Below are 144,179 nucleotides of genomic sequence, written 5' to 3' on the forward strand. Positions count from 1 at the left end.
TGGTGTTGTTGGTTTAAAATAGGTCGTGGCATGAATATCTGAAGTAATTATTACTGTCAGAAAAGTTTAATTCACTTCTTCACGATAAAAGAGCATTTAACTTATGCTGATTGCTTTTTCTCTGCTCCCCCCTCCTCCACTTCTGCCAACAGCAAAACTCACAAGTTTTGGTCATGTAGGGATCTCATGGCACCAAAGGATATAAGAAAAATTAAACGGAGTCTTTAAAGATCATTTGAAGCCAAGTAAAAGAAGGGAGGCCTTGAGAACAGAGAGCAGATGTCTTCCCTTAAAGAGTCAGTAGATAAGCTCTGAGCCAGCCTGGTCCAAGCATAGTCGAGGGAGCTTTGAACTTGACTTTTCTGTATACCCAGTTTAGCTTAAAATATTGGCTTTTTCCTCAACCTGTTGGTTGTCATATTGTTAGCCAGTGTTGAAGCTGTAGAACAGAAGGGAAGGGAACAGAAGTAGCTGTTTAATAACATTATTGATTCAAATGATGATAGTGAGAGATGTTTTAAATACATTAGCTGACAAATCCAGAGTTACAAAGAGGTTTCAAAATAACAGATTATAACTAAATTTCTGTGGATTCCAGTTTGCAGTGAGAAATGTGCTGAATATAAAGGCTATTTAATCAGCTCTCAGTTCAGTTTTACAGTTCAGAACTGCTGAACACAGAAGAAAATTTTTGTAGTTGTTTGGTTATGGTAGTCAGTGTTTTGTTTACGAACTTAAACATAATGAACAAATCACTAACTATGCTTTAGCAATAACAAAGATATTCCCAGCTGTTTGTTGAAGACAGCAACAAATTACTGCGCCCTAGTGTTTTACATTGTTTGAGGTATCATGAGGAATTTACTTCAGAATACAATCTTTTCTCATTTAAGTGAAATCCATTTGCTTCCTTTTTGCCATTAGAGATTTGGGTTCAGAAGACTGGTACTGTGTAGGAATAGCTGTTTATAGCCCATTCGCACAGGAACATCTGCCTCTGGAAAAATCAAGTTATTACTTACAGCTGGAACATTAAATCTTCAGACAACTGAGGGCAAGAATAGGGGAAAGAGAAGGCAGGAAGAGGTGCTGTGCTACTACATATTCTTGGCCACATCAAATAAATTGTGGTCATGAAACAGGAAGCCTTTTCTTCCTGCTTCCATTCTGCATCCCATAAATTTACACTTGGATTATTTCCTTTAAAATTCAAAATTATACTTCAAACAGTATTTTTCAGAGTAAGCAAAAGGCAAATTTCTTTTTGCAATACCAACATATAAACCACCACTATAAAATCTGGGTCATGTTTTGAGGTGATGTGCATAATTCTAGTTGCTTTCAACTTTGAAGACAGAAAGTGGTCCGGCATGAATGCTGATAAGTGTAACAAGCTTCATATTTGCATCCTTTTTATCTTCTACAAAAAGGACTTTATTTCAGTAAGCTCATTTTATTTGCTAAAAGGAAAGCAATGTTTGGAATCCTACAGCATATTTTTCATGGCTGCTTAAGAAGTCTCCAGCAGTGTTTTCCATCAACTGTACGCCTGGGGGGAAAGCCTATTCCACATAACCTAGCACATTATTTCATCGCGGCCATTATGTCTAAGCTCTGACACTGGATATTTGTTTTGCTGTTTACCAGGTGTTGTGGCACATAATTGGAGTTTAGGAAACATGACTTCAGATTGCTGTACAATAACTGAGGGAGAGGCTATGAGCTGTTCAAATGCACATGATTGTTTGGAATTACCTTAATCTCTTGGTGAGATCTCAGTGTGTTCAGATACAACCTAAAATAGTGGATTCAAATGATCTGTAAAATTGTGGGTTCTGCTTAGTTGAGGAAGGAAGGTGCCAAAAGCCTTCCAACAGAGTTGATGTGTATGGTACTGAGCCTCCTGCATCTTGTCATGCTGGCAGAAAAAAAGAACCACAGACCTGCAGAGGTATCTGCTATGAGGAGATTGGTGCAAACCTGTAGTTGTTGCTAAAGACAGGAAAGGGTTGCTATCAGGACAGAAAGCATGGTGAAAGGAGTACAAACCTTAAACTGCCTGACATTTCCTTGGGCCACGAGTTGGTGCTCATTTTCAGGTGTGATGCAGTAAGCTAGTCTCTAAACCAGATGGGAAGAAGAGGAAAAAGTCAGCCATATGAAGTGGGATTATGTCCGTAATCCCCAATCTATAATGGAGAAGTAGCATGAACTTTATTTAAAATGGTAACTTAAATCTTTAATATCACTGTATCATGTGCCTTTAACTTAGTCACTGAGAGAACAAGCTTATTATAAGCCCCTTGATATTAGCCTTTAATATAAGAAGCAACAGTAGAAAGTTTATGCAAATACTGTGTCCAAATATTTAGCAAGTGCATATGGAAAAGAACATCAGGAACAAGTTGGTATCACAAGCCTTACATCCTCTAAATTAATACTTTTCTGTTAGTGCTGTAATGAGGTAGACTAGTCCCGGTGGGAGAGGAAGCACATACTGACTCATCTCCTGGCTTATCTCCCTTGTCTACCCTATGCTGTGCCATTTGGGATCACATGTAGATTTTGGTTTATCATGAACTTTCAACCAACTTAAGGAGTTCTCATTAGATTAAGAGGATACCTTTCCCCATATGTTTTAGAGCCACAATTTAGGGCATCAGGTTTTATGATAGTTATTTGGATGTAATATACTAGCCTTTTGCTATATTTCTCATGGGTCGACTGAAGAGTTGCTGTCTACCAGAGCTGTAAAAGACAAACCAGAACTTGCTAACACTACAAAGTGAATGAGCAAATGTGGTTTTGGCCAAAGGCTTCTGCATCCCAATATCAGTAAACTTGTGCAAGCTGGCAAAAGCCTGTTGGGCCAGTACAAATTATTCTTCAACACTTAGGTACTACTAAAAAATGGGTTTGTAAAGCCCCAGGAATGGAACAAAACAAAGAGCTTATGGAATTGCTGGAAATGAGAGCTAGAAACTGTGCACAACATTGAAATGCTGGAGCTGATGAAAACAGGGCAGGTGAAGAGGAGTTCCCAACATTAAGTGAGGTGACTGTAATGTTTCAGAAACAAGGCATTTATCTCTTTGGGTCTGCCAGGTCGATGGGAGGGGGATGCGTCCTATCTAGGTGTCGTGGTTTAACCCCAGTCAGCAACTAAGCACCACGCAGCCGCTCGCTCACCCTCCCTGCTCCCGGTGGGATGGGGAAGAGAATCTGAAAAGCACAAGTAAGAAAACTCGTGGACTGAGATAAGAACAGTTTAATAATTGAAATAAAATAATAATAATAATAAATTATAATGAAAAGGAAAATAACAAGAGAGAGAGAGGAACAAAACCTGGGGGGGAGGGGGATCAAGTGATGCAACCGCTCACCACCTGCCAACCAATGCCCAGCCAGTCCCTGAGCAGCAATCGCTGCCCCCTGGCCAACTCCCCCCAGTATATATGCTGAGCATGACGTCTTATGGTATGGAATAGCCCTTTGGCCAGTTTGGATCAACTATCTTGGCTGTGCCCCCTCCCAGCTTCTTGTGCACCTGGCAGAGCATGGGAAGCTGAAAAGTCCTTGACTAGCGTAAGCATTACTTAGCAACAACTAAAACATCCCTGTGTTATCAACATTATTCTCATACTAAATCCAAAACACAGCACTATACCAGCTACTAGAAAGAAAATTAACTCTATCCCAGCTGAAACCAGGACAGTAGGTAAAGGGTGAGATCCTATTTTCTGCTTTAATTCTTTGTGTGGTGGTGGCCCAGTGATTTCCCTAAGAGGGTCAATATCTTGCTACACTATTGTGTAACTCTAGCTGTAGGAAAGGAGAGCAATAGAACTAGGTGTAAGTCAGAGAGTCTAGATTAGTTTATAATATAACATGTGACGGGACAAAAATTGGTGCTGTATAGTGGTGAGGATTCTTACTTCTGAGCACCATTAGAGGTTTTAAGACTATAGATGATTTACTATGACAGTGATGGTAAAATTAATATGATCAGTGAACCTTAATCCTGTGCTATTTTGAACTGATAAACAAAGAAAAGTACAAGGGGGCGAACTATAAGGAAATACAGATGGGGTTTTTCCCACAGAAACAGGTTCTTTTAAATAGAATTAATATATTAATATTACACAAACATGTAAATGAAGTTAAAAGAACACTATTAAGGTTGCAATGTTAAACTTCTTGCTGTTACGCAAATCATTAGAATAAGATGATCACCAATTGTTTCTCCCTCAGTTTCTGCTTTATTCAGTGCACAGACCAGGCATATTATGCATGAAGTGGGTTTATGTAGTGCAAGATGCTGCTATCTAGTACCCTGGTTCTTTTACTGAAGTAGTTAAAAAACAACAGGCTAGATGAGACCATAAATGGTGCCTATATCAGAATTGTTTCTTGATTTCCAGATCTATTTCAACACCTTGGTCTACCTTGAATATTAAGTTTCTTCAGGCATTCTGGTATTAGTGATGAAAACAATAGAAAGATCTGCATTAATTCTAGCCTTGGCAGAATGTTGAAATAATTCCAGTAAATGGAGGATAAGGATGCATATTTGACAGAGAATATAAAATACGAAGTGGCTGCTGTTAAAGACAGAATACCAGCCTAAATGGAGCTATTGCTGTGACCCAGTAAAGTATTTCTTCTGTCCTTTCTGGACGCTCATTAAATGAACAAACGCCATCCTGAATGCAGGGCTACTTTGGGGGCACATCCCACCCTCCCAGCATGTGGATATGTGTTTAGAGGCTCTTATAACGCTAGGATAGGAGAGGTCTGAATTAACTTTGTACATATAATAGTTTACAACACTCCAGTATAGAGTCAGAAAGCATACCTTGGACTGAACTCTGTTTAGGTAGAGCTGTGTGAAGACCGTACCTCAGAGCTGAATATGAAGATACCATAATTTGTATAACTTTTTTTGTTAATAAGGAAAAAATAATCTCATCCATCAGATTAATTACATGCATCAAAAATAATTTTTCAGGATAATTATGGTGCTTTCTGGAAAGCTAATTTCTACCTAGAAACTCAAACAGCATGCAGTAATCCTACCTCAAAACTCCAATCCATCTGGCAGTTGGATCCAAAAAGTCACTCATAAGTAATAAGTTTCGGGAGTAAGAGAAACAAACTGCCAATTTAGATCCAGCCATTTCATTTCGTAGCATCATTTAATGACATTTTATTAGCATTCCACTTACTTCTTTAAAGGTCCCACGCACATTCATAAATTTATAGATAATATAGGCAGGCACAAGTATCATTGAAGATAATGCTATTCCCCAGCCAATGCGATTTGCCCAGAGAGGGAACGTGTAGTCATCGTAGGTCAGAGGTTTGAAATTTATTATGCTGACTATCACGACAAACTAGGGAAGAAAGAGTAGAATGAACCACAGTTTTGAGATGAAGAAACTTAGTGGAAAACCGATTTAATGGGTTTTATGAGGCAGCCACTCTAAGGTATATTTCAACCCAGCTTTACCATTTACCTTCATGTTTACTTTATGCCTCTTACTGCTTAAACTGTTGAAGTTCTTGATGTATTAACAGTTCATTTTAGCTACTCTGGACACAGATTATATGATATTTTGGTGGGAAGATCAGGTGGTTGTCTGCTACTGCCTCATTTAAACTAATGTTACAGATATAAAAAAGGGATTCTGTAGTCAAGAAAAACCTCTGCAGGATCTATTGTTTTTTCCCTTCTTTGTTTCCCAGAGGCATTAGGCTTCATTTAAAAGTTTTGTACCCATTTTTCAATGAGAGGCATGATGCAAACTCTAGCATGATATATTTACTGAAGAAAGGTCAAGCAGCCTTAAGGCCTGGAAAACAAAGTTGTTTTTTTTTTTTCCTGCTGGTGTTACCCTGTCCAGTACTAGATGCAAGAAGGAAAGAGTGGGGCACCACCCTATTTCCCTCCTGTTTAAATCCATATGGGTTGTGTAATATGCAGAGTTCTTTGATTTTGTTCTCTGGGCCTCTACATTCTGCTCCATATAGCAATTTCAAATTAGAGTATTTTGAGCCTAGGGTTTCAAAGGCTACACAAGGAGAGTAATGGTGTAGGTTAAAGAAAGCTGATAGTGTGAAATCCGGTTAGAAAAATACTAATTCCACTTCAAGATTTTTCTTGGGATGATGTACATAGCTGCAGACAGTATGGAGAAAAAGCTTCAAGGAGATATTTCCTAATACCAGATACCTGACCAACCCCAACTTGTCTTTATCATACAGAGAATTGTATTTATTGTTAGGAACTGTAATACCATACCTGTCCCAAACAAGGGCCACCTTGCACTAAGCACGCATGGGATCATTAGAGCAAGAATTATACTTAAGTCTGACAATTTTATAGCCTTTTTCCAAATTATCCTAAACTATATATATCAAAGAAACGATATCTGATTTTTTTTTTAATTTATTATTTGTATTTACTATGCTTATGGTCTCAGTCTCTTCTGGTGAGGCAGTTTGTTTGCTTCATACAGGTGGTATAAAAATGCTGTTTCTTAGATCAAGTGACCAAATTTCTAGAATTTGTAGTTTTAAATTATGTAGGCTAATGGTGGACTACCTTCTTTCATGCTAGTGACTACCTGTATAGTTTTCACTTATAAATTACTAAGTTAAACCATTTTGGTCAATTTAACATAATTTGCTTTATTTTCTTAAATGTACTGAGTAATGAACCCAAAAGATAGGCTGTAAGAAGGTAAATTATATTTACTTTTCCCCTATAAATCAAGTTTGTAATGTTGCCTTTTAGAAAATTGAGAAAACGCACAGCTGTAACAAAACTGCCCAATGTCCCCTACCCAGTGTTCCCATGGGTTTTAAAATATATTGGTACCCAGTAATTAAGTTGATATATTCCACGTTTAGCACTTCCGGCTAGAAAAAAATCTGTGCATTGTGATGGCTGCAAGATGCATTACATACAGATTCATTCTGACCCTTATGTTTATAGGCTTCGGTAGGAAGGTATTGGGGCCATTTCACCAAGAAATCTTAAGCTATGTGAAGGTTAGACTGCAAATCACTTCAGCTTTCTCTTGCTAGCTTGCTAGAACACTGTTCTTTGTAAAATTTAAATTTTTAACAGTATCCTAATGTGCAAAACCTAAGGATACTTGGTGCAGCATTTTCCCATTCTGCTTGAGTCAGCCTGTTCGAAGTGCTGCAGGATATAGTTCCATACAAGATTCTTCATAGAAGAGTGTTTAAAAGGATAATTAATACATGCTTGGTAAGTGCTTACTGATGAATTGGGGCCAGAAGCTTTTATATATTTAAAAAAAGTGGACCTGAAGGTTGTCATCAAAGCCAACCCAGTGTATCTTTGGAATATCAGTACTGCTTTAAGAATGCACAGCTTTTAATGCAATTAATAGTCTCCTAAAATCACAGAGAGGTCAAATTTCCATATTATTCATCCTGACCTTTTGATCTACAAATATACATAGGAAAAAATCCCAATATAAAACTGTAGTTTAGTTCTGAATCTATCCTTTACACAAAGCAACCAAATTCACACTCTGGGATTTTTTGCATGTTAGCTATTCTAAGGTTTCATTCCACAATTCGGGGATCTTGGTATCCTCCAATGAAAAATAAATTCTTGCTAACACAATCTCTTATCCCTGGTTAGTTAATTTTTCCAACAGAATGATTTATGTTTAATATGCATAGATGCTGGGGCAACAGGGAGAACACTGCCTAAGTGTTCAGTGTTCCCTAAGAAAAGCTGCTTTCTTTTAAATCCTGCTAAAGTGAAGGAACAGAAGATGACCATAGCCACAATGAGCTTCTCTTTCACAACTGAAATGTATTATACAAAATATAACCAATGCCATTGAAGAGAAAAAAGAATTAAATTGGAGTGTCTTGTGTTCATCCTGACAACATCAGGCATAGCAATGAGTATCTTGCTCTTGGTACCTACTGTATATTCCAGGAAGCAACATACTAGCGTTCTTTCCATGATGAAATAATTATCAACACTTACCAATAAAAAAGCAGGGCTAACAAATTTCCAGCACAATCTCCAGTAGAGGCCTGGCTTGAAGCCCATCATTTGTTGGATATCTTCACTGAATCTGTCCACACCTAGAAGGGATGTGAACATTAGACTGGTGTCAATCTAGACTGATGAGATGCTGGCATACCCAAAACCACTAAAAAAGCACACAATAATGACTTCCAAATCATAAGACATATAACAAAATTGATCTCTTTTCAATGACTAGATGTGTCTTTTGACATCACTGTATCCAAGACTTAAATGCCTGTAAGCACTTAAGGTCTGTTGCAAATAGCTTTACCATTGGAAAGTGGCATTTCACAAATATCTAGAATTTAAGTTGTGAATGGGATACACATTTTTTAATAGTTGTGGACTATTGTAACCTAATTACTCAATACTATTATGAGTACACTGAAGGAGAACCCAGACCCTTACTCACACAAACTGCTTACTGATTATGAGGTAGATTCATACGATTCTTAATTTATCAAAGGAGGCTTATTTGTTCCACTTAATGACATACTTTACTTATCTTTCAGTGTTTCACTAAATACCACAGAATGTTCATTGTATCTATGACAAATGTAATTTCATCTTTTATCCCCTTTCCAAGGAACTGGGTAGATGCTGCTTGTGTTCAGTGTAAGTATGTACAAAAGTACATTAGCTAGAAACAGGTGGCCTTTTTTAGAGTATCTGGTGTGTTTTTGAAAATTGTAATACCAACTAGAATTTTCTAAAATTGTTACTTCTATATGCATCTAAATATCTAGTAATGTAGCTGTTGTAGATACCTTAGAAGACACATGATCTGTTCCTGTGAGTAAAAACCAAGAGTAGTCAGAAATTTTACGTGCTGCGGTAATTAAGACAGCAGAGGATAACATGAAAATCATTAAATGAAGACATAGATCAAAGATAAGTCTTGCTAATTGTACCAGGAATATAGAATATGGGTTTAGAAACATGGATGGCTTGATTGCTTGATTATTATCGAAACCTTGATAGTAACAGAATATTTCAGTATATGCAAGAAGTAATGTACAAGAAATCTTTTTTTTTTTTTTTTTACTCTAGTAGTATTAATTCATGTTAACTTGCATGCTTTGGACTTTCTGGAAATACTCTAGTCTTCAGTGGGACATTTTCCATCTTCCATGTTTATTGAAACACTTTTTTGCATTAAGTAATTTACTATAACTTACTATGCAAAGAAAATATGCATTTTATAGTGACTGTAAAATGTCCCTTTGAATGGTAGCTTCTTTCCAGTTTTTCTTATTGATTCTATTCTGGTTGAACTGACCAGTATGAGGTATCTTGCAAAAGTTTAATCTAAGCCCGTGCTATTTTCCACACTGTATTTTAGAATGGGATGATTATTGCTGATATAAAAATGGGGGGGGAAATGGGGAAACTTCTCAGTTTTCTTTAAAAAGAAAACAATCCCTGACTTTACTCCTTAGAGACATTGGCTTGCAGAGAAGTAGTTCTCTCTAGTGCAATCTGTCATGTCAGACTTACTAGTCTGTAATTTATTATACTTGATGTGTTCGGGAAGTTTACTTTTAATCCTGAACCCTATTAGGTAAACAGCAGAAATGCAGCTGTTTGCCATGCATATTTGTTCGTTAAAGGGATGTGTAGTTTACCATAATTGTTTCTCTTCATGTGGATAAGTTCAGTAGGATTTATTTAATGTATTTAATGTAAATAATTAGGACAGCTTGGGTCAGTCCTTTATATGCAGCCAGGGTGTAATGTATTTACAAGGTCTGGACACTTGAGTGTAAACTTCTCTTTGATTTCCACCCCCCAATATTATGTACAGGTGAAGCAAAGTAGCCAAAAGGATCTGCAAATGCTCTTTAAATTTAATCTAATTCTATTTGCAGTGCCTTCTGTGAACTTTGAAGTGACTGAATTTCAACTGCTATGAATACTAAGTGACATTTATCATTGTGCAGGAGGTCAAAGACAAGGACTAGATATCTCCAAAAATTTTATTCATAGGTTTCCAGACAGATGTACCCAGAGCTCAAACAGTGCTTTGTGTTCAATTTCTACTGAAAATGGGGGATAACTAGTCCATGCTCTCAGACTGCTTTTTGAACAGCATAGTTTTTCAATACTATGTCTTCTTCAAATAACTGTTCTAAGAATCAACCTGTAATAGCTATAGCTACAGATGATGGTACCTGTAGGGCTTGTTTTTTTCCAGTTCTTGAAAGCATTTACCCATTTTTTTCTGATTCTGTAGGATAAACTGAAACTGTGGGTGACTCATTTAGTTACAGGAAGGAACTGGTGTACCACAAACAAAACTCTAGATTACTTGCTGGAGACCTGGCATTCAATATGGAAATAATCTGCTTGCTTTTCCAGTGAAAAACAAGTAAGAGATACTTAAATTTATCATCGGATCCTGGTTAAATACACTGAACCCAAAGAGAATTTCAGTGTAATTTCTGAACTAATAAACAGTGCAGCTGCCTGAGAATGTTTCCACTGTAATGGTCTATTAAATGGCACAGAAAATTTGGCCCATTCTCTATGTATACAATATTGTGTTGTCAAGGGAATTAAATCAATATGCAAAAAAGAGCAGATTAGGAAGAAAGTGAAAAGTAGATTTGGCTATAAATGCAAGTCACCCTCTTCATACTGGGACAACCTTATTTCGTCTCAGTGATGCAGAGGTCAGAGCTCAGATAGAATGAAAGTCTACAGGTTACCAGTACCTCCTGCACTCGCTGCCTGCTAGACCTTTGTAAGTCATGTTGCTGTATGGGCTCAGCCAATGGCTTCAGAACCACTCACTTGCACAGAAGCCCTTGAGCAGGTCCTGGCCCTGACATGAAACTGCTCAGTGGCTGTAGCTGAAATAATTTGTGGGCATGTTTCCAAAAAGTAGTGTCATAGTCATAGCTTCAACAATCATTTGAATCCCTACAAGCAATCTTTGTATGTGTTATTTTCCTCTCCTGTCTTGTTTCACTATGTGATGTATAGTATTCTTTTATATGCTTGGAATTTTTTTTTTAATTTGAAAAGTAAAAATTAGTAATAATGCCTTTAATGCCATACATACGATTTAAATGAATCAAAGAAATCAAATTAACTACACTGAAATAATATACTAGTAAGAAAAAAGGTATATCGAATCAATCTTCAAGTTATTTTGCACTTAATTCCCTTTCCATGTGAATGTTCCTTCACTGTTTTGTTTTGGTTTTTTTTTTCCCATATTGAGTTTTACTTCTGTGGATGTGCATGGCCGTGTATGAGCTCACACAGTTTTTATGCAAATGAAGAGTTGTAGTGAAACTGCTTCATTGATCCATCCTATATTTTCACCCTTGGGAATTACAGTAAATCACAGAACCATCAAATTATTCCTGTTGGAGGAGTTCTTGGGAGGTCTCTAGTTCAGCCTCTTGCTCAAATCAAGGTCAGCACAATTCAGAACAGCTTTCTCATGGCTTTGTCCAGTTGAGTCTTGCAAACCTCTAAGAACAGAGTCAGCAAGCACCCTCTGGGCAACCTGTTCCAATGTTTAATTATCCTTATATAGAAAAATGATTTTCCTCCTTTCAATTTGATCATGGTCCTCTGTCCTCCCATTGTGCACCTCAGTGAAAACCTGACTCTCTTTCTTGATAACTTCCTTGTAGGTATTGGAAGGCCACTATCAGGTCCTCCCTAAGCTTTCTCCAGGCTAAATATAAGCTCAGTTCTCTCAGACTTTCTTCACAGGGCATGTGCTTCAGCTCCTGAATGTCTTGGTGGCCCACCACTGGACTCTCTCCAAGTTTAACACCACCTCCTTTTACTGAAGGTTAAAAGCAGGACACAGTGTTCCAGGTGCAGTCTAAAAAGTGCCAAGTAAGAGCATAATCACTTCCTTAATCTCCTGGTTATGCTTCTGTTACAGCTCAGTATGCTGTTGGCCCTCATGTGCTGACAGGGCACTCTTCTGACTCATTTAGCCTGCTATGCATATCCCCAAGCAGCTCATCTTTGAGTGCAAGGAACAAATCCAGAAGAATGTCACTTCTGGTTTGTCCACCTAGCATCTATGCTGAGAAGTTGCTGCTGATACCTTCATCTCTAAGAACCAGGGTCTGATCTGGACACTACTTTAAGTGGCCTAAAGAAGGCTTCTTCCACTTTCTGACCCTGATCAGGTGCTCTGTAACAATATTCCCCACAATGTCACCCTTGCTGGCCTCTGCCCTGACCCACAAGCACTCAGCCATCCCATCATCCATTCACTACATTGCAGTTGCTCTTCTGCACATAAAGATGACACCTGCCCCCTGCTTCTGTCCTAACAAGGATGTATCTATCAAATGCAGAACCCGAGGCATATAAGCCCTCCTCCAGGAGAAGATGAGGAAAGACATTGTTTTTTTCACACAGTTCAGTGATCGTTGGCGTTGGGAACATGAGATAGAAGGAATAAAAAGAATATGAAAGCCATTGTGTGGTGTTCATTTGCAAATCCTACAGAGCACAGAACGAGGTATCTGGTGATTAGCCATGTAGTGAATTAACAACAACCATCACTTTTTGTTCCTGAGTCTCCTTTCTAGCTCTGGAGCAATACTGATATTCGTTGGTGGTGACCCTCACCTGCTGGCAGTAAGAGAGTAAGCCATACCAGTACCATTCCCAAAGAAGGGCAGCTGTGCTACTGTAAAAGCAAGGAGAACAGTAGGAAACATTTCCCCACCATGGCAGTGCAGTAAGCTCTCCAAGTTGGTTTGCCCCATTTATATTTCCATTCTATGGAAATGGGTGCATTCATACATTGTGTCTCATGCCAGGCACACATCCATACAAAATCTGTGCATCTGTGAGCAAAGATGAGTTCCAGCAGTTAGTACTTGGTTAATTTCTTTCCCTTTTGCAAAATCAAACCATCAACCTTAGACTTTTTCCAAATAAATGCACCTTTTGGTGTGAAATTTCAGTTTAAGGGATCTTTTTTGGAAATTATTTAAGTAAATGAAAGCAATGAGATTACGGGTGAGGATGAAGACCATTGCTAGCTCATACTGAGCTTATTCTAGTCATTCAGGGAGATGTTCACATTAAAATCTGAGTAGAGATTTTCATGCAAGTGGAACCAAAGAGCAGTTTTGTGTCAGTGGGAGAGATGTCTGGCTTTTCTTAGAACATTCACCAGAGGGATGATATCAGGGTTGCACAAGAGGAAAAATGGTAACAAGCTAGCAGTCATAACTAAAATACCTCTGCATAGTAAAACAAACTAGCTCTCCCTTCTCTTACACATATACATGGCCTTTGCAAGAAGAAACTTCACAGTAAGTGGTCATAGGTATAATTTGAACTAAATTTCCACCTTTTTGGTCTGTGCCAAAATGTCAGTGCTTGCCTTCAGGCTGGCTTAATATTCAGCTGGGTCATTAAGGCAACTGGGATCTATCAGAAAAAAAGAGGTAGACAAGACCATGCCAGATTTAATCAGTTTAAATAGCACCCGGGGCTGTAATAAGTTCTTTATAAAGCAACAGGTCATGCTGTGTCAGTAAAACCATCTGTCAGCTGCTTAAGACAAATGAGTAGATATTTTCTGGTTATGGGGAGGCAGGAGGGAGAAAGGAAAGGATGATAAAGGACAGAAGGTGCAACAAATAAACAAAACTTGACTAACCTTGGCTTAGTCTGTGAACCACATACAAAGCATAGCTATTGTAAAGTGCAGTAAATCCCATTTTAATAGCAGCTCATAATAACTTGCCCATACTAAATGAAGAGTATTTTTATGCCTCTGCTTCCAAGCTAAGCTATGATCACTCTTCTGCATTCAGCTCTTTTACAGGGATTGAAGACAGTTGTCTGTGAAATCTCGTGCCTCCACTATTTTGAGAGAGAACAGCATATAAATTGCTAGCTCCATGCTGATGTTGGGTGACAAAATTAGTACATTAAAGCTAAAAACTATTTATTTAGTAGATTGAACAGCTTTATGCATGAATGCTGTTCTTTCACCTCATTCACTCATCAACAGTTTTTAACTGCAAGCGAGAGTTTGTTTGACTAGAAGAATATGGTGGCGCAGCATGGATAGATAAATAAGTGACTGAGGGTGGTAAATGGCAGTAAGAATGATAATGTCTACAAACCTTCTGAATCATATGTTAACTATGAACACTATCTCTGAATAGGAATGAAGATGACTTTCAGGGGAAGAACAATCTTATTGGGGATCAGGGCAGCTAGGTCAATATGGACTTCAATGGGAAGAAGATTTGCAGGCTGCTGTGACATTGAAACCTGGTAATAATGAAAAGAGTTGTGACCAACCAGAGAGTATGACAGAAGAATTAAGAGGAGATGAAGAAGAAAAACAAGAGCTCAAGAAACTTGATTAATCTAGCAGCAAGCAATTTCAGATATAACTGATAGTTTGGACTGTTGCAGTGAGATGTCTTGTATAAGACCTAAGATGCAGACAGAATCCTATTGCTTTACTTGGGAGAAAATGAGATATTCTTTTTGGGGTCCTTATAATTTTACTAACCCTGTCTGTACCAAGATAAAGAACTGATAGCATTCTCCCCAAAAGAAAGGAAAAATCACTTTCACTGTTTCTTTAGCAAGATATGCCTAATTCAGATTAAATTATGACTTGCTTTTTTCTGCTTGATTTGGTGACTTAACAGCACTTTGTAATTTCTGCTCTTCTGGAGGCAGCATCTTTTCCAGTGAGTAGGCTTGAGGCTATGAATTGCCTTACCTTCCTATCTGATAGGGGAAATTTTGAACTCTGGGTCAGTGCTAGAACATAAAAAGTACTCCTCTAGGCTGGGGACGTAGGGGAGAAGGGAAATGCTTGAAACACTGACTTCAGATACTTAAAACCACCTCACCTATTAAATGCTGAATTAGGGATGGAGAGAACACCCACAGGACAGATACTCTCTCATAACTTTATAGGAGGTTTAGCAGGCTATATATATAATCAAATATTCAAATATTTCTACTGTAAGCAATATTCAGTTTAACCTTTTTGTTTCACTTCTATGAGAGTAGTAGTAGTCAACTTCATCACTTATAGCAGAGGATTGGTTTTTTTTTTCCTTGGTGAAATTAGACAATGCAGGACACTTCACAAGACTCTGAAGTTCCTGGAGGCTAAGGGCTGAGCTCAGGCAGACTCAGTGTCCTACTGTTTTGCCAAAGTCAGCGTTGTGGCGGAAAGCACAACTTCAGTTTGTTGGGTTTTTCCCAGTTAAGGTTATCCAAGTGCATTCATATGGATTTAGAGCAGTGAATGTGGCTGTTTGCCATCACTGTGGTCATTTATACAGTGGGAAAGAAATGTTTTTCTTCTTTCTTATGAAACTTGTGTATCGAGTGTCTTCCTTTTTATTTATGTTACTTTAGGGAGGAGAAAAATATTAAAGACCAAATAAGGCCAGGGAAATTATTTAATAAGCTGGGCACATCTTCTGAGTCCTGACTTAAATTGAGACATATTTTTTTCAGGGTACTGTAGCATATCACTTCACTCTGGTTGGCATACAGTGATTCCAGCCTAGTGCCAGAAATCAACTGAATACTCTATAGCCTGCCATATTGAGCATAAAGCAAATTACTGCACTCTTTTTGTGGCATAAATTAGTATTATTATAGTGTTATATAGTATTATAGAATTATTAGTATTATAAATAGTATTATTTCTGGTATCTAGGATGTTCGGTATTCCATACCATGCTATGAAATAAGATAAATTTTAAACCACTACTGTTTTACAATTCAGTAGAATATTGTCTCAAACAAAAGGGACTAATGTAGGAATTATTATAACTCTCTAAAGACAAACTACCTTTATTTGTATTGCATGGCGGAGCTTGAGATTGGTCCTGGGGAAGTCAAGGAAAGGAGGAACAGGTGAGCCTGTATTTAGGCTAATCTACTTGCTCTGAAACTACCAGGTATAAAACTGCTACTGCAGGTCATCAGCTGTGTTAACAGCTGCAAAATACTGGCAAAAGTAGCAACGTTTCCATCCCAGCGCAGTCTCCTTCACAAGGCAGTTTTCTTTGGCTTTGTGCAGGGTTTCAAAGTTTGGCCCACTGAATGTCTGGATTCTTGTCACTATTCATAAATAAGATGAAAATCACTATATGAAACCTGGCTTGTCATGGTTTCATGTGTACAAGGCTGTGCTGTTTTCCCTTAAAACAACGTGTAAGCCTGTTAAGAGCGCTTGGAATTTTAGAAAAGATTTTGCAGATGCAAAATGAAATGCCTACCATAAAACCAGGAAACTCCAATTGCCTCCATTAGAACAGCAAACAATATTGAAGTCCCAGCTGCAAATGTGTCCAGGAGTGTGAGCACATAAATTCCACCCTAGGATTGAAGAGTTAAAAGATGCAACAAAGTGAAGTTACAAATAGAATCATCTCAGGAGTTTAGTATCTAGTTAACAGAAATCTGCTTTACTTGAAACATTATCTTAACCCAAGTATTTTAACATGGAGCTGATGCTGCAGACATGGGCTCATATTTGCATACAAAATAGTGGAATCAGACTTGCAACTCTTTAAAAGAGGCTTCCTTTCACCTGTGTCCTCACTGAACTGGGAAACAGAAGCCTCAGCTTAGCATGATTAATGGGTGCTCTTTGCACTCGGTGTTTTCAGTGGAAGTTCAAGGCAGTGGCTGTTTGGGGGAATGCTCAGCAGCTTGTAGGACAGAGCCCGTCTGCAGCAGTTAAATGAAGATCTTCCTAAGTCATTGGCAGGAATGGTGCGCTACAAGAGTTTCCACAAGCCATTATCACTCTGTTCCTAAGGCCAATTATTCTGTACTCCAGTGAATCTGCAGTCTTAGACTGATGTCTCCTTTTCCCAGAGTGCCTGCGTTTCTGTTTTCCAATGTTCCTGCAAAGGGAGCAGTTGCATGTTAAGTCTCTGTTACCAGCCCAGTGTGGAAGCAGCTTTGCCCTCTTTAGCTCCTTTGCTGTGGTAACAGCAAGCCTTTGCTCAGTGGAGAGAGCAAACCAGATCATCTTCCTTCACAACAGCACATTTCTGTTCTTCAGTGGTTCATGACTGAGAACTGTAAATGCATTTACTACAGTCTTGTTTCACTGATTTTTTTTTTTTTTTTTTTAAGCTGTAGTTTGACTACTTTTTACCTCATTGTACAGTGTGGTATGAATTTGTGTAAATTACTGCTCATTTTATTTAGTTCAGGCTAACGAGGAATGGAAGACAGCAGTATGTTTACTTGTTTCAAAATGAAGCTGAATAATGTGTTTCAGGGCATTCTTTGTCACATGTAAACAACTGAAATGTTTGCAGTTGCTGTAGATTTTTGTTAAAATCTTTTTTTTACAACCAAACTTAATCTGACTATGCCTGTTCAGAAGGGGAAGAACAAAGGAATTGTTTTGCATGTTTTTACCAATGGTACAAATAGCACTTGTACTATTTAGAACTCTAGGTGATTTTAATCTCTGCAATCAATCAGTTTTCTTTTTTCTTATAAAAAGATGGTTTTCTGAAACAGCTGTGCACATTTACAAAAATAGAGAGAACAGTACTTAGGCCTTGCCTAGGTTTTTAATTCTGTGGGGACTTGTCCGGAAACTGAATGAACTTTGCTTGTTGTGTTAGAAAGAAAATGTTGCTTATTGAATGATATTTGAGTTTGACCTCTTGTTTTTGTTCTACACCTGCTCTAAATGAATGCTTTTGCTATCAAATGAATGACAAATATGGTTTTGCAAGAAACATGTTTTGAAAACACAGCCTTAAAATGTCAGTGGACAATGTCAAACAGATTAATTTAATGTGATGGTATCACAAGGGTTTTTCTTTGTATTTTGTACACATTAGAAATATTCTTCTTCAGTTATGTGAACCAATACATTTGGACAAGTCTGGGCAGTTTTGTGCATTCCAGCTGGTGGGGTGGACTTAAGTCTATGAACAGGCACCATTGTTTAAAACTAGAGCTAGGTTGTTATCTTGAACTACTTTAGCTCACTTGAAGGTAGTGGAATTGCACCCATTGGCACCTGGTCCGGTTCTTAACCACTGAGTTTGTTCTGATCTTGAACTTCAGGAAATTTTATTCCAGTTGAAACTTTGAGCATGGGAGGAGCATGTTCAATTCTTTAGGTAACAATGGAGATAGCATGGTATTAAAAGGATAGGTATTTTAAATGATATATCTATTTTTAGTGTCTCAAATATTTTCCAGTTTGAGGAAACTAGCGTAAAAATATTGGAGTATTCTTTTAGTGTAAAAAGAGCTTTGTTGTTGATAAACTTATGCCATTTCAGTAACCTTAATAGATCTGGAAACCATTTCTAGGAAGGAGAGAGGTTCAGCACATCTACTTTCATGGTGGCTACCTCAAGTTTGAGTTGTTTTCTGCCACTTTTGGCATCTTTGCTTACAGGGCTTTTTGCTTTTTTGTCAGGGGAAAAAAAAAAAAAGGAAAGTTCTCTCCAACCTAGAGCACTGTGATTCTCATGCTTTAATTAATTGTCAAAAGCATGGTGAGGCAAATCATTCAGGATTATGGTAGTGATAAATACAGGTTACTAGATGTTCACGATAAGTTATCTGTGTGTTTTTATGATGTTAAGACTAAGAGATAAGATCTAGGTACATGAAGGAACATTAAGAAACACATCGGGGAGAGGAGATCACTATTCTAAACTCCTTTCACAAGAAGTGAATGCTTCTTATTTGCTTCAGGAAATAATATTCAGGAGAATAGCCAGATGACTAAAGGTCTGGTCACTTGAAATCCTTAGCTTCTCACACAGGAATAAGCACTCAACACGTTTCCATTTAATGTGATTTTTTTAAAAAACAAACAAACAAACACACAAAACCAAACAAAAACAACAGTAGCACAGGCAGTTCTTTGGAACAAAGACTTGTAGGTTCGGTTGATAGCTAATGATCTTGTACAAAAAAGCAGAGAAGCTTCATGTACCTAAGACTAAAAGTAATGTTCTGACCATAAAGTTGTTCAAGAATTAACATTTACAACAGAAGTAGTCACCTGAGCCTATTCATATTTCTATCTGATGAGGTTAACGGCATTTTTAAGGTAGCTTGTTCATGGAAACTTTTGTTGTACTTACATTGGTGATGCAAAAAAGGGCAAGTAGGAAAGTGCCAAAAGAAACACCAAAGGTGAAGAGCTTTCTATGGTGCTTCAGAATTTGGAAATCATCTGCCAAGCCAGTGATGACAGCCTCCATTCCGCCCATCTGAGGAAGGGAAAGCAAGAGCTCTGATTAAATGCTAATGACTGTTCTAAATACAGATCGAAGAATGTAAAGCAGCTTGTATGATTAATTCCCAACCACTGTATGATTTCTGACATTTCAGCTGTAAATCACTGGTGTTCTGAGGTACAATTTATTTTCTTGTGGTAGAGAACTGAGTCAGGGAACTGGACATCAAGTGCCATGGTTGGTGGCTCGATAGGTATATCCTCTGTGGACCCTTTGCTGACTCACCAGGATAGTAAGTAGACAGTACTTTGGGAAAAAGAATATACATTTTAATATACTTTGGGGAAGAAGTTGGTAGCTTAAGTAACCAAACCCCTTAAGAGATTTCTAATATAAAGACAGACACAACAAGCACCTAGGGGAAATGTACTGAATGAAGATTCAGTTTAGCCATTGATTAACCAAATCCAGTTTGGCAAAAATCTTTCCAGACCTGGAAGAATCACTACATAGGAAGCTTGATGTAATTTTTTTTGTTGACAACGTGAAAGAATTTTACTTTGTTTTCTAGAAGTTAATGCTGAACATTAGCCATTGTTTTGCAATACAGGAAAGGTACTTTCCAAGTTTTCATTGAAATTGCTGGGTTATGCAGGTTGTTATGAATTTTAATATTTCTTTCCACCAATGACAGCATTCTCCCCTCTCCCTGCCCCCCCCAAGTTGTGACAATTAATTCCAGTCTCCTGTCATGATAAATTTATTTAATGTTTTGGGGAGGCTGGATTCCATGCTTTTTCTGATGCTGAAAGATAATGGCAAGATCTGGAGTGCTTGGTGCAATACAGTAGTTGGTTAGCAGGTGCTGGCATAGCCTGTCCCTTTCCTGTAAGAATTTGATGCAATCAACATCTCTGGTTGAAATCAGTAGCAGAGAATTATCTATCTAGAATTTGAATGATTCCTGTCTAGAGCCAAATTGCTGGGGGCAGTGGACCTGTTTTGTTTTTTTAAAGGTAACTAATGTTCACAAGTAAAATGTTCCAAAACATAGTGTAGGCTTGTATTTCCTAATGTCTGGGGGGGTCATCAGTGAGTGCCCTGCAGTTAAGATGGGTTAATATTTGATGTTCTCAGAAGTTGTTACCATGTTGGCACTTAAATGGTCTTGGAGAAGTTGAAAATGGGAAGAGACAGCTTGGATTATTTTGGCTAAGGACCACTTCTTAATGTATCACAATTTGTTCCCCTTGTTAATTCCCTATGCCAAGCTAGATACCTATTCAAAAAATGTTTACAAACATTTGTTCCATTTTCTGTCCCTTTCATTGTTGCTTGCTTAAACTTGCACGATCAGATTTCTCTTTGCTGAAACACTTTGACAGTTCCATTTTTGTACAGATGTCTGTATTTCTGTGCCAGTGCAGGCTTATATGCATGAATAAAACTATTCATATGTAATTCTTCCTCTTTAGCTTTGGGGTTATTTGATCTTTTTTTTTTTAGCTTTAAAAATTTTAATTTTCCCTTCAGGGACTTGATCAGTCAGTTGTGGGGGAAGAGTTGAGAAGACCACCATAAAAAGTACTGCATGACCTGAGTTTTCTTAGGTAAATGATGAAAAATCCTGAACAAAACATGAACAAGCAAATCCCTCCCCTTTTAGAAAGTAACAGCTAAACTTCGCCACAGTTCATCAGTTCATAGTATTTCAATTAGCTCCACAAGAAAAAGCTTTCTCCACTTGTAGGAAAAGCCCTGTGTCTTCATCACTCAAATGTTTCTTTACATTGCCTTAAATTTACTGCTGTTGCAAAGTTAATTGTTTTGGATCTAAACACTTCTGAGCATGTATTTTCTTCTTCTTAATTCTGCCCTGTTCCTACTGGTCATTCATGCCCTTCCACTGTGCTAAACCCTTCCTTTCCATGCTTCATGTTTGCTTACAGCTGAAAAATGGCCAAGCTACAAACCCAGATATAATCTTGCCTCAAACTTTTGAATAAGGATCCAGATCTTAGTGTGTAAAGACAAACTTCATTGAACCCGAGCTGGAATCCAAAAATCCAAACACTTCGGAAACATTTAGACCTGAATCTGGCCTTTACAGCTCAGACCTCACTCCACAAGATCTCATTCAGCTCTTTGCCAATGATTATCAAAGCTTCCTGCTGCAACCTCATTTTTCTTAGTTTTGCTCTCCTCCATGTCAGTTCATTCTTTCCATTTCTTGTCCTTGAAAATGATAAAGTTTTCTGAAGTTATAAGCAACGGAAACATTGTTTTTTGCCATTTCCAGCAAGAAATTCCTAGATCATCTCTATACATTCAGAACTACAAAAGAGACTTCTATGCTTTAGAATAGTAAGAAACGTCTACCCTACTAAAAATGATGAATGTTTGTTCATGGTTCACTATTCCTCAAAGACCCTGTTTGTTTTTCCCAGAAATTAATCAACCTTTAAGTTAAATATAACAGCATGTCTTGATGCCTCTTTGGCAAGAACAAAGCAGCACAAAGGTTGTTAGGGGACTTGAGATATTTTCTGGGCTGAAGTTTCTGTGATCCTGAATATCATGGTACAGTAAAAGTCATCGCATTATGGAAAGAGCAAATACACTCGTTAGACTAGACATTTTACGGTAGGATAGTAGTAAAATGAAACCACTAAGGAAATATTCTGGTGTGATTTTTAAATTGTGACTAAATTTACAGGAAATTCTGTATCATTGCTTGTAGGAAAAAATCAGACTACCTTCAGACATTGTGTATCTTGAGCAGATTAATGAATTTCAGTACATGTAAAAATCTCCTCTAGAAACTACTCTACTCAGTGTCTTACTGTGGCTTGTGTTTTGCAGATAGGGTTCCAAAACCTTATTGCATGTTCGTAGTAGTAATAGTTCACAGCAGTGGTGTTGGGTCATACCTTTAAATAGTAATAATTGTTGATGAACAGCCCCTCTGTAAGGTCACAAAAAAGCAGCAGTGAGTAATTATTTGCTGGCTTGTAAAAGATTTGATTTTTTTCCTGAACCTCTTAAATATTGTGAGTCCTTGAATATACTGCCAGCAGTAATACTATTGGTATGTTGGCTGTGACTGTGAAAACAGATTCAGGGAATGTACATAATGTTTATTTGAAAAGCCCCTGTTTAAGGTTGATACCTCTCCAGTTACAGAATATGACAGGAAAAATGTCAAGGCTAGAAGGAAAAAAATACCCACAGAACTGTCGATGCCAAGAGTAAGGAGCATGATGAAGAATACCACAGCCCAAAATGTAGATCCTGAAAGAGTTGAAATTGCCTCTGGATACAGGATGAAAACTAAACCAGCTCCTGAAATAGAAAAGACAAAGAAAAAAAAAAAGTATTACCAAATGATGCTTCTTAGCTTCACAAAAGTGTTCATTTTAATAAGATAAATTATGACTAAGTTGACTTTTACCTCAGTCCACATCACACTCTGAGTAGCTGTTAAAACAAAATTTGCATTATACCAAAAATATATCCAAAATACTTTAATAATGTACTCATGACAGTTTTGTATTTAAAAAAAAAAAATCTATCCCATTCTTTTCCACTTCTAGTATTCTTTTATGAGATTCACAACCTTACTAGCTATTTTTCAACTATGTAGTAGAGAAGGAACCCTGTGGATGTGGACTCCACTGTCTGGCAGGAGAACTCGTGGATGTGATGAGAGATACAGGACCTGAAATCATGGGTGACCCTACAGCTAAGCCTACCAGAACCATCCAAAACAGTAACGTATGGCACTGATCAGCAATACTTTTGCAAGATACTGTGCAGCGGTAAATGCCTGTTTGTTGCACAGGCTGAACTTGTGAGGGGCAAGATGTCGGGGAACCTCAATTCAGTAGAGGTGAGATGAATCAATACCATTTAGAGCTCACATTTCAGCAAGGCATGTACACACAGAGTTTTAGTTCCAAGTAATTTAATTCAGGTCACTTCCATGAGATTTTCACACACTTGTTTGAAACAAATATAAACACATTTGCAAAGAAATGGTGGACAAAAAGTGGTAAAACTAGTATAAAATTAACTTCCTACCTTCAGTGGCCACATCCTCAATTTTAACTTTGTGCTCATGAGCCATGTAACCCAATATGGAGAAAATTGCAAATCCTGAGATGAAGCTTGTGACACAATTAATGGTACTAGTCAGCAAAGCATCCCTAATGATGGAGAGAAGAACAGCCCAGTGAAAAAAAACACTTCAAGAACTAGATGGGAATTGTCTTATAGTGATAGGAAGATTCTTGTGAAAATGCTAATTGTGCAATTATCCTGATGATCAAAAGCTCATGTCAGCATACTATGCTAGGAAATTACCTACTTCTGTTTACTATTTTGATTTAAAACTAAGTTCTGTTCCAAAAAATCAACAAAGCTCTATTAAATATTAAGATATTAACGAGTAATGTCATCATCCTAGCTGATAGCCGTAGCATAGCAAGAGAGTGGCCTGAAGTGAAAGAGCCTTCCTATTCATCCATTCATGTGAGCAGATATTCAGGAGGATTTTCAGTGCATTTTTAGCAAACTCTGCTGCCATTCAGATGGCACTGGGTAACCATCCTTAATCTATAAGGAAGTCCTTTCATCTATGAAGTTGGCTAAGCTTTTCTGAAAAAAATACAACTCATGTTTTTCAGATTGTTAAAATAGTGAATTTAGTTTAAAGGTTAAATATTATACAGTGTGCATCATATAGTAATGATTGTACAAAGTTGTGGTTTTTAATCAATCTGCTATGGTATTGTGACAGACGTATGAGTTTTCCTGGGTATTAATAACCCCTATTACCAAACCTAGCTTGAAGATAGGTAGACCTAACATCTTTAGATGTCTACCTAATCTGCAGTGTCTTGTATGTAATCTTTTGCTGCATATGACCTTTAGAACAGAGGACACGGCTCTGTGAACATCAGTAATGCCAAACTAGTGCTTTAATAAGCAGAAAGTAAATACAATTTCCTTTCATCAGTTACACTACCCAAAAACATAGGTGCCATACACCAAACTTTATCCTCTTCCTTATATTACTTTATTTTGATAACATTGAAGAATTTATGTCCTGCAATTCTTAAAGTGTTTTCCTGGGGGAAGGCTGCAGGATCAAAAGAGACCAGATTGGATCCATAAACTCAAATTCTTTTCAGTCATTAAAGAAGAAAATTGCTAGGTATTTGTCATTGATAAAATGGCAATAGTCTTTCTTGTTTCCCACAATTCAAAAACATTCTTAAGCAAGTGAATAATGCTTCTTTTCACTTAGTCAATAATTGGATTATGTGATGCTTATCTCCTTATAAACTGAGCTGAGCTAGCTCTCAGTATTTTGCATGTAAAATTAGATCATAATTTAAGTACAGATTCTCATATCTTCTGGCCCTGATTTTCAGTATTGTTACCCTACCTTACATTACTGGCACTATTCCTCTCAAGGAAGGTGTGTTGAAGCATAGATGGGACAGTATAGTGCTGAGTCATGGCCTTCATTTGGAAACAGTACTATTTTCAGTTTGTTCTGTTTCAAGAAAGCCTTTTGAACAAATTATGTCAGCACATTATGGAGTTATTTGACCAAAAGAAGGATATTTTTAAGTGTTGTAAATGCTACTGAATTGAAGCTTGCTTTTATGGTTAGAACTAAAACACAGTATTTAATGAAACTACAGATTACTCTTACAGGGAAGGTAAGGCTTATGAAGCAACATTAAACAAATATAGTAAGCTGGGAACTAAATAATATGATTTTGCATATAGTCTGTGGTGTTTTCTTAGTTTCAGGAGGATTTTTTCCATTTCAGGACAAAATTAGAATACAGAAGAAAAACAATTATATAGTAGCTGCTATGAGATTAATGCAAAACTGTTTGCAGAAGATGATAAATGTTATTTTTGAAGACTGCTATGGCTAACCTTCTAACTGAAAGGTTCTCAAACCTGGCAATATTACCTACTGCAAATAATGAGCTGGGTTAAGTACAAAGCTCTCTGAAGTCAGTGGAAGTATTCCATGATTTTGGCTTCCAATCCGTTTAAGGTAGTTCAAATCTAGATATTTTCTTGTACCTTTTCACTTTAATGGGTTTTTTTTGCCATCCTTCAGTTCACAATGTATTTATAATACATGTACTTTCTGAATTTCTATTTCATGGGAAATTTTAAAGCGATGCTTGTTTTCATTCCAAAATGGAATGTTAACAAAACTTCTTAATGTTGGACGTTTTCAGAAGGTGCAGACCAGTTCTGGTTGAATTTCCATGGCGGTGATTCAGCAAAACACTTACAAACTGACTCGATTTGAAGTGCATTCCTAAATTGGAGCTCAACATAAAGTATCAGCAATATAATCCCAAAGCACAGAAATGGTTCTGGAAACTGGAATCCTTCTGCTTTTAGTTCTTGGACCAATAAGATTTCATCCTGTGTTCACTGTTGCTCTTAATGGTACTTTTGAAAGGCAAACACAGGCACAGTTTACACAGCTGTCTAAAGTCCAAACCTAATCCCATTCTTTTTTGCTGTACAGCAGATGTTTTGGCAGGTTCCTGTTGCTAAAATTTCAGTAAGAAAGACAGTGTTTCAAGATTTGGGTTGGTTGCTATGTCCACGCAAGACTGACCATCATTAATAAATGACTGAAGATAAAAAGATAGCTTAGTACTTCCAGCTGCAGTTAGAGTAAAATAGTATAATTCTGAAGCAGTAATGAAAGAGTAGGCTGTCTTACCTGTAACAGTTGTTGTCAAACTTATTGTAACTGGCAAATGCAATTAAAACACCAAACCCAGCTCCTAAGGAGTAAAATATCTGAGTAGCTGCATCAATCCATACCTGCATAATACCAACATTGTCAGTGTCAGTTCACTCCAAAAGATACATCAGGGAAATGCAAGTGTACAAGACAAATGGCTTTTGAAAAATGATCAGCATTCATGCTTATGGGAGTGTAAGTGCTTCTCAGCCCCCATGAGATGTCACATGGAGCACAGTCATGGTCTGGAACATGCTTAACCTGAAATGGAAAGGGCCAAAGCAGTGGGCAAGTTCTCAGTACATGCACACTGCTACCACGGTGGGGTGTACCACTTGGATCTGTATTTCTCAGCTTTCACTGAGTACTGAAATGATTACATGATTTTTCTCCCGGGTGACAGAAATACACTTCCAATAGTTCTTGTTCCAAGTTAGTTTGGAATGTACAACCAGAAAAGTAAAAATAGTTAATGGGTCAAGAGTTACAGGACATTTTCTTTCCCATGAGAGCTTTCTTCATGGGACTGTTAGTATGCTTGATATGATGCTTTCTTGTTTCAGAAGCTGAAGCACAACTGACATGCTGTGAACAGAACCATGCAGGTTATCTGTCACCTTTCCCACTTCATTGGGATGGAGTTGTTCCTGTGATAGTCATTAAATTTCAGTTTAGATGCAGCTTGGGCATTTTAAGAATTGTCCACTAGGGAAAACATGTTTTTAATGATATAAAATTTTCTAAAGTGACCCTCCAGCCCAACATCCACTCAAAGTGTGCAGACAGCAGTCGGGAACAATGCCACAGTGCTAGTCACCTGAATCAGAAGCCTGAAAATAGTCTACCCTGGTTAATGAGGGTTTCACTTATTTGGTTTACACAAGTATCTTCAATGAGGGTAATGAAATCAATGGAGTGAATAATACTCAGCATTTCTCAAAATGAGATCTTCAGTGTTTGATTAAATCTGCCAGGTGCTCAAGACTGATGAAGATGACATCCCATGAAAAGCATGGGATGTCATCTCCATCCATCTCTCCAAAATCAGATACAATGTATCTGTTCAGCTGTGGCTTTAACAGATCTAAGGAGCTTATGAGCTCCATCTGCATTGGTTTTTAATGCTAAGCTTTCACATTTGGCCCAGTGGAAAGAAAGAGAGTGCCTTATCCCATCCTAACATGATACATGAAAGCACTTATGCTAGTGATCTATTTTTTTCTCAACATAGATGATAGATGCTTTCAACTACTGCCTGATGAAGACTGTGAACCATTTATTGAACTCTGGATTTGTAGAGAAACAATTTTAGGAACTGTTGAAAGTTAATTACTTGAAAGCTAATAGGAAGAACAATCTATGATGTGTTTATTGCAAACCAGTGGATAGGTGGATATGATTTTTCTCAAATTGCAGTTCATACAGGGCTTTTAGGTATCATGGATTTCTCTTACTAAATAGCAAAACCATCCTGTAAAATGAATTCCTTCCTCATTCCTTTTATATACCCAGTTACATCTTAATGTTCTGTCTTCACACAAAGGTTGAGATCAAATAGGGTTGTACTCTCTGAAGAGCATTTATGTGGATAAGAGTGCAGAAGGAGGGATGCAAAGCCTCCTCTAGTTTTTCTTGTTTTTTAAAACTTCCCATAACTTGTGTTGTTAGTGAAGTTCCTGAAATTTTTTTAAAATAAATTTTGCTTAAACTATAACTAGATCTGCATGCTGTCACAATAAGGCTCTCGTTTTTAGTGATTCTCTAGCTCTTTCATGTCTTGCCAGTGGAGTTGTACTCATCATATCTCCCCTTTCTTGCTATTCAAGCACCATTAAGCATCTGCTTAAGTCCTATTGATTCAAATAAGAGGTTAGCACCTGCTGCATACCAAAGGAGTTATGCATATGCTTAAGTATCTGTTGAGGAAGAGTCTTGGCTCATAGTAGCTGATTAGGAAACAAATTTAGAAGATCAAGGTGAAGGGAAAAAAGAGCAGAAACCAGCAATTCCTTTAGAACTAATATTAAATGCAAAACATTCCCTTTGTTATAACAAAGCAGGATGTGAAAGAGACAGTGGGGCTGGTTCTTCTGCAGTTTACGCTCATGTTCTCTGTTCACTTCAGCTGAATGGCTTCTGATTGATGCATAGTCTAATATATTTTATGGTAGGATATTGTTTTTATATACATTAAAAATGAAAAAATAGAAACATTTTACAGGAGGCAGTCATCAATCTTTCCAGCTTTATTCATTTGTTTATGCCAAGTTTTGTGCATATACTTTCCTGTGTATGTGGATTTAAAGAATTACTGCGCTGTGTGGAGGGGGAACATTGTGTGCACCCCTAGATGTTATAGAATCTTTAGGAAACTCATTAAGGTGTATGAAAGAGTGAGTGTCTTCTCATGTCTGATTTAACTCTGTATTTAATGCCAATTCATTTAGAAGAACAGAAGTGTAGCTGCTGTTTTACACAGATGTTTAATGTATCCATTTGTGCAGTGGAGATGAGTATTATGGCTTTGTAGCTTCTGGACTTTCAGCCAGGAACATAGCTAGGCGTTGGTCTAGTTAAGAGGTTCACAGGTTCACATCTTTCTCTCCTTTTTATAGAGATACCCTTTGTGGATTCAATATCCCTGAAAATTGAGGTGGCTCAGGGCTTGCTCAGTGCTGTGCAGTATGTGTCCCTATAAAATGAGGCAGACCTTGACACTGATCAGGATGCTCTAAGGTCTTTTAGAAGAGCATTGGCAGAGCCCTCTGTAGGTCATTACTGTTTGTGACTTACGTGGTTTCTTTGTTAGATTCTTCATTTGAGAGAAAAAAAATCATAAATCAGAAAGATTCAGGGACACATTGACATAGAACTGAAGCAGGAGTCTATTCTTCGGAGCCCGAGGACAAAGATTAAACACGCAAGCCTGTTGCAGCAGCAGGTATCCCAGTCTCCGAGCAGGAGAAAGGCTGATGTGACAAAGCAGTTCGTCAAACTTCTCCTTATAAATGATCTTTAGCTTTTTATTATTCTAGAACAACTTTTTTGTTGTTGTTGTCTGAAAAATTTAGTCTTTGAAACAAATAACTTTAGCGTCATCCAAATAGCAGCTGCAGAAATATTAAGTCAAGAAAGAGCAGTGCACAGAATATCCCTCCAAAAGCAGAAGGCAGCTATGATTATGGAGGCCTAGATTCTGAACTGATGCAAGCTGGCACAGCTCCATAGACATCTAGTTGAACTTGTGATGTTTTTTTCCAAACAGCACTTAAAATATATAAGAAAAATTTAAGCACCTCCTTTGTTCATCCTTGCATCTTTGTATTTATGTGTGTGCATAAACATGAACTACTGAGGTGGCTACTGCCTCGGTGACAAAGGTGGATGAAAGTCCCATATTTGAAGTTTGGTTTGACTATTCCAAAATGGAGTGAGATGGGGTCTTGGTTCTGGTGATAACTTCTGTTGTTGAAGAAATGCCAGTTTCCAAATTTAGTATTACAAAACCAAGGAAGGATTGTTTTGCTAAGAGTATATAAAATAGGTTTGTATTCTAACACGCGAGGTCTTTATCCACCATTGTAATTATTCACAAAAAATCAAGATAGGATGCATAGGAAATGTACAGTACAACTATGTATAGACTACAGACATCTCTGAAAGCTGCAAATTTTTGAGACAGTTCATTTCCTTCTAGTAGAACTGTGTCCTTGCTTTTCAGTTTTGCAACCACTTGAATGGCCTCATGATCCATCCACAGAGATACCAGTGTCTTATAAATGATTTATGATATTTTTATAATAGCACAGTGGTAAGATCTATCTGTAGTCACTAGATCATTGTTCTTCGTAGGTCTGAAATGCTGGTGATTTCATGAGTTAGTGACTATGCTCGTAGATCTTGCTTTACAATGGATGAAGTAATTCTTAGTTCCAAGGTACTCCACAAATTGAGTTGGTTTGGATATATTTAATGAGAATGTCTTGCAATGTTGTTAAATGATACAGGGAAATGTACATTACTTTCAGTAGTAAGATAAGAACATCATACTGTGGAAAATCTCATTTGTATGAAGGACTGTGATTATGTAAGTGAGTCCTGACTTAGTATGTTTAGCGAGGTTTTCATAGGCCAGGATTTTTGTTTACCAGCTTAATGTTTAACCTAGTGATTCAAAAAGCAAAATTTTCTTCTTGGGGGAATTCTTAGCCTTTTGAGAACTAAATTTTTGCATGACTCAATTTTCATGTATAAAGGATACTGCGGTTTACAGGGTGCACAGTCAAAGCATGGACTTTAAGGGACTGCCACCCCTGAAACTGCCCTCGTACAGGTTTTTTTGTGATCAAAACTGTTTGGGTTCAGGCTGAGATAGTCCTGTTATGGAGGGTGTTGGAAAGTTAGACTATCAGGGACAGTGGACTAGTGCTTATGCAAAAGCAGAAGTGTGGCTATATAATTACAGAAATTAGCTCTAATATTTTCAGTTTTCATAACAGGGGCAACAGGTTTAATAATAACAAGGAAATGAGAGCAGAAGAGTACACTTACTGTGGCTTCTTTTAATCTTCTGAAATCTATGTGCAGGTATGCATTTATTCCGTTGTATGCACCAGGCAGGGTTATTCCATGTATTAACAAGACAAATAATACAACATAAGGCAAAGTGGCTGTTATCCAAACAACCTGCAGACAACAGAGATCCCAAAGGTTAATGAGCTGCTACAGAAGATTGAAGAATGTGTGAAAAATACAGCTGGCACGTTCTTGGTTTTGTCCATTCAGTTCAATAGAGAAGCTCTTTATAGGACATCTTTGGGGAAAATGCTGTTATGTATCATGAATCTTTACGTATGTATGTTTACAGATACCAGTAGGAGACAGTTTTGACAAACAGAAGACTTGGAGTGCTTATATGTCACCAGTGTGTGTTAGACTGCTGATCAGCTGTTCAGCTATATATTAGTTTACTGAACAAGTGCAGTCATTGCCTGATGTTAGGTGATACTTTCATGAAAATGTACAAAAAGCTCTCAGATGTAGCCAACCCTAGAATTTCTGTTGAGGTGTTTTCTGAGGGATGTCAAAGAGTAGTTTCAAATTACTTTCATCAGATATTTCTCTTGTCATGGCATTTTATATAATAAAACTAAAGCATCTTAAACCATCAAAACATTAGTATGTTTGGCTAAGAATAGGAGGCACATTTAAGACAATTTAAAGTCTTTCAAAATATTTTCTGGATGAGACCACTAATGTTGAATTGAAAATAATATGCTAATAAAATTTCCAGTTGGAACATCACACAAGCAAAACTTGTAAATAAAATAAAGGCTGAATCTGAATTGTGTATTTCCACTGCACATATATGAAGGCCTCTCACATGACCGGGTGCCCGAGGATCCCTCAGAAGCAGTGATTTAGTCTCTTGCTTTCTAAAATTAGGAGACTTCTTAACGGAGAAAAAGAATGTAGTTGAGATAGAAGGACAATATTAGCTCTACCTTTCCTGAAGTCTTCACGCCTTTCCACAGACTAAAGAAAAGAATGATTACCACCACCAAGAGGCAGAGGGAAAGTTGCCAGCGAGGCAAGCCAAGGTCATGGATTCCGCGGCTTTCATGCAGGTGCAGAACTCCTCGCCTACATACCAGATACATAGAAACAAAGTGAAGTCACTGGGGGGAAAAAGGTTTTTACATATCTCATCCTGTGGGCAGCAGGAATGGATGCTGCACTGCAGTAATAGCTGCCCTACTAACATTGCTAGCAGTTAGTGAAACCTGTTTTGTGAAGCCATGTATTGTGCTTCTTCCCACAATGCCTCTGTGTTCTCACTGGCCCATCAGTGTCTGTTTAGCACCATAGTGCCATAATGATAGCACACTCTTCTCTCCTTCACTGGAAGTGTTTGGGGATTTTGAGCAGATTGATTTACTTTTGAAGTTAGCCTTGCTTTGGTTAAGGAGTTGTATTAGATGACCTTCAGAGATCTCTTTCAGCCTAAATTATTTTGTGATTCTAGATAATCAAACAGCTGGCTTCCTGCAACTTGGGCAGTTCCGAAGTTACTTTCAATTTCTTTTTGAATAGGCTATTGTGAGGCTGGAAAAAAGTGTTTGGATAGGAAAAGCAACAGTTGGTAAATTTAAATTGGATATAGTGCTCTGTGTTGTTCACCGAGATAGTGGAGTGAGAGAGGAAATTCTGTTGCTTACCAGGGCAGGCTAATTCTTTTGAGATCTACACAGTGAAATGGGTTGAAATGTAGAAGAGTGTTTGTCCCCATGACTGGTGATATCTACAATTAAAGTTGTCAAAACACATTGTGTGCAACAGGCACAGGGATATGGGAGAGATTTTATAGTGGATCTCCCTTGCTTTAACTCAGTTTTATGCTATTGAAGTGTCTCGTGCTGCTTTTTCAAATCTAAAAAAATGCAGAAATGTTTTGCTTTACTGAAAGCTGTATTTACAAAGAGAAATGGCATTGCAGCTGGAGCCCTGCACTAGAGGAGAATTGCAGAGCTAACTCCTGGTTCTGGTATGGATCTACAGGATGCTGGCTCAGGGATTCAATTTCTTAGTGTTCCAGTGCCCATCCAGATAAAATGACCACGGCCTTCCCTGTCTCTTGCCCTTTCTCTATCACCTTTTATTTGCTGTGCACTTTTTAGTAAAATAGGTAACATAGAAAGTTGATCTCTGTTGGCTTTTCTTAGCACCATGATAGCACAAACAAATCAAATCAAAGAAGCCCTTTTCACTGGAGGACCTTGACATGTTTTATGAAGATAACTACATTTTAGAGAAACTGCACTACTGAGTGGTTTGCCTTGCATGGCTGCAGACATGTAGAGACTAAATCCTGAGGAGCACAATTCCAGCCTTATTGACTGCTGCATACAATATCTTACTAGATAGATGGTGCTTCAGAATTAACTTAAGCACTGGTCTCATCAAGTCAGAGATGAGTGAGATAGTTGAATAAGTTCCAAGATAGGGCAAACCTGTGTCAACTTAAATGGGGAAAACTGAAGGGGGCAAAAAAAAAGTCTCTGTACTACTTAAACTGTAGAAACATGCTGGGAAAATTAAGGCCCATTAGAACGATCCATCTAGTAATATGAAAGAGTTGCATACAATTCCCTTTTGATTCCTAAAGCATCAAGATATGGTCAACTAAGAATTGTAACAGTTCTGCTTCTGTAGTTTCTCATGTATAATAAGAAATGCTGTATTTTTTGACTGTTTCTATGATTTATCCCAGGTTGGATAAAAGATACTTGTAGAAAGCATCCTCCTAAATTAAGCAGCTGATCTGCTCCTGTTGCGTTTTAAGGCAAATAACAAGTGGGGCATTAAAAGACCATGTGTTTGTGGCATATATTTGAGAATGGTCCTATTTAGAAAGTATGAGGTGAGTTTAACTCTTACTAAATATAGCTGTATAACAATATAGCTCTTACCTTTGGAAACAGTAAAACATAGAGGCAGACTTCTTTATTGCATCTAAAAACCTATCATCTTTAATTAAACATAAATAAATAGGTAGGTCTCATTCAACTTTTGCTTAGAGTGTGAGTGAAAGCTACTTGTATTTCTGCTAATAAAGTATAATTTGCCAAAGGATCCACAGATGTAAGTGAATCCTGGGCAGGGATGCCTGATTCCTTTCTAAACTTACCAGGTTGGGCAGTGATAAGTGTAGCTTCTCAGGCTTCTGATCAGAACATTTGTCCAGGATCTTGGGAGGGTTTTGGCAATCTGTGCTATCACAGTTACACTGCTATCGCTATCAGAGCTGGATGTTCTAAAGAAAGTCCTTTGGATTATGATGTGTAGATGTCTACTCAGAAAAACTGAATCTGAACTTGCATTCTTTGTGCCCATTTAACTTCTTTTTGCCCAAATATTTTTTCTGGATTTGTAAAGAAGCCTGCTTCCTTGTGTGTTTGCTTTCCAATAAGCAGCTAGCAATGTCTCTTATGGTTTGGAACACTTGCCAGAACTGCCATTTCAAATGTGGGATTCCCAGGATTTTCAGGAGAATCTCCATTCCAAGAGTTCTGTTTCCTTAATCAGGGTAAGGGATCATAAAATAGGAAGAGAAAAATACTTTTGTAACCAGTCAAAACAGCTGTATAACTGGGCAGCTAAGCAAGGAAATCTTCATAGACAGCTGCTGTTTCTGAGCTGTAATTCTGGCGAGTTTTGCTTCCTTTTCCTTTTTCCTTTTTTGTTTTCCTTTGTGACCTCTGAAGATAAGTCATAGAAGCTTTCCAAAAGATGACCTTTTTGAGGGCTGCTGCGAAGTAGTTTGTGAATGTTTACCTATTAGAAGTTACATTTCTGTTCCAGTGGCACCATAAAGTATAAAAGATCTAGTGCTAGACTGCAATTTAGGTTAAGATGTGCTGACATCTGAAGAGATGGAGGAAAGAAGCAGTAGCCAAAGTATTAGATAGACTAAATCTTCTTGGTTTGAAGGATATAGCTTTGTAATGTTCTTTGAAAAACAGTCATTTTCTGGAGAAGGGCAAATTTGAAAAGAACTTTGCATTCATCATGTTCATCCAAGTTAGCATACATCAGTGATGCTATAGAAAATCCAGTTAGCTCAATTATGCCACAGTTATTCTTGTTTCACATCAAGGAGTACTTATTTCAGGAGTAGCTGAGGCTGTTTTTAGCCTGTCTCTGTTAAGGTAGGTTGAGTGGTAAATCCCTGACTGGCTCCTTTAGATTATACTCAGTCACTTCCCTTACACTGACCACAAAGAGGAAAATGTGAAGTAAGAGATACTGCAAGATTCCCCATTCAGGAAGCTCTGAGGTCAAATCACCTGAATTTTCAGCCTTTTGGTATTACAGCAGAATAATGCAACGTGGCCAACATCCATTCCTGAATTGAGGTTGCCTTCAGTAGCTGCAGGATTGTCCCATTTCCCAATGCTATAAAGGCATGTACAAGTCAGACAAAATGGCATAAACTGATCTCTCTTAAATCCCTAAGCCAGGGAACCACAGGAGATACAGCACCAACTAGTATCAGCCTCTATTGTCTGTCAACTTCTTTAAATTAGCTACTGAGCTACTGAGAATGTCTTAAGTAAAAGCTTCTGAAAGTGATTTTTGTTTCATAACTATAGAGATATTTGTCCAATTCTGCTAACAAAATAAACTCTCATAATTCAAAACTCTGAGTCAAAGAGAAAGGAAAAATCAGAGGCAGTAAGACAACTAGAATTAGTATTTTGCCTGCAGATTGTTGTTATTGAGAAAAGAATGAAAGCAGATGAGAAATAAGTGCAAAAAGGAGAAGAAAATGTTATGGGAAAAAGACTGAGAATAAACATTAACAGATGGAGCTGACAGAAAGTAGAACAGCGACCTATTATATTATGCTGAGCAAAATACAAGAGGACCTAATAAGTTGCTTAAACTTTCTGATATTCTAGTCAGAGCTCTATCAGTATTTAGTTTGTATAGCACCAAGAATCAAAGAACATGCACTAGAGATAAGTAACTTTTTTTTAATCAGAGATTTGTGCAAAGGAGCCTGATTTATGCTAAAGACTGCTTTCCATATAAGGGAGTGGAAATTACATTTGCAATGACTTTGAGACTGTACATCACTGTAAATCCAGGTCCCAAGAGTCTTTCTGCCTATCTGCAAGAGCAGCAGGAATGTGAAGGGATTTCAGATTGAAGCTGCATTAAGAGATTCTGGTTTCTCTCTTTGGGAGATTTCTTCTGGTCCTCTCCTTCCCTGGGCTCTCTGCTGGGAAGATTCCCCTAGTCACCCAGTAATTCTGGCACCAGTTCTTGCCTTACTTCCACACTGCATTCAGCTAAAGGGAGATAGTTCACCTCCGTTCAAATCAGCAAACAGCGATTCATTTGCTGGTACCACTGTCTTTGTTTTGTCTTTGTGCAGCACTTGGGTCCTCTTTAATTTGGTGTCGGATCGCAAAGAGCCAACAGGAAGCCCAGCTGTTTGGTATTCAGACATAAACCCTACTAAAGACAAATTATTGAGGAGGCAGGGGAGCAGCTGCTCAGTGGGACTCAGTAAATGAAGGATCCAGTCATTGTTCTAACAATAGGTAATGTTGGAACCAGTAAATTCTTCTCTGTGTTTTAGTGTTCCCATCTATAAAATAAGGATTATTATAAATCTTTGCTTTGTCTTCACTCTGAGAAATTCAGAACATACTCTTTATGGAAGTGGTGAGTATTGGAGTATAAACAGGGAACCAAACCAAAGGAGAGAGAAATGCCAAGGGTTGTGACCTGAAAATTACTCTGTATCTTGTTCACTCCAAAATGTTTAATTCATAGCCAGAAAACAGGAGGTAAGAGTTTTAGGTGTAGAATTCTTCTGACTCTTGTCAGACTGGTTCTTTCTAAGGACTTTCTAAGGAGCCTTTTGTATTATTCATCCCTAGGGAGATTTACACATATTGTAGAGATTTACACAATTGTATTTTGGAAATTTAGAAGGTTTTGAACAAGCAGATCAAGGTAAAGGTCTTGGAGTAGGTTTTGTTTTTCCCATACCAAATCAATTACAATTTTAGGTTTAATCCAAAGATGATTACACAGCTCTATAGGCTCATTCTTTCTTTTTATTAAAGGCAAAAGTTATTTGCCTAAATCTGATGGATCAATAGAAGGGTGTCATTCATCTAAACAATTTTCAGATGTGTTGTATCAGATTTGTTCAGATTGCAAAAATGTCATCAACTTGTCAGCAAATTAGTACTAGTAGTACTAGTATTATTTAATATATTTTTATATATTATATATAATATATATAAATACTATATTTAATTAGTATTAAATATTTCTAAAAACGTATGTACTTCTAAGAACTTCCAAGTACTTCTAAAAGTTAGTAGTCACTTTTACAGGAACAAACCCAAATAGCTTGCATAGAGTAAGTATCAGCAAATTGGCTAAGATATAAATAGATACAGTCCTGGTCTCCTGAGCTCTGTTCCCTATTCTTGGTAGTTAGACTAGTTTTTTATGATTTAAAACTTATTGCAAATTGTAGACTGAAGATGCTAAAAGGACTGTCAATGTATACAGGGTGCAATCTATAGAAATTAAATTACGTACTCAATTTAGAAGGCAATTTGAAGCATGATAATTGTACTCAATTAGAAGGCTCTCCTACATGCATCTCTTGTGTTATATATTTGGGCAACCATAGTTCAGTTGTCATTGCTGCCAATCTCCTTCAGAGTATAAAATGCAGTTGGTTCTTTTATCCATTGAAGGTTAGGTTATCTGCTTGAAGCAGCTGTAGATGGAGTTCTTCTCACACAGAGTTTGCCAGGCTCCAGGTGTTTTTACTTCAGGTGCAGCACTGCCTAAATTTAGCTGCACTGTTTCCACAGCAGTTACACAAACTACAAGGTGTATATCCACAGCTGTGTGGGGCAGAGCTTGTGGTACAAACCCTGCAGACCCATGCAGACTGAATACCTGTGTCTCCTCACTGTAATTCTGGGGCTAGGGGTGCCGTGCAGGGATAGCGGAGTGGCTGCATGTGAAGTCAGCTAAGTGCAACACGATTAGCCTGGCTCAGACCCAGCTCTGCCATACATACACAGCTGCTTGTCTGAGCTGCTTGGGTGCCCCTGGATGCTTTGTAAAGAGCTCTGGGTATGGTATCACTGCAATGCAGAAGGACAGCCTGGCTCCAGAAGAGTGCTCTCCTACGGCCAAGAACATAGGAGAGTGGTGCCAAGCCATCTGATGTGCAGTGCTACTTGTGCACCACATACCTCTCCCCCACCCTGGAGCACTGGGCATGCCTCAGAGGCATGCAAGGGGCTCTGCAGCAGCCAGCTTGGGTTCAGCTGGACATAGTCACTCCAGCTCTGTTGGATACTGCATTATCTTTTGCCAAGACCTTTGTTGTCTGGGTTTTTCTGTTTCTCAAGATATTTCAGCTCCCTCTTGTGTTGGAGAATGGAGCTATGTAATGGACTTAAAGCTACATTTTGGAAATCACTTACAGAAAGATAATTTACCAGTGGCACCCTGGTTGGCATATTTATTATTTGTACTGAATGAAATGGTATTTCTTTTTGAATCACGATAATTCTGAAATTATATGTGGCCACTAGGACTAAACTCTTCATTACTGAGAATGTTTATCTCAACTCAAGTCTTTAGCCAGCTTAATTCTCTCATTAATTTATAATTCTGACCTCCCTTGCTATTTGTGCCACACTTCAGCACATTCAAGTCTGCAAAGCACTCTGAAAAAAGAGATTTTCAAAATCTGCTTTTAAACCCATTATATTGAGATTTGCAGATAGAATGGAAACTCTTGAATTTCACCCCTCCATAGATCTAATGAATACTGAACTCCTGAAAAAAGTTTATTGTTTGAGGATACATGGCAAAGCAGTTAGAGCACATGTGCTCCCAACTGCCCCAGCCCTTGGTCAGCAAGTTAAATAGTGCTTCAGTCAGCATTCTCAATGGGCCATGCACTGCCCTAGAGAGGAGGGTCATGAAAGAAGAGCCCCAGCCTCTCTGGAGAAGCTGTTGAGCTTTCACGAAGCTTTAGTGATGTCAGGAGAGCTGCATGGAAAGACACAAAGTTGCCAGAAGGAAGTCAACCACAGCAATAGGCCCATGCACCACAAACTGAGGACCACTGACACGTTTAACAAATGAATGCTCACCTTATGGTTTGACATTTGTTGTAATGCTGGGTCCTTTACAAAGTGAGGTTAAGTTCGTAAGCTTTTCATGGATTAATGCTTAGATATGATAGTTTTGGATGAGCAAACACTTCCCATGTAGGAAGCAACACATAAAATACTAGTGGTGACACTATGTCAGTACTGTGTCATAGAGAACACTTGATGAGAAACAGGTGAATACAAATACAAAGTTGTGTGCCACACCTTTATTGGCTTTGCCTTGAGCAATATGTGCAGGTGGAGATGTTCCACAGAGCAAGGCTTCTGCTTGCCAGTATTTCAAATGCAAGGTAATATAGGGGAGGTGCTGCAGCACTGACCTCAGCTGCTGAAATTATTGCTGAGAGCCTGGTACCCGTACCAAACTACATAGGATTCTGTATGTAAAGATAAGCAGTTAGAATTCCTCCTACAAGTTAGCCCAAAGCAAGCCAATTGCATGCAGCATAATGTGCAGCTCCTGACATTTGCAATATCTCATAAACCCCCCCTGCAAATTTAAGTTGGCAAAGTGGTCATTCTTCCAGTCTTCTGGACTTGCTACACAAGGGTGTGTTGTGGTTTAGGAATCATTTCCACAAAGCTGTCCAAAGCCTAAGAACATGTGTACACACCTATATGGATTGACTTCCACTGTACTCACATTTAATTTATTTTCTCTTTGTGTAAGTAAATGGTCAACAAATGTGAAGTAAATTTCAAAGCTGTGCATGTAAATATTTGTGGAATAGCTGTTTTTACTTCATGCACGTAAATACTTGTACGAGAAATTTCTGTGCACTGAGTCAAAAAGAGAAAGATTGAGTTACTTAGTTGAGTCCAAAAAAGCCAACACAGTCAAAAAGTAAATATACAATGTGTTAGTCTCAGACTACGGATGTGGAAACAATGCACCCAAACCCTTCCTAAATATGCCTGTGCAATTAATATAGAATTGATTACTAAAGCAGCTTGCTTATTGCTATTTCAGCAATGTGGCCATACATTTCCCACATAAAGTATTTAATAATGTATCTGATTCTAAGCCCACTGAAATCAGAGGAGTTCTGTTACATTCAGGTGATTTTCTAGGGGTGAAGGTACAGAACCTGGGTAGAATTATTGTTAGTCTTTGATTGTGTGATCTCTATGAAGGTAAACAGATGACTGCTACTCAACTTCAAACCTGTCAGAAACATCTGACAACCTTCCTTTCAATTAAGGTGCAAAAGATGAGTAAGTCTAGATGTTTAGAGCGTTTCTTAATTTCTCATTGCTTACAAACTCTCAAATTAGTTTATAAGGTATGGATGTTGCAGGAAAAAACCTCTTAAAGAAACTTCTGATGTATACAGTGGAGATTTGTTGTGCGGGAAGAGTGGTACATCATTGAGAACTGCTGATCATGTTTAGCATGAGCTTAGTCTTTTCTTACCAGGTGTGATTAGCAGAATATAGGGCTATCCACTCTCATTAGTTCTTGTTGTCTGATTCAGTTTGTATCAGCATTTATAAGCAAAATCGGTTATGCTTACTTTTGAAATGGTGTTTTCTCTCTTTTGAGAGAGGTTGCTTCACAATTGTTTTATGGGGATAGGTTCCTGCATCTTCCTTTGGAGCACATAGTGTTGATCACTCCATTTGACGTGCTACTGAACTATATGGACCCTTTGGTTTGTGGTGGTATTTCCTGTGAAGACTTGTACCCCAAAGCACAAACCTATTGGTCTATAAAAGTTACCTTTGCTGTATAGCAAAGGGTGAGGGTTTTTTCAGGTTGGTTCACACACTCCTCATAAATTTATGTTCATAAACATGATAAACGTAGACTGCTGTGACTGAACGTTGTCTTTATTCCTAGGTAGCTTTTTGCAGTTACTCACATCTGGGCAGACTTCTGAATTCTGTGAATTTCCTTTACTGAATCTGGCACAAAAATTTCCCTGTAAAAATGTGTTTTATTTCTTACACAGAAGAAAATGGATTACAGTCCTGAGAAAAAGTACTGCAGGGGAAAACAGCCGTAGCTCAATACATTTGTTGACAATTCCACTATTTTGTTTAAAATATTGCCAGGATTTGTTCCTACAACAGATCATGATTTTTTACAGGCACAGTACCTCATGAGAAGAATGGTGCTTTTGTTCCTCCAAACTGGTATTTTTTTATTGGTCAGCATAAATGAAAGCAAGATGGTAACAAACTTTTCCCACACACAAGAATGGAGAGAACAAATACAAAGTATGCCTGTATTCAGATAAAGTATTTAAATAGGAGTGATATGGAGTAGATAGGGGAACTTTTTTGCAGTGATGCACTTGTGTTCTTTGAAAAATATGTTTATAATGAATTATTTTAACATATGTTGAAAGGATAGAAGGTCCTTTGCATTTTGTGTGTTTAATTCGAAACCACTGAAGAGGGAAGTAATTAAAGTAATGCACATCTCCAAAGAAATGTGGAATTGACATTTTATTCCTAACTGGATTTCTCTTATGACTAACTATTACTAGCAGAAGGGCACCAGCTGTTATCAGATTTTGGAGTGCTTGCTTTGCTAAGTTTGCAATGTACAAATAGTTTATAATTGATTTTCACCATCTCTGATGAGGTATTGTAGAGGTCCCGTTCTATCCTGTATTCCTGTTGTAAGCAACTGTCCCATTGATGTCAGTGGCACCTTGGCCTGAGTTAAGCCTGAATGATTGAAACCAGACTTAGTAAAATGAAACACTCTAGAAAGCCTAAGTGTAGAACCACTTCAACCTGAATTATTGCCCAACTCTTAAGGTTTGAAAGCAAAAGCCAAATATGTTTGTCAAAGTCCGCCTGTCACTGCCTTGGCTTGGAAATTGCAATTTGAAGTGATTTCTTCCAAGTCTGAGGCTTAGAGGTTTCTCCCTGCTCTCCCTCCCCACCAAACGCTGGACAGCTGAAAGATTTGGCCTAGATTCTTAGCAAGTTTTCCCTTCTCTCACTCAATGTAAGTGGTGAGAATCAGTGTATTTCTGTTGAACTTAGAGGTGCCTTTCTTTGAAGTATTAGGTGAATTGCCACATCACAGTACTCCCACCTCTTCCTACAGTTTATTCCTGTGCTGGTGGAGATAGAGACAGTCAGCTCTGGCAGCTGCATGGTTTTAGGAAATAATCTACTCTAAATTCATGGTCAGGCCAGCTTTGTGTGAAGGCATCATGTCCCAAAGAGAATTAGTGTGTGTTTCTCTTAAGGGTAACCACACCAGCTTTCTGCTTGTGGCCTATTTTGGAAGCACCTCTTTTCAGTCATTCTCCAGCTGCAAAACAGATGTTTGGTGTTTCTGGTCTCCCTGCTTCCAGTTCAGCCTGCCCACCAGAAGGCAAAAGTTTACATATGTTCTTGATGTAAATATACAACCTAGAGAACCAATTTCAAGCTGTACCATTTCCCATGTAGTCTTGAGGCTGAAGACTTAAGTGCTTGGGCATTTAGCATGTTTAACAAGTTTTCCATAAACTGCAGTGCATCCCAGAACACAGAGCAGCAAGTTCTTGTTATGCTGGTTACTGTGGTTGAAAACATGGCCCCAAATACTCCAAATTGGATGGTCTCCCGTATGCCTTGGTAGTACTGAGGAGAATAATGGAACTTATTTTAACCTCCACTGACAAAATCACTCCCTTTCTATGATATTTTTACAGTGGGCACCAGTGCTATTGCTGTTTTCAATCCCTGTTTTAATAATGCTCATTATCATACTTTGTGTTAGTGCAGAGGCTGGGCTTCCATAGATACCCCTATGAATTTTCAGTGGCATAGGTTGATTTCCCTCTGGTATAAAAGTAGCTGCTCTATTTCCTTGTTTCTCTATATAACTGATCAAAACTCAAAAACTGAAATCTGCCATCTTAAATCTATTGCCCAAAAAGTAATTGTTTCTGTTATTGCTAATATCTGGCAACACCGGATAGCAGTACAAACCTTAAGAAAGTAAACATGATTGTAGAATTGGAAACCAGTGTCTTCCTGATGCTCTTACTTAAAAACTCTTACTCATTCACAGTATTATTGAGGAAGGATCAATTAGCTATCCAGTTGATAATTTAGGATTTTTGGCTGTAAGGAACAGACTGACCTGACACAAACTATTCTGTCAGGAACTGTAGTTCTCCTCTGGCAAAGATTTGTTGGTCAAAAGTGACTAATGGCTATCTACCAGGAAGAATCAGGTGTGATTCCTACACAAACACTTGGGTAAAGTTCAGCAGTTGTTCAAGCAGTAGTGCAATATGGTATAAGGACACCCAATATTCTTAAAGGAATATTCAACCTTTACTTGAAGGGGTTTTCAGAAGGAATGTTGCCAGGCAAGAGCCTTATTTGAACTATTACTTAACAATATACTGCATCCAAAAATGGTGCATCATTTTGTAAACTCATTATACTGATGCAAATTTAACATTACAACATCACTTCTATTTCCTGACCCTGTTGCATATAATATGAAACTTTACAATCAGAAGATTCAGCTCTCCCTGCTGTAAAAAGACCATGGAAATGAGTTAGGTTATTTGATATAAGAGAAAAAACACTGCTTTCTGAATTGGGCTGTCTTTATTAGGTTGGATCTGAATACACTGAAACTTTGCACAAGTTTGGGTCCACACCTGATCTTTACAGCTGGTCTTGATGAGCTAATCCAAATACTGGATAAGTGAACATAGTGCCCCTTGTGATTCCCTGTTTTTACAGATGGGGAAGCAGATGTTATAGATTGTGTTACTTAAGTGGTTATTCTTCTCATTTTTGCAATATAATCTAGTTGCTAATAACTACATGACCTAGGGACTTACTTACTGCCCCAAAATTCAGGGATCAAAGCATAATGAAATGTCGAATTCCCTTTTTGTTCTTACCTTCTGAAAACTGCACCTTGAATCTATTTCATGGTAAGGAAAGAACCCTAATATTTCAAGTTTCAGTGTACAGACAGAACACAAATTGAGCTGCTCCCCCGATCAGTGGAACTAAATCAGAACGTCATGAATAGATTCTACCACTACCTCACCCACTACAAATTCAAAATCATACCCCAAGCATGATGTGATAACAGAAAATGCGTAGAACCACTTTAAATCATAAAGGAGCAAAGCAAGAATTTAGGGATTGTATTTTGCTTTACAAAGGCTTAAGCACAAGAAAAGTATAAAGAAAACCTTTTTCTTTAAATGCTGTTTGCATGAAAGTTCTGTAATAATGCAGTTCTTCGTTTGAAGATGCTGAATGTAAAATTTCTTATAGTTCACTTCAAAGTCAGGTTCTTTAACTGACTACATGCATATATAGTCTTTTGCTATAAATGATCTCTCTTTACATTTGAGTTATGAACACATCACATACTGTCTTTGCAAGGGCAGTAGATTTCCTAGTTGTCATTATTTGCCATTGTAGTGAGTTCCTTTGAACACAAACCCCCTTACTGTTTTCAAAGTGCTGAGTTTAGTGTACCCAAACACTTTCCAACAGTTTGTGTATCACTACTGATCTTTCATTGTGCTGTCTTCAGAGGAGAAATAGCAGCCACAAATGTTTCAGAGCTAGAAACACAAACCTCAAGATCCCTACTATAACCAGGCATGGTGTAACACACACTAGGTTATTTATGGTAACAGTGGTGTCCCTTTGTTTCTACAGGGTAGGACTCAGTGCTCAGCAGGTGTGTGCCCTGATATCCTTCTATTCCCAACACAGAAATACTAATTGATTATTTAGATTAATTCAACAGCTGATTCAATTAGCCTGATGCCCACCCTTGTTTCTTTATCCTAATCAAATTCCTTTTTCCCCCGAGCTCCATAATGCAATTATTTATACACAGATTGATATCTTTGTTTTATAGTTCAGTTGCTAATTTATATACCTTTTTGGTTTTGATTCCAAGTGTTTGATTTGAGTGTGCCTTTGCCTGTTTTGACCCATATTGCAGAATGCTCTTTTGCTTAGGAATTAGAAAAAGCCCGTCTTTCTTACAACTGTGGTGCTCTCCTCCCTGCTCAGTGCTTCATCTCACTTCATTGAACTATTGAAGCAGCTGAGCAAACAGAGGTCTGCTCTGAGGTATTTTTCAAGTGGAGAAACAGGCCAACTCTGTTTAACAAATGATTATTTTAAAGCCTTAAAGTCAGCTCAGTTTGGCATGCAGTTATCTTTGTCAGAATATTGCTGTGTTTCCTTGCCCTGGCAAAGTTGGTGCAAATAAAAAAATGGAACATCAGGGAAGATTTGTGTCTTGTCCAATTCCATATTGCTCAGTGGCAAGGATTGCATTTGTACTGGAAAAACCAAAGCTTGCAGAGGCAAGAGTCTTAATCACACAGGAATACAGAAAAACATTGCAACTGCATTTTAACCTAAGTCTTATGCTTATTTTAGAGGCTGGATACTAAGCTATTTACCTTCTGGAGGAAACACTCTTAGACATAGAATTTTGAATAAATAGCAAAGTCAAGTCCACACTTACTCATAAAATTCAGCTGCAGGAGTGAGCTTGTACTTCGAGTATTTGGTACCATTGCCAAGCACTGATGCATTGAAGAGTTTCGGATCTGTACAGTTTGGGCTGTTCCAACTGTTGTCGCAGTTTGTCCAGGGCAGCTCAAATGTGAATGATGAAAACAGATAATACAGAGACCAAGCTATGATAACGTTGTAGTAGAAACCCACGTAAAGAGCTATGAGTATCACTGCATAGCCTACACCTAAAGACAAAGGAAAACTAGATTATACATTGCATTTTACATGCAACAGTATATGCAAACACTGTAGTTAAACTCAGACATACATGGTTGCAGATTCATTTTAGATCTTCAGACCAATAAAAGGAACATTTTGATATTTACATACACACGTGGACACAGTGTCACTGACCTTAAACCAAAAAATTACATTAATGATTTTGGAAAATGACTGGCTTTTAGCAAATCCAGTTGCTTGCCAGAAAAAGAAATTAAGGAGTGCAATGTCAAAATTTGCTATTGTACAACCTGTTGCTGATTTGCTTCCAATACAAAAGATGCAAGCCCACGTTAGGAGTGAAACTCACTTCATCGTCACAATGTCAGAGTCCTTGGCAACTTCTCTTGGAAAAGTAAAGCTCAAGACTTAAGTGAAGTTTCGCTATGCCTCGCGCTCCCACCCTGAGCTATGTTGGAACAGACACTGATCCCTCTCCTGTTTCTTTCCTGTTGTTACTCTCCAGATTGGCTTCTGTCAGCTTGTAACTAGGCCCAAAACACGCATGAAACAGCCTGTGCTGTTCCACCGAGGGGCTCAAGCGGTTCTGGGGCATGCTGGTAAATCTTGGTGAATATTAAGCTTGGGGCTAAACTCTGTGTGGGCCTTCAAACCATTCCATTATCTCCCCAGGATTACAGAATCCCCACTGTAAGCATTCTCTTTTGACTTTGAACATTTGTTTGTATTTTTGCCTGCTGTCAAGTGCGCTTGGAGGGTGCCTTTAGCGAGAGAGCCCCAGAGACTGCATGTTCTCCTCGTGAAAATGGACATTTTCCAGTGGTTTGGGAGGAAGCTTTGGTACTAATGTCAGAGCAGAACAAAAGTTTGTTGCCAGAATTGTTCAGGAAGCTTGGTTTACCTTGGCTTATATCATTCTTCCTTTACCCTGTGCGCAGCATTGTTCTCTGAATCCTACCCCAAAGTTGTATGTATTGCATATCACAGGTAGACACTACAGCTGTCTTATGACTATCATCACTGTACTGTCACAGCACCTAAGTGTAAACCTTTACTTCTAATTTTCTTCAGTTTAGTTTTTTGGAGATACTGCATTGGACGCCTAGCAGTTGGAGATTATTAGGCTTTCATATTTCTTGATAAAGCAAGGAAGGAGCACACACTTGGAGTATTAATCCTTGGTTTAAAACTTGCATAAGGAACAGATGCTGACCCTGAAGCAGTAGGCAGTTCAAAGACTGCTGCATATACCAAAGTTACTCTTTGCTTTTCAGGAGGCTTTTAATACATAGGCCAGTTTGCTCATCCCAAACATTGGGGAAAAGATTGTGAAAGTAAAGATGAAACTGTATCTTCAGATCCTTGGTGCTTAAATCAGTCCAGTACCTTAACACTCAAACTCTAGCGACACATTATGATCAATAGAATAGAGGGAGGGTGGAAGTCACTCAAGGGGATAATTCTTAAATATTAATGTGAATGTTAAAAGACTAAGTACGAATAATATATGTTGCACTGAAATTGGATGATTTCTGTTTAAAAAAAGTGTTCCTGAAATTCCTCCTATTCAGGAGGACAATAATAGATATTTAATATCAAGATTAAAAAATATTGGATCAAATGTATCTTAAACATCACTCCTCTGAAATCATAAGAATGTTCAGGAATGAATTTGCTCTCCTGTTCTAGGTCTAGCTTTTCTTAAAAGTAATGCTGCACCACCCACACTCTAAAATAGACCCTGGAAAATGCAGAGATGAAAACAGACTGTGTTGCAAAGGTTACAGTGTGTATTTTTAATTGCATGTGTTATGAGAGCATCTCATTAGAAGTAGAGTCCTTAGAGTTCATAGCAATAGTATTCATAACTAAAATTAGTCCTATAGTGCTTTTCATTTAGAGAAGCTGTTATAAATTTGTGTAGACTGTGTACTTTTCATTTGAGTGAGAGATTTGAGTTATCCCAGAAACAACTCAAAAGCATTAGCAGTAAAATGTGTGTGTATGTTATCAGAAGATTTGGTCAAAACTTTAAAAGTACTAGTGCCGAGGTACAAATACAACTCAATGCTTATTACTTTTTGAGAATCAAATAACTAATGCTATTCTATATCCTAGTAATAAGAACACTTAAAAATCAACAGTAATGTATGTTTAGTCCACCTTGAAAATGTCAGCTTAAAAACACAGCTGGAATGTCAACAAGACTATACATGAAATAAGTTCTGTTTTCCTTTCTCATCATCTTTTCAATCCTGCAGTCAACAGATACAGTACCTCTGAGGACAGTGGTATTTGGCTCGAACACTTTGAGATCCTTAAGGTCTAAATTTGCAGTTAGGTTTTCAAAATCCTTGTTCCCATCCAAAGGTATTAACTAATATCAGCAGGAATTTTGATTGAGCAAGGGTCTTCAGGTTCCTGGGCGCTGGTATGAATTTTGTCTCCGTGAAGGGATTATAGAAGGGCTAGGTAAATCTATATGAATTAATTTTAAAATTTTGGGGCACATATTTTATTAGCTCGCTTATTTATTTTTTATTATATCTCTAATATTTCTGTGAGTTTGGGGTTTGACTGCTAAGAAAAAACCTGCAGTTTTCCTATTCTGCAGCACTAGCCTCCTTGAAGAGGAAAGCTGTATTTTGAGAAAGAAGACTAACATTTACTCAGTGTAACCTATATCCAAGCACTGGATCTGCCAAGTTTGGATTGCTGCTGTTAAGCTCCTCAGCTTTTGTCAGTCATGGGATGAACATGACCTGAATTTTAAGCCTCTAAGACCAGCGGAGCTCGAGTGGTTTCATTTCAGATAGCTCTGTGTTGAAAAGGCTTTTAGATCAGATTTTAGATACAATCTGGTATAGATAGAAGGGAACTTACAGTTTTTGCTGGTAAGCAATGCTTAAGAAAATTCTTGAGGCTCTTAAGAAATACTTGTTTCATGTACAGAAAGCATATGGCTTTTTTCATCCAGGGAGATCCCTTTATCCCTGATCAATGCCAAACACCCTGATCAGTATCCAAACACTAACCTCGGCTATTTCTTCCTTGCAGAATGATTGCAACTCAGTGCACAAGACAGCACTCCACAGCCTTTTATTCAGTGACGCTGAGAGTTAACCCTAGTGGAAAACACTCAATAGTAATAATAATAATGTTCAGGTTTTAATAAGCGCTTTTTATTACTAGATTTGAAAACCACTTTACAAAGTCTGTCAGAATCATTGCTCCCATTTCACAGGCAGGAAAACTGAGGTACAGAGCCACAGATAACTTATGTGATGTTACAAGTCTAACAGCTGAACTACAGTCTTCACAACTCCATTTTAGTGTTCTAGCCACTGTGGTATGCTGACTTTTGCAGAGAAAGCTCCACACAATGAACTGAATGGAGTCAGTGGATGGAGTCACTGGGGGAGACAGGGCTGAACTGACCTGGATGGGATTTGGCATTTCTAAATGTTTGCATTGCCAGCCTCTCCCTCCACCTAGAGATACCCAGTTCCTCCCACTCCCCAATATGCAGGGGAAAGGGAGGACAGGGCTGAACTGCCCATGCTCATTGTTCTCTGCTGCACTCCTCAGCAATAACCCTGAAGATGATTTCTGTGGCTTTTCCCATTTTGTGCTCCACCTGTGATAACAAAAGGGCTTCTGACTTCAAGGGCTGGGGAAAGGTCAGTAAATATCATGCTGTCTGGGGAAAGATGAGAGACCTTTCCTTTGTTTGTGATCACAAGTGTGTGGCACCCTCATGGTGCTATTTAAGTGAGCAGAGGGACACTTACCTTTGAAAACTGGACAGATTTTCCACACAGTGGCAGCCCCTTCTCGGTTATACTGTCCCAGTGCTAATTCCATATAGAACAGGGGCATTCCAGCAATGATTAGGAAGAGGATATAGGGAATAAGAAAAGCACCTGGAAGGAGAATAATTAGACATTGTAGTTTGTTTTGGTTACATTTTGCTTTCTCTATTGCTTACTTTTATTGGCTAAAGACAAAGCCACTGCCTTTGGGAAGGAGAAAGGAAATATCAGGAAGGAAGAACTCATGTTCTCTTGTCCCTTTCCTGTATTTTTTTTTTTAAGGTCCCTGAGACAGAACCCCTGAAAAAAGCTGTACAGCATGGCTCCTATTTCCCCCTAATGTTTCCCCTCTGCTTTTCGGTTTCAAAGGGAAAAAAATGTGTCCCTGAAAATTAATCCTTAACTGAAGAAGAAATTATGCCAAACACACCTGCAGAGCTAAAAGGGAAAGGGACTATGAAATATTTTGTTAAGTTTTTTTAGTGTAGTGTGTTCAAAAGGGAGCATGGAGGCCAGCAACAGAAGAAAAAAAAAAATGTCGTGCAAGTTCCTGTAAGTGCAGTTTATATCATACTGTGTAAGGTGTCTGCAGGAACCTCTGGCTTGAAAATGAATCACTACTGGTCAGTCATATGGAATTTGGGCTTCCATGGCATATTTTGGTTTTTGCTATAATAAATTCCCTTATTCTTATGAAATGTGTTAGACAACTCACCCATTCTCCAACCTAGTGATACTCATCGCCTTTAATGTGGAGTATGTACTAGGATTGGTCTGGTTTCACTGCTGGGCTCAAGTACAGTGTCTTTATATTGCAGCAGGACAGTGCTGGGGCTGCTTGCACCTTCCTGGAATACATAACTTTACTTGATTGAGGATTCTCCCATGAGTTCATACCACAGAAGCTGTCAGCTGTGGAAACACCCTGATGTATCAGTGCTACTATCATAAAAAGTATTGCCAACTGAAATACAAAAGGATCATCTGATGTAGAAACTATCTGAAAATTTCTTAGCTATTTTATATGATTCAGGTCACAGAAAGAAGACTCCCCCAGTGCATGGCTACATATGATACTATAAAACAATTATAGTTGGTGTCATGTTTAATAACTGGATGCTCTGTCAGTGCTCTGCTTTGTGGTACCTGTAAACTGTAGTTTTTATTTTATTGCATAGCTTACTTGGTCCAGAACAGTTCAATTCATGTAAAATTTGTATTAAAAAAGATTAGATTGTTTTGATAAATAAGGAGCTGACAGAGTAACTACATATTGTGAATGACTGACTGCTCTTCTTAGGAGTTACCTATGAAAAAGAAACTAGATCATGAAAATAATGGTTAAATTGTTCAACAAAAGAAAAAAGAAAAACAGCAACAGCTGTCTGTTTCTCCCAATAGCAAGTAGTAGGAACTTTTGCAAACCTTCAAAATCTGCTGTACTGCTTTAGTAATTTGGAAACTTCCCTTGCAAAAGGAAATAGGTTTGCAGTGCTTCTAAATATATAAACTTACAGAAGATATGTGTGGTCTATAAAAGCATGACTGTAGCTACCTAAAACATGCCAGTAAGCAGAGTGAACTGTGTACTTAAAAAGTACTTCTGAAAGTACTGTTGTGGTTTTAAAAGTCTGAATAGTTGTTGCTCCTTTACCTTTCATGTTTGCTTTCCACAGATATTACTAGTGTGAGCTGCCTAGCATGACTGTTCAGAGAGGAAATTTTGAGTATATACTGGAGAATAAGAATGGAAACCCAAACTCTGTTCTCTTAGTCATACCACAAATCTACTTCTGAAAGTAACATGCTGTAACATAGTGGTAAGGACAATGCATTGAGCATTCAGTCATAAGTTTAGGCATTTGAAAGTTGAAATCTTGCAATGAAATAGAGAGACAAGGTATATCAACAGAAATAAAGAATAGCTTAAAGCTTTGAGAATGTATCCTAAAAGCTGAAATATAGTGGTTGCATCACTTCGGGGGCAAGAATCTTCTTGCTCATGATGTTTACAAGGAGTGTAGTGTGAATGCAACCTGCATTCACATAAGCTACTACAGTACTAGTGATACATGTTTTAATAATATTTCAGTGTTGTTCATAAGCTGCTTTCTATGATTGTCATGTTGAACTGTCATATGTTTGAATATTGTAGAGAGAAAAATATTTGTATTCAACAAATACTTGATACCCTGCAGTTCTGAGCTCTGTTCAATGTTGAAACATACTCAGCTAAATCAATCTGGGATACTACATGCTGCTTTCACTATATCTAGTATCTAGAAAAATTATTTTAGATGGTTTTACTGTCAGATTTCTTGTAAGTGACAGCCTTTGAAGTGCCATACTTGTCTTGCTTCAATAGTATTACGGTGTGTGGAGCTGACTCACAAACCTAGCTTGTATTTGGGAAGTGCGGAGTTTGCAGAGTGCTGTTTGATTAATGGCAAGAGACTGTGGAAAACATGATGCGACAAATTGAATAGGGAAATTTGTGTTTGAGAAAATGAATCCTGGAGATGTGTAATGGACATATATATTAAATGCTAGTTTAAAATATATGTTTTCTAAGTATGACTAACACCATGATGAACTGTGAAGTGTACTGTACTTAGGCACACTTGCTTAAGCATCATCTATTTAGCTGCGAGTCATTCCAGGCTTTAGTTAAAGGAGGTTTCTTTTTTTTTTTTCTTCCCCCGCCCTGCCCCCGCAAGGGATTAATAAAGTGTGGTGTAATTTTCAGCAAAGAGCAGTTACACAGCATGGCAGGGTTTCATAGCTGGGTTACTTTTCAGGTAACTAAATGATTGAAGTATTTTGAAATTGAGATAAATATCAAAGTAAGGGTGCTTAGTCACATTAAGTTGACAATGTTTTGGAGACTTCTGGAAACTTCTTGTTTAGCAGCTTCTGATTCAGTAAAAAATACCACCATGTCAGGTATTTTGTCAATATCTTGATATTTGCTCTTCTCTTCCTAGCCAATATCCAGAATCAAACTTCATGGTGTCCACTGAACCCTTTCCGAGATCATGGGCACTTCAGCAGAAAATAAATGATGGTCAAAGTATCATTCAAATTGCTGCAAACTAGAATGGTGTGCAAATACTTATAAACAGCATATGTGTGATATGTGATCAGCCTCACTCTGTGATTGCACAGGGGCTCCATTATAGGACTGGTTTGTTGTACAGTATCTTATGAACAAGGGGTGTTGTTTGGAAGGAGACTTAATACCATCCTGCATGTGTGTGATTCTAACATCCTGTGGGCCAGGGAGGAGGCAAACCAGCATCCTGGTGGGCCTCTTGCTTTAGGTTCACTGGTGTGAATTTGAGCATCATACCAGACTTCTCTGAAAGAGCAGCCTCGCTGTTAATACCTACCTGGTCTATGAAGTCAAAATGTGTTAGTAAGAGTGACATGATGCCAGCTGTGTCACTCCCACCTGTGCCACTGGCCACAGAAACTGCTGTGCTTTAATTGCATGAATCCAAGGGGCCAGTCAGATTTGTATAGCCCAGACAGCTGAACTCTTAGGGAGCACACAGTTTGGCTAACACTTCAGACTAGCTTGCCAAGATCTACCTACCTCAGAGAGCTGAGGGAATGCAATCTGTAGGATTGCTGCATTGGCAGTAACATACTGATAGCACTCAAGGGGATTCCACTCCCCCACTGCGTGATGGGATGGGGCTGAGCACACAGCTGCATCCCACAAGGCAATACTGGTCTCAGCAATCCCGAATGGTTCCTAATTTCCCTTTACAGATAGAAATCTGAAGTAATTAACATCTATAATACAGCCCTGGCATAAGAGCCATACTTGACTTGCTACTGAGTCACATGCAGCCCAAAAGCCACAGGTTGGCCTTGGGCTGTTGCGAATTGCTGCATCTCTCCCTTAACAGATTTCATGAGATCCATATACATCCCTTAAGGTACCAGTGTATACATGGACTTAAGACAGCCTTGTGTCTAGATTAAAAAACTAGATTAGGTCAAACCCTTAGCTTCTACACAACCCATCTGTGTGAAACTTCAAGTGGAAACTTACACAGAAGTTTTTTTAAAAAAACTATTACATTTAATTAATGAAGGACAAAATACAAGACAGGCTTTGCATTCCTGTGTTCAGTGCCAAAACAACTTCTTAATTTTGGTATAACAGAATCCATGCAAAAAGTGTCTCCTCCCTCTGTTCATCATTCACAGCATCCTAGCGGGTGGGAAGCAGAGAGGAATACAGCTCTAAATGCTCCTCTCAGTCCTACAGGGAGGTCTCATCTTGCTTTTAAATACCAGAAAGAAAGAAGCATTAATTTACTAATGACTGAAAAAAGGTCATTTAAACAGCTGGTGTTATCCTAAAAGGATTTGTTGATGCACACACAAGAAGCAGGCCAGGACAGGGGTAGTTGAAACAACTTTGAACTATTTGTGCTCATTAGCCTTCTGCGTTTGTTACCATGGTTATTCTAGTCAAAATGTTAACTGGCAGGGATGTCTGCTAAAACAACAAACTTTGAGCAAATATTGCAGTATATTTTCAGATAGGAGTGCTTTCAGTATTTGTGCAGGAAAAGAGTCTAAAAACAAAGATCTTCCAATTAGTGAATTGAAATAGAAGCTAATCTCTGTATCTGATCAACACTGCTTGGTTTTTTCATACAGAATAAATAGTTCTTCAAACAATATCAGCAAACAGTTGATAGAATGCAGTACGTTTGCTCAGACCATGAGGAAAATGGGTGGAAACTCTAACCTGTGCAGACTCTTGTGAATGAAAAAGGAAGTCCCCGATGCAGAGATCTTGAAATCTAGATTGTACAAGATCACCATAGGTAGAAAAACTAGGTAATCGGAAAGGCAGGCATTTGTTAGTACATGAATGTTAGTTCTGGCTCTTCAGCAGACTAGTTACCAGCTGGCTTGCACAGCCACCGAGAGCACCTCTGAAGGAGGCGAGCTTGAGCCTGCTGCTGACTCCTGGGAAGAAGGGGGGGAAGGGTAGACCTTTACTGACCTGAGATTAAAAGCAATAAGGGTTTGCATGGTACAGCAAAGAGAAGTCAGAGATACAAAGGAGCATGATGTAACCTCAGTGTCAAAGCCAAAATGATTATTTTAACAGCAGCTGTATAATGATGTTGAGCCCAGCCAGCAATAGATTATAGTAGTCAAAAATAACATTTTTCTGCAAATCAGATCGCATGACAAACTATAAAAACTTCAGCAGCACTTCGCACATATAAAATCCTCCAAGTATGCAATAAAATCTTCCAAGTATGCAACCTTTTTCATGGAAAGTATTTTTGAATCATAAAACCAGTGGAGCTATACCATGGTGAGTGACATGTTTCTTTTGAAGCCCTTATATTTAGCTATTCCCTCTAACAAACTGTTGCTAGATTTGAACCTATTTATATTTCTACTCTCAATTTGGGCTCAGAGCCTTCACTTTTTCCAGAATTCCAATTTTAACAGCATTTCTTTAACTCAAAAGAAAGTGAAAACAAATAGTTTCCAGAAACGGTTCAGTGCTGTTCATGGGCTGATGCCAACTGAAGCCTGCGTTTTTTGTCTTGAGCTGTTAACCTGCTACTGCCTTGAAGTCACTTGAAGTGACTTGAAGTGCAGTGTATTTATAAGCTGGTCACTGGGTTGTAACAGAAAAGGTTACCCAAGCCCTTCCATGCAAACCCAGTCATCTCTTTGGCTTTTTGTTACAAGAGTAATGAGCTAAAGAAACCCATTAGTAGCTATTTTGAACAAATTAATGAAAGTTAAATATACCCAGCCACTCAGAGCAGCATGATTCATTCATAAATAATACCCAAGTCATTGGCTAAGGTCCTATTTACATAAATTAATGAAATGATCACAGTTACAGCAGTCTGTAGTTTAAAGATAATCGCAGGAACATACAAGAACAGAACCCTGGCCTATGTTGTTTGATAGGAAATTAAAGAATAAATAAAGAGACATGGTGGGTTTGAGAGAATATAAATCAGGTTGGTCCAAGATGGCCAGTGTGGTAGTGGGAACTCTGGAGCTTTGCGGGAGGTTCCTGCTGCTGACCTTCACAACACTATCACTGCTGCTAGCTTAGGAAATTAAGCCATTCCATCTTCTGCCATGAGTGTGACTGTAGAAAGTCCAAAAATCTGCTTTACAACGTTGCAGTGATAGCTTTTGTTTATACATCGTGTCTCCTTATAGCAGAGGTACTACTGGAGCTGGCCCCTTTGTTTCTAAATAAATGAATTGGCATCAAGGTGAGTTTTGACAGTAGTTTGGTAAGTAAATAACCTGGAGTTTGTAACAATGTGAAGGTCTAGCTACTAACGTTCCTGCCCAAATCCATCTTGTTGATTTTGTGCCCTTTTCTTTTTTAACTACCTGGCTGGTTTAAATAAGAAAAGAGAGAGTAAGTAAGTGAGCTGGAATGTGGAGCCAGCCTGTAGACTGTTTTGTTATGTGATTTATGAAATCCCTATTACTAATGTGCAATAGGACAGGGTTTGTAGGAGTGGTAGTATCTTTTCCTGGAACAGCTAACACTGTTGGGAACAAAACAGCAAACTTTCTAGTTCACAAGCTCTTCAGAAGGGGCTGGTCAGGGGAAGTGTGTAGTACTGGACTGCTGGGTCAGCATGCAGATGCCTAGCTGGAGAATGCTGCTGCTTCACAATAGATATGACTGGAAGCTTAAGAGATGCTAAATTAAGAGGAAAAAATATTATTCTATCATTTTATTAATAGGAATGTTCTATTCGTGTTTTTTCCCCAACCTTGCAATTATTAGGGGTGATACAAGGATATATTCACCTGCAATTGCATATCAACAAAACCACTCATCTAACGTGTAGGCTGTACTTGAGATGTACAAAATCAAGCGTCTGTCAAAATGTACCCTGATTTATTGGTGGCCGAACATCCATGGCTAAAAATGTTTTTGAATGAGGACATCAGAAGCTATTTGCTGTGAGCTTGTGGATCAAGATAAAGCAGGTTTTGCTGGATTCCAGCACTAGAAAATCCATAATAACAAAACCTCATGTGATAAGTTTTCCTTGAAATGTGTGTACTGAAAAACTATTTTCTGTGATGTACAGAATATACTCATGTACATGACAGGAAATACTACTTCATGAGCTGTAGTTGTCTCTTAAGCGTAGGGAAGTCCCTGCTTGGTGCCAGGGAGATTTTGGCACCTAAAGTTTTACTTCGGTTTGGATACAGACTGTTAGTCATAGTTTTCTCTCCCTTCTCAAAGAACTTGTATGTTCATTTGTGTTTCTTTTGTCTCAGTCAGCTGTAAACTAGAATGAGTGTTTTCAAAATTCATGGATCCATCTGATTTTGATGCCAGAACAGATTGTTAGATACTTTGATCTAACTTCCTGTCTAACATAAACCAGAGTTTCAGACAGAAAAACATACAATCCTGATTTGAAGATACCACACAGATCCCTTGCTTTTTTGGTAGTTTATTTCACAGGTTAATAACTTTGGTATTATAAAAAATATTTTTTTAAAAAAAATAATTGTTTCTAATTTCAATATATCTGACATTTGATTATGGCAGTCCTTTCCCTGATAAATTAAAATACCCAGCAATACTTTCTATTTGCCTCCTGTGAAGATGCTTAAGCGCTGCAATCAAGTGTTTCAGCCTTCTTTTTATAATCTGAAGAGACTGAGTGAACTGAACTAATGAATTACAGTGTAATTCCTTACACAGACAGATTCCTGCTTTTCTGTCTAAAATTCCCACCTTACAGAATGTCTTGGTGTAGCAGGTTCATATATTGGCAGGTTGAAGAGTTACGTGGGCACTTTTTGTACCCACATTAAGTTATGTTACCCACTTTCTCAGCTGTGCATTTGATGCTTCAAGAATGCCAAGTTTATATCCCTGAGATGTTCCTCCACCTTACTAGAAAAGAGCCTGGGATGAATCCTCTGGATTTCAGCCCCTCATTTAGGCAGCATTAGTCCTTACTTTGGTCTTTCTACTCTTTCTAACGTTCTCAGGATTGCCCTTGTGGGAGCTGCTTGCTGTCCTGTGCACGTTGTACAGGGTATACATGGGGAGACTCACCTCCTAGTTATGCCACCTGCGTTGGGTGCCTAATACGAGGTGATACAATTGCCCTGGCAGAGCTAATTAGAGCCACAGTAGTAGCTAATGTACACAGTGAAACAAGGCATGTTAAATGTGCTTTGTTCTGTACATGTAACAGTGCAATTTCTGGTTCACCACACAATCTCAGAGGGAGGGTGTTCCTCTTAAAGACTGCTTTTCTTTTGCAAGTTATCAAAATAAAAAACAGCCCCAAAGTTAAGCACCCTCTGGAGAGGACGCAGTACCCATTTTAGGCAGCATGGGATTCATAACTGTGCCAGGGTAAAACAAAGTGCTTAAGACATCTTAAATCAGCTCTAGACAAGTGCCAGGCAGCTTTCAAGAGGATTAATGTACAAACCAATAGGAGGTAAATGCCTTGAAATTCTGCTAGAGAAGAATCAAGTATAAACACTCTGAGGTACACTTAAAACTTGCCTTACCATTTAGTGATTAATCCAATTTTAAGTTGTAAGCCCAATTTTTGGACTCGGTGACCAAAGCAAAACATTCCTTTTCTTTCCAGGCTTTACTAGAGATTTATTTGTAATAGTGTAATACTTTCTGTACTATCTTAATCTTTACAAACTCTTGCACAACAGAATCCTCTTAAAAGACTTCCTATCAATAAAGGGTTATGTTCTATCACAGAAGTATGAGACAGTTATACGTTCCTATCTATGAGAATTCTAGTAAATGTAACCTTTACTCTCAGTCATTATAAATGAAGCCTTCAGGATGAATGTTCTTTCTGATGCCACTAAAGGCAGCAGAATAACTATACTGTAACCTACATATAATGCATGTTTATACAGGGCTTTAAAGTAGAAGACAAAAAGTTACGTACACTATAAAGCCATTCTCCATGTTTTATTACAACCCACCTATGTTTTCTGTCAACACTACTGCGAAGTATTCTTTATGTGCCATTTTCTGGTACCTCTGTATTTCTTAGATGTGCTATATAAACTACAAAGTACAGATTTCACACATATTTTGAAATGGTTAGTATGCTATCTAGTCATAAATAATATTCTTTTATATAATACAAATGTTGCATCAATTTAATTTATTTGTAAACTTCAATGGCTGTGTGTGATGCTGTTAGCAACGATTTTGGCAAATTTACCACTACAGTGATGGCTACTGCTGCATAATTGCTTAGAACAGTGCAAAACGCTGTATGCTTCTCAAAGATTATAGTTGCTATTGGATTGTGCTAAAATTTTGGAAGGTCTGGGCAAGGGTAGCTTCCAAATGGCTGTGGCTTCTTTACTTTGTACCTTTCTATTAGCACTGAACACAAGAATTTCACAAAAACTGTCACGGCATTCTTCACAGAAACCTTTTCCATTTGGAAAAAATCTGTATTTGGCCTAGAGTAGTGCTGGTTATATTCTGTATGCAATGCAGAGCCATCAGGTAGGGTCTCTGAGAATCTGGGCATTGTGGGCACAAAACGAAACTTTTCAGTAGCATCCCTGCAACAGGAGGACTGTAGGAACTACTTATCTTGATGTTCCCTTGCTCCAAAGGGTAAACTGAGTCTCACCTAGACCAGTATGAAACCACAGCAGTGCTGTATCAATCTAGCTGTACTGGCTAGCAACACCCTTCCTTCATTTTCTGTCTGACTACTATCCCTCTCCTGTGGGAATTAATCAGACAAAAGTTTTATTTAAGTTTGAACCCTGAGCTTTATGTTTGTTCTTTAGTGGACTATTTTCCTAATAGGTTTCAAGCAATGAAGTAAATTTGCCCCTCAGTCCAAGCTGTCCAGTACATACCTTATCACTGTCATTCTGCACAGGGCCTCCTAGCTTGAAATGCCACAGAAGAATGTGAAAATGACCTCAGGGCCCATCATAGCTCACTGCCAAGATGAAGCAGAGGCTTATTAACAGTTTGAAGCAAAATCCTTCTTGTTTCATCACAGTGCAAACTTTGGCTAGGGCAGATTGTGGGGCGATTTTGTTCACTGATTACTCAGACCTTATGATAAATCAGTGTGGCTGAGCTTGGTGTTTTCAACTTATCACGCAGCTATGGTTTTTTTCATATTTCTAAACAGCTTTTAAACACATAATATCTCATGTCTGCAAACCATATGTAGAAGGAAAAATGTAGGTGATCTTGAAGATCTCCAAATCTCTTATTTTAGGGTTAGAGACAGCGATTTTACTGTCAGCCTCTGTATGCATCAATGAAGGATTAACCTGCAATTTAGGAATAGCCTGGTAACTGTTTTCTGTCACTTTCTTTTAGGAAAGAGTCACGGGAGAGAGAGTAACCAATGCCAGCTATATTCCTACAACGACCAATTTCAAAAGTTCAAAAACCATGGCTTAGGCCCCAGAATAATGTAAAATGTCTTAAAATTTAAGATCTTGTAGTCCAATCCTTTTATTTGCCTGCTGGCTTTTAGTCTTGTACTTGCTTTGTATTTCCCAGCTTTTCTCTTTAGGCTTGAGAGCTAGAAAGAGATTCTTGCCTAATCATTTGTGTCTATGAAACTGTGAGACTAAAAAGCACTTCTTAAAATAGTACTTTTTTTTATTCCTTGAGCCCTACATAGGAGAATGCTGAGGTCATAGTCCAACTCGCACAGAGTAAATTCATTTTGTGTACTAATGACCATCACCTATGTAAGTTCTGACATTTTGCTTATTAGGTAAAGTACTGAGCTATTGCACTGAGTGAAGATCAGTTATTAGTCAGTGGAAGTCTTCTATATCAGTTTAGTCTGAATAGTTTTTTATTACTTTACTCTGTTTTTCTTCTCACATAATTCTTAGTCTGGAAATTCTGTCTACTTAGGAGTCCTTAAGAGAGAGACGTCTGTTGTTTGGGTTGAAATCCTGGCTCTGGTGACGTCAATGGAAAAAAACCACCCATTGACTTCAGCTGGGTCAGGATTTCTCCCTTGTGGTTTACGAATCTATTGATTTTAACTAAGGCTGTAGAGCCATACATAAGTGAGAAACAAACTGCAGAAAAGGAGCAAATGATCAAACTCTTCCCCAAAACAAAATCCTGGAGTGTCTCTGGTCTAACCAACACCTGCCTCATGATCTCATTGACACATCTGCATTTCAGAGGAGACAAAAGCACTGCACAGCACAAGCTATTCCTTAGTTCTGTGATAAATCTTATTTATAAGATGTCTATGTAAAGCTATCATCACCCCTCAGTTGGGGGCATGAGCTTTTGAGCTTTCTTCTAGCGTCAGTCTTATTGGACATCAGTAGCCAGATACAGTCCTGCATGCTAATAAAGAGTCATGTAGCAAAGATACTTTTGAGTAGCTTCTAAGCTGTGAACTTGATGTTTTGATAACACTTGGCCTTGAACTTTCTAATATCATAGTTAGTCCAATATACTTAATTGTTCTTGCTCACTGAAACTCCTTGCTTTCTGTTACTGGTGTTGTGAAATAATGATGCTTCTGCCAAGAAGGCAAGGCGCTGAGACCTGCTGGAAGGTGGATTACATTAACATTGAAGAAAAAAAAAAAAAGCATGGCTCTTTATTGTAGAATGGTAGTGAAAGTTTGTGTGGAGCTTGTTTGTTTTCCAAAGGTAAATCTTTTGAGAGGACTGCAGAGAACAACCTCCTAAACTTAGTATTTGAGAAATTATTTCCTCCTGTATCATTCCTTGGGAGGAAGGGACTGTATCTCCATTTTAATGTTGCACTCATTTAAAAGATGATGTGCATCTTTTAAATGCACATCATGCATTTAAATGATGTGCATGATGTGCATGATGCTCATCAGGGGGTAACATCTTGTTATCAATGGATTGTCTCCTTGCTGTCATTGTGGCCATGCTGACAAGTGAGCTCCTCAATGTGAATTTGGCATCACTAAAAGCTGCCACTCCTATAACGTCCTAATAAATGAAATGAATCAGGAAATCCAAGAAGGGTCTGCTTGGGAACAATCATTGCTATTACTGGGCAGCTCTGTATTTGAAAGTCATGAGCCAGTTAGGTCCTCCAATAATTTGTTTTTTCTATAAATGCAGTAGGTTGCCATTACATTAATTATCAAGTTAGAATCTACTAAGATCTATAAGGATCTACTGCTCCACCTTGTGGTCTGAAAAAAGTTTTCCGTTATTCTACTCTGTATAGTGGTGTGTCAGAAAAAGTCCAGCCTCTCCCCTTTTTTTTATTAAACTGGAATTTGGCTGGAATCAGTATCATACTTTTCCTCGAGATACAGATCTTAAGGGCAAGTGATGTGTTGTCACTTTTGGTATGCTTCAGGACAGACATTGCAAGAGGTATTTGATTACAGAACAGAAAAAGAGAAAGAGAAATAAAAGTTAAATCAGTGAAGAGTGCTATTCTGTACACATAGTTCAGAGGTGCCGAATAAATTATAAATAGCTAGCAAAAAATAAGATACGCAATAGTCAGCTGCTTTTTTCAGTACATACACTAAGCCCATGGTAACAGCTTGTTTGTATGGTCAGTGAGGCAATCAGATAGGGTGTATTCCTCCATGCTGCCGGTGGGCCAGAAAATCAGCAGCTTCCCACAGTTCTGCAGACTTCAGTAAAGATGAATGCTATGCAATTACCCAGCCACAATCCTTCCTGTACATCAATGCCACAAAAGCTGTTTCTCAAACTAACAAGAGTGCTATAGCAAGACATGGCTTTTTACTTACTCTGTCACTAATTGCAGTGCTTGGAAATCATGCAATATTTTTCTCCAGCTCTGAAATAAAGACTGTAAAGGAGTAATATTCTTGTGCTGTTGAAATCACAACTCTTGTGTACTTCAGTGGGGAGGGACCAAACCAGTACTGCTCTTCTGATACTGGGTTTGTTCTAGGGAAGCAGTTTATAACAAAGTGGTCCAAGAAAGGCTTTATATTTGTGTAGTCTAACACCACTGGTCTGGGAGTGTCAGATCCTATTTTGGTCACTTAAATTAGTGTATATTCTTAAACAATAGTAATAGCCAAACAATAACAACCAGTTAATACCTACATTAAGAGCACAGCTTCTGCAATCACTTGTGCTTTTGGAAGTGACTGGTTGTGCTCATAAAGCCTTAAAGAGTAGGAGCACTGGAAAAATTACCATCTTCTATAAAAAGGCTTATTGTATAATAAGGGCAGCTTGTCTTACTGCATACCAGCAATCAGAATGCTAGTCATAAAAAACATTTATGGACTGGCAAAAGACAACGGCCTGCCCAATCCTGTCCGAGTTTTGTTTAGTAATATGTTATCATGGAATTCCGTGCACTGGAAAGTTGGTAGTGTGCTTGGGATGAATATGAGTATAAAGAAGTATGTGGCTTACATAGCCAGACGTCGCTGCTGACAGTTTCTGAATGGTAGACCCTAGTTCTCAAAGTGGTGTACTGAGCTGTCACCTTTGTCATGCTTCAGGAGAGAGATTGCAAAACTTGTTTAAATAGAGAACAGGGGAAAGGAGAAGGAAGAGTGAAAATAAAACAAAGGATAGCTTTGGTAAGTAGTTTAGAGGTTCTTTCCTGTGGTCTTTGTGAAGAATAATAAGCCACAACACAAGGAACTTAACTGTTTCCCTTCCATTCCCCCCACCTCCTTCCCCCTTCTTTATGGATTAAAGGTTTCAAAGTCTGTACAGCTAAAATTAAGTATGTTAAATCTTTACAGTAGTTAAGATGCTGAATTATACTACAGTTAGTTACCTCTCCAGAATTTCCACGAGAACAGGGATTGTCCAGCATTACTGGGGGTCTAGGCACTTTTGGTGCTGATTTCCTGAAGGGCTCAGATATCCATCTTTAGGAAGTCAAGTTTTTAGTGTCAGTAAAGCCTTTTATTTGAAACTATTCTGACTTGGCAGCAGTGCATAAGATCTACACAATTAGGATGAAATCTGGCCATGAAAGGTTCAAGACTTAACTCGGAGGCAGGGAAAAGGAAAGAGGAAGATTAAGGAGTTGTAGTTGGAGGAGGGAATTACAGGTTGTCAAGACATGGGTAATAGGCTACTAACAATAATCCTTTGTCTCCAAATGCCCTGAGGAAGGGAAACTGAAGGTTTATAATCAGTGTGATATTCCTGGAATCTTTACAGACTCTTCATTGAAACTGGATTGGGGCAGTGGACTTATCCTGAATACAACTTATTTCAACTTTAATAATAATAATAATAATAATAATAATAATAATAATAATAATAATAATAATAATAATGTCTTGTTGTCACAATTCAAGTAAAAAAGTCAAGAGTTAGTTGCAAGATTCCCCCAAATCCATTGTCATGGTTTTGTATGGTCTATATGAAGGATATATACAGAGAGAATGGAAAGTACTAAGAGCAAGGTAGTACCGAAAGATCTAGAATTGTATGACAAAGACACTCCATTTAAATTTGTCTCCTGCCTCCTGAATTACAATATTTTAATATAAATATATCTCTAAGTATAAAATGTACTTGGTTATGGTTTATTATTTTGTAGTAGTCCTGAGAGCAGTTAGGTACAACATAATCTAATAATTATAATGTATGTAAATGCTATGGAGTTTACAGTGCAAACTGATATCAGAGAGCCATACTGCAGTTCTTAATTATTTAATCATTTGGTTAACCTGGGACAAAGGCTTTAGAACTGGGAATTGCTGATGTGCTTCCCATTAGACATAGCAAAAATGAAGGCATGAGCTATTTGATGTTGCTCCTCAGAACTGCTCAAAATTCTTTAAACCATTTGTTTCCATTTTAATTCACAGCAAGAGGTTCAGTAATTTGTGGACTGATTTTAATCATAATTTCCCTCACAGCATATCTAAACACTCACTAAAGCTGTATGTTCCCTTAATCTTATGTGTAAGTCGTTGTATTAGCATTCTGTTTCGTATTGGTCTAAGTACAGGGAGGAAAGTATCTGTCTTGAAACAACATCTTTAGACTGGTGGAGCTGTATTCACATATTCACTGAACTGACAGACAGGTTTGTGATATTTTGCAAAAAGATAAAAGGGAAATTCTGCCCCCAAACCATGTAGACCATGTCTCAGTCTCCTTAGAGATATTTTGGTTTCTTCAGTAAAGAAGGGCTGTTGGCTGCTACACTCCTAATATGGCCTTTCTATTTTCCATTGCTCCCAGCGAATTTAATAAAGAGCTTAAAAAGTTGCTATTGAGAAAACAGACTAGAAACAGATGAAGCTTAAATGCCTGTTATTTCAGCTTGAATGAGTATCCAAAACCTGAGATCCCTAGCCAAACTATAAGAAACTCCTTTATCTGTTTTAATAGGTGTTAATATGAACACAGGCGGCTTCCTAATGTGACTTGCAGAATTTACTTGTCCAGGAGGGATATATATCCTATTGGAATGGTTTTCTAGGGATATTTCAGTACTTCAGTTTCTTGGCAGAATTGAGAAGGGCATACAGGAATGAAGGCAGGGGGAGTGCAGGGAGGAAGACCTTAAGCAGAGATTTTAAATTTCCAAACAACTGAACTAAGTTTACTACTTGATGTCTTTTCTGCCTCTTATTTTAGAATAAAATGCTTCTGAGTGGTAATCAAAATGTGTTCATTCGGCGTGCTTAGAAAGAGGTATCTTCCATTTTGTCAGAACAGCTCATTTGGTTCACACCAGCTTTTTAAATTGTCTTGGTAATGCGGAGAAGCAAAGGTGGAAAACCAGTTTTGGTGATTGATTGGAGCACCCCTTAGATCAGTTCTGAATGCTTGCCCCACATTAATCACAGGATGATCCTCTTAAAGTGTAACATCAAGCTAAATCCTATGAATCTTGTCTAGAACCTTTGTATGCTTGTATTATCTCTAGAACTTTTGTAAAATTGTCAATCTAAGGGTTTCTAGAATTGTTCAGGGACAAACAACTTTTCCGCTCAGCCAGGTATTTAGCTGAGAGTCCATATAGTGTACCACTTACACACTGTTTCATGGTATCTTACCCCAGACTCAGAAACTAGAATTCTAGAATTGATGATTGATTTGGGTGAGAAAGATTCAGTTCTTCCTTATCAACTATTCATAATGCTTCATATGTAGTAGGTGCATGACATAGTAGCTTATAACCCTGCAGACATTACAGTTCTGAAGATTTACTTTGTGGAGCCAACAAGACATGCAGAGGAGAACAGGGAATTTCAGAGAAGCAGCTGGCAACTGGCATGTGAGCTAGAGTGCTGGTGAGCCTAGGTGAATCTATGCTCTGTATACACCAGATGATTAGTGGCTGATCAAGAAAGGAAAGAGAAGTGATGAAGCCATGTGGGAAGGGGAGGAGAGCAACTGTGAGCTGGCCACTGAATCCAGCTGTGGAGAAGGAGGTACTGTCACACCACACAACTGAACATTGTCCCCAGTGTCACACGACGCCCGGGAGCCCAACGCTCATGGCCACAGTGTGGAGATCAGCATAACAGTTTAACCTATCTGAGGTCACTGGTTCGATGTGCTAACGGGAATTGAAGAACCCTTATTAGGAAACCAAAATCACTAGATTTGCATCTGAGCTTTGATTGATTGATGAGTCAAACTCTTGGCGTAGGCTTTGCAGTGAGATTACTTCAAAGTTGATTTATTATTATCATCATCAATGCTATTTTGGAATGTAAAACCTGATATTACAAGGCAAAGGTTTGAAGCATACACCTTTGAAGTGTAAAGTGCCAGATTATATTCTTTCTCAAAATAGTGATTAAATTTGGTGGCAGACACTTGGCAAAATGCAGGGGGTAGAGCCTAGTAGAAAGGCAAGGTGCTGCTGGTCAGCATCAAAGCTTGCTTTTGGTGAAGCTATGCGCTAGCCAGGCTCACAGCTCTGTGGGAGGTAATACTTTCATAGGTGTTATTCTCAATGTGCAACAGCTCTTGGCTCCTGGCTTTGTGCTGGCCCTGGTTGGGGATGTTCGGCTTTGGTTGTATGCTGTTTTTGGTACCTGTGCTGTGGATTGCTCAGTCCTGCATTACAGCTAATGGAAGTATGAATAGGAAAGAGAGCATTAGGATAAATTGTAAGATGCTTCTGTTCTAAAGTGTATTGATTGCTGGCAAACTGTTCTTTGAAGCAAACAATTTCTTCTAGAAATATTGTGGTCTAAAAACACTTAAAAAATAATGCTTCAGAAGAGATTAAAAGTGTATATTATGATAGCTAGAGAACTGTTAAAATATTTATCTGCAGCTATTTGTAAATTCATGAAAAGCTTAATCTGATTCTTATGATACACTAAGTGTCCAGTGATTAATCTGACACTTACATGTTTCCTAATGAGTAGTCGGAACATGACTGACCTTGCAAATACTTTGGCTCACAAAAAAAGTACTTCATGGCAGTAAATTCTTTTTCCACAAATTTCAATGGGAAGTACTAATTTTGCCTATGACTATGCAGGAAAATGAAACAAAAATGAACATTACTAAATGAATACTAAAAGTATCTTGTACAAAAACTACAATAGCTTTGTTAACTAAGAGTGAGCATCATCCTCCCCCACTGTGAGCACATCAGTTAATCATACTAGGCATTACGCAACTTCATTTGGCATCAGTAAAATTTTAGATGTAATCCAAATATCAGGGTAAATCTTTCCCTAAGTTGATGAGAGTCTAATTTTAATACTCTTCTTATTCCTTAATTCAGCACAGCCTCTTACAGAACTGGGGAGCACTTAAAAGGTTGGATATAAAGACTTGCGTTGAGTACATTGTCTGTAAGTGATCAACACCAGAGTCATACAGCTAGGGAGTCTCTTTTTAAAAAAGGAAAAATGGGCTCTTGCCAGAAATTAGTTATAATGAGGATATAGCACTTGTGAGAATAGCCAGTAGAAATGACCGTAGTTTATGATTTCTCCAGTGATGTACCCTGCTCCTTGAAACTCTCACAAATGGACTGCACAAAAAGTATTTGATTTGCTGCAAACAGTGCTTTTCCTTTGTGCTGTGAGGAGCAGTCAAATACATGTGAGTTGTGGTGTTTATTGATCAGCCAAACTGACAAGGTGATGTTTGAGAATTCCCCCTTCTGGAGTGTTGACTTACCTGCTTAATGAGAGCTTGCAGACTTTTACCATCTGTTCAGAGCCTCCCTATCATCTTATAAAGTAGTTTACTACACATACTGGCCATATCCTGTTTCCAAGAAGTCAGTGAGGGCAAGATCTCATCCAGTCTGTTCATACTAAACTGTCCTGAAAGTTTTCTTGTGTCCTGTTTCATGTTGTAATGCAGCCACTGGATCTGTCTCTGCCCTTGTAAGGCAGGCAAGTCCTATGCAAGTAGGTAACTGATACAAAAAATAAATGCTCTAGCTTTTTAGATCTTACTAAAGATTGGGGATTATTTTTTTTATAGCAGAAGAATGTTTCCAAAAAATCACAGTTGTTCACAGAAGGGTTACATTCTGCCATCTATCTTTGTGCAGAAGTCCCATTGGGGTCTCTCAGCAGGCTACTCCCAAAACACAGATGTTTCTGGCTATTCATTCAGCATTTTAGTGCTGCTGGATACTTCTTACTCTCTAGCATTTTACTGGGAGCTTGTTAAAAGACAAATAGGGGTTTTTTGTTAACACCACTGGTGCTGTCTCCAAAGTTACCTAACATAAAAAAGTCTATATAACTACCACTGGGTGGTGTATGCCTTGTGTAAGTAAAACTCACTGAAGTAAACTATCAGGAGTTTTGTACAAGATCCAACCCAAAAGCCTGTACGTCTAGTTTTTAATCTAGAAATTTCCCTGGAGTTTATCAAAGAAAGAAATCAAGGATTTGGCTAGTAAGAAGGTGGGGATGTATATGCATCCATGTCCTTGTAAAATTCAACTTTGAATGAGGGAATACAGTGTATATTTATACTTTCCTTCTGAGTTCCTGTAAGTTCTCACGCTTTATTGAGAACCACCTATTTTTACAAGCATGGAAAGGCCCTTAGTGTCTGCTGGCATCTTAAATTAATCATAGCCAGTCTTAGGAACACAACAGTCCACACATCACCCATGTTACTTTTTTCAGATGTAAAGGGGGATGCCATTTTCTACTACTTCCATGTCCTTGACACTGTTGCTCAACATTTAAGAGCATTTGTAGAACCTTTGTGGGTGTAGATTTTGGAAGGATAACAGAATTTCTTTTTGCACATTTATTTTTGCACAAGCTATGCTGAAAACAAGTGTTAAAATAAATTAGTGGCTTAGGACTTAATGGCATTGCAACATGCTTCCTTTTCACTGCCTATTTTGTGTCAATCTGTTGAAGATATACAAGTTTGTAACCCACATTTGACTATCTTTGTCTAAAGTCGGCTCTAGTTAAATTGCTGAGGCTGAGTAATTGCTGAGGCTTTCAGAATAAAGAGAAACTGAAGGAGGAAGAAGAAAGGAAACCTTTTTCCTTCCACTGATTTACTTTATACTTGCCATCCAATGCAAGTTGAATCTGGGTTTTTTTTTTCCTTTATCTAGTAGCTCTTCATAAATATCAAAAGGCAAGCTATAACCCTATTATGAGCATACTGTAAAACTTTTTAAAGAGCAAGTCTGAGCATGCTATACAGGTATAGAAAGGCCACCCAATTTTGTCTCTTTAGCTTGCTCGGCAGTCCAGCAAAACTACTAAGATAATGAAATTAAATTTTCTCCATGTCTATTAGTACTTTATTTTTATTACATCTTCTGTATGGAGATACATAAGCCAGCAGTTAACCCATTGGATTATTCTTTTGAGGTAGCAAAACCTGCTCTAGTGCTAAAAAGGTTCCCTCCTGCAGTAGCAGTGTGGAGGAAAAAAAAATAAAATTTAAGAATATCTGTGATTTAGGGCTGGAAAGATAGCAACAAAATCCAACAATATCCCATAGCTCTGCCCGTTGCCCCATGTTCTTTGCTCTTGTAGGAGGATTTACCCATAGAGCAAACAAGCTCCCAAACCCAGTTTGATAGAGAAAAGGGACTGAGTTGGCTTGAAACTCAGTACTTTTAGAGCCTGAATCTCTTAAAGAAGTTTCTACTAAACGAAATTTTTACATATATACATGTGTGTGTGTATATATATATATATGTCCAACATGGGAGGCAATGGATGGAAAATTTTTAAGATAGCATAGAGACAATTGTTGTATAGAGAAGGAAGAGCTCTTAACCAATCCCTGGCTTTATTTCCATTCCCTGCTTCTCAGTGCAGGGTCTATCCTGGAAATTGTCATGACTGATATGCTAATAGCCATACTCTATCAAACAGCATAGAAAAAGAAAAAATAATCTCAGTATCTAGATATGATTAAACTTCCTTAAGCCAAACACAATCAAGTGGTAAAAATTAGTTTGTCCCCCTGTTAGCCACAGCTGATGCGTCTTTGTCCAGCTCAGCTAGCTGATGTCCTCCATGAGAACACCTCCTTAGGAAAAGCCCACTGTTGCTAGTTTTTGACCATTGGGATTATCCCATCTTTCATTTTATGGTAAAATAAGTCTTTTAAGCGCCAGTAAAGGATGTTGTGATATTATGTATATGTTCGGGAATTACATCCTAGGTGTTGATTGAGATGCTTCATACTGTGGTTTATTCTCTATTGAAGAGCAGAGTAAAAGAGTGTTTGTAAGCTCTGTATCAGTAATCAGTTCTCAGTCATTCTATAGACTTTGAGAGCATAGGGCCTCTCCACCTTTGCTTGTAAAGGTCTGATTTCACTTTGATGGTATGGAAGAACTGGTGCAAACTTTTCACTGAAAGGTGCCTCTTGCAGTTGTGCAGTAGTTAGCTGTCTCTCCACTGCAATTTGGAAGTATTTGAATTAAAGGATGCTGATGAAGACCCAGGTTTCTCTAGCTGAACTGACATAAGATAATACATGGATACTAAACAAATGCAAGAAAGTTGCAGACTGTTACCTCCTGTGCCTGAGCTAGCAGCAAATTATAAAGGAAGCAGGTTAGGAAATTAAGTGACCCAAAATAGGATAGAAAAGAGTTCAAGCACTCTGGGTGTCACCTTATGCAATGTGAGAAAGGGGAATATCTCTTTCTCCCTAAAAATTGCAAGATGACCTGGAGATCTGGCAATGGTACATATGTAGAGTGGCAAGAATGCTGCTGCTGCTACGCCTGCACCCGACACCATGGAAGCCTGCTGGGTTCATGATGCATTGTGCTGCTGTAGTGTGAATAGCTAGAATTATTTTTGGACATAATGAAATAAGGATGGAGGTTATTTTTCAGTACTAACTACTTTCTTCAGCCTGTCTGGGTGGTGAGCAGAGTGATTTTCTGACTGCTCTCAGAAGTTTTGGACGTACCAAACTAGACCAAGTGTTTCAGTACCAGCCCTTTCTAGTATCCTATTAAGTTCCAAGGATGGGTGTAATTCCATGTTGATAGGGATTTTCCCATTCTGCAGTCCTCTTTTCACAGGAAGCAAGTATTTTATGCTACAAGTGTGAACCACTAGCCTTTATCACCAGGCAACCACATTATCAAGACATACACAACTTACACAACATGCTTTCTATCTAGCAGTTCTTCTGTCTGTATCATTCACCGTTCACACAAACAGCGCTCCATCTGCTAGGCAGGGTCTGTTCTTCCTATGTGTGATTTGAAAGCACCCCAGGCACCTGCCCGGCTTGCAGATGGTGTTACTCCATCACAGTGTGGAGTCATCACTGACAACACAGTGTATTTCAGGGAGATGAAAGGGGACGATGGAGTTAAGGTCTTACTGAAGATGTGCCAGACAATCTGAGCTAACTGTAATTATTGTGCTGCTGTCATAGCCAAACTGTCCAGGAGGCGAGGTTTTGTTTCTAACAAGTCTCCTACCTACTTGGAGGGGGGCAGAACTCCCAAACTGCAGAATGGAAGGGAGAGATCCCACGTTAAAACCGCCCCCAAGAAACCTTTCAGTGGTCCGGCGCTAACTTTTCTAGATGCCGTTTTTCTGCTCCAGTGTTTTTGTTCTGTTTTGTTTTCCCTCCTGATGCTATTTTTTGCGAACGAAAAAAGTGCTAAGCAGGCTGAAGTGGCAGCAGACGGCAAATACGCCTGTGCTCAAAACTAAGTTAAACTCCGAGGGGTGTGCGAGCAATCCTTGCCGTGAAGGATTTGCACGGCACGGCGGGGAGCGGCGACCCGTGTGCTCTCGGGGCCCGGAGCCGCGGCGGGTGCCCCGCTCGGCGGGACGCGCGGTGCCGGATGGCGAAGGGAGGAGCGGGGGAGCGCTGGGGCAGAGCGGCAGTGCCGCCGCTCCTCCCTTCGCCATTCGGCACCGCTCGGGGGCACAGCGGGGTAAGCCTCGGCTCCGGGCTTTTCCCCTGAAACTCCGGGAAGAAGAAGGGGCTGCCGCCCTTGCGGCGGTGCGGCTTTGGGCTGTGGGGCCGGGGAAAAAGACCTCGCAAGCGGTGCTCTTACCCCCTCCATTTTTGTAGCAGAGGTAGGGAAATCGCCAGACGTTGGCCAGGTCCACGGCGAAGCCGATGACGGAGAGGAGGAAGTCGATCTTCTTGCCCCAGGTCTCCCTGTCCTGGGCGCCGTAGCGCGGCGCGGGGGCGGCGGGTAGGAGGCTGCTGCTGGTGTACTGCACCCCGTTGTGCTCCTTCACCAGGATCAGCTCCACGTCCTTCCTCGGGGGCGGCGGCCCCGCGCGGTCCGGCAAGGGGGCCACCACCGACACTTTGCGGTCGGGCTGGATCTGTTTGTTCATCCTCGCCTTAAACATCCAGAGAGAGCGAGCTGAGGAGGGGGAGCGGGCGAGGCGGGGTGTGGGAGCGCAGATAACGGAAGTGCACTTCCCGCTGGAGGCGACTCCGCGCTCCAGCCCGCCGGTGTCAGCGCGGCAGGAGCGAGGCACGGCCGTAATAAGAGCCATGCAAATGAGGCGGGAGAGGGGGGACCGCGGCGCCCGCGCCCGCCGGGGTGCCCCCGGGGAGCGGGGCTTCCCGCGCCCTTCCTCCGCGGGGGAGCGGCCGGCAGCCGGGCGCGGCGCCGCTGCCCGCAGCCTGGCGAGCCGCGGGCGCACCTGGGGCACGCCACCCCTGCCCCGGCCGCCGGTGGAGACCGAGCTGGAGCCTCCCGCCCCGCGCCGTGAGCCGGCTGAGCCAGGGGGAGCGGAGCCGGCCGGAGCCCCGCACCGTCCGGCCCCGCGCTGCCCCAGCGGCAGCGCTGCACCTTGTGCAGCAGCGGCAGTTTCACCTTAGAGCTAGGCAATTAGGGCTTGTCCTGCCGCAGGCTACGGGGCGCTCGGAGCTGCTCTTTCCCGCGGGGCAAAATACACATCCCCGGTCAAGCAGTCTGAAAGTGCTGTTAGCAGGCAACAGGTAGAGCTAATCTGGATTGCCCACTTCCCTTCTTTCCCGGCCGAACTGCAGTACAGAGGCAGCTTTCCGCTGTCTGCTAGTGTGGCTTTAGTTAAACAGTAGAATTTGGCTTTTGACATCAGAACCTGGTGGGGTGGAGGTTGAATGGCAGAGCTGGACACTGCTAATACTCCTACGCCAGGACTGATGGATGCCTGGCTTTTTCTTTCCTGGCAAGTGTGGGACTGATAGGATTCAGTTGTCAGGTTGAGGTATTTGCAGGACATTAACTATTTATTTGCTGCTATTCCAAATGGGACCTGAGTCTTTTACGTGTAAAACGAGCAAAGAATTAGCTGGCAGAACAACAGTAATTGGTGCCAAAAGTTGGCTAAATACAGCTGCAGAAAGGGGTTTTCAGGGGCTCTTCCTGTTACAGCTGTGAGCAGTAACTCTACGTTCAGTGTCTGTTAAGGGAATAAAATTTGAGCACAAAAGGCAGAAACTGGCTCCCCCTCCCCAATGTTAAATAGCTCCCCTTCTGCCTGGCATCAATAAGAATAGGTCAGATCACAGAGGATTCTCGGTGGTGTTACAGCCTACCGTTCTTATTCACTCTGCTAGGACTGATAATACGGTATTATAATTGTAATATATGAAGAGGTGCTAGTCAGAGCTCGCAAGGAACACTAGATTCCTCTGCAAACTTGAAATGTGAAAAAGAATCTCAACTCAGAATTAAAGCTCGCATATTGGCATCTTCCCCTCCTCTCTTTAGGCCATAGACTACAAAGATGCTAGTAAGAGAGCTATTGACAATTAGCAGATTTTCTGCCTTGGCAAAAAGCTCTTGGTTCAAACTCCAAGATCCAAGCTGTGACTTGGATCCTAAAGCCCTCATCTGGGTGAAGTATTTGAGTAGTGGCTGTACTGTTTCAGAGCAATTGTATGCTTAGAACATGCGGCTCATATGTTCTTTCAGTTACTCTGTGATTTCCTGCCCTTATCTTCTCCGAATGCACCACATAAGACCATTTTCTCTATTCTTTTTGGCACATCATGCCGTATGCGCTGCAAGTACTTCCCCTGTGCACAGTCATTACACAGTACCCTGTAAACACTTGCTGTTTGCCCATGCAGTACAACCCACATTTTTACACTCCTGTGCAGCTACACTGCTGCTGACTCCTCATACCATCCATCAGTCACTGCCACCACATGCATCAAATACATAACCATGTTATATGCAGAGCTCCCAGATATCCCCACACTCCTCTGCGTTTCAGTGAGCCTGCACACCCATTCTCCCATAGCAAATAAAGGACAAGCTCTGATCTGGGCATAAGGAGAGCCTCTGCTCCCAGCTGCAGACCCCTGAAGCCATCTTGCTGACAGACTCACCAGGTAGCACTGGGGATGTCTCTGTCCCATTCTCTGGTACCTATGGGGAGGGGGAAGATGACTGAAGGGGGATTCCTCCTCCTTGGTTCCACCACTCTGGGACTGCAGTCTCTCTGGGAGCTGAAGCTGTAGCCTAGCCAGTAAGGAGCTTTTTAAACCTTGTTCCCCTCTCTCCACGTGACTATTACTGCCTTAATAATCTGCACAGACTTCCTACGCTAGACAACAGCACTCACATATTGCTTCTGGAAAAACAAGGCCTTGCTAAGGAACACCCTTTTCCCCACAAGGTCTCAATTACCTGAGCTTGATGATGATGTCTATGGTGGGAGGAATCTAGAAAGGCCCCGCTTATTTCCTAAGAGAATTAAGTCACTGTGCACATATATATATATATATGTGCCTTTAGTTCTTGCATGGAAAGTGTGCACAATCTGGTTAATGTAATATCTGCTGCACCCTCAAGGTAAGAAAGTCCTCAATTGGATTTTATAAAAAAGTTGCTTAATCTTGAATCTGTCTGAATCTTGTTATGCCTAATGGAGCCTGACAGCGAGTAGAGCTGAAGTCAGAGAAGGGAATATTGTATTTAGAAACCTCAATGGAGCCAGGCAAGATGGCAGGCTGTTAGTGATATTCTGCCATCGACTGGGAAATAGGCTATAATTTACTTCAGAAAATAGTCAGGTGTTGCTAGGTTAGTCAACAATTATTCAAATTCTTGTCTATCATTCTCTTTGCAACGTATAGGAGAATATATTGTATGCTGTAACAGTAAGCTGGGGTTGTCACTCTCATACGTTAGTGTCTATGAAGAAAAAGAAAGACCCCAATTAATAACAATTTAGTGGTAATCTCCATTTGCTGCTGCTGTGAAGGCTCATTGTGCTTGTTGGCAGCATGGTTTGAATTGTCCACCTTTGGCAGCACAGCCCTCTGCCACTGATACTATAGAACTACAGGAACCAGCTACTGTCCTTCCTATGAACCAGCTTTTGAGAAGGGCTGTATCAAATAGCGTTCAGATATGTTGGAACTCACACTGTACAGTTGGTGCATCTGAAAGAGTCTTGCTTCATGTTATGTCTGATACACTTGATGAAAGAGCTTGGCAGATGAGCCAAACAAAACAGTGACTGAGAGGGGATATGATTGCTTTATAAATAAATTGAGGTAAATGTCACTGAGGAAGAAAACCCACCACCACCACCATTTAAACCAAAGGACAAAAGAATCATGATAAATTTAGTTAGAAAATGAGAAGAAGAGTTCTAACTATCAAAGCAGTGAATACAGTGGGAACTAAAGACCTGGCTTTTAGGATATTGTTTTATGAGCAGGGTTGTATGATTAAGTTGCTGGGATTTGGACCTGAAGACCCAGGACATCACTGTTTTATTATAATCCAATATATAAGGAAAAGAGTAAAAAGGGGCAGGGGATATATAAACCAACTATTTCATTTCACGTCCTGGTACATTCACAGAAACTCTGAGCTCATTCTGGCCTTGGGGCTCACCGGCATTGAAAGGCTAAACATTTTTCAAATGAAGTGCATAAGCTGAATGAAGTTAGGTTTGGTTATTCTGTGATAAAAGAAGCTCAGGGAAGAGCCAGTAGCTGTAGGAACTGGGAACAAAGTAGACAACAGCCTTCTGACTGAATCAATGTTAAAACAATTTCACAGTGATAGGAACATGGCAGTGGCAGGGGTGCCCATCTTTCTAGGTTAGCGGGTAAAGGATACCACACTGTGGACTGTATCAGACACCTTTGATGACAGTAGTTATATCAGCTTCAGCTTCTTGGACTGTTACGAGTGGGTTGGGCAGGTTTGCGTCATAATATCTCTAAAATCATATTGCCATTCCAAATGTAGTGTTTACTTAGTATTTAAAAGCTTTGTGGTGTATTGTTAGCAGTCTGTTGTCGTAGTATCTCTTCCCTAGAGCCAAAGAAATGTGTCTTTGGCCCATTTGGGTTGGTCCAACCCTGCATTTTGACAGTCAGTGTCTGTCATGCTACAAACTGTCTTCAGACTGAAAACAAATATTACAAAAGCACTCCACAATGTTTTGGTATTCCATTTATGTAAGAATGCCAAGTTCTAGGGGAAGACAAGGCCTCTCGCTGTTTCTTACGATAGTAGCATTTGTACCTTCCTTACCAAGTTGCTTGAGATTGTCACAAATACACATGTCCCAAGCTCATTTTACCTGGGATCTGCTACCCCTGGCATCAGGTGACCTTCTTCAAGGGAGCCATCAGTGTCACCCAAGGAAGCTATCCCGTGGCACCTTTATAATTTTATCACATACAAAATGTGTGGGGGTGTGGAGAGGATGATGTTGGAGTCTAGAAGGTTTATCCCTCACTATTTCAACACTGCTCCCTCTCTATAGACACACCTTCTCCACCTCACTTTGGCCTCTTTCCAGCTTACTAGGACTTACTATCTTTTAAAGATTATAAATCTACTTTGGAACATTTCATACCGGAAGTAGTTAAGTTTCAGCTTCAACAGTATTCTTTCTCACTACCTGTTTTGAATCGGTAGCTCTTGCTGCTGCTTTAGCATCAGGTTTATTCTATTTCAGAGATAATTATGAGAGAGCAATTTGCAAAGCTGCGTATAAGTGGGGTGAAACTGGGAGCACTCCCAGCTTCAGTCTGACTGTGCATGAGGTGCACTCCATCCTCGTCCCTTTATCTTGGCTTGTGCAGAAGAGAATCCGGGTACAGGGTCCAGAAGGGAGCAAGGGCACACCCTGACCTAGTCCCTGCTTTGAACAGTAAGAGAACCAGAACACTTGGGTCCACTGTAGTCCATCCTCTTGGTTCACCATGTCATATGTCCATGTAATCTTTCTCTTTTCTAGTCGGAATAAACCTTTCCTGAACAAAAACGGCCTAGCTTTCAGATGAAGTCTTACCAACATTTAGTGAAACAGTAATAATTCCCAGGATTATCAGCCAAGACTTTAATGAGAAGGGGATCTCACTTGCCTTTTTCACACCTGTATTAAATGTTTGTCTATAGACAGGTTATGAACACCCAAGTCATTCTGCTCTGTCATTTCCAGATGCTGATCCTCTAGTTTACAGAACAAATTCTTTTTTCTCTAATCCTTAAAGACCAGGTTTAACATTTTATGTTGTTCATTTCCATCCCATTTCTGTTACTGTAGGATTCCTTTTTTTTCCTGTGTGAGTCCCATTCTTCACTGATTTAATATTGCCTGCCAACTTCATAATCTCCAAATTTCATTAGCAAACACAAACTTTTTTGGGTGCATATTATTAATGAAAATATTTAATAAGCTCATTCCCAATAACAGATCTTTCAGGATGGGTAATCTCACTCCAAGTCTGTAATTATCCTTATACAACATAGTATTACATCCTCTGTAGTGAGTTCCTTTCCTGTCTTAGCAATTCTATTTATCTCCATCTCCTCTGCTCAGACTAACAATTACAAGTGTTATTGTAGCAGCTGCTTTTCTGAAGTCGTGATAGATTAATATCTACCACATTTTCCTTGCTTTTATAAAAGGCAGTTATCAGAATAAGGTACCAGATTAATCTGGCTTCCTTTGGGAAGCTCATTTTGCATTTAGCAGTCTTCTGTGCTTATATGCCTATGAGTAGAATTCGTGAAAAGTGTTTTAACTTGGGAACTCCAGTGGTCATAGGATTATATGCATCTCCTTAAATCAAGACTTTTGTAAGATACTTCATAATTTCTGTCGTCTGCAGACCCTGAACAAGACACCTTGTTTGATGTCCAAAGCTAGACTGAGAGATGACCCAAAATATATCATGATATGAAAACTCATTGAATTTCAGATGATCCTAAGATTACATTTTTTACTGCACTGCTGATGGTAAGGTGCTGGATATTATTTTCCTCCTGTTGAAAAGACTAAACAAAAAACCAGAAGCAATCTGTCCTTGCTTGCTGGGAGGACTTGTCCTTTCTCTTGGTGCCTGTCTCTTGCTGGTATCTCTGCTTGTACAGCAAGTAAAATATGTCCAATTGTGCAGACTGCAAAAAAGACTGAGAATGAGCACTGATATCTTGCTTAATAAGAAATAGGCACCTTAACGTGGGCTTCTGATCTTAAGTTTATTATGTACTACACTGATTATTGAACATATTCAAAGCCAATCTTTATGTAGCCTCATTCATTTTAAGAGGCATCATGCACTTATATCTGAAGACACAGTAGGACTGATTCTTTTTCTAAATGCAAAACAGCTGATTTCACTGATTGCACTAAAGCCCAAACAAACAGTGAGAACATTTACATTATTCATTGCTGGTGCTTTCTACTAGGCCTAATATTAACCTTTGGGACCAAATTATTTCCTTTGGTATAGAAACAGAACTCCCTTTGTTGCCAGTAAGAATGGTATACACAGATCTGGAGAGGAGATGTGGAAATGAAAGCCTCACTTACCTGTTTGTAATTTTTGGCTTTTCTAAGAGTACTCAGAAACAAATGAATTGTGCTCAGTAAAGTTGCCTTTTCCGTAAGGGAAGGTGTGCAAGCAGCAGCTCACACTAGTGTTGCCCAAGGCTTACACTGTAGTTATATCCAAATCAGAGCTCTGTTGTGCTAGATGCTGAACATGCATAAGCACAGAAAAAAGTCAGATTCACCTTATCTACCTAGAAGCAATTAGCTTTCCATTGCTGGTAGCTGGAGAGAAAGGACCACATGTCTGTCAGTGGTCCTAAGGCAACTGATTTCCTTAAGCTTTTGATATCGTGATTGCATCTCTTTGAGATAGAAGGAGAAAAAAACCAGTAGCTAATTGAAAATAGTCTCCTCCAAAGCACTGAACAAGACCAGTTCTTTATTTCTTTTAAAAACTAAGTGAATCTGTAAAAATATAAACATTCAAAAGGATCCAAGTCTCATCATGGGTATTAGTTGAAGAGCCAAAAATATTTTCTTCTCAAAGTTTAAGAACTTTTGTGTATGTTTTGCCTTATTTAAGTTTACATATTCATCTTACAGGTGTTTTCACCTGGTCAGCTCATGTATAGTTTTGAATGGGTTTTATTCATTTTTAGTGTCCAAAGCCTTTGCAGTTCTATAGCAACAGGTCCATGTAAATACTTAAAGTTGTGAACTGATTTAGTACTTGGAAACCTCCAGTTGCCCTCAGTTGTAGCATTTATCCAAGTGCAGCACCAAGTAGCAAATTAGCTTCCCAGCTAACATTGACTAGTTTGGACAGTTATAAGTAAATTGTTTTTGTTGAGCTGATTGTTTTAAAATTAAGCCTCCAAGCACTGAAAGAATCAGCAATGCCGAAGGAGACTCAGAGCCTGTCTTCAAAGTTATGACAAGTCAGGCACTTGGCAGTTTTCACAATGACCTATATTTTAATATCGGCTATTGGATTATTTCTAAAGAGGCTTCTTAGCCATAAAAGAATTATGCTCATTGGCTGGGCTGTGGCAAAAATACAATTGAATTAAGGATTGAAATAATTTAGGATCCAGCTGGACAAGTTGTCCCTGCGGCTGAGCAGTAACAGATGTATTAAGCATTGGAAATTGCACAGAAAAAAAGGTATAATTGATCTAAGGTAACCTCACTACTTTGTATTAAATAAATCAGTGCTGATAAGCTGAAAGGTTAGAAGCAAGAAGCTGAATTGAAGGAAGGTGGACCTGGGAAAAAGCAAGTCTAGGTAAAACAAGTTAACTTTTAGGTCCTAAATGCGTTAGGGACTGTGGACACTTGAGCTCTGTAAGTACACTGGCTACGAGATTCCAAATCAGCAGGAATGCTGGGGAGTGTTGGGCGAGAGTGAAGGAGAGAATACTAAACTGCATATCCCTGCAGAAGGGACACATTTTCTAAGTGAGAAAAGAAATTATAATTAGCCATCTCTATATTAATTTGTGCATCTAAAATCATTCGTCACTGAAAACCGTAGGTGACCCACAGTCCTCACTCTCTCACACACCTATGTATCACTGCATTTCAGCTCAAGGATTGAAAGGGAAGGCTGCACTGTGACAACCACATTACACAGAGCAGTTGATGTTTTGGGAGTGCAATGTGTGTCTGTGTGTTAAAAGTAGGTAGAAGCAAAATGTTGGCCAGTAATGTAGGATACAGTAAATTCCTTCTGGAGACACCCAGTGCCTGAACACTAGCAAACAGAGTGGTACGGGAGTGGGAGGCTATAGAATGGAGTGAAGAAAAAAATATTTTTCTAGCTGTATCTGGTGTTTGAAAAGTCAGAGACAAACTTTACACAATGAGAGCAACTTCACATAAACTCATGTATGTATTTAAGTAGATGGAAGTATTGAAGGGTAGTAGAAGACAGGATTTTCCTGTTGTTATTAACTTAACTGCTAATTCCTTTTCTGCATTCCAGACTAAGCACAAATGGTTTCATAGGCATTGACCTTGTTTTGCAAAGAATGAAAAGATATAGAAAAAATACTTGCATTATTGCTTTGAGTGTACATATATTAAAGTGAACTTACACTTACATGACTCTTATTGGTTTGGGTGTATATATATTAAAGTGAACATATCCTTGCATGACTATTGAATCTGAGAAAAGGAGGCACACAAATTGGCAGAGACAGTATTGCCCCGATGAGGATGTTGTAGCCAGTTCTGTTGCCATGTGTCTCGCAGAGCAGATAAAACAGGTGCCAGGATGGGGTTGTGTTTGTCCAGATCGGGGTTGTTGAGTAAGTGTCTAGGGAGATAATAATTCCAGGGCTTTGGCTTCTGGTTTCTGAACGGTTCTGCTTTTCTGGCAGGAAGCCTTGCGTGGCTGGCTGTGGGGATACAGTAAGAGCCACTTTCAAGTAAATGCTGTGGAAGGCAAGTCAGAAGGTGTCTTTTTCGATTGCCCTAAAGCTCCACCTGCTGGTTGTCCTTCACTCCAGCTTCAGGGATTAACGGGAAGGCTCTGGTGTGTAGGCAACAGGATGCACAGCAGCTGGGATTTCTGGTACTGCTGAACCTGAACCTTCAGAAAAGTCGTTTAAGGGGAGCTGGGTCTGCTCTTATGTGCCTGTTCTCTTGCTCCTGTCAAATACTGTAGACCTCTAAAAAGACTAGAGCTCAGTGGGTTTCTACAGAAATTAAAGACACGTGCTTGCAAAATAAGGAAGACACAAACTTCCTTAATGATGCAGCAAATATGCTGATTTAAAGCACATATTTGAGACCTATGAATGGCAATGTTAAAAGCCAGTCCTGGCTGCAAAGTCAAGCAATCAAAGTTTAGGAAATGTTGTCAACATAGTGTTTTAGTTAAGATTTTGCTGTGGCACAAACAAGTGGAAGAGCTGATGTTAGATCTTAGAAACATGGCTGTGCCTCTGACAGCCAGCCCTCTCGCACACCAGACGTCTTCTGTCTCTCTGCCATTTCCAGGAATTGAAACTTTTGTGACCTGCTAATTCCATGTAGGTTTCCTAAAGCTACCTAAAAATACCAAATTTTGCCTGATTGCTCCTTGTCCTGAGCAGAAAAGACTCTTTGATGTAAAAGGAAGGGGAATGAAAATGCTGGTTTTGAAGTTAGATGTAAATTTGAAGAATCGGTTGTTTCTTTGTTCATTTCAAATAAATGAGCTGAGATGTAACCAGCAGGTAAACATGGAGTCATCCCTCCTTGCTGTGATTATTTAGTTTTCAAACTGTTCTTAATCAAAGTACATTGCTTACATCTCAGTAAAACATAGGCATAGAAATGGCTAAACATAAAATTATGTAATTAAAAAATATGATGATACTTTGCCCAGCCGAAGCTTCAATTTTTGTTTATGTGCTGAAAGAGTGGTGATACCAGAAGATTAATCAGCATGAGAGATTCTTAGTGAGACATTATACTCTGAAGGAGGGATGGGGTGTTCAGATGTATCCTGAGGATTAAAAAATCTGTTTTGCTTTCTGAAGATTCGCATGTTGCATTCTTTTGGTGTCCAGGTTGTGATGAGAGAGTGTGTAATTCCTCGTGGTCAAGGTTAAAAATTATAATTCATTGAGAAAGCATGATGGGGAAGTTGAATATACTCACCTCTGTACTGTCATTAACAATTTCTGTGCTGTTTCTGAGAGAATATTGTGACTTGTTTGATAGCAGAGTCTAGAACCCTGTTGTAATAGCAAGTCTACAGTGGACTTCATCCTATGCTCATGCACAGTTAAGAGACAGGAATAGAAGATTATGGTGGAAACAGATTAGAGGGAGAGGAGAAGAGATACATAAACAGTGGCTCAGATTATGCTATGGAAGAGGTCATCTGCTAGTGCATGGACAGAATCAGATCCTCTGAATGTTAATTCTTACCTTTTCTGTAGGCTGAGGATACATCTGCAGACTATACCATTTCTGTTCTACCTGAAATCCATCTCCTGGGTAGCTTAATACCAGGATAATTGCTCTTCTGATACACATTAGCGAGGGATCATGGTGGCAGGTGTGGTAACATTGGGATTCCATGTTGGTGACTGGAGTCCCATTGCACTTCATGAGGTATAAGGAAAACTTACCCTGTTAAGAAGAGCTGACAGCTGTGCTCCTTTTCTTTCTTAGTGAACACCTGCATTTGCAGTCTCCCCATTCTCTGTCCCACTGGTGGTCTCTCATACCCCTTCACAGATAATTGTTATTAACTGCTTAGTCCATGTAATCTCAGCAGAAGGGTATTCTGCCTACCTTCCCTGTGTCTGTAATTTGGATTTTTCAAATTTAGGCATAGAGAATATGACTGTGCACTGGAAAGGCAAAGTACGTTGCTACACAGCTTCTCTGCAAGCATGGCAGAATGTTGTGCTGTGCGCCCGCCTACCCTTCATCTGTGCTTTTGCCTCTGGTGAACTGTGGCCACTGTTCTTTTAGGATTCGGGTACAGAATGGGAACCCAAATGACACCATTCACTCCTGTTTTAAGTGACACCATTTGTACACTAAGGACAGTGCAGTGGGAATGGGATGGGACCTGGGCCTGCCTTCACTGTGTAAGGGGAAGAACTGGGATGATGCAAATACAGTCACTCTTCTGGCCATAGAGAGGAACCCAGAAAAATGGGCACAGGGTGGAACAGTAGTGCATGCTGTAAAAAGGATCTCCTGCACATGGGAATCTTTTTTTAAAGAGAATCTGAGAGAGTGCCAGCCCCAAGCGCCTGGCAGCGAGACTTGAGTTGGAACAGAACTGGGAAGGGCTGGTGGGTGGTGTGGCCTGGTGCAGATGGGCCACTGTACTGCAGCTCCCCAGGGATCCTCTGCCTTTGTGGGTGGGCCCAGGGCTGCCAGCTTGCCCAGACCTCACAATATTTAGGGGATTTTCGTAAAGTCCCACTTTCTGAACTCATGTGATTCTACTAGAAACCCAGCTTCCATTCAAAATATACATTTCTAGCTCATAAACTTGAAAATGTGAACCATAAGGGCTCAAAAATGGAAAGCTAATAAAAATAAATGCCTTACTATTTTTTTGAAGAAAAACAACAGTGAATTTAGGAGGGTTTTTCAGTGTGTTTTTGAATGTCTTCAAGAGCGGGAAACCTCTTTCTATGCATTCAGGGAGACATCTCAGAACCTTTCTAAGATAGCTCACATTCTGCAGGTCTACCATGGTAGGGAGGTAGAGATGGGGAAACAAATGGGATCAGGCCCTAATTACATAACGTTCCCCTCAATTGTGCTGTCCTGCAGCTGGACAGTGCAGAAATTTCCTGCACAAAGGAGCACTTGGAAATTTAAAAAAAAAAGGGGGGGGTGGGGGGTGAGCTGAATGTGTGTGAAAGGATGTCAAACCAAAAGCAAACTAGCACATTATTACAGAGAATCAAGATACAGTAGCATAGATGGTGTGAGCTACTGAGCAGCGTGGAACAGTGAGTTGTTCTACATGCTCATTCCTAATTCCTCAAAGAAGCTTTTGCTGTTAATGGCAGGCTATTGTTAATTATTAGTCTGCTTATTATTAATGTAGGCCGTTCTATTTCTTAATGCATTCTTGTGATCCTAGCGTTTTTTGTTGGTTTGTTTTGTGTTTTTTATTTTTTATTTTTTTACTCCAAAGTTTGGACAAGGATCTGCCTGAGCTCCATACAATACTGCAGAAGGAAATCAAAGGGCCAGTCTCATCCCTGGCTTCTACATCTCATTAGCAGTTTGCAGATTTTCTGGGGGAGGGAGTGTCAAATATATTCCATACCTCTTTATGAGGGGCTCAGACTCCTGCTGGGCCACACAGCAGTGTGGTTTGCCTTGAGTTCAACTCCAGCCAGGAGTTCAGAGTCCTTCCAGCGAGGGCTCTGAGCTAAGGCAGTCTGATGCAGATGAGTTGAGTTACTCAAGACTTTCAGAGGAAAATTTGGTTTCTCTTTTTTTCCTTTTCTTTTTTCTTTATGAGAGAGAGGGGGGAAAAAAAAGAAATAGGTATAGGTACTGCTTGGTGAGGACTTGGATGTGCTGGCAGCTAAGAGCTGGTTTGTTTATTTAGGTTGCAAGAAGAAATAGGCTAGTATATTTGCTGGACTTCGATCTCTGGTTAGCACAGGAGCCCTTTCAATAAATGAACAAGTACAGAGGAAATTATGGGTGAGTTTGAGGATGAGAGGATGAGTTGTTGAGGATGAGTGTGGGACTTCTCTGAAGCTTCCTGCATCTTTTTTTCATCAGGACTGTGCTCTAGGAGACACTAGGTAAAATTTGGAAGGCAAACTCTACTTTGAAGGAATATTGTGTATTTAGTTATGTCAGTATATGCTGACTTAACAAGACTAGAAGAGAGAAAATAAGAAGATAGAGTGAAATTAAGTTGGTATGGTCAATAACTTCATTAGGGAGAGGGCTACTGAAGGCAAAACTACCTATATTTTACTACATCTAGGTCAGTTACTCGTTTGCCTGCTTCTTTTGGTTCTAGAATTGCTGCAGTTATCTTCAACATCTCCTTCACCTAAGGGCTTCTGCCCCCACAACTGTTGATCTATGTGTCTTTAAGGAGGCATAACCAGGCTTTAATGCAGCAACAGCACTTCAGTATTCTCTTTCTCAATAAATTAATCATTAACATTGACCACTGACTCCCATATTATTTATCTTATACTTTTCCCTATTTTCTCTTACCCTTATTCTTTTTTCCCCTCTTCTGAGCTGATCTCAGCAAAACTTGGTTCCAGTCCCTGCTATTGGGTAAGTCTCTGCAGCCCCTACGGGGAGAAAGAGGAAATGGGTCAGAGCTACAGAGGCAGCAGCAGGGCACAGTCGCCTTACTGGAATGAGTATGAGGCCAGGAACAGAGAAGTGCTGGAAGCTTCGTGCTGTGTCTCTGTGGTATAACAACACAGCTCTGATGGCACACTAATTCAGTTTTTTTACTTTTAGGAACCACTAAGGCAGTATTGATGCTTCCTTAACTGTGCTAGTTCATTATCATACAATGTAATTATCTGATTCAGGTATACAGTTTGTAGGACCTATTTTCTGGGGCCTGTTTCTTGACAGATATATCTGATAATGCAGTTTCCAAAAATGTACATTGAAGAGTCAGATTGCTGTGCTGAATAAATTATTATTTGTATTTTGGTGGGGTCTGGGTCCGTGTTATGATAGGCTCTGTAAAATGTCTAACATAAGGCCAGTCCAAGCCCTAAAGAATCCAAGTTTAAAAAAAAACAGATAAGAATACGTAATAGGCTCAAGTCAAAATCCCAACCTTTTGGAAGGAATTTGGATGTAAATTGGAACTTGGCAGCTCTGGAGGGTTTATAATTAAAAATGCCAAATAAAACTCTGGTAGGAACCTTACCATGTCATTGCTGACATTAACGTTAGGCTGCCTTACTGGGATTGATAGAGGCCTTCTTCCTTCTTGTTTAATAATGTATTTCCTCTTGGAGGAAAATTATGGTGGTAAAACTCAGCAAAGCCAACCATGTGTCTCATAAACAAATTCATTTCCTTCTTCAAACATTGTTTCATTCAAGAGTAATACATTCAAAATTCCTTTTAGCACTGGGTCTTGAATTGGTTCCTTTTGCAGGAATGAAGCAGCCATTCTTTGAATCTCCCTTGAAGTTTGCTGAATTTGTTAAAATCTACTGTGTTATCTCCTGTTGGGAATGCATCCTTTACTAAATTGCAGCAAGGGAATGACCTTGATAACATACTTGATGTATGACTTTATTTGGAGTTTCTTAGGAAGAACCTACATGGCTTAATGGTGAGCATTTGCCTGTAATATGTAAAAAAATCACCCATGATATGTCTCTAGAGGAATGCAGTTGAGTTTCAGGATTGTTTAATGATTTTTAAAACAAACAAATGAGGGAGACCTGTTCCTGGAGTGAGGAGATCTCATTTCATCTGTCTCTGAGAAAGCCTCAGCTGCTCTGCTTCTCCCAGAAACTTATTTAGTAAGGCCCAAGGAAGGGGCAATAGGGCACTTTCATTTGTTTAACATTAGGCATAGCTTTTGCTGCATTTCTTGATTCATTGATTTTTTGTTCTTCACACACTACTGTGATGTACAGATGTTATTTGAATACAGTTCTTTTTATTGAGACTATACAGTCTCTTTGCCTCCAGTTAGTAAATGTAGTTATTTGAAGTGCAAACGTATCTGTGTTACTTCCAGTGTTTAATGTTCTGTACAGAGAAGAGACAGAAATGGAGAGAGTGAAGGTAAAGGACAAGTGATACTATCTAAATGATTTTGTGGCTTAAGACTGAGTGCTGACTAAATCTGGGAGGAATAAGCACCCATGTGGGAAGTGTTTCAGCAATTAAAAGAACTAAGTTCAGTTTATTATATTCTGTAGGAACAAGTGAAATTCAGATTGCTAGTTGCCAGACATTCATTGAAACAGTTATACAACTAAAGTTACCTTGATTTTAGCATTAATATTGCCTGGAAGAGCATTAATATTTCCTGGAAGGCTGCGGTTTAGGTTAGTGGTTTGTATTCCCTCCTTTTTTGGGATGGTTTGGAATTTTAAAAAATATTTTTATCCAATCAAGGAGTAGGGGACACACCATGTGATTGCAAACATATAGCAGGAGTGGTAAGTAAGGCTAGAGCTGTGGAAGAAGGTCTGTGGTGTAACTCAGGGCTGAACGTGTTCAATTAAAACTATTCATTAAATGCTCTCTCATGATGATGAGAGATTCAGAGAAAATCATTACTGGCTTTTGAACTGTTTATCAATTAATGAGAAACCAAAGTTGTAATGAGTATGGTGATGAACATTGACTAGTTATAGTAGAAGCTCGTAAGTAGAAAGAGGCCAGAGCAAAATATGGCACCATGGCAATGTTCCCTCACCCAGCCCTGAATAATGAAAGAACTGAATAGAAGTTGCCTTTGTTGGAAAAAAGCCTACACACACAGACCCGCCTTGTGAGCGGGCACCCACTTCCAGTAGCAATAACTAAGTCAATGTGCTACTGTGCCATATAAATGAGGTGAGCTTCCTTGTGCATAAATGAGGCTTTCAGCAAAGAAAATACATGGGGTTTGTTGTGCTGAGTGGCAAACATCTTCTGTTATCCCCATAGCAATGCTGACTGAAAATCACTTGGCATTTGGCAAGAAGAGATACCTGTAAGCCAAAAGGGCTGTGTCATGCTGCTGCTCTGCCTCCAGTTGCAGTTGCCTCATTACCAGGACGAGAGCTGTTCTTCCGCCAGTACTGTGAATGCTGCCTGGCTTCTCCTCAGTCTCTGTTTGCTCTAAGAAAGCAGTGGGGGAAGACTGACTTGTACTTTTTTACCAGTCCTGTGCTTAGGTCCTTCAGACAGCTTATTTTTACAATTAAAATGGAGTTAACAAGGATTTTCTTCTCTTCTATCACACCCTCTTCGTGCCCTGTGCTTGGTTGGGCTGTGTTTTCTGAAGAAACAGACTGAAAATGTATTTTAATGATACTTGGTCCTCTAAACTATAGGTGGCTTTTGGAAAATGGTACTTTAGGCACAGAGGTACCTTTGAGCTTTAATCAACATGACCTTCTGTCTCTGGGTGCTTCCACACAGCATTTATCAAAGATCAAGGTAAATTTTTACCTATCTGATATGCTTCCTCTGAAGTAACTGCTTCTGAAGAAGTCGAAAAAAGCTCTTGATTTTTTTTGATCATTCCCCAGTGTCTGAAAGTGGGTGCCACCAGTGGGTCACAGGCATCTGTCTAATGGCAACTTCTAACTCAAAATGAATATTCTTGTTTGATGCCTCATTTCACCACTAAAGACACGAGCTCTAGAGTTCTAGTAACTGAAGACTCCACATCTATATGTGTTTTATTGCTTAGAGTTTGGGTGACATGGTTGCAATAGCACTGTTTTTAGGAGAGAAGAGATGCTAACCTTATCATCCTGGCTTGATTATAGTTAAGGTTGCATCTGAAACAATTGCCAAGGTGGTTTCTTTACTGATATTTTTAATGAGGAAGCATCACCAAAATAAATTGGGTTCAGTTTTGCTACATCAGTATCATTTATTATGGAGAGCATTGTGAGCTGAAATATATGTAGATGGCTAACAACTTAATGTCATTAAGTTATTTTATATTTTCTCAGTTAGAAGATGGCTGGATACCCTGATGGGTAGGCCTGATGTAGGATCAGAATAGGATTAGAATATATTTTTCATCTAAGAATAGTGTGGGAGTTTCAATATTTTAAAGAAAGGGGTGAAATACTTAATATTTATTGCACTTAGAGCACAAATTACTTTCAGAGAAAAATCCAGTGATGAGGAGTGATTCAGTCTTGATGAATTACCCTGCCTTACACAGTGATATAGCTAGACACTTCTAGCTGGCTTTGTTTTGTATGACTGGTGTGCTATATTCCCAAGAGACTGAAGCACTTTCTAAGGAGGGAATACATTGTCCTCATCGCATCAACAGTCCTTTCTTGGGTACAATGTGACATCCTTTTGTGGGTTGTGTTTGTCACCGTGCTGTATGGGAGATGTGTGCGTAACGAATCCAATGGAAATAAACAGTGTTTTCCCCCTTATGAATATTTGATCTATGATTTATTTATCCACCCAGACTTAGACTAATAGCATGTCAAATGCTGCCTGTTTGTTTTCCTGTTGACATATTTCTATCAGCAGTGTCTTCTGTATTATGGACAGGAAAAATATTAGCAGACTTATAAAACAATGGCTTAACGAGACCAATTCTTTGATGTAAGCTAGATGGACTCCACTGGGGAAAATAGTAAGAGATTAGGTGGAGCGGAGGGGTTTTTTGTCTACTGTGAAATTGTTCACATTAGACTGGAAGAAGAGTAAATTGAGACTGACTGACTCCACCAGAAGGTCAGGCACTGACCAGTGCTAGCAGGCCGGTGTCTGCTAGGGCAGAGCCTTCCTACTCTGCCCTAGCAGAGTGTAACTGTATGGAGACCTGAGGTCTCTTTCTTTTGCACCTTTGCATGCACCAAATCATGGTGGAAAGAATCAGGCTTGGTATCACTGAAGATGCCTAGTGATGGCAAGAAAGTCAGAGATAGCTGCAGGTAGGAAGTACAAGTATTTTGATAGGGAAAAAGATGCTAAAAGAGTCTAAATGCACCATCTTGCCATAAATGATTACATCTGTTTAATCTGTGCTTTTCATGATCTGATGCTGAGTTCGCCTTCTCGCATCTGGAAAAAAAAAACCAAACCAGTGGGAGCGTTAAAGCAAATAATGTTAAAGTTGATTACGAGGTTTGGGACACCACAAGCACCCATGGGTAATTCACTTAATCAGGAGTCAGAACTCTTGTATTTCTATCTCTACTGTGCCGGTACCATCCTGTGTAACTTTTGGCAAGGTAGTCGCTTTCCTTTTGCCTTGTCTATTTATAAACTGTTAAATATCCAGGAAAGGTCGAAACTCTTATTACGTGCTTTATAAAATACTTAGTTCAATGGCTGTTTCTTCTGTTAGAGCTGCAAAGTCCATTGTGATAAAACGAATAATAATGGAGAGTTCTGTCAAAGGCATCTCCTGTTACTTGTCATTGTCTGAAGGGCTGGTTCTCTTTGGTCCACAGAGTATCTTTTCTACTAAAATAGAAGTTTCCACTATATAAAGTGTAGACTTTTGCCTTTAAAATTGGCAATAGCAAAGGTAGAAAGAATAGCTCCTGCTCCTTATTTCAAAGCTTGTTTCAGGTTTAGCATAGCTTTGAGTTAGTAATAGTCCAAACCTGCATGCAAACTGCATAGGTGAAAATGCTACTGTTTCTCTCTCCCCAGTGTATATTGACAATATACTTTTCTGCTTACAAGAGACAGGCTGTCAAAGACATGTAATTAAATAACATTATGGAAGTTGGCATGCTTTCATTCAAAAGACCAGTGTATAAAATCTAAACATTTTAAATTATTTCTGCTTTGAATGGCTGCTGTAGTTCATGGCTGGTTATCTCCTGTTTCAAAGACTTCCGGCATTGAGGAAAACAGCTTTCCTAAAAGCTGCTGGCAGTTCTGGTATGACTCCTTCTAGTCTCCTACACTTTTTCCTGTTCATTTCTTTTTTACGTTTTAAGACAACATTTTGAATTTTCCTGCAATCTTTGATATCAGGAGATATGAGCAGAAGCACAGACTTTTGTATCTAATTGTGCACTTGGCCTTATCTTTGTCTGCAAGGCTGATGTTTACCTTTGAAGAGGAAATTGTTCTTTTTGAACAATTAGAGCCTCTAAGCTTTCATCATGTCTCTCTAATTTGTAGTGCTTTGCTTCTAGTGCCCTGTCAGATGCTTAGTGAAGTTTTAGGAAGATAATGTCCTTAACAAAAGGGAAGTAATTTTTTTTTTTTTTTAGAAGAAAGCTGCTCTTGAAAATAATTTGAGCTGATCAAAATGTTCCTGATAAACTGATCTTTTAAATTCAGTAAGGATAAAGCTTAAGATACTGCAGTATGCAGGAATGAGCAGTTGTAGGAAGAGAGAAAGGGGGAAGCTGGTTAAGGAGCAGTTCTTTAGAAGAGGATCTAGGGCTTACAGATTGGTGATAGCTGTACATGAGTGGGCAATGCCATGTTGTTTTAGAAAAGCCAAGCCTTACGCTGGCTGTGTATGAGCAGGAATATTGACTGCAAACTATGTAAAGAAAGCCTTCTAGTCTACTGAGGAATGGTAGGGATGGAGCTGAAGTCCTCTCTCCAGAGAACTTAAATGAAAATAAACAAACAGAAGTCTAGAAAGTGCAACCTGTGAGGAAAGAATGAAAGAGGTTTTGCTTTTTGGCTTAAGGAAGGCAGGCTGGGAGATGCAAGAGTGAAACAGGTGTGATGGTAAGCTCTGGATATACGTATGTACAGATATAAACAGTTAACCCTGCAGAGAAGTAGAAATGAATCAATTCTCCTTGAGCAAGGTGAACACAAGACCCTTAGCTGCAGAAGTATTCAGGTTAGACCATGAGAAAAACTTTTCTGACAGTAGAAATTGTTAGCCAATGGTCTAGGTTGTATGGCAAGGCTGGGCAGTCTTCCTCTGCGGAGGCCTTTAATGACAGGTTCAATCTAACGAATTCTCACTTCTGCAAACAAATTCTATTTGCTGGGTTTATAGGAAGGGAATAATTTTTGGTTTGTGTTTATTGGGTATTCTTGCTAATAACAGATTCACAATGAAACATAAGCTAAGTAACATTCTCAAAATGCCTCAATTTTGCTAGCAATTCCTAGAAAATACAAATACCCAATATATAAATCCCATGACTGGTTTGAATGACTCCTGTTGTAGTTGTAGTACTGTTACACTGCTACATTGAGTCTCATGCAGCCATTGTATAATCTCAAGAGATAACACACTCAAGGAGACTTCTAGAAACTAGGGAAACACACTCGCTCTTACCTATGCCCAGTTTAGAACAAAGCAATGAGCATGCAGGCGTAGCTTTAAAGATGAGCCTCACTTAAACCTCATTTTAACATGCAAAGAAAGCTTTTCAACATAATATTTTCTAGATAGTCTAATAAAAACTAAGTGATGAAAAAAAGTTAATTGATTTAGCACATGAAAGCATGTGATAACATGAAAATGTAGAATAATCGTGATATGAGAATAGAGTAGGGGCATATATTTACTTTCAACCTGTTGTGGCATGGGGGGCTTAAAAAAAGACAAACAGTAGGTAGTCCCTAGCTAAGGTAATGAAGTATTTCCTATTATAATATTGTCTTGTGTCTCTAAAGTCTCACCCATCAAGCTAAGATAGAGTATCTTAAACTAAGAAGATGGCACAATGAATGAAAACTTTCATAAAATTTGATCATTTGTGGTATTGTTTTCCTTGGTGAGGGTGGTGTAATTCTTACCACCATTAACAATAACTAGCCATGGAAATTTTTCATGTTTTCTAATTATTAGTGTTACTGTGTGCTTTTAATAAGTACAAAGTATCTGATTGGTGCCCACAGGATTAAGCATACACTTAAGTGCTTAGCAGAAGTTGGGTCCTTAAATGACCCTTCTGTATTTCCTTTGTCATGGCACTAAACCAGCTATGCTTCTTGAACTTTATCTGAGTAAGTGCTGCATACTGTATTTATATCAGACACATTTTTTTGTTTGCATTTTGGCTTTATGAAATGTCAGAATCAATCTTATACTAATGAAATGTCCAAATTTCATCTCAGCTATGAACATAGCTGCTAATCCTATAAGATGTTTACTTTCTGCCTGTCTGGCTATGTATAGTAACAGAGAGTCTGCCAACTTAAGCACTGCTGACAAACGTCTCCCTACTGCTAGTCAGTCTAATAAATGTTATTTCATTGAGTAAAGATTTAAAATTAATTAATTAAATGTCATTAAAATCCCTTGCAACCTTTGACAAGTTTGCTTTTACTGCAGGCCAGTAAAAGTAGTTACCTGAATACTGTGTGTCCCTGAATCCCACCCAATTGAGTAATTTTTATGGTTTAATCTTACAATTTCTTAACTTTAATCATTATGGAATACAGCTTTTGATGGTAGTGGCTGTGTTTTAGGCAGAAACGTGGAGGGAGAAAGTAGAGAGAAAGGTAAGCTGTTCCAAGGGATGCAAAACCGACAGGAAAAATGTAAGCCAAAGGCCACTGACCAGAGTCCAGCCTTCCTAGCAAATCATACGACTTTCTTAAAAATCGATCTTAAAATTTTTCCTGTGGCATTCTCAAAGTGAGACCTATGTAATTTTCAGCATTAAATCTCAGGCTGCTTTCCTTGTTGAAGGCTGTGGTCAAACGCTCCACAGGCAGACTGTCCAAAGAGTGTGCATGTGTTTGTGTATGTAATGACATTTTTTACATTTAGTTTCTAAGCTTCAGGCCCTGATTTTCCACATCCATGCATTCTGAGTCGCCCTTGGCACCTATGCAAACACCACTAGAAGCCTGCTCAGGCAGAATGGTGTATTTATTTGCACTGGCATAGTGCCTGAGGAATTACCCAGGAATAGGGCCCTGGTGTGCTGACCACCATAGAAAAAAAAATCTCAACAGACTTTTCTCAGATTTCTGATACCCAGGGAACACTTTGTTTTAGATGGGAATTGCTAAGCAGATGACAGATGTGGCCAAGCAGCCCTTACCCTGTACAGCAGTTCTATGAATGGTCATTAGTGGTTGAACAGGCAGAGCACACAGCTGTCTTGCAAAATTTCCCTTGCAAACCATTTGGGAATCACTGAACTTTTTTTCCCCCCCACATTATGGAGCAAGCTGATAAGGGTGAGGAGATAACACCCACAGGAACATTGTGGGAATACAATTTGGTGCCTAACTTGTTCTGATGTAGATGAGTACAAAAGCTCAGGAGCAGCAGCCACTGCCTGGTTTGGTACCTCTGACTGATGCTGCACAGCTATTGGCTGTGAAAAGAGGAGATCCATTTTCGGATGCTTTCTGGAAGTGTTACTGCTCCTCATAGTTATACTGATGGACAGCAACCAGCCAGGAACGATGTGATTTTGGCAGTTTAGGACCAGATCTTATAGCAGTATGATCTGACGTGAAACCTAGATGTGTTGTCTCTATTTCTGCATTTATTTAGGCAGTGCCACTGATATAGCAAAGGAAGTACAAATACAGTTTTAATTTTCTTGGATCAGAAGATCTCTCCCTCAGAAATCAACTTCTGGTGTGGCCAGTGCAGACCCTGTTGATTCACCTTCCTTAAACAAATTGATCAGGATTTACAGTATTAATATCTTCCTTGTTCCAGGGTGAACAAGGAAGGTCCTCTTTTCTAGGTGACCCGCCATTGCCTTTCATGTATTCAGAAACACAAGCCGAGCTTTTAAAAAATGTAAATGAGTGTCATAGTTTAGCCCCAGCCGGCAACTAAGCACCATGCAGCCGCTCGCTCACTCCCCCCTGGTGGGATGGGGGAGAGAATCAAAAGAGTAAAAGTGAGAAAACTCGTGGGTTGAGATAAGAACAGTTTAATAGGTAAAGCAAAAGCCGCGCACGCAAGCAAAGCAACGCAAGGAATTCATTCACTACTTCCCAGGGGCAGGCAGGTGTTCAGCCACCTCCAGGAAAGCAGGGCTCCATCACGTGTAATGGTTACTTGGGAAGACAAACGCCATCACTCCCAATGTCCCCCCCTTCCTTCTTCTTCCCCAGCTTTCTATACTGAGCATGACGTCATGGGTATGGAATAGCCCTTTGGGCAGTTTGGATCAACTATCCTGGCTGTGTCCCCTCCCAGCTTCTTCTGCACCTGGCAGAGCATGGGAAGCTGAAAAGTCCTTGACTGGTGCAGCAACAACTAAAACATCTCTGTATTATCAACACTGTTTTCGGTACAAATCCAAAACATAGCCCCATACCAGCTACTATAAAGAAAATTAACTCTATCTCAGCTGAAACCAGGACAATGAGATTTATTAATAGTATATGTACAAAGTTATCAGAAAACATGCAACACAGCAGCCCATGGGCCCCTGTTCTTGAGAATTAGTTGTGTTTTCTTCTTGTAATAGACTTGTCCTTGTCTGATTCTCACCCTTGTTCAGTTAAGATTGCTAGAGTTTCTATGTACTTTCCAGTGTCTTATTTTGGTATCTCTGAAGGATTTATCATAAAATCCATCTTACAGCATGACAGAGGAGTACTGATTAAATAAATTATGTTTGATATGGTGACATGGGACCAAATATACCTTTCTAGCTCTACTGTGCAGGACTCAAAATGATCCTTAAGCACCATGTAGAATTAAGAACTTGCACCTCAGGAAGTCTCAGGCAGAAAGGTGTCATTCCTCCATGCCTGATCGAGAACCATTTTCTGTTTAGTATTTTTAACCTTCTTCTTCTGTTTAGTTCCTGCTCTGCCACTTAATGTAATGCCTGTTTATTGCAGCCTGCTTTTAGTTTGGTCCTTTTAAAAGCTCCCTGAGGCACAATTATGCCTAGAAATTAATGTATTCCCTTCCCGCACATCAAGCAGATGTGTGTATATTGAGTTAGTGTCTCTAACATTTAGCTGATTTCTTTTCAGAGCATAGTTGAATCACTGCTACATACCAAACCCATTTGTGGCCTCTTCTCCTTAAACTATTGGGATATGTAGATTTATATATACAATATTTTTAGCTTTAATTGCAAAGCGCTTGTGTGACTTGCAGGTTTTTATAAAATCACTAGTCCTAAATATGCTACACTGTTGGGCAGCATAGTGCTCCAGTTGTTGAATATGGCTGGATTCAACAGGAGCATGCATAAGGCACCCTTGGCATTCCAAGACCTTGAAGTGGTTGTCTTTGTCATCTTTGCCCACCTACCTTTTTCTTACTGGTTGGAGTAGAAGTCACCTTTGAAAAGGTTACTGCTGGTTGAAAAGCCGAGGAATTCGGTTAACGTGCTAGGCCAAAGCATCCTTACCAAGGAATTAACATGTATTCCAGCTAACTGTACAGACAGGTTAGAGTAATTCCTGCTTCTCCTCTAAAGTGAAAGAAAATCTTCTCCTAATGTTCCTATTACACAAAGCCATGATTGTAACTTCTCAGCTGTGGTTGAGGTCACTCATTTTACCTGTAAATGGCAATGCTTTATTTTCCGTCAGAAAACGGTGGTATCTCTCCACGTACCTGCAAATCTTCTTTGTATCATATCCCCTCTTGCTGAGGTAGTCAGCAGAAGTAACTCTTTGGAAGAGCATCAGTCCTGTCCTACTTTTCTACCCTTACCATAAAGAAAAGTGCAATCACACTCAGAACTAAAAATGCCAACTTCAGGTTGCATTGTGTTTATCAAGGTAAGACATCATAAGGATGATTTCCTGGAAATCCCCCCAGCCCCTTAAGGTAGACAGAGTACCCTTCCCACTGTACTAAAAAGATGTAGCTGTTCAAGTAAAGTCTTTTAAAAATATAGATTTATTTTAAGCACATGAAACATCAGGATAGGCACAATTACAAACACAGAAGGATTAAACATGGCAGTGAACTTGCAGCCAGATAATGCAAGCAATAACTTAGAGGCAGAGGTTACCATTTCACATACGAAACCTGCTGAAAATTGGTTATTTTTGGTACTAGACATTCTAGCCTTTGCTCATCTCAGTTTTACTTTGAAAATATCCTGTCATTCCATCCCTTCCAAGTTTTTATTTAGAAGTTACTTGTGTAAATACCTATATATTTTAAATACTGTATAAAGTGCATTCAGATGAAGGACGGAAAAAGGTAAAGGCCCAATTTCCAGTGTACTACAGGGCACTGAGGCAAAACATACTCAAATCATTGAGTAGAATGAGCTTGGTTTTGAATCAAACCCTAAGAACATATTGAGTAATGGCACAGTAATGCAAACATGGTTTCTAGGAGACAACTTTAGAGCAGATACTAATTACTAGAATTATGGCTTGACAGCATATTTGCCTTTTAAGTTTTGCAGAGCAAGGCCGCATTCCTCTGTCGATAATTACTAGAATAAGAATATGCTGAAGTTTGAAATGTTCCTCCTAATGTGATCCTGAACAGTTGTTACTGTAAACAACATTCTATGTATTTTGAAATAGTCCATTAATTCTTGGGTCTTATTGTCTGCATTTTCCTGTAGACTGTGAGCTGCTATCTTGGAATTCCAATTAGTTTTTTGTTGTTAGAAGTGCAGCCATTTCCATCTTTAACTAGCCTTTAAGCCTAAAGCTGTTTCTGTTAACATCAGTAAATCAGCGTGTCTTGTTCAGAAGCTTAGGCTTTATAGTTCACCAGTAGTTAAGGGAAGCCTAAGGACAGCTAAAAGAAAACACCAGCTTCAACTCTCAGCTTCTTATAACTCATTTGTGTCTCTCAGAAACTTGAGAAAGGCTAAGGGATATTGCAAATTAAAACACTCTGGCATCATTTTTTTTCCCTTAAGGCATGTTTGGGATGTAGAGGAATTGAGCAGCACCAAAAATTCCACTTCTTTTTACACAAGTGGACTCCTCAGTCTCCTTTCTGAGAGGTCACTGCAGTGCTGGAGCTTCTTACCTCTCTTAGCACATCTCTTACTTTTGTGGAAGTGTGAACTTGGAAGACAGTGAACAACATTCCCAGTACTGTGATACGGACATCAAGGACAGAATAGTTACAGTATTTTTTCCCTTACACTCAAACAGGAATAACTCCTCTTGATATGAAAGTAAAAAAAGAAACATTTTTTTTTAAATTGTAACTTCCCTGTCTATTTTATATCAATTGTGCTTATGAATAGCTAGGGAAAAAAATCCTGTAGAATTCAAGAGATGAATTCTTTAAATCTTCTCAGTCATCCTTTTTGTCAGAGGTACTGGAGTTATCCTCTTCATTGCCTTCAGGACAGACTTTATTTCTTGCAATTCGTGTTGCTTCTGAGACTGGGATTGTACTCTTTCTAACTGGACCCTGTTTGACTTCAGGTGGCTCAATGTCATCCTCCTCCAACATATCTAACTGGTATCTCTGTAGTTCTAGGTATGTAGTAAACAACTTGGCATATTCTGGATGCTTGAGTGCAAAGTCCTTGAACTCATCTGAAAAATATACAAAATACAGATACTATAGTGCTGCACAGAATCAAATAAAATTTCAGTGCCTGCTCCTTTTACTGAAGTTGATCTCCAGTTACATTCCTCTGAAGCATCTCAGGCAAATCACACAAAGTATCTAGGTCTGTGCTTCAATGATTTTCCCCAGAAACAGGGTATGAGAACCATCAGATGATTTCAGGGACAAAAAAGGTAGGAAACTCTGTCAATATGACTATCAGAATGCTCTTCGTTATAAAAGGACATAACTTACCATAGGACAGCTTCCCAGTTTCATCTGAATCTATTTCTTTAAAGAGCATAGAAACGTCAAGCTCAGGCACGCCCAGAGCTGACTGAATTATACAGGCAAACTCATCTTCAGTTATAGTGCCATCCTCATCCATGTCAAAGAGCTGGAAAAGACATTACGTGTAGAAATACTTTAGCGTCAGTTTGCCTATGAACCTTCTGTGCACGTCAGCCACCCATATTAGGTTTCCAGTGTTCAAGAGGTGATCTGCAAACAACACCTGGGATTTGAAGAGACTGGTTGCATCTCAGCTACCTTCCCTTGCAAAAGATTTTATGTATTTTCTCTGGAATAAGACTAAGCAGACACTTAGCAAAGCAATGTATGTGCTATAGTTGGGATTAGAATATTCTCTAATAGGAAAAGTATGTAGCAAACTTGCAGCAACAAACAAACCTCACAGCATTAGTTCAGTAATAAAACTCATACAAAACTGATAAAACCAAAACATAAACAAAGGTTTATGTTAATTGCCACCATGGGGTCTACTCAATTCAGCTACTGTATATTGGAATATCTTAGGTTTTAGTCTTCATTTTCAGTAAGTTATGGCACATCTGCCATCAGATTAAACTTGCCATAGTTTATGCTCTGACATAAAATACCTAAATTTTAGTATATGTGATCTGTCACTCACTAAGGAATTATTGTAATTAACAAGGAATTTTGGTGACTGGAATGCAGGCAGTAAATGTACACTGATCATCCCATCCTTCCCAGTGCAGTGACAGTAAGCATCTGCTATGAATCAACCCCTTGAGAAATACAAGGGATGGACGGCTGTAATTCTTAAGTAACTTGCTACAGACAAACTTTCCCATTGTGAAGGAAAGTACATTTAGTGGCAGAGAAAACAAGTAGCAAAAGGAAACCCATAGTTCCATTTCAGACTGAAACAGGCTTTTACCAGCTGAACCAGTCATTTCCCGCTGAAACTGGGAATTAAAACAATTAAAACAATTACTAATTTTATAATCAGTATAACTGTTAAGATACTGAAGAGTATTGTCTAGAAAACAAAACAATGAAACAGCAACAATAGCTGCTAGGCTTGCTTCTTCATAGGAATCTGTAGTGATAAAACATCCATGAAAAAGCACAAATCACTTCGAACAGCTGTAGCGCTTATCTGTAAAGCAGCCAGTGGATATAATGGATTGCCATAAAAATTCTGGTACTTCCCAAGTACGCATCATACTAAAAAGTATCCAGTTTAAGATGAACATGATCGATATCTCAATATGGTTCATAAGAACAGATTAGTGGGTAAAATAAGTGAATCTACTAAAAAAAGTCACTCGAGCATTCAGGGATTCAGAACCTGGGCATCCCTGGTCACATATTGCCTGCTTGTACCTGAGATCTGAAAGGAGCTGCTGCTCCTTGACTGCTTGTACTATCAGGACACCATAGTACAAGCCAATAGATGATCTTAGATGCAGCCCAATTTTGGATGTACCAGTCCTGAATAGCCCTTCTTGATTCCCTCCCCCTCTTTGTTAACAACAGTGACTCTACTGAGCGCTTGACCCACAAGAGGATATTGCTCCATCTATTGTTTACTAGTGACACTGAAGAATCACAGCAGAAAAAACCTCAGGCAAAAAAACTGCAAGTGCTGCTGAATCATTTTTGGAGTTAGCCTGCCAAGTTACATATTCATTAGTGCCTTCACATGGCTTTTGAAACCCTTTTCTATGAAGCTGATGCCTGCAATTCTCTCCCTCCCCTTCACACTCTAAATGTCAATTGGTTTAAGAGTATTACTCACATTTGCATAACAGATTGAAGCTATAAACTTATGATTTGAAAGCTAACAGATTTGCAGTCAGTCTTGATTTGTCAGGTTTGTAGATTTAGACTAAACTGAACTTACCTTAAATGCCATCTGAATAGTCTCTTCTGTGTTGGCTGGGTTACAAAGAATAGACAAACCAATTACATATTCTCTGAAGTCAATGGTGCCGTCTCCATTCTGTAACCAAAACATGTATGGTAGTAGTTATAGTTAATATAGCAAAACACTTTAAAAGCTGTTGTACAAATCAACTATACAACATGCACTAAGACAGTTTACAACACTAGAGGTATTTGTTCTTCCTGGAAAAAATACTAACAGCTCACTAAATATATGTAATACTAGGACTGAAGTAGAAATATACATATTTTCAATAGCTAGAAATTGGGTATCAATTTCTATCTTATAAACACCTAAACAAAAAAGGTTTAAAACAACTTACAAGTTTTTCTTTAGTATATGCCCTCCAAGAAGCCTCTAACAAGAATGGGAATACGTGTGTTTAAGGTAATGGTAACAGTTCATGTACCACTGGCACTTGCTAAAGTTCAGAGACTGATGCAACATCCTAGAATAAACAGGCCGACAGTGAGGCTGTTGCCTTGAGTTAATTCTTCCTAAGAATCTTCAGCAATAAAATATATGCCAGTGAAAGTACAGCCTGATGATGCAGTAAATCTACATGGTCTATCTTAAGCCTTTCTTTGAAGCAAATGCATTGCCCTACATGGTATTTTGAAGCCAATACATTGTCCTACCTTTTAAGCCAGAAACACAGTGAATTCATTGTAACAGCCTCTCTGATAATTCCAGTTTTGATCTGAACGAACATTTCAATGTGTTAACTACAAAGCTACATCTACAAAACATTTGAAGCTTGTTTTGATGGGATTTGTGATTAATTCTATGGAAGCTGCATTATATTTGCAGATAGGAAAAATGGCAGACGCCCACTGAAATATATGCTTAAGTCAGTAGTGTTCCTGTGACCACACTGAAAGTTTCTTGAGGGTTTTGGGAAACATGCAGTCTGGGGAAGAAGCCATATATAAGTGTTAGGTGAAGGGACACAGAGTAGTTAATGAAAGCATAATAGAGATGACTAGTAGCTCATAGTTTGGAACGTTCTTTGGAACATAGTTTGGAACATAATAAGGGCATTCATCAAAAACATTTTAAAAGCAAACAAAAGTGTAAAGCGGAGTTCCTTTTGTGGATAATGTGTTGTACATTTCAAGAAGAAAAAGGTTTTTTAAAAAGTGGACTCCCTAAGTCTGAGGAGGGGTGGTCTCCTGGGTAAATCTGTAGTGAACAGCCAGACCTAGATTCTATTTCTGGCTTTCCTACCAACTTCTAATGCCCACTTGAGCATACCAGCCTTAACCTTTCTGTTCTTGGCTTTCTGCTGCTGAATAGTGGAATATGGAGCTTGCCAGTGGAGAAATGCTAAGGCTGCTCTGTACAGTGCTTTGAAAATCCTGGGTTCTATGAAATAGGGATTTCTGTCATTGAATTTAGGTCCTAAGGTAGTCCTTGATTAACAAAATATGTGTAATAATGGATTCAGTACTAACTTTTCTTTATCGAGCTATATATTTGACAGGATTTAAAACTGCTAAGATACAATTTTATTTAGCCTTCAAAACCAATTCAGGACTGTTTTGCATGGACAACTGTTACTTTCTTTATATTGATGGTCTAACCAATCTTTTCTGAAGACATGCAACCTTTGAACATCTTGTACTTTAAAGGCCTGTGAATTTTAAGGAAACTTCTTAGCAAAAATATGAATAGTCTTTAAGTTACTTTTGTGTGTGTCTAAGGGATATAACTTTTGACAGTTTTTAATCATTAGAAAAGGAAAATGTTCTCTCATAAATGCTATTTTATTTACAAATCTGTGGTGCCGTGCTGCAGAGTTTGACTTTAAATATTTTGGCCACATCATAGTTCTCATAACAATAATAGATCTAACTTTAACATGTATCATTATAAACCTAAACTCTTAAAACAACTGAAGCAAGAGTGTAGATAATAATTGTTCAAAGTTCCATGGAATATTATTTTTGGGCAGTTTTATAGACTGTATTCTTAGCAAAGGACGGTTTGATGCCATTAGAATTTTTTTTTAAATTTATTTTTAAAGTTAAGAATAAGTGTCACAGGAAGAGAATTGGGAAAAAAAACTTTAAATAAAATAGTCTCATTAAAAAACAACTTCCGAAATCAGTTAACACAGCTTTGGCTGCACATGGAAAAAAGACAAGAGCTAATAAGGGTCATATTACTTTCATGAAAGTGCTAAAGCCCAGTAATCAAAACTGAGTGCAATCTGATACACAGAACTCCAGCCATCTGAGTAGGAAATAAACTTACTATACTTGCAAGATCATGTTGTGACTAGCTCTACTAAACCCTAAGATGCTGGCTAACTTCCAAATGCTCTGGCATTTTGGTTAAGAAGAAATTATAACGTTGTTGTGTGGAAAAAAAGAGATGGGAGTTAAACTGAAAATGCAGGAAAACCTTCAGTGCTCGTGTAGCACCACTGCAAACTAGCACTTGCAATAGTCTTTCTATGCATATCTAGCTGTGTTTGTGGCCTATACACCCAAGAGTATTTTAAGGAAGCAACATGTGAGCTGAGCTCCAATTCTCTAAATAGCAAAGTAGAACATCAATATTTATATATTTGTGTTTACATTACACAAAATAACCAAAACATAGTGTAACCTCAACAACCCTTGTTTTCTTTAAGGTAACTAGTTTTCTGCTACTATTTTCACTGTAGCATGCTATGGTAACTAGGGTTTTGTTGTTGAGTTTTTTATAGAATACAGTAAATCTTACACTTTGGTAAACAAGGAAGTTTGCATTGTCATGAACAGTCTCCATTTACAGTTGCACAAGGAGATTAGGACTAGATAATCAGTTAGTTTTATGCAGCTGGCAAAGCTCTCTGCAAGACAGATGCAGTCAATAAAACTTAAAGTACTACTGCCCCGAAACTTTTTTCTCACTGTGTAAGGCAACACGAAAAATTAAGTGTGTGTGTGTATGCACTAGTTATTCCTGTTCTGATTAGCTAAGTAAACCCTGAGTCACTTACAGGGCTACCACAGAGAAGCTACAACTGGACCACTTGAGGAGGAACTGCAGATGCACCTCTTGTGTTCATATCCAGGCTTATCATCTAAGAGGCTATTGCTATAACTCCAAAATTTCCACTGCCTGTTGCTACATGGAAGTTCTAACTAGTCAGAAAGGGAAATCCTGAAACAAACCTGGTAGGATGGTGCTCACCTAGAAGTATCATCACACTTTCCCTCATGCTCAGTTTTCTATTACTCAGAGCCCAAATGCCATTGTGGATAACTTTGTGCTTTTCCATTGAATAACTGGGAGGGGGGTGAATGCCATTAGGAAGGAATTGACCTCTTTCATCACAATTTGCACCAATAGAATATTTTTACTGTTTCTGTCACCCAGTTTGGTACTAAACAAAGTGCAGGAGGAAAAAAGTCTGGGCAAAAGTTGTAAGTTACTTTTTCCTAAGTTGCAAGTAAAAGGCTTCTGCAAGTATACCAGGGAGGAGATTTCATCAGTTTGGAAAATAACTGTTGGCCAAGTGTAACTGCAAGAATTAGAAATCAAAGCTATGGAAATGTAAAAACAAAACAAAACCACAGTACTCCATTAGTATTCAGATGCCTTGCAGGTATTGTGTGGTATTTCTCAATCAGTCACTGATGTCTCCCTGAGGAGGGGCAGAGGCACGTGGACTCTTACATCTGTGTAGTGTGCAGGCTGCACTACTCCACTCATCCTTTCACATTCCAGTCAGCTAGTACACACCCTAGACAATTTTCTTTTAAAGCAGCAGAGCCCTGCTGAGAAATGTGCCTTGTTACATTGCACTGCAAGAGCTGTTTTCATCAGCTATGTAATCCTTAATTCAAAGAAATGTACCTTTGACTGTTCATGTTATTCCTTTGTCTTTTACACAAAAAATTGACATCTTGGACAGAACTGCATAACTAGCTTGAGAGAGATGCTGCACCCTGATAAAATTTAACGCAGATAGCCAGAGGTCGATTTTGGCTGGCTGGTTGCATTATTACAGCAAGCTTCTCTAAATATAAATGTAGTATTTTAAGTTGTTTTCATTATAACTATAATAAAGCTTCAAGGAAAGAGAGAAAAGACTAGTTAATAGAATTGTAGGAAGGAGAAAAAGGTTGTAAAAGTAGACTTATATAAGTCTTCAATTTTGTCCTGGCCAGCAGGTAGAACTGACAATACCACTCAGGTTTTGCTTCAGCAGACAAGCATGAAAAAGGAGAAGCAGGAAGGAAATTAAATATGATTATGTAAATTCATCGATCATTACAGTTATTGCAACTCTCATGTTTTTCCCCTTATTAGAAATAACTGCACAACTCTCTTTACTAGTGATTGCCTCCAGGCAAGCAGAGCTTTATTCCAGCTTAGAGAATGCTGACAAATCAGAACTGTAACATCACAAACCAACATCAAACTTACGAGCTTTTTATATAATAGTTATACTCATATACAAGCCACTTTATGTGAGGAAATAATTAAGCTTTGATCCTTCGACGTATTCCTTCACTTCAAAGTCTAGAGATAGTTTTCTGAGACAGACTTATGCAGCTCTCCAACTGACAACTTACACAAACCCTTCAGAAAAGCAGAGTAATGCATGCACAAGAGGAATCACAACGCTTGAAGCTGAGCTATCTACCACTAGCTACATCTGCCTTAGAACAAGGAAAAGACTACAGTTCTATAGGACAGGACTGTAGTCTTCCATGTATATCTTCCAGACGAAGCTTATTCTTCTCTGCTATGCCTTCACGAATACATGGTCAGCTGCAGCCAGTCTTCAATGGTCATTTTGATCTGTCCATTTCCATCTCGGTTCAGGGACTTGAAGGCCTGGAACATGCTGTCCAGTCGTACCAAGCAGCTAATGAAGTTGTTGAAATCCATGCTACCGTCCTCATCAGCATATCTGCGCATGATTACCTGGCAGAGTTGTTCGTTCAGGTGGAACTCTGCAGCCTTCAAGGCATCTGGCAGCTGAGCTCTCCCAACAGTGCCTGACTGATAGGTATCATACTGCTTGTATACACATTGCCATTTCTTGATGTTGTTCCACAGATACTTAAACTCTTCAAAGCCCAGTTTGCCATTTGTATCACTGTCCATGACAGCTACCATGCTACGACATGCGTCTAAGCTGAAGCCATCTGTCTTCAAGTCTTGATGTCTGGAAACGACTTTGTTCAGGATGTCCCTTAGCTCTGTGGCACACACTTCCATATCATCTCCAGACAGTTGCACAAAAAGGTGACGAAACTGCCTGATCTCCTCACTCTCATAAGCTTCCACATTTGTAAAACAATTGTGAGGAGGTGGAGGTGGCTCTGGATTATACTGAGCTGCTGCTTCACTTATAAGATTGACAAGACCTCCAACAAGTCCTCCAAGATTCCCTCGATGTCCACCTCCTGTTAGGACATCTCCAAGGCCACGTGCAAGGCTCCCTCCACGACCACTACCACTTCCTCCACTCAGCAAAGCTTTACCAAGGAACATCACAAAGATTTTTTGAAGGGAGCACTCAGAGATCCAGTGCTTCTGTAACTCTCTGAAGTTGTACTGTGTCTGAGCTGGGCGTGGGCAAAACACAGCTTATCTGTGTGCTTAGACTTCACCATGTCTGTGCATGCCTCCAGCTGCCAGAGTTATCTCAGGTCTCAGTAGTTTCTGTCAATAGCTGATAGGCCTCTATTTCTTTTTTTCTTCTCTGCATAGTTAGCTTTATGTGATTTGAGGAATCTTGGAAAAAAAAAAAAAAGATGAGTCTGAAAGCCACAGAGCAGAAGTCTCAAAATACCTGTGCTCATAACTGAAGCAATGTGAAAAGAGCCCTGCCACATTAGTGTGACTGCTCCTCAGTTAAGCTGATCTCCTTAAAGATGAATGCAGTGAAAGCTTACTAGAGTCTTGTCTGTTCTTGCAATCTTCTATGCCTTCAACTTTTTAGTGAATTGAGGATTACATTGCTAATTCTAGTCACTGATGCTGTTGTGCCAGATAGGGAAAGTGAAAGGAGTCTTGATTGCCCTTAATTATTTTGGTTGCCACAGCATATTTCCATTGTGTGTACTGTGCTTCAGGACGCGGACTACGTGTTCATAGGAGTCAATTGTCCAAGATGGGGAGGCAAGAATGAAGAAAGGATGAGTACCTAGCTCTGCTAGAGCTTCAACGCATTCAGCAATCAAGACAATACATTTGACTCTTCTCTATTTTAGAGCTTGTAAAACTTTTTTTATCTGGAAAAATCCTGAAACAGTTTTAATCGGCATATATAACACAATGACCTCCCAAGGACAGGTGTACTGCTAAAGCTAACTTGATCAGGAAGAGTGATGCTGAGTTGAGAGAGCTCCTAAGATAAGAAACAAACTCCAGTTCATGCAGTACTCCACCATTTGCAGTACAATATGCTGCATGCACTGTAGCACATGTTGGATGCCTAGAAGTAAGATGAATTCTATGCTATGCTCTAGTCACTGATGCTTCTGGTATAGTCAGAGGGGCGCATCCACAGAGCAATTTTTGTCATCTTCAGAGGGAAGTAGAAAATGGGAGTAGACCACCACTGACTATGGAGGAAAGCCTAAATGATCAGATTAACACATAGCCTCCTGGAGATACACAAGAGGAGTCCTTATAATGTCTAATAGCACCCTTCACAAACACAGCAGGAACATAGACTCTAGTCAGCTTCCATCTGCCTTAAATTAGCTATTTACAACTACATCAGTTAATTAAGCTGCCAGAGTGTACATAAGCTCAAAGGGGTAGGTAAAAGGAAATATTCAGCCATTACCAGCATGAAGATTATCATGTGATGGTGGTGCAGCAACTTGGTCCAAGAGATGGCTGTCATCTCACAAGCTACAAACTGACCAACATTTTTCCATCGAAACTTAAGAAGGAAACTGTAAGAGTCACTTATCTTGCCTACAGGAATTGCTAACCAAGAAGCATTTACTAAGCTGGACATAATGAATTAAATATCCTTTTGGGATGTGACTTTTAACAAAATATTATCAACAAGTCAGTTAACCAACTACTCACCCGGTCAAAGAGGAGAAACAGCTCTTTGAGGACATCTGAAACAGGCAGCTTCAAGTACTCTGCAAACTCCTCAATTCCAATTCTTCCCCCTTTGGAAGCACTTGCAATAGCAGCAAAGGTATCCAACTGCTCTCTGACATGATTCCATTTTAGGCTATGCAAACATGAGGGAGAGGAGATATTTCTATACAGCAGATCTTGAACAGATGGAATTTCAGTAGGAGTTATTACAGTGTTCAAAGATGAAAAATAGCCACAGAGCACATGTGTACAGCATTAGAAATGCTGTACTTCCAACCTGATATTTTATACGAAATCAGCAATTAAGGACTGCTCCCCCTGGTTATTAATAATAAAAGCAAGCAGTTCTATGCTTGGGTATATCAGACTTCCTTAGAGTAACTTCCCAAACCTAGAATCATCTGTCCAGTTACTAGGCTAGTCTAGCAGAGAGCTTTTCATTACCATAAATTCAGATGCAGCATTATTTTGCTGCATCATGCTCTAGGGTGAATGTTTCCTTAACAGAAGGGAATAGATCTCAGCTCTATTAGCTAACTCTCTACCCAAACGCTAGTATCGCTACAGCCTGAGAAATATCTGATCTCTCTGCAGAAATACACCACTGCATGCCACTGAGAATAATTAGGATTGCCATGTAACTATTGAAGATTGTTCCAGACAGAGTTCTATAAATGGATATATAGCAAATATGTAATAAGTCAAGGTTAATAAGTTAATAAGGTAATGTCAATAATGTAATATGTCAATAATGTAGTAAGTCAATAAGGTATTTAAAAGACGTGTAGATGTGGTTCTTAGGGACATGGTTTAGTGGTGGACTTGGCAGTGCTAGGTTAATGGTTGGACTTGATGATCTCAAAGTTCTTTTCCAACCTAAATGATTCCATGATTCAAGATTCACTGCGCACGTACTTCAGATTTGACCACAGCCACCCCAGGTTATTTGATGGAGTTACTGTACGATTAAGTGGTTCTGTCCTCAAATTCCACTGTATCCAGACAGAAAAAGTTGACACCACTAGGGAAACATGGCAGCATAGTGCAACTAAGTCACTGGCTGAAGTCTCAGGCTGGAAAGGTTTTGTACTTCCTACAACACACTGCCTGTGCATCTCCACAAAAGCAATTTAAATTGGGCACCAACGTTACCATCAAGTGCCTAAAATAGGTACTGCTCTACCTTCCTCACCTTTTGGTGAGATAAATCCATAAAAGATTACAAAAATGCATTTTTCCTCTTGTAACAGTGCCCACAAAAATTACTTGGGATTAGTTCTTACTGGGATTTTCCTAATCTCCGATTTCCATATAGTTATGTATGCACGTTGTATACATAAATACACTATATTACACATGTCCAAGTCAGTTGTCAGGTAATTTATCCTCTTGTAGATGGCCATCAACACCTGCAGCACTGCAGTAATTATGCTGCCAACAGCTAAACTTCCCTTACTTGAGTTTCTTGCTAATTTTGGTGAATTCCACCAGCCCAGCTTCCATGGGTAAAGTCAGCTGTCCTGCTGAAATCATCAGTCTGCAATCTTCAAAAGTGTGATCAGTGACTGGCACATTCAAAGCACTGAAACAAAATTCAGGAAAAAGAAAAATCAATTTCTTATATTAAAATTACTTTTAGTTGACTGTTTCCGTTCTCTGTCTCAGTTTGGCTTTAACGCTAATACACAAAACAAATGATAATTCATTCTTGCACTGCTGCAAGTAGGATACAGCAATACATACCATTTTGTGAAACTGTGAAACCACACTGTGAAACTACATTATGGCAGCATCATGATGTGTTAAGATTTACAGTCTTGTAAATGCAGCCCAGTAACCTTGGAGAACAAACCACCCACTTATTCTTGCCAAGCAAATAATGGAGCAATTTATTCCACCTTTCCATGAATTGAACATACTGTGTTCCAATGTAAGACAAAGTTCTTTATGCTTCATGGAAAAACAATCAGGGTGTTTTAGTATAGGAATTTGACACCTCTTAGTGAAAATCTAGAGCAATTCCTATATATAGTACCTGGGACTTGACTAAATTGTACTTTGTGGCTAGAATATATATGGAATTGCTGGATATAAAAGAAAAGTTCTCAAAGATTTTATTAATGACTGATTACATACGTTGCCATGGTTTGCCGGACTCTGTTGGCAAAAAGAATGGGATCATTCTTTTCTTCCTCAGTAGGAACATGAACAGGCAGAAACTGAAAGAGATGAGTTATCCAATCAATTCAATAGTTACCACTTTATTAGCAACATGGACAATTTCTTGTTATTGTTTGGAATGCGGGAAAAACAGGAGAAAAAAATCAGCCATGCAATGAAGGAACTGGACGCTAGAGGTCTCAACCTCCACAGAAACCATTCGGGCTCTTCTGCCCTAGCCACACAAGTAATTTGGTTCAAACCTGCCTCTTAAAAGATTGCTGCAAGCTGCTTTAACATGAAAAATCAAACCCCCGAAGAAGGAAAGTATAATAAACGCATACTTAGTTAGAAAATTAAATGCTACATTGGTGAGAATGTGAGTCTGAAATACTGTACACTCCTTGTCAAAGCTCCTTTATAAGTGATGTTATATACTGGAATAGTGTATGTAAGATCTATAATGTTTTTAAATACACACTGCAGTCCCACCTCATACCTGTTAATTATATCTCTCAGCATATGACTGATAAGTTTCCTGTAAGTTTTTCCTCCATGATAAAAATGTTAAGGAACCTCAGTTCTGAATTGTAAGTAGAGCACTAACCAGATACAAATATTGTAAAATTTTGGATCTCCAAGCAGAGAGTAAAAAACCCCAACAAAACAACCTTCATCCTCTCAAACCTAGAAAACACCCCGGATATCTAAATTCCAACACATTTACTGTTGAGGATTTATTAAATGTTAAGAATGTAAGAAGTTGAAGTAGCATTACACTTAAAATGTACTATACATGAATTATTATCCAATATGGCATGAATCAGCATCTGTTTGTTTGCAAAGTAGTGTGTGGAAGAGGATTTCGTTCTTTCTACTTCAGTCTACAGTGTTCACTTGCAGCTCTGTTTACCATGTCTTTTCTCAGTTATGGTTATAACTTATCTCAGTTCTGCTACTCTCCACCCTGCAATCTTGCTCTTAAATCCTAGAATACAGCAATTCTAGAAAAAGTATAAGGTGTTGCCCATGGTTCGTTGGAAGACACAGGTGCTAATTATGTGTCAAAATGTTTCTTTAGTTATATTGCAGTTGCTGGTGATGCACTAATATAGCGGTAACTGTCCCATGTAAATGCAGTCCATCCTGAACAGCCTTTTAATGTTTCTTTTTAAGGAATGCTGCCTCTCTATAATTAAAAACAGTAAGTTTATGGAATTGGTTATCTGTCAAATAGCCATAACAATTTTCTGTTTATAGCTAAAAGTTTTCTCCCCTGTAAGAACAGCAGTGGTCCAGCTGTCCACATGAAGGTTTGAGGTTTCATTCCTTCTGTAAGCAGAAGTCACGTAACTCTTCAGAAGCCTTCAGAAGTCACGTAACTCTTAAATCGAGGAAGCACAGGCACACTGTACAGACACAGAAACCTGTGTTATCACTGGGTGAGATGAAGTCATAACTCTGAGAAGTTTATCTATGCAAACATGGGTCAAGGTCTTGAAAGTGGTCTTTATGTCACTTAGGGCTGACGTCTTGCTCAGACAGCAACCTGAATTTCTGGTAGATTAAACAACACCTCCATCCCCTTCAAAAAACCCACCTACAATTATTCATAAAACCAGCTTGCCAGAAACCACAGCTGGGGATGAAGAATTTGGTTTCTTGGCCTCCTGAGGTGGCATGCATGATCTCACACACACCCAGCTGCTTATGTGGTGAAGACTAGTAAGTAAGAATACCTTCCCTGTCAAATTGCAGTCCCCGTAAGAAAAATTCTTCACAGCACTTGCAGTAGCAAAAATACTTCTCTGATCTGCTTTTGACCTAGTCTGTCCTCTTACAGAATTTGCCAAATACTGTATCTTTTGCAGCCCTAAAACTCACTGCCAGGTTCCCTATTTAATATTCAGTATCCACAGTTCGTTAGAATATGACTATGTATGCATGTATATGTGCATGTATGCATGCACATACTCCCTTTGACTACAGGAGTACATCACTGTTCACGCACAGTAGGTGGAGGCAGCACAAGACTGATGGGCGTGGAGAGGCTACTTCCTCACAGTATGGGACTGCAACAGAAGTGTCTGCTCCTAAAAGGAGTAGTCTGATTCCCTCCTTCCCCAGGCAAATCTGCCCCTTCTCTTTTTAGAAATGGAAGGACTTTTGCATTGATGCTAAGAAATTAGTTCCACTTTGGGGACACATGCCACTGTGAAAACTGTGTATTTTTTCATGTTTCAGTTTCATCTTTTGGAACATGAGATTTATTTTCTAACAGGCAAGTTTGAGTTCTGCTTTGAAGTAGGGGAAAAGAAACCTTCTACTGGAAGGGCTACGTTAACTATTTATTGCTCCCACACATATAAACTACACAGATATGTCCTTCTGTACAAAATCATTAGAACTGCCTCTTTAGTACACCTTCTATAAATATGTGTCTACTGCATGTACTATACAGTAACAAGGTGCTCCCTTAAAATAAATTTCATTGTTTCACAACAAAGACCGTATCGCTAATTGTTAGTAGTAGCAACATTGCTTGTATTCACAAAGCTTTGCACAACTTTGCTGAATTCTGTGTTTTGCAAATAAACAGCAAAACCTGTCTGAAATTCTCCCATTCCTCAGGTCCCTGAACCAACTCAGTCCACACTGACAGAATCACAGAATCGTATAGGTTGGAAAAGACCTTTAAGATCATCGAGTCCAACCGTTAACCTAACACTACCAGGACCACCACTATACCATGTCCCTAAGTACCTCATCCAAACGTCTTTTAAATACCTCCAGGGATGGCGACTTAACCACTTCCCTGGGCAGCCTGTTCCAATGCTTGATAACCCTTTCAGTGAAGTAAAATTTCCTAATATCCAGTCTAAACCTCCCCTGGTGCAACTTGAGGCCATTTCCTCTTGTCCTATCACTTGTTACCTGGGAGAAGAGACCGACCCCCACCTCTCTACAACCTCCCTTCAGGTAGTTGTAGAGAGTGATAAGGTCTCCCCTCAGCCTCCGCTTCTCCAGGCTAAACAACCCCAGTTCCCTCAGCCGCTCCTCATCAGACTTCTGCTCTAGACCCCTCACCAGCTTCGTTGCCCTTCTCTGGACACACTCCAGCACCTCAATGTCTCTCTTGTAGTGAGGGGCCCAAAACTGAACACAGGATTTGAGGTGCGGCCTCACCAGTGCCAAGTACAGGGGCACGATCACTTCCCTAGTCCTGCTGGCCACGCTATTTTTAATACAAGCCAGGATGCCATTGGCTTTCTTGGCCACCTGGGCACACTGCTGGCTCCTATTCAGGCAGCTGTCAACCAACACTCCCAGATCCTTTTCTGCCTGGCAGCTTTCCAGCCACTCTTCCCCGAGCCTGTAGCGTTGCATGGGGTTGCTGTGGCCCAAGTGCAGGACCTTGCACTTGGCCTTGTTAAACCCCATACAATTGACCTCGGCCCATCGATCCAGCCTGTCTCCAGACCCCTCTGCAGAGCCTTCCTACCTTCAAGCAGATCAACATTCATGCACAATTTGGTGTCATCTGCAAACTCACTGAGGGTTCACTCGATCCCTTCGTCCAGATCATTGATAAAGATATTAAACAGAACTGGCCCCAGCACAGAGCCCTGGGGAACACCACTTGTGACTGGCTGCCAACCGGAGTAAACTCCATTCACCACCACTCTTTGGGCCCGGCCATCCAGCCAGTTCTTTACCCAGCGAAGAGGACACCCATCCAAGCCATGAGCAGCCAGTTTCTCCAGTTTCTTCCATGCTGTGGGAAACCGTGTCAAAGGCTTTACTGAAGTCTAGTTAGACAACATCCACAGCCTTCCCCTCATCCACTAGGCGGGTCACCTTGTCGTAGAAGGAGATCAGGTTGGTCAAGCAGGACCTGCCTTTCCTGAACCCATGCTGGCTGGGCTTGATCCCTTGGTTATCCTCTACATGCCATGTGATAGCACTCAGGATTATCTGCTCCATCAGCTTCCCCAGTACTGAGGTCAGGCTGACAGGCCTGTAGTTCCCTGGGTCCTCCTTCAGGCCTTTCTTGTAGATGGGTGTCACATTAGCTAATCTCCAGTCAGCAGGGACCTCCCCAGTTAGCCAGGACTGCTGGTAAATGATGGAAAGGGGCTTGGTGAGCACATCTGCCAGTTCCTTCAGTACCCTCGGGTGGATCTCATCAGGCCCCATAGACTTGTGAGTGTCTAAGTGGTGCAGCAGGTCACTAACCATTTCCCCCTGGATTACGGGGGCTCCATTCTGCTCCCCATCCCTAACTTCCAACTCTGGGGGCTGGGTACCCAGAGAACAATTGGTCTTACTATTAAAGACTGAGGCAAAGAAGGCATTAAGTACCTCAGCCTTATCCTCATCCTTTGTCAATGTGTTCCCTCCCCCATCTACTAGGGGCTGGCGATTCTCCTTAGCTCTCCTTTTGCTGCTTATGCATTTGAAGAAGTATTTTTTGTTGTCTCTTACAGCAGCAGTCAGATTGAGCTCTAGCTCAGCTTTGGCCCTTCTAATTTTCTCCCTGCACAGCCTTGCTACACCTTTGTAGTCCTCCTGAGTTGCCTGCCCCTTCTTCCAGAGGTCATAGACTCTCCTCTTTTTCCTGACAATCCTTTGTGGTCTGGTAAGAAATGTGAGGTACAACACTTAAACTGATCACACCTCAGTTATGTAGCTCCTCACTACTGTGTTCTGAATGTTGACTCTTTGACAGGGAGCAGTTAGACTAAGTGTACTGATACTATGAAGTGTGTATGTTGTTTCAATTGTCATTCATCTGTCTTTGTGCTGTGCAGCTGATTTTAATGATCAAGGGAACAGGTTCATTATACAAGGCTCAGCTTTCTCCCTAGTGCAAGTACTAGAGTCCTTAAGTAAGCTGTTAGTTGCAGAAACATTTTAGAGTTCAGTCTGGGATGATGGTGAAGAAGACAAGGATACTTTGAAGGGAGCAGGGAAATGAGAAGGTGGGAAAAAGAGAAGTTAACAGAACATATTATAATTCTTAGTTTTAACATCTGTAAAATGCATGTGGTGACAATTAGCAATGATTTTACAGTGCTTTAAAAATAAAGGCATTTCTGACAGCTGTCTTTTAGGAACTCATCAGATGAAGTGATACATAGATCCACACAACATATCTAAATATATTACTCACCATGATTCTGTTCTTGTTTCTGAGACAATTGTTTATCGTTCACTAACAGTGACTAATAATGTGAATAATGCATTCATATTAAAGTATAAATTCCCTGGTTGCTGCATCTTAGTGCAAAAATATTTCTAATTCTTACCTCAACTTCTACTTTTGTGAAGAGCTGACACAGCGTCATTACGCACAGCTCTTTTCTGCAGGCAAGGAAGGAAGGAAGAAAGAAAAATACATTTTACTTATTTAAAAACAAAGTATTTGCATGTCAGTAGATGAAACTTTTTAAAGTATTGACAAAAACACAGCCAATACTGGGTAAGGTTTTTAAGTACTTTGCAGTGAAGTTCCCTGAAATGTTGCTTTCAACATTTTTTCTACCGAACTTCTGCAGGTACCTGCTGCTTGCTCATTGGGCAGGCAACTTGTTGTCTGTTGTCATGCATATTAACAATACTATACATTTCTTTGGCCAGCAAAATGTATATATGTTACTTCATCTTTAAAGAGGTGAATACATCCTGGATTTTAAAGCTTTAAGAGCTTTGATTCTGAGAAGTAGCGTTACTTTATGTTTTATTCTCTCACCTGCAAAATGGGACCAGTAATTTTCTTCTGCAGAACTGAAGCAAGGATTTGTTAGCCATTTTGCAAATTATAGTAGTGTCTACACAAATGTGTTAATGAAGTGTCAGTATGTTCAGGACTTTCAGTGCTTTTAGAAAAAGTCACAAATTTTAGTATCAACAGGTAGGGGGAGGAAGAAACTGAGAAAGAGGATAAGCATAATCACTTCCACTTCTGACTTGTTCTTTTCACTGTGATTTTTAAGCAGAAATGCACATTTGCTCTTTACTTTAAATCAGGTCAATTATAATACAAAACCTTCAAGCAATCTTTCTTCTGTTCTTGTTTTGGACAAAATAAAAAAGAGAAAAGGAAAAGGCAGGAGAAGAACTAAGGAATCGTTTCTACTTTCTGCAGGAATCCATTCTTAACGCTTGATTTTTTAACACATAACATTAGGTTTTCTTCCCAGTAAGGCACAAAAGTAAGAAAGAAATAGTAAGTGAAAGCAGAAACTGGGTCAGGAGGTTTCTGATAAGGAGACTGGTACTGTCCCATCCTGGCCACAATATCCAGGAAGTTTTACAAAGAATGTGACAGTTCTGCATTTTGTGATCTACAGGTTTGCATGGGGGATGTTCTTCTCCCGGTTCCAGTTATTTTTGTTAAGAATCTCTAGATTCTACCCCATCCATCCCTTCCCATGATTTTGCAAAGCTGTTCCTTTCATCTTCTCACAGGCTTTGATTTCAGCCTTCATCATGCAGCCACCAGGCTTAGAGCAGTTCTCAATTTTTAGTGAATTGCCTCCTCCCTTCCACAGGAATACCTCTGATTTAGTTTCTTTTTTCACCTATTCCTATACCATCTCTCATAACTGAAGATATAGCTCCTTTTCAGTCTTCCAGCATAAATCCTTCATAGGGGAAATCTGTACTATGCTACTGAATTTGCAATATTTATTACTCTCAGTATGTTGGTAACTAACAGCTGTAATAATAATAGCAAAAAATTCTTGAGAAACTAAATGAGATGGACATTTTCATTCAGGTCAACTTTCATAATGTCCATTCTACAAGTGTGGAGGTGCTAGGATTACCTAATGATAGCTTAAAAGGCGCTTATGATCTGCTCCGTTAGTTCAGACATGTTTCAAAATCAGTTGCCTTAAAAATTTTAGTCACTTAGTAAATCAGTACCACTCTGCTTAGATACACTACATATTCCACATGAAAATGTGGTATATGGATTCTGCAAATCCCACATTTTAATGAATGGTTATAAGGTGGAAAATATTTTCCAGACATATTTTCAGTGCCGCTGTAAAGGTTTTTTAATACTTTAATAAAATATTTTAGCATATTAGAAGGCCACCTGTGTTGAGAAATAAACACAGATCCATTGCCTAAATGGTTTATTGAAATATTTGTTATTATTTCAATGTCAGATACTATATATACAGCCTCTTCACTGGGATCTCAAAACAATTGCTTTTGTTGAGTCAGGCAAAAATAAAAATCTGAAGAATCCTAGATGTTAGAATGGGGAAAGATGGGGAAAATTAATACTTGTTTTGCCCATCTTCATTTACTCTCATAAGACTCGTTCAAATGAGATGAAGAAATGAATAAACAGAGGGGATAAAATAACATTTATTTTTTCTTGTTTGTATACCACGTAGGAGACGGTAAACATCTATGGGTTTTGATGACTATGATTGCTCCCTAAAGAAAAAGAATTTCAAATCTTTCTTTTGCACTAGCATAACGTGCAAAATATAGGAGAAAATTAAACAAAATGGTGGCAGAGCTAGAAATAATGCTTCCCCATTTGCAAATCCTTTCTCTAGCCATTCAGATATCAAATCTACTGCATGACAGCGTTAGCCCCAAGTATTTCCCCCTCATAAAAACAGATCTAGAAGAACACGTGTCTTGGCTTAGCTGAATCTGTTTGGCAGACTGTTTAGCAATGGGGGAAAAAAACTCTATATGTAGTTTTCAGTAGGATTAAGAAACTTACAATGAATAGCCCTGCCATGTCCAGGTCACAGTATCCTAAGGAAAAAAAAAAACACAGACATGTATGACAAAACCAGAAGAATGTTAGAGAGCAGATAAGTTACAATATAAAACAGGCACAAGTTTAGTAAAAGCAGATGATGGTTTTATAGTCCTGTAGTGAAAATAAATAAAGGTGTCAAGGCGACTAGGATTCCTTGCCTTAAAAATCTGGAAATAAGCATGGCAGACTTTTGATAGTATCAACAATTGGGAATAAAATTTATATAGTTACTTAGATATTTTAAATCATTCATTCTGATCCAAACAACAGAAGTAGGAAAAAATAATCTAGTAAGACTTTTCCAGAGGACGTCACCAGTCCCTTTAGAAAGGCACCCTCATAAATATGTTTGATTTAGTTTTTAAGGACATTTCTGCCTAGGTAATCTATCATCATGTTGCTTTCCTTTTTTTGCTTTGGAAGCATATATATACTTCCTATATATGATTTTTACAATGTGTACTGCAGATCCTTAAATTCTATCAGTGAAATGCCATACCAATCCCCTTTAGTGGTTCACTTCACTGTTTTGAAATTGATCTGTAAAAGGATTTTACAAAGGAATATTTGTAAATAACAACAATAACAATCACTTGTTTTTCATCTTAAAAACCATGAGGAATGAAAACTGTGGTCTTCTCTGGATTTGCTGAATGACCAGATAATAAAAAAAGTTAACAAGTTGCTAGACACATGTCCCAGCATTACACCTGTCAGTGAATCAGAGCCATACGTCTGTACCCCTATACTTGGCAGAAAGCGTAAACATTTACTTGGCAAAACAAGGGAAAGTTGCATGAAAAGAACCATCTGCAAAGCTGCCCTCCTGAAGAAACACAAAAGTGCCTGAAGGAGGGGATGTTGGAGGTACTGCATGGCTCAGCTTTGCTTCTGTTCAGAAACAGAATCACAGAATCGTATAGGTTGGAAAAGACCTTTAAGATCATCGAGTCCAACCGTTAACCTAACACTACCAAGACCACCACTATACCATGTCCCTAAGCACCTCATCTAAACGTCTTTTAAATACCTCCAGGGATGGCGACTCAACCACTTCCCTGGGCAGCCTGTTCCAATGCTTGATAACCCTTTCAGTGAAGTAAAATTTCCTAATATCCAATCTAAACCTCTCCTGGCACAACCTGAAGCCATTTCCTCTTGTCCTATCACTTGTTACCTGGGAGAAGAGACCGACCCCCACCTCTCTACAACCTCCTTTCAGGTAGTTGTAGAGAGTGATAAGGTCTCCCCTCAGCCTCCTTTTCTCCAGGCTAAACAACCCCAGTTCCCTCAGTCGCTCCTCATCAGACTTCTGCTCTAGACCCTTCACCAGCTTCGTTGCCCTTCTCTGGACATGCTCCAGCACCTCAATGTCTCTCTTGTAGTGAGGGGCCCAAAACTGAACACAGGATTCGAGGTGCGGCCTCACCAGTGCCAAGTACAGGGGCACGATCACTTCCCTAGTCCTGCTGGCCACACTATTTCTGATACAAGCCAGGATGCCGTTGGCTTTCTTGGCCACCTGGGCACACTGCTGGCTCATATTCAGGCGGCTGTCAACCAGCACCCCCAGGTCCTTTTCTGCCTGGCAGCTTTCCAGCCACTATTCCCCGAGCCTGTAGCGTTGCATGGGGTTGCTGTGGCCCAAGTGCAGGACCTTGCACTTGGCCTCGTTGAACCTCATACAATTGGCCTCGGCCCATCGATCCAGCCTGTCCAGGTCCCTCTGCAGAGCCTTCCTATCCTCAAGCAGATCAACACTCCCACACAACTTGGTGTTGTCTGCAAACTTACTGAGGGTGCACTCGATCCCTTCGTCCAGATCATTGATAAAGATATGAAACAGAACTGGCCCCAGCACAGAACCCTGGGGGGACACTACTTGTGACCAGCTGCCAACTGGAGTAAACTCCATTCACCACCACTCTTTGGGCCCGGCCATCCAGCCAGTTCTTTACCCAGCGAAGAGGACACCCATCCAAGCCATGAGCAGCCAGTTTCTCCAGGAGAATACTGTGGGATTCTGTGTCAAAGGCTTTACTGAAGTCTAGTTAGACAACATCCACAGCCTTCCCCTCATCCACTAGGCGGGTCACCTTGTCGTAGAAGGAGATCAGGTTGGTCAAGCAGGACCTGCCTTTCCTAAACCCATGCTGGTTGGGCTTGATCCCTTGGTTATCCTCTACATGCCATGTGATGACACTCAAGATGATCTGCTGAAGTGAAACTTTGCAAGTCCCTTTGCAATAAGAGTATTTTGAGCTTAACATCAAAAAATGATGACCAGTAGGGAAGTTGTGTGCATTTTAGACTTCAAAGTACAGGCTCTGTGGCTTTGCAGGAAGTTTCTAACTTCCGCTGCAATACTTTCCCATGCTCCGTCTTACTTTTAACTATAGCTAAGAAGCCCAGCAGTAAGTTTTTCACAATCAGAATAGCAACTACACCATGGTGACACTTGGGAAGCCCAGCTGCTTCCAGGAGCTCTCCAATGCTAAAGCTCAGGACAATAGATTCTTCAGTGACAATGCAAAATATTGATCGTAGGTACTGTTTAAGTCAGCATTTTGACTTCCATATTACTAGTTAGTGATAGAGAATATTCTGCTTACCAGCTTGTTGGGGTATCGGAGCAACACAGGTTGTACAGGGACTCGTGGAACAAAGGCACCTGCAACCACAAATTAGAATTGACTGTTAAGACTAAGCTTAATACAGCAGTCGGGAGTTTTAAGTGATTCGTGTAAGACATGGTATCTGGAAGAAGAAATTTTTAAAAAGGCGAGAAGAATGGGAAGTGTTCTTTCTGTTGTGAGGTTTTTTCATTTTGTTTTGGGGGGGAGGTTTTTTTTTTTTTTTTTTTTTTAAACCAGCAGCGCAACTAGCAAGATGTCAGGACAGAAAAAGGTTAGTCTCCATTTCAAGGAGAAAGCTGCCCAAGATTCCTGGACTGTTCAAATTCATTTGCTCTGTATTATCTCCCCATCAACTGGCATTCATTTCAAAGGATTAGATGCTCACAAGGCTGTTGAGCATTTCCTGAACCCTTCTCTGTTCTGATTATCTTCATAAGTGATACGGATCTGAGCATGTAGTACTGGTTTTGTAACTTTGCTACCCACAACACGGTACAACAGTAAGAAAGGAAAGTAACATGGCTTTAACTGAAGTGCAGCACAACAATCCAATAATATGTGATGCTATCAAGCATCTTTCTGTGTTAAAAATAATGGATTGGGCCTGCCTTGCTAAGCACTACGCAAAGAGATTTTGTAACGTGGTTGCTAAGTTTTGCATGGCAAAATTTACAGGAATCTAAGATGGCATGACTGTAAGTTGAGATAAAAAGAACATCATAAATAGCATCTATTTTGGTAGTTAATCTCATAATCACAGTCAAGTTTCTGGGTAAATAAATTAGATTAAAACTGTAACCAGAAAAAAAACCCAACCAACTAACCGTATACATCATAGGTATTTTGCATCCTACAAATACCAAAAATCAGAAAAGTAAACTGACTAGTAGAAAAATAGTGGGTTTAATGCCACTGAAACTTTAATGATGCAAGACATTACTACAGTGCTGTTGTGGATGATGTACCTGCAGAACTATAGGCCTTACCAGAACTACCAAATTAATATTTCACACATTTTTTTCCAACAACAATTTGACAAAATCTCTCACCTTGTTTAAATGTGATCAGGCAAGATCGGTTTGTGCAGGTGCCTTCTGGGAAAATCAGTATCTTGGATTTAAAGAGAAAGAAATACAAATATACACACATACACACTTCATAAAAAGGTTATACTTCAGCATCAGTAACCTAAAGGCTGACTTTTTATGCAAGCTCTGTGATGTTACACTGTATCACAAGAATATCATTACTGCTTCAAAAGGAAATGAACAAATAAGTGAAGGATGCTCACAGTAATATTAACCTGTTAACCTGATCCATGTTGATTTGGAAACAAATGCTTTGTAAGAGAGGAGTTCTGGGGAGAGGCCTTTACCAGTTCAGAAATGTGGTACAAAAGGCTTTAAGCGTTTTACTTGAAATGTTTAGTGTTAGTAATGATATGAAAATTGTTCCTCTGCTGGCAGCTCCTTACTGAACTGCTGGGTGTATAAACATCAAGAGTCTGGGCTGACATAAGTGCATAAGGTACTTGAGCCTTTACAGCACAGATGCTATCAACATGAGTCAAGATGCCAGCTGTGATGAGAAGATCACAGTTTGAGGGGTAGCAGCAAAAGGCTGAGAGAGTATGTGCATCTGTGATGCAGATCTCTGAAGGCATTACACACCACTACATAGCCTCTGAACGTGAATGACTCAGACACACCAAATACCCAGAAGGTTTCTGAATTAGTGTCTGAAAGATACTAGATTAGATGTGCAGTGACCTGCAATGTGACACACCAAATCCAGCCCCCTATGGAATACAAGGAAGCTTTATGTTTCTCATATCACTACAGGATTGAAAGCAGCATTCCAAAAACAACTCAGCACAAGAACTGGTCTGGATCAAAAGAGTGCTCAAGGTGTGCTCCCACTTCAGTCCAAATGAACAGGTCAAGGCTAGATGAAAGAGGGCATCATTAGGTCATACCCAAGAGGCACAGGCTATTCTAAAATATGATAGAGACAGCTGCACATACTGATTTACAGTTAGTCTTTGACTATGCATTCTGTAATCAGAAATTGTTCGCTGGTGCTATGGACACAAAAAGGGTATGTTTCTGCTTAGCATATGTCCTAAGTCCCAGAAAACATATGGGACTGACCAAAGCATAAGTAATCATTCTTTCCTTCCCCCTTCTTTTGGTACAGGGTTGGGAGAAGCAGTAATCAACTTCATGCTATTAATAAGCACAAGTGCTACTCAGCCTGTTGTGTGTTGGTTTTAGACAGAGGGAATGGGGAATCCAGCTACTCCTTTTCTGTTGTGCTGAGAATGCAGCCCAGGTACCCTGAAGAGGATATGACAGACATCATCTTGTGGTCAAGTTTCAAAAAAAAAACCAAACAAAAAAAAACCCACAAAAAAAGAGGAGGAAGGTGTAGCCAGGGCACTGGACTAGGAATCATCCAGTGACACTCCGAGTAGTACCTGCTGACTCAGTCTTGGCGATTCCCAGATTACTTGACTCATAGACTATTTATGCTGTAACATAGATCTAGGTTTTATCCCAAGTGCAGAACTAGTGTTAAGCCAATTCCCCTTTCCTCCCCATGCTGTTTTCAGCAGAGATTAGGTCTACCAGGGCTTTGTTGGAATCACTTCATCCAGTTAGCAACAGTTTAGCAAATCATAAGCATCAGTTTAGTTTGTAAGCACAGTATTACAAAAAAAGCCTTGCTAGCTTTGATGTGTGCATATTTAAAATCCTCCATATAATTGACAAGGTGAAAAAAATAACGGAGGCTCTAAAAATTCTTACGGCAGCTTAGAAAAATGCATTTATGAGTCAAATTAAAGTAGCCTAAACACTAACTGAAAAGCTTTTTGTAAGGTGCTTGCTAAGTAAAAAAGATGCATGAAATGTCTAAATAATGCCATTTCAAAAAAAGTGGCAAGTGTTGGTCTTCCCTCTGAATGAGAAACAGTTACACTTGAATGTTCTCTGTTTCTAGAGATTATTCACAGAGCAGAGCAGTGCATTCAGGTCTAGCTGCCATAGGGATACCTGCTACCCAAGTCTATATTTTCACTAGCCTCTTTTAATTTTCCTCAAGAGCCATTCATTGGAACAAAAGTGAAGGAAAAGGTAACTCTTCTCAATCATTTAGGAGGTAGCCAACTATGACTAAACAGATCTTGTGACTTTAGCTACTTAATCAGTCACTTCTTTGAGTTTTTAATTTTTTATGTTAAGCAAATTAACCCTTAAGAAAACAAGTTAAACTAATTCAAAACACAAAGCATGAATTTATACACAAATCCACACAGGATATCTTTGAAGAAATACAGTCAGTGATACTGACTGTATTTCTCCAGCAGCGTGGCAATGATACTGTATTTGTAGTATCTGAAGGCAACATCAGACCACAGTCAATGCAACAGAAGAAAGCAGAGAGGCACTGCCAAATGAGATGTTAGTAGGTTCACAACTGTTCCTGATTTTCCTTCTTGCAAAGGATGCAATTTCCATCCCAGCTCTCTGCCTGTTGTAAGAGCAGCAGAACTGCTGCCTCAACATTCTTCTCCCTCCAGAGCAATCCCTGCTCCACTAGCTCTTCAGCATGGAAAGCCATACAAGGCCTAGGACCGCAACAGCAGCTTGCTGCTGAGGAATGACCATGGGAAACAGTGTGGAGAATCAGTAACTATTGCTTCCACGTTAAAATCTTACCACAATTCAGACCAATCTAAAAGTCTTGTTTTTACTGCATTATTAACCTAAAGATTGAACTGAGTTTCACCTCAGCTATTCTTCACATGTGAAACTGATGTTTTAAGCTTAAGTACTGTTCATGCTGGAGCCTGGACAGCCCGGGTTACTCATCTCATCAACTGCTCATCCCCAAACTGTTGTGAGTACAGCTCTGCAATAGCTTCTCACACATGAGCTAGCTTGAGAATACTGATTCACATATACCAATCCAAGTCATCTGCTACACTGAAGACAGCATGTTAAGACTTAAATAGGGAAAAGAGAAGGCCACGAGCATCTGCATTTTGGAACAGCAATTGGTACTGGCTGGATTTTAACTGACCCATTTGCCATGACAAAACTTTTTGGGCACCAGCCTCTCGTCTTCCTTTCCTACAACAGTCATATATCTGAGAGCTGACTTCATCTCCGTACATCAACAGAATCCTGTTCAGCTGGGCACTTGTGGTATTATGATGCACAATGAATATGGAATATGAATACATGACAGAATAGTATTACTATTTATTACCTGTGGCCACTGGCCTCTTGATAATGCCCGCTTAGTTATCTCAGTGACTGTATTCTTTCGTGAATCAGGGTCTTGACGAGAAACTGATACAGGCTGAAGGGAACTTAAAATTGCTGTGAAAGAGATAAAAAAATTTTTTTGTCTTATGCTAGTGCTTAGAAAACACATGGGTTCAAGGCTCCCTTGTAGCAAAAAAATTGTTATTCTTATACTAGGAGACAGACTCTGCACAAACAACTTTCAGACTAAATAGATAAGAGTAGTATTATTGTTCTCATTCTGCAAAACGGGAAGTAAGACACAGAAGATGTATCTATACTGCCAGCTGAGGAGCTTTACAGTAGGTATAAACATGCCAAAATCACCCAAACGCATTCTGCTAATATTTTTATCTTTTCACTGAGCATTTCCACACAATTCTAAGCAAAAGACCTGATCGGGTCTCTGCTCATAAGCCACACTCAGGCCTAACTCATTCACACTGCAATCAACAAGTAGTTTGAGCCTATGCTGAAGAAGATGACCCTCTTCAGTTCCAAAGCATACACAGCTCGTGTGTACATTACAGACACCCTCCACCCCCACCCTACCCCCCATTTTGTCAGAAGTCTACATCAGAATGCGTGGACCTATTGCGATGTGATGAGAAACTTGAGGAGGAATTATCTTCTGTGTCTCTCGCTCCTGTGCTTTTAAGAGAAGGTCAATGTATTATCAGTTAGTTTATTTCCTACAAAGACACTTTTCTGTGTTGCCTGCTGAGTTTAGTTTTGGGTTACTGTTGGCTTATTCTTTTAAGAATACACTACAGCCAGCAGAAAGTCTACAGCTGATTCTAGTAATAATGCAAATGGGAATTCTTTTTGTGCCAAAAGGAGGAGAAAATAATAGAAGCATGAGTCATTTGATCTCCATTCTTTGCATTTCCTTTTTGAGTAACTTCTCTTTTCTTCTTTCCCGGTTTGACTCCCATTAAAAAAAATCCCTAACAGTGTCTGCAAGTTTAAACTTATAAATATAGTATTTTCCAGATTGCTGTAGTTCGGGTCTGTTTTGAAATAACCTTCACTAATCCGTGTTCTACATTTGTGGGCCACACTGTTAAAAGACAGCAGTCGAACAGATTTCTCAAGCTACCTACTGGGAGAATTTTAAGAGAAAGCCTCTAGCCTGAGCAGTTAAGAAACATGCTTTCAGTATAAAGCAAATTTAAAGTGGTATTATATTTCATATCTGAAAAGAAACAGCATACTTTTAGACATTTTGACCAATTCAGAAAGATAACTTGTCCGAGGGGTTTCACCGGAAATAATCTGTCAATATCTTTGGAACCTAAGGATTTAAAAAAGTCTGCCCCTAAATCACTTTCAGAGATCAGATTTTTGGCCTCATGTCAAATTGCTGACTTCTTATTTTATTTTATGCTGACATTCTATTTTTTTGTAAATACTTACTGCCAAATACCGGAGTTGACAGGTTCTCTGCTCTAGACACTATTGATGGCATTCCAGTTAGGGCAGAAATAATGGCATCAAAAAAGCTTGAATGAGGAGCTGCAACAAAGATTGGGGCTTCCAGTAGACTTGCTATTTTCCCTTTTACTTTAACTTGGAAACCCATTACGAAGAACAAGGTACGAGTTAGGCATGAGAGGGTTGTCTGGATCATCCTCCTTGTAAAGAGAAACACAAAAATACCATCCATCCTACAGTTAGTATTTCTTTTGTACTTTAAAACAGAAGCCCATGAAAGATTTCCTAGTTCTCACCAGCACTGGAGCCAGGCACAGGATAGCAATACTACTCAATGAGAGAGTGTAGGGCTAAAGGGGAAGAAGTAGAAGTAGGGAAGGGAACATCACCTTTTCATGTTAAAACCAAGATTATAAATTTAAAGATAAGGCAATGTACAGCACCTCACTAAACCCTCCTCCCAGGTATGCTATTTCTCTTGCCATATCTTATAGCATTGTAGCATAACACTATTGCGAGGAGGGGTGGTTAATTAGCAGATTCAGTGTCCTTTTTCTAAGAACTTATTTAACTCTGATATTGTTCTTTTACTATTGGTTTTAACAAGTAAGATTAAATGACAATGTTCCCTTACTGGAACATGTTCCCTCGAGAGGGGACATGTTCCCTTCACGGGACTCTCCGTAATCTCTCAGTCTGGTTAGAATTCACTTCCTGTGTCTCCTCCTCCTGCGTGCAGCTTCAGTGCATCGCAACTAGAAGGGAACTTCATTACTCTGAGGTCAGAAGCTGAGCAACTGAAACCCAGAACCCACAGAGGCAGCTGTAAAGTACTCCTTCAAGGGCAACATAGCTAAGAGAGGAGCTGTCAAAGCTAATTTTGTCATAAATTATAGCATAGCAGGAATGACAAAGGCTACACAGAAACTCAGCCTACGTGATATTACCAAATACTTTTCTTAATGAGTTTCTTTTCTCAAATATTCCTATTGGTATTATTACTGAAATAAGTCCTGGCTTACAAATAGTCTATAAAGATTTTTATATAGATTTGTTTTAGCCTCAAGACAGTTGAAAATCTACCCATTTAGAAAGCTGCACTATTGTTGTAAAACACACTCATCAAAAAGTTGCTTCACCTAAATGGGTAAAACTAAGATTTCACTGAGGACTCCTCTTTAATCAAAAGGAGGAAAGGAGTGAGAGGGGAAAAAAAAACTTTAGACCCTGGCTGTGTATTAAAAAAAAAAAAAGGCACAAAGTTTTCACAAATACTGGTCACTTTTTACCTTCTCCATCCTTTAAGCGGCACAGATCCTTCTCCATGGTGACGGAAAGTTGCAATTGATGCAAACAGCCATGCTAGCAGTAAAATGAATGCAATGCATATGGCACGGAGGGGTAGCAAAATAATCCCCTGAAGAACAGTCTAGAAAAAAAGAGGGGAAAAATCTTAAGAAATGGTATCAACAGGAATGACACTGATACCTGTGTAGTTACATTATATGGACTTTAAAATACTAACATTACTCCTATGTGATTTAGTAAGGAAAGCATTAATGATTCCAGTGTTCATATGGGGAAGGAAGTCAGTCATTCACAGCATTTCATTTTCACTTTTGGGTTCCCGTTTCAGGTAGAACCAGAACATCTGAGTATTCGAGTTTTTGGCTTGGATGTTGTTAGACAGAGAGGGTAAACAGAGTTTGCTGTCTTTAGTTTATACTTAGACTTGGTCTGCAGCATACAACCATCTCAGATGAGTCTGCCCAGCTGATAGCTATCTCCACTACAGAGCCTTCTGTAGCTATCTGCCTGTCTAGAAGCCAAGTGGGATTGTTAAGATGACTAAAATGTACTCTTGCCCTTTCAAAACGAGAAATCTTGTGTTGAGTCACACTATTGCTGCAAGTGATCCTCACTGCTACTGCTTGGAGTAGGGCACATGCAACACAACTTCATTTCCCCCAGTTGGGACTTAGGTAAAATGGAGTTTTCAGTAAAACTGAACCTGTGGTTTAAGGCAAAGGTTCAGACTTCACAGTGCTGTGGAAGCTGCTGTAGCAGCTCTTGGCTCATTGCTTTTGGAAGTGGTTTGCTCACCGCCCGCAGTAAACATACAGCAGAACCCTTCTGATTATGAAGATTAACTGGTTGCCTCCTGTGCTAGGACCTCCTTGAATTTTTCAGAATAAATTGAGAAAGCTTAGTTCCCTTTCCTCCCCACAATCAGGAAACTGTTATAAGCTCGCTTTAACTTGAAGCAAAACAAACTATTGAGAGTTCTGCTACGGTCACAGACAGCCGAGCTAGGTAGCAAAACTGGTATAAAACAGATCCAAGCGAACATTGCGGTTCACCGCTTCTTCAGTTCTTCATATGCATTTGTAAAAGGAGTGGGGTGAAGGAGAAACACTAACGTGTGCTGGCTGCAAATAATCCTCAAATATCACCCCCAGCCCTCCCTAAGGAATTTTTAGCTTGCATTTTTTCGTGCACAGCTCCAGGAAACATGTATTGGCACAAGGCTGTTAACAGGCAGCTGTGGTAGTGGGCAGGGCAGGAAGAACTTCTTAATTATTTTACCCCAGTAGATTAGGTTAGAAACTATATCCTGAAGGTTGGCCTTTATGGCGCAACACAACACTATGCAGATTGAGCAAGCTCAGGTCTGGGAGGCAGGTGAGCTGTGTTAGCATGCGGAAGTCATAGCCTAGCATTCCTGGTAAGCGAGTAAACGGTTCAACTCCTTTTGTCACCTAATCCAGCTCAGCTACTGCTCACTGATGAGGATCAGCTCTGTGCGCATACATATGCACAAAATAATACACACCCAAGCAGAATTGTAATAGTGAATATTTTTTTTCTTTGGGCTGTTTTTAAAAGTCCCTCAAAACTTAGTATGAGAGTGCATCAGTAGTCACAGACTGACAGCTCCACCCGTTCGGAAGTATGGTGGAAGTTACTGAAGGAGAATTATGCTTGTGAGCTTACTATTTTTTTATGCCTTTTTTTTTTAAGAAAATGGACAGCTGAACAACAGTGTTCCTCTCTCAAAATCAGCCTTTCTAGTCAGCTGTTTAGCAATGACTATTTACTGTACAGGAAAAGCAAGGCTTTTAATAATAAGAAAGTTTTACAAAATAGTTTGCAACTTATATACTTGAACTATGATTATTAAGCAACACAATGGATTTTAATTTATCTCTTTTCTTCAAAAAGGAACAAATGTTTGTAGTACATTTGGAATATAAGCATCTTTGAGCATTATTCATCCAATTCTTTAATATAGTAGGTTAGTTCTAATTGTCCTTTCATCAACACAGTCCTTTACCTCCCCACCAAATTCCTTCCATCTTCACATAATGTCCTCTTACTGTCCTCTTATCAATATTCAGGGGAGGCTCTGGCCTCTGGCTCTAAACCCTGCGATAGTGACAAGGATTCAAAGGAGTTTTGGGCTTTCAGGATGCAGTTCTGTGTTACAAAAGGCACGGTGACAACAGACCAAACATCATAGTGGATACACAGTGTAAATTAGGATAAGGATGAGAAGCAGGTACGTGGTGTTGTTCTTTATGTTCTGTAAGTACTGCCACATAACATGTCTCCAGGAGAGATCTGAACATTCAGGTATGACTATTTCCTTCTTGAAGCATACAATGTTTTTTATATAAAAGTTGTATATAACAAGCAATGGAATTTTAACCATAACTTCATGGACAACAGGAAAAGGACTGCTCTGGATCACAGAAATTGATTCAGTAGCTGGGTATGAGAGGTTTAGCCCTGGAGATCTATTGCTCCCACTCTCTTTGGTGCCAGTTGTGGCAAATCTGAAAATATCAGGTAGCAAGTTAAACCAACCAAGACTCCTTGCTTGTCTCCCAAAATGAGATGTGTCTTTTTTTCTCCATACGTGTCCTCTTGTACTATGATCTATAGTCCCAGTTCAACATTTCAGCTGCATTCAGTTATGCAGAATGGGCAGCATAAGCATAAATCAGTGTGTTTTGACTTAAAATAACTTTTTTCTTTATGAAAAAAAAGGAATATTTATGCACTGACCTACAGTGAAAAATAAAAGAGGCAATAGCAAAAGCAAAACAATCCTTTCCTCAAAACTTTAATACATTCATTAATCTATTTTAGGCAGATACACAGGTGGTACTGATTTGCTGATGCAAGCTATTGGCTTTCTAGGTCACTGTGTAATGAGGCAGAGTTGATTTCTGCTCCATCAGCTGCAGAGTAGGGTAAGAAAAGGACAGAAAAGAGAAAGGTCAAGGTAGGCTAGAAAAGAAAAAGTATAGGATAAAAATATACAGAAAAAAATACAGGTTCAAAGTTTAGTAACTACTAAGTAGGATCAGAGCCACTCCAGCTTCTGTATACAGTAATCACAAAGACAGAATTATTCTGAGTCATCCAAAGAACCTTTTCCCACATTTGGAATCACCCGTGTACTTTCTATTTAAGGTATCGGCGACAACTGCATAGCCTGTCACTGCAGCTGTTGCAGACACCTGCAGTAGTCTTTGCTGTCCAGGTCACACCCCCACAGCTGACTGACCCTTAAGCAATACATGGGATTACACTGTCACTGATGTCAAGAACCAGGAAAGGGGAAAAGCAGGTCTATCAGAAAGCCACAGAATCCAGTTTGAAACTTCAGCTGCTGACAAGTTATCTAGGAAGCAGCAGAAGAGCAGGCTGGGGACCAGAATGAAGCCCAACTGCAACTGAACTCCCCTGACATCTGCAACTGTGAGCAGATGGACTATCTCCCAAAGCAGTACCTGCATAGCAAGACAGGGTCTTCCATGAGCGTCCACAGTATATCACAGCTCTCTGCCAGGCAGTCTAGCTGCTTACTTCCATGCACAGGATTAAAAATAATCTTGCTTTTAGCATGCTGGTTGTGCCATTACATAGTTCACTGTTCCATAAATCCACTGAGCATCTCTTCTGAATAAAGGAAAATCTAGTCATGACTTAACTAGTATTTGTGCTTTGCAGTGCAGTTCAGAAGTTAAGAGGGCGAGCCAATCACGATGAACAGAACTAAAACTAAAAAATGAAAAAATCCCAACAATGAATTGCAGCCAGATTCAGTCAGAAGATGGAAAACAGAAGTATTTGAATAACTGTTTTAAACTCTTGTTTGGCACATGCAGATGTTTAGCACAGCACAACTGATCCTTGTTTTGCACATTCTAAAGAAAGACAAAAATCTCATTGGCTGGTAAACTATTAGCAATATAAGGATTGGCAAAAAATTGTAAAATCTTCTCACTCCACTTTTCAGTCTGGCTACAGCCTATCTTTATATTTGAAGCTGAATTAAATGCAAACAGCTAGCCTGTCTCACTTTCAAGCTCCATTCATCAGGGGACAGCAGCCTTTACATTCAAGGCGTTCACCAACATATGAAAATCCAGCTTTGGGCTCCCAGAGAGGGTTTTGAAATTGTATCTGTTTTTATCAGTGTATGTTAAAGGAATAGTATAGAATAGGGGAAATATACAAAACAATCTTTTAACATGCAAGAGTGGAGATATACTACACTTGATTTAAATGGGAAAAGAAGGGACACTTCCCTTTTTTGAAGTTTATAGTAACACTCTCTGGTAAGGCTCTGATTCCTAGCTGGTCCCATACACAGTCCTGGGCAACAGAAGAGCAGATATTTATGGGATAAAGCAGACAGTAGGAAATATCCTAGTCTCTATGACTATAGGGGAAACAGAACAGAAGGGAGCAACACACAATACAAAAAGGATGTCTCTCTTGTGTCTTTCTGCTTTAAAATCCTGTGACTACTGCAATTTTGCTTCAAAGTTCACTAGCACCAGGCCCTGACCCAGCTGGGTGCTCTTCCTTCCAGGTGCATTGTGGAGTTATGTATGGAGTATGTCTTGCTTTAAGACATACCATGTTTTTCATCACTTCCTCCTGAAGGAAAAAAATAGGACATATTTATTATAGCTAAAATGGTAATTGTAGCTTAAAACTGCAAGCTTTTGAAAGTAGTCTGTGCATCCTCTACAAAGAGCAGCCAGCACAGAAAGCTGTCCCTTTCTGGAACCTCATTAAGAAACTGGAATCTTTACCTTGGGGTTCATGCTTACAGCTACTGATTCAGATGCACTTGAAATGTGTTTCAGGCTGCTAGTAAAACATAGGGGATAAAAAGACTTGAAATTATTTTCCAGGTTTCTCACATTTCCTCCACCCAGCTACCTTCAGGGCAAACATTATTTATAACTTCAGGAAGAGCTGTATGAAACGTAAAATAACTTAGTTGCACATCAGCCTCAGATATTTATAACAATCAGCAGAAAATGCTGTAAGTTCACCTACACACTGACATCCTCATTGTCCTCACTGAGATGTCAGTTCACATTTGGTTCATCAGCTCAATTTTTAAAGAGAATGTTTTTAAAAATCAAAGCCCAGAAATACTGTTTGCTTTCTTAATTGTAAAAGTACCCTGTAAGTCTTGTGTGTGCTTGTACACAAGCTGTATTGGGACAGCATTCAGCTCAGAAGCCTAATTCAGTTCAGCCAGTGACACCAGTCAGTAACCCAGTGGAACTGGGGATACCTTTTTTGTTGTCCACACTGCAGTACAGAACCAAGAGATTAACTCCTCCCCCCCCAGGCTTAAAATCAGCCTAAAGTGACTTAAGCATCTGAAACAGGATTACTGTAAAAAGTTGTTTTCTATTTTAGCTTGTCATATCAGAGAGAAGTTATCATCATCTTCACTCTACAGCTGAGGCATCTGACACGATGGATAGGTGGATAGTATTTCATTCTTGCGATTCAAACAAGGATGCAAACTGGAGTCAAACAGGACTCCTGTTTTCTCTACGAGTAATGTGTTATCTGGAATGATCGTGCAAATCTTTTCAAAAGCTTTTTGCAAATCTTGTGTTAGAAGTTTACGTTTGAAGTCGATAAGCCTGTGTGTGTGTGTAGAGCAAGCATGTAGTTTGGGGACTCTGAGGAGCGATGGCTTGAAGAACTTAATTTCAAAAAACAGTGACTTTTTTTACGCTGAACACTTTTTGCATCTTTGCTTTGACCATTTACATAACCTATTCATTTTCTGCTCTCTATGCCGTACTTGAGAAGGAAGTATTCTTACTAGATGCCTTTTCCTGGAAAAGATAAGAGCTGTAGATGTTTAATTGTCCGGTTTGCTACTGTCCCTTCACTGCTCGGCACTGGGGTGTAACCGCGGTGCTGGGGCGGGACCGGGCTGCAGGGTAGAGCCCAGCAGCACCCGTGCTCCTGTCAGACAGGAAAGCGCTTTCGGCGGAGCAAGACGCAGTTTTAAACAGTATTTATTCACACAGCCGTATTCTCCTATTGGAAGGAGGTCTTTTTAAAACGACCACTGACCGTCACACCGCATTGGTGACAATCCCTTGGTTCAGAGCGGCGAAAGTAACGCTGGTTCAGACAAGTTGGCAGAAAACCGCGCCCGGCGCAGCACTGCCAGCGCTGGGGGTGACGGCCTCCCCCACCGCTCTGCCGGTTGGGTTCCCGTCCGCACTAATGCGCATCCGAACACCGGGCAGCCCTAGGCCGGCCCCGGCCCGCCGGGCAGGGCGCGCCCCGGCGCCCTCTCACGCCCGCGCCGCTAGCCTTACCCGCAGCTTGTCCCTAGCGCTCAGGCGTCCCGGGTGGACGAAGGGGTTGGGGATGGTGGGCGGGCAGAAGGACTGCTGCCTGGGCAGCGGCAGCACCCGCTGCGCCATGCTCCCGCCGGTCCCGCCGCCGCCGCCGCGCTCCCCCACCCGGGGCGATTGCGCATGAGCCGCCGGGGTGGGCCGCGGCACCTCTGCCCTGCCCTGCCCTGCCCTGCCCGGCCCGGCCCGGCCCGGCCCGGCCCGGCCCGGCCCGGCCCGGCCCACCTCGGGGAGCCCCGCCTCGGGGCAGGTCCCCTCAGGGCAGATGAAGGCGGGGCAGGCTGCCCTTGGCTGCGCCCGGCTGCAGGCGGTGCCGCACCGGCCCCGCCCCGTGTTTTCTGAGGAGACGGTGCTGAGGCGGGAGCTGCCGGGCCGAAACCCGAGGGAGGCGGTGGGGTTTCCTGCCCGCTGCGATGGCCAGGCAGCCCCGAGAGCCCTGCCCGCCCTTTCCTCCCCCTCCGCGGCTGTTCCGCGCTGAGCATAGTCATGTGCGCCTCCTATAAACACTACACCGCCGGTCGCTGGTGCGATGTTTGCTGTCTTATATCCCAGTTGCGTTGTTTATAAGCACTGACTACGCAGGATCAATGTGGTCTGTTACCTGAGAGAGAAAAGAGGCAAATGCAGTCACGGCATACAACTGAAGTTGTTTCTAGGAGGAGGATGCATTTCCACTGCTGCAGAAGGCTGATAACGGAGATTCTGGTCTTGAGTAGGTGAGGTCTAGAGATCCGCTGCAGCCTTTCTTTACATGCTGGGTTCACATGGGATCTCTTCCCACACGTCTGCCCTGTAGGCATGCGGCACGAGCTGCCTCTACAGGGACAGGCGCTGCCCGAGGGCCGCCTCAGGCGGGCAGGACACAGGCCAAACGCGTGGACCAGTTCAGGCTGAAGAGTGATGTAAAATGCACTGTTCTCCAGCACCTTCTGTGAGTCATGCACCTTCAAACACGAATGCCACTGCTTTTGGTTTCAACCCAAAAGGAAGTTTCAGTCTGACCATATTTAGGAAACGTGCTTCTCACGGTAATCTGCTACAACGGTGGGGGTGAGCCACCAGTCTGTGTCTGCACAGGGAGCACTGGTCTAAGACCGCTGGCTCCTGGCCTCTTACATGACATTGGTTCAGACGCTTTGTTTTGTTATGGTGCTTTTCCCTTTCTCATATCTGTCCTTCACACGAACATATTGGTACTTCCTAACACAACATTAGTCTGTATGTTGGTGGACTGTTTGTATTGCTGTAACAAAAATAATTATGTCTCATAGTTCAGTTCCCAGTTTGACGTGACTGCTTCCACAAAGATATCATCAGAATTAATAAAACTTAATTATTATAAAATTATTATTTGTGTTTTGCAACTGCAGGTGCTTAAGGAGTAATCATAATGATATATTTGGGCTAACTGAAGCCTGTGTATAATGGAAGCTTGAGGAGTGTAGGATTTCCCTTGGCTGGTTTCCAGGGTCTCCCTGTGATTGCCAGTCCTTACAACCAGCACTGTGCTCTGAAAAACCTGAGAGAGCTGCGTACAAACCAGATCAGCACAATTGTTAGAGAAAGTAAGGTTGGGGGGAACTCCAGAGGAGAAAGATCAATTCTACCTCCATCATTCTTGACAGATGATTGTACAAGCTCTTCTTAAAACCACATGACTTCCCTAGCTGATCCATTCCAGCACTCCTCTGGTAATATCATGAAACACTTTTTTCTGTGTCTGAGCAGAGTCTTTCTCCTTGCAATTTATATCCATTCTCGGTAGACATAAGAACTGTTCGCTTTCCTCTTTGCAGCTCCTTTTTGCAGGCTTGTGTAGTGTTATGATTCTCTCAAGGCTCCACTAGACTAAACAATCTAGTGTTTTCAGGTTTTCTCTCCCAGGTCATAGTTTCTAGATATCTCATCATTCTTAATGCTTTCCTCTGGCCTTTCTTCAGTGAGCCCACACCTTTCTTGAAGTACCCAAACTGGAAATACTGCTCCCTAGGAGGACTGACCAGTGCTACTGAGTGGGCAGGAAGGATTAATTTGTGTCTAACACATAATATGTATAAATCCCTATATCATCTCTGCTTATTTTGTCACTAGCCTGACCCTGTGACTCACACTGTGACTCACGGTAACACTTAGATCCGATTCTGAACAATTACTTGTCATTTACAATACAGAGTTGTAAGAAACACTGCATTTGTCCTTATCAAATGGTGATAGTGATCTTACCTCTAGAACTGGGAAATACTAAAACATCTGGCTTTACAGACATGATGCTTTTATTATGTAGTAGAATGTTTCTAGTGACTTGTATGTTTGTTAAAAACAATGGTATTGATTATAAATATTTTACTTTTCTAAGGCTGATTAGCCATAGCACCATCAAAAAGGCTTAAGGTTGCAGGCACCGAGATACAAACACAGTGCAAAAAGTTTTAATGTTCAGAACACATGAGAAGGTGTGATCACATGTAATTCTTTTGTCTAAATTGATGTCAGCATCTCTTTTGAATAACAATTCCTTTTTAATCTGTGAATCTATGGTAAATAAACCTTGATCAGCAGTCCACTAACAGAAAACACCACCAAGCTTTTGTGAAACTGATGTCTGGAATCACCTCAATATCTTTCCTTCACCAGAAGGTGCATATAGTGCTAGAGACAGGCATTGAGGGAACAGTAGCATTAGCTTGCTACTAATTATTTTTCTAGGTTGAAACTACAGCTTTAGTTCTGCAGGTCACTGGAAAGATGTATGCTTTCCCTGAAGAGCTTTACCCTATATTGTCTTGATTCTGCCTAGAAACTGTAAGAATAGTGGCTCTGGAGCAGATGTAGCTTTCATATACAATCCAGGTGAATCATATTAGTGATACATGAAAACCCAGTAAACATTTCTGTAGTGTAAGACAAAGATTCTTTTCTCATATAAACAGATACAGCTTCATAGTTTTTAATATAAATTACATATACAGTTTAAATTGGACTAAGATCTTTGCCCATCATCGCTGCCTTTGGGATAGTTTACCCTCTCTTCCTGGCATTTGTAAAAATATAGTCCAACATATCTTCTTATCATAATGATTTTAATAAAGCTATAGTAATTTCAAAGTAATTCCACTACATATCAATTCTATAAAATTTGGGGTAGACAAATTCATATACTGCAGAATATGAAATCCTTGCAAACATTTTTTAAAACCTTCTGTCAGTAATTCCTAGCTGAACCAGAAACTAAACGAAGTCGCCTTTTTTAACATTTCCCTATTTAATTCTTCTGATTAGGGCTGTTTGTCTTACCTTCATAAAACACACTCACAAAGGCATTTTTTGATACAGAAATTGAAAACCTGCTTTGTGTTTGAATTGCTCCCTGCTTGCATTTGACAAAAATCTGCCATCTTGTGGCCACAGTCGTGTAATACTGTTGCACAGAAAAGAAGGCAGCATCTGTTAACTGCTTGTAAGAAAACCCACCACCTTTCCTCAGGGACTAGCTACAAAACTTCTTCATGAAAAGTACCATTCTGATTTTCCTCTTTCCTTCTGTGATATTAAACGTGAACTACTTGTACGAGAAATAGATTCCCACTGTGTTTCCATTGTCAGTTTAACTTCTCTCTCTCTCTCTTCCTTTATCTCTTTCTCCCCTTCTCTCCTTCTCACTTGCTTGCTTGCCTTTTCACTTGCTTTCTTGCTTTCTTGCTTACTTTCTTGCTTTCTTGCTTTCCAGGCCATGGTGCCCTAATGTTGGTTCAGTCTCTGCTTCCCTCCTGGAACAATGCCAACTAATGTCTTCTAAGAGGAAATGTGGCTGCAGCTGACAGCATGTTCTCTCCAGGGACCAGTGCAGCCAAAAACGTAATGTGAGTCACATCAAGTTTGTCTTTCTCCACCTGGGACAGTTGTCCAGTGTTATCCTGGTAAGCCATATGCCCTCAAAGGTCTTTGTGCCTTGGCCATGCAACATACAACCTCAGTATCATGCTATGTAAATGACACTGTGGCAGGCTGCCACAGGTATTTTGAACTAAAAAGCCACAAACATTTTTGATAGCTGTATCTCAGAATCAGAAAGGCATTGTGTGAGGCTCTGAGGAGATACAGGCTTAGCGCTAAGCAGTGTGGACATCTTGTCTCCTTGATGAAGTCTACAGGGATAAACATGGTCTGTTGTGCAGGCAGTATCAGCTGCAATAGTAGACAAAATAGTGTGGAAAAGGAATTAGAATCGCCCTGTACTGTTTCAAGATCTGTACTAATAAAGGACAAATTAAATGGCAGACCTTGGGGAAAAAAAGATCTGATTATAGAAGGTAACTGAAACAAGCATTACTCAACAGTCTTTAGAACTAATATCTTTTTAGCAGTGAATAAAAAATGCCATTCATGGGAATGTTCAATGGGCTGGATAACACATGATGTAATTCGTTAGGGCTCCATCAATCAATTTCAGTCTGCTGGGAATCTAGCTCTGCACGTCCCTCAGTAGAATTTATTGTTTTAGTGTGACTTCAAACAAGAAAAGCAGTTCTGGACTATTCATTTCACAGTGCTCAGGTACTCGTGGACTGGAGGATGTGCTGACTGACATACATGTATCCATCCAAGCAGGCACACACGTGTGCATGCACGTATAGACAAACCCAGACACACTTTCTCTTTTCTTCTAAGACATTTGCAGAGATACACACATCTTGGAGTTTTCATTTAATGTTAAATAGAACTGAAACACCCCTAAAGCTAAGCTTTCTCCTGGGTATTCCTAGATGTTTCCTCTTACAGAAATTCCTTTCTCTGCCTCTTTCCCTTCTTCCCTCAATGTTAGACTTTCTGTGCTAGTGTTACATCCCTTATATTGGTGCACATAGGGTTCCAAAGTGGTAAGTTTCCAAATGATTCGCTCCACTTGAGAGTTGTTTCTAGCTGTTTTTGTTAGAGAGAAGTTGCAGTCCCCAGTTTGTAAGTATGAGAATCTGGCCCATAGGTATAGGTAAAGTAGTCCAAGAACATGTCCTAGGATGCTGCACCAGAGAAGGAAAACCTCATGCTAAGGGTTCCCTGAAGCTGCTTCTGCTGAATTCCTTTCTCTTTGCACTGCTTAATGGACAGAAGGCAAGTAAAATCAGAGGCAAGAAACTAGTCACTTCAGTTGGCAAGTCATACCTGGTAATGACCTCCACAAAGGGAGGCACTTAAGTAAATGATGAGCTTGCATGTTGTTTGTCCCAGTGGAGTAAGTAGGACTTATGTTAGATTTTTGGTCCTAGACAGGCAGATAGATTGCTGAGCTAGCTCTGTTAACAAATTAGGAAAAAATAGCATTGGGTCTTGCTGATGCTGAGTGAAAATAAAGGTAGTATTATCTTAGGGAATCCACTGAGTATGTCCCCTTGGAGAATCCTCCTGTTAAAGTTCCTCACCTGAGCTGGCTGCAGAACTGGACAACTTGACAAGAATTTCTCTTCTGTTTCTCTGGGTAAGGAAAGCTCTAGGCTGATGATGGGGGATCTCCAACTCCCAGTGCTCTCAAACTGGCACCTTCCCTGATTATTGAATTCACTTGAAAACAAAAGAAAAAAGTAGATTTACAAGAAAAAGAGAGACTCCAGTGAATTGTGTGAGAATGAGATATAAAATTAACTGTTTTTTTTTCCTTTGAACTGAACCCAGGAGCCTCAGTAAAGTTTACCCTATTTAAAGCATTAATTAGGGAGCTGACTGTACATAAAGATAAAACAGAACTCTTAAAGAAGTCTCCAGGGACTCCAGAAAACCCAGTTTTGTCTACATGAGGCAAAAGAATTTTAATTAGAAGCAACTGAATTGAAGTGAACTGATACGAGCAACAAAAAGAGAATTTATCCTACAATGTATTCAGGGAACATAATTGAATGTTCATTAGCTAAGAGTTATATACTGACTGTTAATGAGCAGAAATGAATATGTATTATTTCTTATTAAGCTGGAAATGTATGGAACTAATTGCATTTAAATATAGTAGCTGTAAAGCTGTGTTTATTAAGTGTCACTACTAAGAACAGGAAAGACAGGTGAATTTGTATTCTTTACTGCAGTATCATTTTAAATATTTATTATGCTAAGTGGTATTAATACATAGCTTTTTGTGGAAATGGTTATTATGTTGTGCTAGTAGGACTTGGTGATGCCTTTATTTGGATAGGATTTATGCTTTTTTTATTATAAATTAGGGAAGGCAGCATAACCAATACAGAAGTTCTTGGATTACTGTAAGACAGTGTTATTCTTGCTTCTCATAATGAGAGTTCTCTGTTATTCATGATCAAATGGCACTTGGCTTCTTGATATTATGTCTTGATAATAATGTCAGGAGAGAGTTTTGGTAAAGTTTCTTTGTTGAAGAGGTACAGGAGAAAGCCATCTTGTTATTAGATGTGGTGATATAAGAACATAATTAATTTGTATTAACACTGTGGATCTGCTATGCATGCACCCAGGAAGGGCCTATGCCTGCCTGGGAAAGCCTACAGTTATGTGATAGACTGAGCCTAAGAGGAAGCTGGTAGCGGATAGTGGCCACTTCATCTTATGAGGGGCATAGAGAAGCATGTGGGAGTAAGAAATCACAGAATTGTTTAGGATGAAAGGGTTCTCTTAAGATCATTTAGTCCCCCAAATGTTAGTAAAGGGTGTGTGAAGAAGGGCAAAGCAGAGGAAAGGGATGATGTAGCTTGCCAGAGTCTTAGGACAAGGTGTCCTAAGAAACCAGGTGGAAACCCTGGTGTCCAACAGCTGGTGCTGACCCCTGCTTTTTCTCATCTTTGGAGTTTTGTGACATGAGGGGTGGTGGCTTTGCCTGAACATTTTATGGCTTTTATCATTATTTTAGTGGTCTCTTGGGAAAGGAGAGGGACAGCACAGGGAGAGGGAGAAAGGAAGGAGCAGCAGTATCCTGAGTGGGTGCAGAGCAGCAGGGAAGAAAGAAGTGCCACAAAGAGAAAGATCCTTAAAAATAACTCAGTAGAGGTCTGATGGCTTCCCAGTGTTGAGTTAGCCTGTTTTCTTCTGGAGCTGCTGGAGTGCTGGACCAAGACACACCTAGTCCTGATTCTAGGAACTTCACTGGGGTCTGCAAACAAAGTTGCACTTAGACCCATGATTATTCATTGCAGCTGAAAGGCCACCTCTTCTCCTGCATGGCAAAAATAGATGTTTTCATCCTCCTGCTCCCTTTGAAATTGTGAAGGATATTTTGGGACTGCAATCAGGCAAGTTAGCACACCTTTGAGCTAGTCTGTGCCATTTGACATCAGTGCTGTAGGCAGTGATTTTGTGGAAGTTAGATTGCTATCGTCCTGCTTAAATGGAAAAAATACCTTGTTTGGTCTGATTTGAATTTGAATTATTTTTAATTTTGCAATTTATCCTTTTCTGATAAAAGTCTTATAGATTATTATGGTAACCAGTGGTTCTACCTTTAGTAATCCAAATTTGTGTTTATTAATTGTACAGATATGTTTTTACTACAGGATTCTTTAGTAGCAGCAACAACTGCACATTTGTTTTCTGAAAGATTGCTATTTTTTTCCTATTCACAAGAGGGCGATAAATCCCTAGTCATCTTTAGCCAGCCTGTTTATTAAGTGATCAGTACGTTACTGCAAAATGTCATAAAAAGCAGCTTGCTGTCAGATAACTCATATATATATACTGATCTGTATGAAATGTTGTGATTCCTTTTCTTTTGTTTTATGGGAAGTTTAAGCTATGCTCTGTTTATTTCATGCCACTGTAGATCCTATTGTCAGTAGAAACTAGATGTGGAAAAGTTATTTATAATATTCCCCCCACTACAAGTGCAAGTGTTTTCTTCGTGGTACACTTAGAAGTATTAAATTCATATGAATGTCAAGTGCCTCAAATAATGAGATTTTCAGCATACTCCTTGGGAGAATTTCCCATAGGCTAAAGGTTGTTGTGTATGTTTATTTCTTCCTCATAGTGAAACTGTTTCTTTGGTAATCAGAATTTTCCGTTTTTTAACTTTAATCCTTTGCTTCAATCAAAGTATTTCTCCTCTTGAACCTCCCCTTTAAATGTCAATGTTATTTCATCTAAATACAAGGACCATAACCTTAAGCCTTTCTGTGGTTATAATATCAGTATGGGAAGCTGCCACTAGCACGGTGATTTCTCAATTTGTGTAGGCAATTTTATAATTTATTAGTACATTATTATATTTTTAAATATGTAATTTATTCACTTTCACATCCATTGTCTCTCTTAAATAGCTTCTGTTTTGCATTGTATAGTAAGAATAATTTCAGGAGGTTTACGTGGAATAAGGATTAAGGGAAAGAAAAATGAACAACTGCTTCAGTATACTAAATTATTTTATGTCTCTGTTGATGTTACCTGAGTTCATTCCAGCTCCTGTGTTTGGAGGAGCTGGGTTCCTTCCAGCTCTGAAGTTCCACAACTCAGCCCATGCAATTTTTAAGCCGTCAGTATTAGAACAAATTCTTAATAATTTAAGGTATAGTATGGCCTCTGAATAATGTTTTCACTCTGTATCTTAATATGAAAAATAAATAAATGCCCAAAGTCTCTAGCAACACACTGAGGCATTTGCTCAAGGTGTTAGTACCATGTCCAATTGAGTTTAAGAGCCTCAAATGATGTGACTTCCAATATATCCCTTAAATAATAAGACAAGTCCATGATTCTCGAGGCTCTTTCTACAATCTGGAGTTCTGGAGCTGTCTCAGATGGCAGAGACAAACACACCTTTATATTGTCTTTCAACAACTTCAGCAGTCTTCAGTTGCAGAGATTCAGTCTTGCCTGGCCCCTTGCCCAGTCTCTGATTACCTCAGGCCTGTGGTAGGAGGGAGCTGTTAGAAAGCAGGGCTACCCTTAGCTTACTTATTTTGATATTATCTGGCCTGTAACGACCTTCACAATTCACCTCCACCCCCTCCTCACCACTGGTTTCTGCAGGGGCTGCACCAGCACAAGGGCAGAGTTGTCCTTGAGCGTGGCACCCGTTCTCTGGTGCTGCTGGCAACTGTAATGCAAGCAGGAGCATGACTGGGCAACAAGCAGAGCTTGGAAGAGATGCAGATTGGAGTTTTTTGGAGAAAAGCTTTATCTTGCTTACTCTGTTTAAGTGAAATTAGAGTCTGCTCCATTCCTTTCCTAATCACCAGACAAGGTCTATGGCCTCTTTACTGTTTTTTCTCAGCTCCTAAGCCAAAGGGTTTTAATGGGTGTCTTGCCACAGTCAGTAGTTCCTAGGTTGGGAGCTCCACTTTAAACACAAGCTCCTTTACAGAGATTTTCTCAGTACAGTCAGGCATTTTGGCTATTTTAGTTAAGACCAAAATTATATAACAAAGCCATGTGACTGTGTCTGTTGGTTTACCATCAGTTTTCCTCCGGACAGCATCAGAATTCTGTGTGCTTCATTAACATCTCCTAATGTATTTGGCAGATGTAGCCCCAGTTCTTGTATCCGAGGGTATGAAAGTCTTAATAGGGTGAATTCAGCTGTAAATATGATATGCCTCACTGTAATGTATAACTCATGTATCCAGCTAAGGAAAGCAAACCCTTCTTACCACAACTATGCACCCTCCAGAACTCCATCCATATGTGAGAAAGAAACTCGAGTCATATTTTTGTCATAGTATTTAAAGTTTTAAGTACACCGCAATAGTAGGAGAGCAAGTATACAGACAGGCCAATTCTTTTTATATATTTGCAAGAAATAAAGAGGAGTTGAGAGCGAAAAAGCAAAAGCAAGTGAGGCATTTCCAACCAACTTACTGTGACTCAGCTTAGGTATCTGAGGAAAGTAAGACATTGGTAACTATAATTAAGGGGGGAAAGAAAGGCATGCAAGAAAACTGTTTTATCTAGCAACTGTAGGAAGATGTCCTCCAGCTTTAGATAATTTTGTTGAAGTTTATGGGCTTCTTACAGTGGGTAGGAGGAGAAAATAATCAAGAACTTGCTTTAGCAGCAGAAAGCTGAAGATTCAGTGGTATCACTGACTGAACAAAAACAGTGGGAAACCCAGGACACAACATGGGTTGCGTCAAACCATGACATCCATTTTACACTGTGTGTTGATGTAAGTCTGGACATGACCGAAGATAGTCCATTCTGTAGAGTTAACAGATAGCTGCTTTGTTCAAGCAAGTTTCTGGGTGCCTTTTGAAGTGCTAACGCTGAAGCCATCCTAATGCCATTAATAAGACAGGTGTGGCTGCAAGATTGTAAGGAGAGCAGCAAAATTCAGGTGTGTGACCTCAATTAAGGTAATCTGCCCTGAACCACACTGTCTTTTCAAATGCTGCAGATTTGTTGCTGATCGTGAGAAAGCTGGGTAATTTAAAGCAAGACCAAGTATTCATAGTGTTTGGCAGTCAGGATCCATGAAGACCATAGTAGTGTCTCTTTTATACAGGTACTCACAGATAGGGTTGATATGACATAGGAACTAGCCTAGAATTTTGCTATGAAATACATAACAGAGATGTATTGTGAGCATTGGTGCACAGGTTAAAAGAAATATTTTTTTAGAGAAAGAGGGCAGGAAGAGTGGAAGCAATGATAGCCTTGCAAAAAAGGAGTGAACACTAGGGAAAAGGCTTGATATAGCTTGGTGATTTTCAGGGACCTGCTGCTAGTTGTGCATTAAGAA

General features: G+C 39.6%; 3 protein-coding genes across 4 annotated transcripts; all 3 read right to left on the minus strand.

Annotated features, from left to right (window-relative positions):
• Window positions 1-415: 415 nt before the first annotated feature.
• SLC6A2 (solute carrier family 6 member 2) lies at window positions 416-74,186 on the minus strand. Of its 2 annotated transcripts, XM_072872475.1 has the most exons (15): window positions 74,157-74,186; window positions 71,872-72,169; window positions 49,323-49,454; window positions 45,299-45,536; window positions 31,594-31,732; window positions 30,641-30,775; window positions 26,066-26,169; window positions 23,377-23,501; window positions 22,526-22,638; window positions 19,201-19,329; window positions 16,342-16,441; window positions 8,036-8,136; window positions 5,226-5,393; window positions 2,050-2,121; window positions 416-439 (listed from the first exon to the last, which is right to left on the minus strand). In XM_072872475.1, the coding sequence occupies exons 1-15, from the start codon at window positions 74,184-74,186 to the stop codon at window positions 416-418; spliced, it is 1,908 nt and encodes a 635-aa protein (XP_072728576.1). The 2 variants fall into 2 exon arrangements, with proteins under 2 accessions (XP_072728576.1, XP_072728575.1); XM_072872474.1 differs by lacking the exon at window positions 74,157-74,186 and having other exon boundaries at window positions 71,872-72,328.
• A 22,334-nt stretch (window positions 74,187-96,520) lies between these two features.
• On the minus strand, window positions 96,521-133,690 carry LPCAT2 (lysophosphatidylcholine acyltransferase 2). Its single transcript, XM_072872583.1, has 14 exons — window positions 133,457-133,690; window positions 127,085-127,224; window positions 125,778-125,995; window positions 124,324-124,436; window positions 121,101-121,161; window positions 120,028-120,086; window positions 117,374-117,408; window positions 114,930-114,984; window positions 109,597-109,679; window positions 108,917-109,042; window positions 107,440-107,593; window positions 100,345-100,443; window positions 98,430-98,571; window positions 96,521-98,161 (listed from the first exon to the last, which is right to left on the minus strand). Exons 1-14 carry the CDS (start codon window positions 133,562-133,564, stop codon window positions 97,914-97,916), a joined length of 1,641 nt encoding a protein of 546 aa, XP_072728684.1. The 5' UTR covers window positions 133,565-133,690; the 3' UTR covers window positions 96,521-97,913.
• CAPNS2 (calpain small subunit 2) lies at window positions 104,722-106,113 on the minus strand. Its single transcript, XM_072872584.1, has one exon. It carries the CDS (start codon window positions 105,883-105,885, stop codon window positions 105,139-105,141), a length of 747 nt encoding a protein of 248 aa, XP_072728685.1. The 5' UTR covers window positions 105,886-106,113; the 3' UTR covers window positions 104,722-105,138.
• Window positions 133,691-144,179: the final 10,489 nt, after the last annotated feature.

This window comes from Ciconia boyciana, chromosome 9 (assembly GCF_034638445.1).
Source record: "Ciconia boyciana chromosome 9, ASM3463844v1, whole genome shotgun sequence".
In the NCBI taxonomy this organism is placed as follows: Eukaryota; Metazoa; Chordata; class Aves; order Ciconiiformes; family Ciconiidae; genus Ciconia; species Ciconia boyciana.

Bases quoted from the DNA above. Each gene is read 5' to 3' on its own strand.
- SLC6A2 (XM_072872474.1), bottom strand. From the start codon at position 72,328: ATGGCTCTTATTACGGCCGTGCCTCGCTCCTGCCGCGCTGACACCGGC. The intron at 22,639-23,376 runs GTAGGAAGTTAA...TTTCTATTTCAG, and splicing joins TGAGGATGTGGCCACTGAAG to GAGCTGGTTTAGTTTTCATC. The intron at 16,442-19,200 runs GTAAGTACAACA...CTTCAATCCTAG, and splicing joins CCCTTTTTTGCATCACCAAT to GGTGGAATTTATGTGCTCAC.
- CAPNS2 (XM_072872584.1), bottom strand. From the start codon at position 105,885: ATGTTCCTTGGTAAAGCTTTGCTGAGTGGAGGAAGTGGTAGTGGTCGT.
- LPCAT2 (XM_072872583.1), bottom strand. From the start codon at position 133,564: ATGGCGCAGCGGGTGCTGCCGCTGCCCAGGCAGCAGTCCTTCTGCCCG. The intron at 125,996-127,084 runs GTAAAAAGTGAC...TCTCTTTACAAG, and splicing joins CCGCTTAAAGGATGGAGAAG to GAGGATGATCCAGACAACCC. The intron at 114,985-117,373 runs GTAAGTTTCTTA...CCTTGCCTGCAG, and splicing joins ACATGGCAGGGCTATTCATT to AAAAGAGCTGTGCGTAATGA.